Raw genomic sequence first — 144,179 nt, 5'->3', positions numbered from 1 at the left:
ATTCAAGCTGTCTGTGAGCCTCCCTGAGCCCTGAGGGAGGAAGCACTTGCTTTGGGAGGCTGGACAGAGGGGTAGGGCATACAAAAGTGTACTTTGGAAGAGGGGGAATAGAGCAGCTCCCTTATGCTGGAGTTGGTACATGTGCCATCACTTTGCCAATGTAGCCATAGGGCAATCGAATGACATAGTTTTTTTTGAAACAATGGCATAATTGATTTTACTATTGTTTCTAGGGCAGGAGGTGGATAAGAGGGGCAATAGGAATGTTCTTGGTATAGTGGTAGGAGAAGGGGTATAATCAAGTGTCTGGGGCCAGTTAGATATAGTGAACTTTTATCAATTAGTATGGCCATGGAGTGGGAACTAGAATTCTAGTTATAAAGGTACAGTGGCAGGAGAGGCAGCCCTGGGCAGCATAGTATAAAGATGAATGTGAATATAAATGGAATGAACTCACTCATAAGATGAAGGAAGGTGGAAGACTAGATTAAAAAAGAAAATTCAACAGTATGTTATTTATAAGAAACACATATGAAGCATACAATTTTACAGATAGTTAAAATGATGGAACATATCTTTCTCCTGTGAAATTTTTTAAAAGGGCATTATAATATGACAGCCCCCTCCAAATAAAAGGTGACATGGCATTAAGAAATAATTACAGTAGAGCTAGGTGTCTCAGGGGATTGAGAGCTGAGGCTAGAGATGGAAGATCTTGGGTTCAAACCTGATCTCAGAATATTTTAACTGTGTGACACTGGCAAGTCACTTAACCCCAATTGCCTAGGCGTTACCGTTCTTCTGCCTTCAAACTAATACCTAGTATTGATTCTAAAACAAAAGTAAGGATTTAAAAAAAAGAGAGACAGTTACTTGCAGGATTAGGAGATCCAACTGTACTGTGACCCTGGTGAGACCACTCTAAGAATACTCTAGACAGTATTATTTTCAATTTTAGGTACCACAATTTGAGAACAATATAGCAAACTAGAGAGCATCTAGTGGAAAGTAAAGACAATGGTGACAAGAATGATCTTGAGTTTATGCCACATGAGGATTAGTGGAAAGAACTGAGAAGGTTTGGCCTGGGGGAAGATAAAAGTATTTTAATAACATTAAATTTCCCTCCCTATTACATATAACAATACCTTTTTAACATTCTTTTTAAAAAGTTTTGAGTTCCAAATTCTCTCCACTTTTCTGACCCTCTCACCTTCATTCCTTCCCTACCTTCCTCTCTCCCTGAGACAGTAAACAATCTGATGTAGGTTTTACATGTGGAATCATGTAAAACATTTGTCTATATTAGTCATTTTGTGGAAGATATCTCAAAAAAAGAAGAAAGAAAATGAAATACATATCAATATATATTCAATCTGCAGATTATTATTAGTTCTTTCTAGTATGGCAGATGACATTTTCCATCCTGAATCTCTGGGATTGTCTTAGATCATTGCATTGCTGAGAATAACTAGATCATTCACAATTGTTGATGAAGAAATATTGCTGTTACTGTGTATAATGTCCTTCTGGTTCTGCTCACTTCACTTTGCATCAGCTCATGTAAGTGGAAGATAAAGTATTAAAGAGAGCCCAGGATATCTATGTTTGACTCTTTCAAGTACTGTTATAAAAAGGAGGGATTAGACTTTTCTATTTGTCCCCCGAGAGAAGAACAGGGAGTTATGGGGGAAAGTTACAAAGAGGCAAATTTGGGCTTTGATTTAAGAAAAAAAAATTCTTCTCAATTACAGTTATCCCCAAGTATAATGAATGAACTTGCCTTAGGAAATCCTGGATCTCCTTCACTGGAGGTTGGCTGAATGACATACACCTCTCTAGTTGTTTTTCTCTCTAGTTGTTTCTTGTGTATATACCTTATCTTCCTTAATGCCATCCTGTGTACCTCTCACAGACTCTAGAGTAGCACAATATGGAGAAGATAGAAGCTTCAATAAGTACCTTTTCCTCTAGTTATTGATATGGGGAAATGACAAGTACAGTAAGCAAGCTGATGCTCAGAAATCCATTTTATCATCCCTAGTAATTTAAAGAGTGAAACAAATATGAGTAACTAGTAGGAGATTATTGATACTAAGAGTAGAGTATCTTGGATGGGCAAAGAGTTTCAGAATAACTAGACAGACATCCTGTCAGTTGCCCATTCAATTGTAGGTGCCAAACAGCCCATGTTCCTTCACCAGCATTGCCTCCTTCCTTCCTGACTCATACCTTCCCAGAGCATGTATATATCAGGGGAAATAATTGAATGTTTTGGTTTACAAAGGTTACTTCCTGATAGGCTTCAGGCTACCAGAGATTAGGAGCATACTGAGATAATTGTCTTTTGGCTAGTAGATAATTGGGTAATTAATAAATGTTTTTGATGATAATATAAACAAGAGCTTAGAAGCAAGATTTGCTGTAGATAAGCAAAAATATTCCTTGTAGATTATTGACCCAACCATTACGACTGTTACCTGGCCTATTACCTGGTAGTCTTATAGATGGCTGACCTTCAGTTTATATTAAATAATATTTTAATATAGATAATCACCTAAATCAATTAATAAAGTATTCCATAAACATTTCTAGTTACCTGTTATAGCCTTTTGCAATTGTTTATCTTCTAATAAAATCCCCTTAAAGTTTATTTGCTTTATCTGAGTATTAAAAGCAAGATTTTTTTCATTTTCACTCATTCATTCAGTAAGTGCTGAAATGCATATAACATGACCATAAACACTACACATGTATGTATATATGCTATGTATGCATATATGATATAGTATATGTAAGGTATCCCAAAGGTATTAGTGTACTTTTAATAACTACAAAAATAGCTGGTTTTAACAGCTAAAAATCATAATGTAGATATGAAGCTCCTAGCCTACTTTTAGAAAAGCACACACTTGGAGTTGTTTCTCCAGATATAAGGAGTCTTCAAGGGTCTGAAGAGTTTGCTCAGATGATGAACAAGCTACAACAATCCACATTGACCCCAGATAAAACTTGCCTCCTGAGTTCACATGATTAGATCCCTATAAATGAATCTCACATCCTATATCTTGAACCTCGTTAGTCCTATGTGCTAATCAATTGTGCTAAAAGTTGATATTGGAACAATAAGATATCTATCCAACATCTGGTTTGACCTCTGGAAGTTGCACAGAGAGGCACTTTCTACTCTTCATTTCTGAAGGTTGAAAGTAAAATGACTTTCAAATTATCCTTTTAAATGTATGTGTTAAGGTCCGGGATTTCACCCACCACCAAGGAAGACCCATGGACAATGCAAACAGGCAGAGAAAGGCCATTTATTGAACTGATACGTGCATCAGTGGGAACCTCTGCCATCAAAGTTCCAAGTTGCTTCTGAGAGGCTGGGCCTTAAGTACTCTCCAGCATGTATGCCCTCCCCCCTCTCTTCCAGCCTCTTATCTGCTACATACGATTCTTGGAACATTGCCGGCATGTTTGGCTCCCCTCAGCCCTTATTGGTTACATACTATTCTTGGGACCTTGACAGTTTTATGTTATTGGGGTCTTCCTGGCCTTTATCTGGTACCTACTGCAGCTGCATATTTATTGGGGTCTTCCTAACTTCCAAGGCTAGTCAGCTTGTTAAGGCTTTCCTGTATTTTCAAGGCTGGTCATTTTGGCCTCCCTCATATGGAGCAGTGATTTTTAAGGCTGCCTCAATCTATCTTTTTGCAACATAGGATTTGCTTAGTTTGTGGTAAGGGAGAGTTCAGTTGTTTGTGATTTAGGGATTTTAATTGACTTTTAATTTACAAGAAAAAATCCTTGTGGTTTTTGAGCACAGAATATCTCTAAAAATTCTGCTTAACTTGCTGTGAATTTAGTTAAAGACTTTCAGGATTTCCCCCGTCAACATGGAATCTAGAAACCCCAAACTTGTAGCCTAGTAAGATCTGATGAACCCCAAGTTTTAGGACTAGCTTGTAAGTTGGAAACCCCAAAGCTTGTACTTGTTCCTGTGAGAATCCATCTTGAAGGGAATCTTAGGCTAGCAGTTTCAGACTGAATAATGGACCCTAAGGTAAATATGCTATATTTAGCATAAGTTAAGTAACTCTTTTTGTGTTAGAAGCTTACCCGTTGTACCATATCCCCCTTTTGGGGATCAAACTCAGGACCTTCAGCTTATGAGACTGACATGCTACCTACTATGCTAAAGAGTCACATCAGGGTGGATTCTCAAGGGAACAGGGAACAAATACAAACTTTGGGGTCTCCAATTTACAATCTAGTCCTAAAACTTGGGGTTCATCAGATCTTACTAGGTTACAAGTTTGGATTTCTAGATTCCATGTTTCTACCCTATAATTCTGGGAGGTCTGTAATAACTACACTAACCCTTAAATCTTCCTTTATTCTGCTATTCATTCTCATTCAGCAAATATGCTCAGGATTTACTACCTACTGTGGAATTTTCTCCAGTTCTATATTTCTCCCATCTACCCACAGTTGTTCCTATGTATTTGTGCTTACTTAACTAGGGTGCTTTCCCTGAATTACCAACAACCCTTTTTTCCAAACCCAGGTGAAAGTTTCTGTCAAGAGCCCCCAGATCAATTAGAATGACTGTTCAGAATAATTTTCAATTTAATTCCTAGAATGTTAGAATCTTAGATCTAGAAGAAATCTGAAATGCCTTATTGTTCACCTTCTTTCCTAGTTCTACAATTCTTTCTATATTAATAAGATCATTGAAGAACCTTTTCATTAGCTGTCTTGGTACTTGATGTAATCAGTTGCAAATAAAAGCATATGGAGGACCTCACCATATTGGATTTTATGAAGGACAATCTTTAGTGATAGTGGTGAATACCTTCAGTAAAGATAGCTATCCCTGTCTATTGCTTCACTTATGGATTAATAAGCAATGCTATAGGCATAGATTTATCTATCACAAATAAGGAACATGAAGAGGCTCACCTAATGGCATACAACAATCGCATACATGAGCTACTACACTGTAACACTAGTACATAAACAAATGAATGTAACAGTCAACAAAATCAAACTCACGGTGACTGACTCATGGAGCAATAACATAAACAATCACAAGCAATATACCCTTCATAAGGGCAATTTCCAGTACTGTCTCCCCGATAAGTATGTAACTGTTTGTACCTACAACATAGTGAGGTAGTTTAGAGTTTGTCAGATGGACCTAGTTGCTCTGTTGCTTTGCTGACCTCTTTGTTCCCTTACTTGAGCTAGTAGATGATGTGAGCTGACTGCTATCATCATTATACACTTGCTTTTCTATCTTAGATTTATAGCAGAGGCAGGCTAGGTATCAGTATTTCTGTGCTCTATGGGTGGTATCTGTACTTCTTGAGTCTGCAGTAGTCATAGATTCTTACAGTCTCTCTGAATGCAGGCATTGGGTAGGGAAAAACAAATCCCTCCACATCTTTCTCTTCTGCATGATGGAGGACACATCTGAGTCTCTTGAATTAGATTTCTCTTTTTCCCTTCTTCCTGCAATTCTCCATGCAACAATCACTGTCATGTACCACCTACATAACCTCAGGAGTTTCCTCTAAATATCTTGGGGATTGCTGTACCTTGGAAAGCAGCTTACAATGGTATTGAAGTCAAATGCAGAGTCTAGATCTAAACCCTGAAGTCTCCTAATGAGATTTATACTTTCTCAAAAGAGTTTGGACAACCTGCCCATTTAGTAAAAAGAATGGAGATGTAGAATGCCATTTGTCCAGATATTCAGTTGAATAGACAACCCATAGGATTGATTAATTCAAATAAATCAATTTGATTAAATTGATATATATATATATATATATATATATATATATATAATAAATGCTACCCAAATAGACAGTAAGCTCAGCCTACTGTATGTTTGAGTTATTAACAAAAGACATGAAAAAACTTATTTAAATATGAAAGTTTTCCCAGTACATAAATATTCTAGAGCATCCCAGATAAATTATAAGACATTCTTTCATAATACCTTCCCATATTTTTGAGAAAAGTTCATTCTCTTGATCTGAAGACACTTCTTTCACTCCTTTTTCTCCTTCTATAGATGCTACGTTAGACTGTAAGTTTCTTGAAAACAGGGATTGCTTTTTGCCTATTTTTTTCTTTGCCTTAGTGCTTAACATAGTGCCTATTACATGGTAGGCATGGCAAGTACCATTGAAAGTTGATAGGGCAAACATTTTAATAGGCTATTACCACCATGGTGTGTGTGTGTGTGTGTGTGTGTGAGGGGCTTTGGTTATCTAGAGTCACCAAAGTGGCCAGGGCACCCTGCCTCTGGTTAGGGGGTTGGGGGGAAGCCACCGGGTTGGTTTTGGTCTGATAAATGAGCACATGCCTGGGACTCCTTGTTAAAGGATTTAAAGAGTACTTATTCCAATTACAGGACCTTGAAAGAGTCCTGTATTGTTATTTTTCATCACTACTTCCCTGGGTCAGGAGTGGGTAATTTGCATGCCTGCTACCTTCCTTGGATGTGGTAGCCATTTCTTAGGATCCCTCTCCAGAATCAAACCCTGATTCCTTGTCACCCACGGTCACTATGGCGACCACAAAGGGATGGGAAATCTGGTACCTAGTAGGTGCTTAATAAATACTTGCTGACTGGACCTTGCTACACACTAATTCTAGCCACTGATGTGTAGGCTTAATATCTTTCTGCTATTTTCAGAGAAATACCTTTGGCAAGACCATTGCTAGATTACTTTTCTTAGAATAGTGACAGACTCTTTGCTAAATCAGAGCCTCTCAGTACTGCCTTATATATCCTACAAGTTTGGTTAATTTTAAACATGAAGGATTCAAATAAGATTATTCTAACTGAGACATGATGACAACTCTACAACATATTTTCCATGGTGAGGATAAAGAAAGTGATTATCTAGACAAAATAAATTAGCAGAAATAACCAAAAAATATTTTTCTGTTAGGCTTCCAAATTCAAATCTGTTCTTATTTTCAGAAACAAATCAATTTTAACCACATATCAATTCAAAGGAAGTATGTTTTCTTTAGAATGTAACATGAATGAAAAAGTGTTTCTCTTGTGCCGACAAGAAGGATCTAAATACCTCAGGTACCTGAAATTTTTATGAGCTATAATCCTCTAAATTTCTAAACTACTGCCTACACATCTTATCCATTGCCAAAGCCTTCTGCTTTTTTTTTCCCTCATAGAATATATCTTGGATGATTCTCTTCTTCTATATTAAGCCACAGGCTTCAAGTAGGCACTGGTTACCATATTTTTGACTGATTAAGATCTTCAACTCTTTGGGATCTTTATCTCTCTCTCAAGCTAGCAAATGTCTTTTTTCATTTATCATTTTAACTTACTACATATTTTTCTCTTTTGAAATACTTGGAATAATCTTTTTTTCCTGAAATTTCTCAAGCTACCAAGATTCTATTTCATCTAGATATTCTTCATTGACTATTTAGAAGAGGGAGACAAATGGAAATGAGTAGGCCACATTTCATAATGGATACAGTGCTAGAACTGGAAGACCTAGATTCAAATCCTACTTCCAACACTTTCTAGGTAGGTGATCATAGGCATGCCATCTCACCTTTCTGATCTTCAGTTTTATCATCAATCAAGTGGGGAAAATATTTTCTTTTAGTACCTACCTCACAAATTTGCTATGAGTTTCTAATGGGAATTTAAGTAAGGCATTTTGTAAACTTTAAGTATGATACAAATATGAGATATTGTTATTATTATTAAATCTTGTGATTTTTCTATTTGTCATGTCAATAAGTTAGCTTCTCCTTTGCTTGCAAATGGATATATTCACTTCTCATATTTGTTCAATTTTTATTAGTCTTTTATATTTTCTTTTCTTAATGAATTTTTCCATTAACAAGCATTTTTTTCTTTCACCTCTCTCCTTGAATAAAAAATAAAGCAAAACCAGTGTAGCAAATATTCATAGTTAAGTAAAAGAATTGATTTGTCTTCCTCCAATTTTCAAGTAATCATTTTTAGCCTTTATTACTGATAGTATGGGACAAAATGTACTGTTGTATTCCAAATGGTCAATTGCAATTATTTCCTTCTGAATGAATATCACATTGCATTATACATAACAGGCATTTAAGAAAAATTTTTGAATGGAAAAGACCACTGGGGTCATTGTCAGGGTGGTCCAGATAGAGAATTCATGAGCATGTTCATTAGGGACTCATCCCTAGCACAAATTAACCTCCTGGCCGAAACCAGAAAGTCCTGTCCCAACTAGGCATTCAGGCAAGCCAAGACACATCTTCCAGAAATGTGGCCAAGATGAGAGATGAGAGGAATTGGCAGGGAAACTAATGTACTGGAACATCATGAAGCCTCAGGAAGACCTTGGCGCTGATTGCTTCAGGAATACTTTGACCCTGATTCTTACTGGGGTCACATTAATTGAGCATGATCTTGTAACAAAGATGAAATGGAGAAGTTTTTTTTTTCTCTTTGAAAACAGCTTTAAGGTTTTACCTTTTTACTAAAGTGGTAAGATGATTTTAAAGTGATTTCCCCTTTCAAATCATTTTTTTTTCAGGATTTATTGATGACTTGAATCATCTTTTGCCTTGACTAAGTAAAATATATATTCATAATTTATACCTTTCTTCTTTCTTCTCTTTTCACTCATTTTAGTAATAGCACTGTATTCAACCTGGTTTGCAATTGTTTCATTTGATTCTGGAAAAGGAAGCTATAAAATTAATGCCACAAATCCACTGGGATGTCATTAGTTTCTTTAATGTTACACTGGGGAGTGCTTTGGCCTCAAAGAATAAGACTCTTTTTGTGTTAAGAATTCTCCCTTCACAAATAAAACAGTGATCTGGACATAAAAAGAAATCTGAAGCATTTTGCTATAAATGTTCTGAGCAAGGTCCATGGGCTCTATATTGACAATGTATTGAAACAGTGTCTGAAAAGTACAACTGACATTTAGCTTCGATTTGCTGCCTTTTTTCAATGCTTCATATGTGTACATCTTGTCTGTCTTAACTATAAGCTCCTCAAGAACAGAGATTGTTTGCTTCGTTTCCTGAATACTTTCTAATGGTAATAAAATGTAGTAAATTTTCAATAAATATATGTCTAATGGAATCAACTGAATGAAGGGTATAGTAGTATAATCAATGGACTATAATTTGGCTACTCTGGTTCAAATATACACTCAGATACCAATATCCAATATGATTTTGGTTTAGATGATTAAGCATCATTTATGAAGGGCTTTAGTATGACTTTTATATATGTAGTAAGTATAAAATATCATAGGAGTTGCTTTTCTCTTCTCATTCAAGATTAGATAATATATCTCTAATTTACAGTTTCTGGAAAACCAAATCACAAAATGTTAGAGTTAGAAGGAACCTCAAGGATCATTTATTTGAACTCTAGTCAAGTCAAATCAGGAAGCATTTATTTAGTATATACTATGTGCTAGGCATTATGCTAATTGCTGGGGATATGAAGAATGAAAAAAGACAGGAAAGAAGAAAGAAAAGAAGAAAGAAAAAGAAAGGAAGGAAGGAAGAGAGAAAACATTAAAAATTTGGAAGATTGCTTTGAAACTAAAAAGAAAGATTCTAGAGGTGTCCTGCTGTGGGATGGACCAGCCTCCCATAGTGTTTGGGGTCTTGGAGGTGGGACAGTGTTGGCAAAGTGATGGATGGGAGATAGCTTTCATGTTCAATCTGCAGCACAGATTTCACAGGATAAACTGTTCCACCTTGGCTGAGGCCTGGGTTTATTTTATACTCTCATGATCACACATGTACTTGTCACACAGTTTCAGTCTCAACATACATGTTTCCATGGAACATAACAACAAACAGGAAGCCTAGGGAGATAGTCAATGAAACATTGTTGCTAAGGGCAGGATCAGTGGGTAGAACCAACATGATCCAGATATAGATTAGGGAATCCAGAGCACAGATTTCCCAGAATATTTTATGCCTAGACAAGAGGGTCCTATCTAAGTGGGTATATAAGAATCCTTAGGTTTAATTTTGTAAGTGGAATCTCCTAGTAATATCCTAGGGGGATAGAGTGGGCCATCTGTATTAACCCTTGTGACAGAGGCTGGCACTAGAGAAAAGTGCCAGGCTGAAGAGTATGTGAAATTGATCACCTTGATGGGGGAGGGGCCCCAGGAGTGGGTTCCGGAAGAGGAGGAGACTCTGGCTTGGAGAACAGTGAGGCTCTCTCGGTCTTGAGAAGCTGAAGAGAGAAGTTGGGAAAAAGACTTCCTCCTGAGGATTACCCATTTTTCCTGCTGGTGACTAGAAATCTTTCCCCCCAACCCTTCCCAATTGAAGGGACTTTCTGAAGAGAAACCTGAGCAGACTTTACCTCAACTCCTGTTGCCCAGGGGTGAGTCAACCTGACTTTCTCTCAGGAGGCTCAGGCTGCCACGGCCTGAGTTCCCCCCAACTCGAGGAGGTAGGGGAAAGGGTTTACATAGAGACAGGGATCCCCTTTTCCCACTTTCCTTTTCCCATTTTTCCCTTCCCCTTATTCCTTTTGTATTACCTGATTGAGTTAACATTAAAAGTTATCTGTTCCCCAAGCTGAGTGTGAGTAATGTAAGAGTTAAAATAGTGGAAGCCATAAACTGTGGCAGATAAAAGAGTGGTTGGCTAGAATTGTGACTGCAGAAAATATGGTTTCAAGACAGTGTCTTGTTTTAAATCAAATATAAGGTGGTCGCCAGGGAAAAATTCCCAAATGTTAAATATACCCAAGTCAGCTGGGTTTTGTAGAGATTTTAATTAATACAATGAGGAATTAATGAAAGGGAGAGAGAGAGAGAAAAAGGAAATAATGAGAAAAGGACTAAACCAGCCTAGGCCAGTATGAGCCAGCCTAGGCTGAAAACCCTAAGAGAGAGAGATCAGTCAGTCTTTTATCAACTCACCACAAGATTTGTCCCAAGCAAGATTCTAGTGTTCAGAGAGACACCAGTTCAGCTCTGGCCAGCTCAATCTCCAGAGAGAGTTCTTTGAGATGGAGTCCCGAGAGAGTCCCTCAAGGTAGCTTTGGCCAGCTGCCTCCTCCAATTCAGCTTTTCCCAGCTGAATCTCCAGAGACCTCTTTTTGACCTCCTTTTAAAGGGAATTTTCTCCTATGTCACCTCCCCTAAGTTCTCACATCTACCAATCACAGTAGATGTTTTCCAAAGGACAGACCATTATTAATTCACACCCAAGTAGACTAAACTTTTGAGTAATTCACACCTGAGTAAACTAAAAACCTCTGAGTAAGTTCCCACCTCTTTGCTCCTTGTAAGTTTATAAGTTGCCTGACCTTTATAGGTACTTAGCACCCTTTTGTATTAGATCTAAAAATAGGCACAGCTTAAGAACTTTTGCCTTACTATAAGTATGGGTTAAGTATTTTTCATTGTTCAGCAAGGAGTTTACAACTTTATCTTCCCCTAAAGTATGCTTAAATATGGGTGGAGTAGAGTTCTCACATTCCTGACTAAGTCCTTTCATTGTTTAAAATGGGCAATCGTCTTAACTAAATCTTATGAAGTAAGGTCTGAAAATTTTTTGAGATTCACAGTAAACAGATCGAGGGGAGACTTTTCAGTCTTGAGTAGTGGAGGGGGCACAAGAGGGACAAGAGTGAATTAGAGAGAGCAGCCATAACTAAGGAGGGAAGGCAGAAGGGAGAAAATCTTCAAACCCCCTCTCCTCTCTCTGAGTCAACCTGTTACATCTGCTGTCTCCCCTGAACCCAACTTTGTGGAAAGGGGTGTCAACTAGAAAAAACACAGAACTATTAAATAGTCAAAATCACTCTTTAATCAAGGGAAAAGGGGTTAGCGCTGCTACTACAACAACAGAGCTGATTTCCAAGACTGCACCAGAGTCAAGACGCCCTGGTCACCAGCCCCTGGGAGTGCCACCGACTCAGGATGGACTCCGAGGAACAAAAGAACTTGGGGAACCTATATACCACTCTAGGTGACCTGGGGCTTTAGGATTAGAGGGACAGTTAGTTGATTGACTTTACAATGGTAAGAAAGGAAAATGAAGAGTTCCGGACAGGAATAATAGTGAGGGGCTGGGGCCCTACAATGGACACAAAAGGGAAAGACTCAGCCTAGGGCTGGGTCACCTTGGTCATGGACTTTAGCCTAGGGGGAAGAAACCATTGGGACAAAAGGGATGTTCAATATTGGATGGGATTAGCTGTTCCCACCCAAACTACCAGGAAGTTCACTGTCTGGTGAAGAGGGACCTTCCCTCAGGGGGAAACCTCTCCTGAGACAAGGTCAAAACCTGGGGTTTCTACACTCAAACTAAATAAACTGGGGATCTCTAGATTTCCATGTTGACAGGGGGGTCTCCTCTTTTTCCCCTTCTCCATACCGAAAGTCCAAGCTTCCCTCAGGGGTACAAAACTTCCCCTCTTTTATCTTTTTTAATACATCCTGTAAGCATGTTGCTCTCATCTATTTTTTCCTGGGGCTAAGTAAGAGTAATAATCATAGCAATTCTAATAATAAGGGGATGTTAATAATGAAAGTCACTTGGGGAGTTTCAGTGGATGTTTCCATCCTTCCTGGGTGCTGCTTTGCAGTCCCTGGTTTCCACATGGGCCATGTCAAACAGCATGGTCTTTGATGGCTCCTGGCAGCATCCTACCCATTGAGCTATTTGTAAATGCTCCTGTGAGCCAAGCAGTAAGCCTTAAAGCAAATAAGATTTGGAACAGAGGCTCTCAGTTCAAATTCAGGTTTTGAAATTTTTCTGCCTGTATGACCTTAAACAAATCACTTAACTTCTCTGTACCTCGATTTCCTAATCTCAATAACTAGAGGTTGGATTGAATGACTTGTAAGGTCCTGCATAACCCTAAGTCTGTGATCTTAGGATCTTACTTTTGTGACTATTGCTACCATTGATGGTCCCCCTGCTACCTTCATTAATTTGGCTATCAGTAAAGTTTGGACCTGAGATAAGGGAGAATTAATAGGATGAACTAGTTCTAAGACTGATTTCTTCCAATATTATAACCTTAATAAAAAGAAGTAAATTAAATTATCAAAAATTTGCTATTCATTTTCAAGTGTGTCATTTAGTCGTTTCTCATGTTTTAAGGGTAATGTCTTAACAGGCATAAATTTATGACAGTGAAAAAATATGCATTTAAAGTGATAATAATGGGGACTATCCATTCCAGTTTCTATATAACAGTTCATACATATTGTCTTTCACAGATGGATTGCAATAATTATTTGTTGTATTTGGTGATATCAAATGTTATAACTATCTTTTTTTTCAGGATGATATTTGGTCACATCAAGCTCTTTTATTATCTATATCATGAAACAAAAAATATTTTTGTACATTTACATGATTTGAATTACTACTGATTTTTTGATAGGCTCTATAGAAATATAGATTGAAAAAATACTGTGGACAACTATATCTATACTTTAGCAAAGAACTTAGAAGAAACTTCTCACAATATGGTTAAATTGATAGTATAATTGGATGGAATCATGGCTGGACAAATAATTATATGCAAAATGAACATTGTCAGCTTGGATAGAGTTGTGGAAAAGGATTGCATCCTTGATGTTATCCTAGTCAACATTTTTCTCAGCAACTTGAATATGGGCATAAAAGAAAGACATTAAATTTGTAGGTGGTGTAAAATTGAGAGAGATGATTTATTAGTCATCTACTAGTTAGATACCTACTAACTGACAGAATTAAGATTCAAAAAATCTTGTTGGGTTAAAATGAGGGAAACAGACTAAGATAAAATGTGTTAAATATAGTATTTGGCATTTAGATTTAAAATATGAATTTCACATGTAAAGGCTGAGAGAGATCAGGCCTGATAGGAATTTATGTGGAAAAAGACCTGGAGAACTTTAGATCAATACAAGTTTAATATGAATTAATATATGCAATCTGTCTATTAACAAAGAAAAGGTAATACAACTTTCAAGCACTTTTGGTGAAAAGGTCAGAACTAAGTAGGAACTTTGAAACACAAACATAAGTCCATTATAATATGGCAGAAGAAACAAGTTCCCTTCAGAAAATGAATAACTTCATATAATAAGAAAATTAAATAAGAAAATAGAAGGTCACGGGGATCCTGTTTTGAGGGTTTGAAGAGGGAAAAGAGAAAGGATGTAAAAGGAGGAATGCATTACTGTAGAAAGAAGGGGAAAAGAGGTGAAATTTGCTTCTCATAAATGAGGTACATGAAAAGAATATATCAACCCTCAAGAAAGACGGAAAGAATGGGTATCAAATGAGCTGCTCACCTGAAATGGGCAAAAATAGAATTTAGCACACACATGCATACAAACGATTTGATATGGGAGTACATCATACTCTATGGAAAAATAATCGGGGATGGAAGGGATAGGGTGTTCAAGAGGGAGGATAAAACTGAAGAATGAAGCCAAACTAACTTTCGAATTCTGAAAGAGGGACCAAAGAAGAGGGAATGGGTAAAGAAAAGAAAATAATATATAAGGGAATGCCTTAGATTGCCTCTGAGACAATCTGAAATGGCTAAACAAATTGCTTATGAATGTAACAGAATATTATTGTACCATAAGAAATGAGAAAAGAGACAATTTCAAAGAATCTTGAGCAGTATGAACTGTAAAGAAGGATATGAGCAGGATCTGAAGACCAGTTTATACAAGGACTATAACATTGTAAAGAAAAACATTTTTGAAAAACTTAAAAATGGATTAAGGAACTGCATAACTATGTCCCTGGAGTATTTTTGATGAAGCACATTGCCCACTTGAAGTCAAGGGATTCAGTCTTTCAGAATAGATAGAAGAAAAGAGAGAAGACTCCCCTTCTCAAAGCAGGGTTCAGGGGAGACAGCAGATGTAATGGATTGGCTGAGAGAGGAGAGGGGGTTTGAAGCTTTTCCCCCCTTCTACCTTCCCTCCTTAGTTATGGTTGCTCTCTCTAATTCACTCTTGTCCCTCTTGTCCCCCCTCCACTACTCAAGATCAAAGGGTCTCCCCTTGATTTGTTCATTCACACTTGAATCACAGCTTGGGGAAAAGATAACTAATTTAGTGTCAACTCAATCAGGGTAATACAAAGTAATAACTGGCAGGGAAAGAATGGGAGAGGAAAGTGGGAAAAAGGGGGTCCCTGTCTCTAAAACCCTTTTCCCTCCCTCCTTGAGTTTGGGGGGAACTCAGGCTTTGGCAGCCTAAGTGCCCTGAGAGATAGGTTGGCTGACCCTGGGTTTGGTCCCTTGGCTACAGTTCAGACTCAGGACAACAGGAGCTGAAGTAAAGTCTGACAGAGATTTAAAATGCCTTTCTCAGGTTTCTCTTCAATAGTCGTTTCAATTGGGAAATGTTGGGGGGAAAGATTTCCAGTCACAAACAGGAAAAAGTGAGTAACCCTCAGGAGAAAGTCTTATTCAACCTTCTCTCTTAGGCTTCTCCTGACAGAAAGAGACCAACTCTTCTCCCCGCCAGAATCTTTTCCTTCAGATTCCAATATCCTGGGTTCCCTCCCCTGTTGAGGTGATCCGTTCCACACACTCTTCAGCCTGGCACTTTTCTTATGTGCCAGACTCTGTCACACACCTCCTGAAAGAAATGAGATGGACATAGAGGGATGCATACTCTTTTTGGACATGGCCACAATGTAGTTTCATTTGGTTTGACTCAAATTCCTGGTTATAAAGGTTTTCTTTTTCCTCTTACTCTCTCTTAAAAGAGGGAAGGGAGTTATGAAAAAGAAAGCCATTGTTGTGAGGACAGACTAAGGTCTCCATGTAGCAAAGCTATGGAAAGTCTGTAGATCTGCAATTTGCAAAGACTCTGCAGTAGCCATAGTGCAGCTAAAGTCAGATAAAGCTCACTCAACTGAGGCTTCAATCCTCTCCTCCTTTGCTGAGCAATACCAACTGGCTATTGTGAGGATGCAATACTTCCGCTCCCAGGTTGTTGTTTCAGAATAGGGTGACTGGACACATGACAGATGGTGAATGGGTGGTCCTTTCACATCCAGTTTGGCATCGCCATCTGGTGGTATTCAGGGAACTGACCCTCTGAGGGGACACTCATAATTTTCCTTGGGTAGAATCTGTCTGCTGGTCCTGCATTGTCAGTGAGTATCAAAACTCAGAAAAGAATGGAAACTTATTGGAAAGAAAAATTGGTTTTCATGATGTTAGGGTCCGAGTGGAAGTACCCCGCAAAGGAACACGCAGAGACAATGTAAAGACAACAGGGAGAGGTTTATTTTCTAGCGCGCTAGGATGGTTACCTAAGGAATAACTGTGCCGGGGCAAACCCGAGAGTGCACATTTATAGAGAGCAGCTTAAAAGGGGGGATAAACAAGATATCTGTCTCAATAGCTATGGCCTTACAGTTTTTTCAGGAACTGTCTCTACTGTGGCCTTGCAGTTCTTCCAGGATATCTATCAACTGTGGCCTTACAGTTTTTCTAGGATATCTATCAACTGTGGCCTTGCAGTTTTTCTAGGATATCTATCACCTGTGGCCTTGCAGTTTTTTTTTTCAGGAACTGTTCATTTGGACACAGTGCAACCCCCCCTTCACTTCATTCCCCAGTTCTTTTTATTTTATGATGCTCATTTAGGAGCGAGCCGAAACCTCCAGCAGCAGGGCATTAGCATAGCTGTGGGGGGATGGGGGGGTGGAGGGGAGCTGTCAGGGCCTGATACTGCTGCCTGAGGATCATGAGCTGGACTGTGTGGACCTGGTCCTTCACAAAGTGGACCAGTCAGTGGACTATACAAGGCCCGAAAGTGATAAAGAAGAAGAGAATTAACATTGGTCCAGCTATAGTGGAGATGAGGGTGGTGAGCCAGGAGGATTTTGCAAATGCTTGCTGGTACCAAGGCTGGGCGTGAGTGCCTTCACGTTCTTGGGCATCTAGACTACGCTTAAGTTCAGCAAGTGACTCCCTGACTACCCCTGTGTGGTCTGTATATAGGCAGCACTCTTCCTTGAGGGTGACACAGAGGCCTCCCTCCTTGAGGAACAGAAGATCAAGGTCCCTCCAGTTTTGGAGTACGACTTCTGAAAGGGAGGAGAGCGATTTCTCAAGGGCATCTAGTGACTTTTCTATATGCCTGAGGTCCATATCTATGGCAGTGTGTAGATGCCTTAGGTCTGCTGTTTGAAAGAGGGAGGCTATACCTGTGCCAATCCCTGCCAAGCTGAATAGCGTGGCTAGGGTCAGTGCAAGGACAGGTTCCCATTTCTGGCGGCTGATTCTTCGATGTTCCCAATAGTCCAGCAGCTCCGTTTCCTGGATGGTATAGCACTCGGGGCAGAATGGTGACTAGGATACAAAGCTCGGGGTCCTGGGACAAGGTCGCAGAGGAAATGGAAGGGGTCAATCCTGAGGAGGTGCAGGCCCAGTAAACTCCATATGGGGGAATGTGCCATTTTGAGGAGGGGGGAGGGGAGTTATGAAGGCACCAGTGGCTGCCGTGTGAAAAGTTACCTACACATATATCTTGGCCGGATATAGGCATGGTAAGGCCTACTTTACGGTTGCTCCAGTTGCAACCTTGGGGGCTATCCTCCTGGGAGGAATTGAACGAGGCATTCAAGGCAATGACTTCGTAATATGGTGGTCGGGAATCAAGGCAAAGCCAACAGCTGGTGGTGAGGTTAGGTGAGGTTCAGTTTAGGGCCTTGTAGGAGGCTTCAATAAGGTGCTGGGGTTGTGGCATTAGCAACTGCAACGGAGGTTGCTGGGGTTGTATCAGGGGTGGTCTGGTTCCCTGGGGTTGGAGTTGGACTGGGGAGTTTAACGGGGGGCAGGAGTAAGAGGGCCGAGTTTGGTCCAATCACTGTGGTGGGTAGACTCGGGACTGGTTCCTTTTTTATGACAAATAATCCTCCTGGGTCAGTTCCTTCCCAGTAGAGCCTTATCCCCCACATCTTCCCCTGGAGCCAAGAGTCATGATCTGGTTGGACGGGGCTGAAAATCAACTGGTCACAGGGAGTGCCCGTGTCTGAAAATAGCACAAGTGTTTGCATCCTGGGGGGCCCCATGTGACAGATAGCCAAGGGTCCAGGGTCACGGTCCACCAACTGCACCCCTTGATCTGACTGCCCGGTGACAATGGTCTCACACCTCCGATATTGGTAATAGTACTGGTCCGGGGCATTGCAGTAAGATTTTCCCGGGTTGGCAGCCGGGCAAAGGTATAAGATCCCTTCATTATGGCACGGAGTGGAGGGGTTTCGGAGTCCCTGGGGGCCCCACACAAGGTCTCAGGGTGTGGCGGCCAGTTCCACCCATCTGGTTGTGGTATTGGTGGCAAGTGGGGTTGGCCAGGCCCTGTTGTGTATCGTCCATTTCCACGGCTGGTGGCGGTTGAAGGAGGCCTGATGTGGTTGGTAGGCAGTCACAAACGGCAGGAGGATTACCCAGAGCATGGTGGTGATTTTGTCAGGTGGAGCTTCAAGGGATTAGTTGAGTGGCTGCTGGATCTCCAGGTGTCGGGGGAAGGTGGCTGGGCTGGCCAACGTGCGAGTGATGGACCCAGGGCCCAATGCCGTCAACCTTCAAGGCAGTGGGAGAAACGAAGAGGACAATGAACGGCCCCTTCCATCGAGCTTGTAGAGCATGTATAATCTGATGCCTCTTGACCTAGACCCAGTCGCCTGGCTGAAAGTGGTGGGGGTCATGCCGGGGAGGTTGGAATCGAGCCTGTAAGTGGGGCCAGAGGTCCTGTTGTAGTTGGGAGAGAGAACAAGGTTACGCAAGGTCAGGGCTTGGCGCCCAGCTGGGGCAGAGAAGGAGGACAAGATGGGGGGGAACAGAGCCATATAGGATCTCGTAAGGTGACAGGGAGAAGGGATCCAGGGTGTTCTGGGCTTTAAACAGGGCAAGGGGTAGGAGCGTCACCCAATTTTCGCCAGACTCAAGGGCCATTTTAGTCAAGGTTTCTTTTAGGGTCCAATCCATGCATTCCACCTGACCGGAACTCTGGGGGTTATATTCACAGTGGAACTTCCACTTAGTCCCCAAGGGCTTTGCCAGGGACTGAGTGACCTTGCCTATGAATGCGGGTCCGTTGTCTGACCCTAAGGAGACAGGGACCCCAAACCTGGGAATGATTTCTTCCAAGATCTTTTTTTATAACTATCTGGGTAGTCTTGGTCTTGGTGTGGAAGGCCTCCGGCCATCCTGAAAAGGTATCCACAAAAACCAGTAGGTACCGGTACCCATATTTCCCCGTTTGACTTCTGTAAAATCGACCTCCCAGGTTCACAGGGGTGAGTGCCACGGAGCCAAGTCCCAGGGTGGGCATCCCTTTTTGCGACTCGAGTTAAATGGCAAGTTTTACATTTTTGGACCAGTTCGTCCAGGAAAACATTGTAGCCGTGGAACTGAATTTGTCCCTTCCAGAGTAGTGTTCATAATTTGGTGGCCTCCATGAGTGTAAGGTGGTGTCGATGGGTGGAAAGAAGCTGCCCCATAGCTTGTGGCAGAAGAAGGTTGCCGTCCGGGTCCTTGTACAGTGTGCCAGACAACCGACCTGATTTTGCCTTGACCCAGTCCAGGTCTGCTGAAGAGTACTGGGGTAGATCCGATGGTGGGGCAGGGATGCAGGTGTCGGTACTACCAAGTTTGGATGGGTCTGCTGCGAGTGCAAGCTCATATAGTGGGACTTGAAAAGCTGCCTCCCTGGCTGCCTCATTGGTCTGCTGGTTGCCTATTGCTTCCAAAGTTGTTCCTGGCTGGTGCCCTGGAGTGTGTACTACAGCAACTGCCTTGGGTTCCCAGATGGCTGCAAGGAGCTCCTGGATATCTCGGAGATGGGACACCGGCTTGCCCGCCTAGGTGACGTATCCTTGTTCTTGATAAATTGGAGCGTGGATATGCAGGGTGGCAAAAGCGTATTGGCTATCGGTGTAGACAGTCAGTCGTTTTCCTTTTGCGAGGCATAGGGCCATAGTCAGAGCAACCAGCTCGGCCCGCTGGGCGGAGGTCCCTGTGGGAAGTGAGGAACACCACAGTATCTTGCCAGCATCATTCACGATCGCTGCCTCAGCTCGTCATCCAGTTGGAGTCACAAAGCTGCTGCCATCCGTAAAGAGGACAAGGTCTGAATTTGGCAGGGGTGTGTCCTTCAGGTCTGGTCGAGCAGATATGGATTCCACGAGTACCTCTTGGCAGGATAACACCAGTTCTGTCCCTGATTCCGCTGACAGGAGAGTGGCGGGAGTCAGTGTGGCCACAGCTTGAAAGGAGAGGTGGCCTTCATCCTAAAGGAGAGACTGGTAGTGAATCAAGTGTGCATGGGAGATCCAGCAGGCTGGGGGCTGTCGGAGAATGCTTTTCACGGCTTGCGACATAGCGATCACCGAAGGTTGGCCGTGGGTGAGTTTGTCAGTATCCTTAACCAAGAGGACCACTCCTGCTATAATCCGGAGGCAGACCAGCCACCCTGCGGCCACGGGGTCAAGGCGCTTGGACAGGTATGCTACTGGTCTGTCCCAAGGTCCCAATTTCTGGGTTAAGACCCCTTTGTCCACCCCCTTGTGTCGGCCACAAAGAGTTGGAATGATTTATCAGGATTGGGAAGGGCCAAGGCTAGAGCCTCAAGCATTGCAGTGTGGAGGCATTGAAAGGCCTTATCCATGTCAGGGGTCCATGTCCAAGATGGACCTTCTCGGGTAGCCTCATACAGGGGTTTGGCTATTGAGGCAAAACCCGGAATCCATAACCTGCAGTACCCCACTGAGCCCAGGAACTCCTGTACTTGTCAGGGGTTAGACGGTGGGGGGGGGATGGAGAGGATGATTTGAGTCATTTCTGGGGTGAGCCATCGTAGGCCATCCCGCAGTCGATTTCCCAGAAAGGAGACCTCTGCGTGGGCTATGTGGGCCTTTTTGGCCCTAACTTTGTAGCCTGCCAGGTCAAGGCAGCCGAGTAGGCTGCTTGTTGCCACTTTGCAAGAGTCCTCTGTAGGGGCAGCGATCAGGAGATCATCAACATATTGTAAGAGGGTGACCCCGGGGTTCTGCTCACAGAATGGCCTCAGGTCTTTAGCCAGGGCCTCACTGAGGAGAGAAGGGCTGAGTTTGAGGCCTTGGGGAAGTCAAGTCCATGTGAGTTTGACAGTGGACTGGATGTCTGGTGAAAACCACTCAAAGGCGAAGATAGGCTGACTGATTGGCGCAAGGGCCAGAGTGAGGAAGGCATCTTTAAGATCCAGGGTAGTATACCAGGTCAGTGAGGGATGAATGTGACTCAAACGCATATATGGGTTGGGCACTGTGGGGTGCATGTCCTCAATGCGCTTGTTGATCTCCCTAAGATCTTGGACTGGGCGATAGTCTGCCCCATCCCGGTTTTTTGACGGGCAGCAGGGGTATTCCATGGGGATAGGCAGGTCGTCAATATCCCGGCTTTCAAAAGGCGGGTAATATGGGGTTGGATGCCTCTGCGTGCCTCCAGAGACATGGGATATTGTTTGACTCGCATGGCGTAGCCCCACCCTTGATAGTTATCACAATAGGGACTTGGTTGATGGTGAGACCCACCCCCGAATGTTCTGCTCAAACAGTGGGGAATTTCTGCATCCATGGGAGGACATGCAGAGGGATGACCCCGGTTGGTTGGTTGGGAGAAAAGTCTATGTTCATCCTGGAGGGAGAGGGTCAGGGCGTGCAGGGGGGCCCCGGAGTCATCAATGACCTTCACCTGTCCTGCAGTGAACTGAATGTGGGCCCCAATTTTGTGCAATAAGTCCCTACCTAGAAGGGGTGTGGGACTGTCTGGGATGACCAGGAAAGAGTGGGTGACTTGCCGTGTCCCCAGATTGACAGTGTGGGAACTGGTCCACAGATACTGGTTGACTCCTGCCACCCCCTGGACCCAGGACTTTTTAGAAGATAGTTTTCCAAGGGGGGCAGTTAGGACAGAATGCTCCGCTCCTGTGTCTACTAACATTGGGAGGGGCTTCCCCTCAATATTCGCCATTACCCAGTACTCAGGGAGGGGACCTGAGACCCATCCCCATCAGTCTTCATCTGCCAAGGCAAGTGCTGGGGACAGGTGGGCACCCCAGGGGGTAGGCGGTCCTCCCTCCCCCTTCTCCCCCTCTGTTGCTGTTGAGGGCATTGCCACCACCAGTGGTCTGGGTCTCCACAGATAAAACACCCTCCCGAGGCCTTAGGCCACTCTTGGGGGGCTGGGCCAGGCTGGCCTAGGGCTGCTGCTAAAATGCGGGTCTAGCATTTCAAAAGTTGTTTTCTGGACTTGTCCTCCTTGTTTTGGAGGTCTTCCTGTCTCTTCTCCCTCTCTTCTTCCTTTTTCAATTGAGCTTGGCGCTCGAGGTCCTCTTGTCTAAACCTTTCCACCCCCTCCTCTGGGGTTTCCCTGGTGTTGAAAACCCTATCAGCTATCTTAAGGAGGTCAGAGAGGGGCTGATTGACAGTCATCTTGTTTCTGCAGCTTCCTCCGAATGTCAGGGGCTGCCTGATTAACGGATGCCAGAAGGATCGCAGCATGACTCGTAGGTGCCATAGGGTCTAAGGGAGAATAGATCCTGAAGGCCTCTTGGCAGTGCTCTAAAAACGCTCCTGGGGTTTCTTCAGGGCCCTGGCGTATAGCTTCAATTTTAGCCAAATTGGTGGGCTTTCGGGCTGCCGCCCGGAGCCCAGCCAAGAGAGTTTAGCGATAAGTTCAGAGATGCTCCCTACCTTCATCAGTAGAAAAATCCCAGTCTGGGTGGTTGGCCAGAAACACAGAAGCCAGTCGCATTGGATCTATAGTAGAATGACCGTCATCGCCGAGAACCAGCTTGTGTCCCTTGGCAGAGATGTGGTCCCTCTCCTCCAAGGTAAAAAGAGTACGGAGGAGTTGCTGGCAATTGTCCCAAGTTGGGCTGAAGGTCAAGAAAACGGACTCTATCAGGTCTATCAATTTTGGGGGTTGTTTGGAAAATGGTGAGTTTTGATGTTTCTAGTTATAGAGGTCACTTGAAGTAAAGGGCCAATATTGATGGACCAAAAGGCCACCTGGGACCATGGGGCCCACTGTGCATACCGGGAGAGTGGTTGAGGTGGAGGAGGGGGCCTCAGGTGTTTGGTGGTCACATTGGTTGTGGCCTCGGGTGTGGTGGGCAGGGGGCAAAGGAAAGAGGGGGGCCGTGGTAGGTGCCGCTGTGGCTTCGTTATCCACATTTTGAAGGGGTAGTGGAGGTGGGAACCTTGGTGCATAAGGTGGAGGGGGAACAGGAAGGTCTGGGGGAGGCTCATACAGAGTTGGCAAGACCAGAGGAGATCCCTGGTTTTTGTTGGGTTTGGGACTAATGTCAGGAAGTGGTGCCCAATTAACCCATGAGACTAAGGCTTGGGTAGATGGGGGTGGGCCATTATCCACATTGGATGCTTCCACAATTGGCCAGGGCCAGGAGGGGGAGTCCAAAACAAGGTCTTTCCACGTTTATATGTAATGCATTTGATTGGGGTGCCCTTCTGGGCCAGGAAGTAAGACGTGGGCCCGGATGGCAGAGATGACGGGCTTCTCCCATGTCCTTCCCCGGGGCCACCCACTCCCAAAGGTTGGCCATTCTGAATTGCAAAGGGTTTGTAGTTTCCTTTTTTTAACTGAGACTCCCAGATTCTGTGCCCGAGTTTTAAAGTCGAGGTAGTGGCTCAGGACAAGGTCTATGGGGGTAGTTTGATTCTGACCCATCTTCGTTCCCTTGCTTGTGAGAATGGCGGGCAACGGAAAGACAATCACACAGAAAATAGACAGACAGAAAGACAGACAAAAATCCTTTTAGTTGATCCGAACAATGTTTGGAGGGGGGAGGGAGCTTGCTCAAGGCTCCTCCCTGCTCATCCTGGCACCTTACCAAAAATGCCCAGTGTCCTTGTGCTTGCGGAGCCTTGGGTGCATCCACCTTGAGACCCCTACCTGGGGAATAGAATTCCCCACCAGAGACTTGAACCCTGGCCTCTCTGGAAGGAGGGGGACTCCAACCCCCTGAAGTTCAGCCTCCTGACCTCTCAGCTCTTGTGAAACCCTTTCCCTCCCTCTAGCCGAGTTGCTTCCTGGTTTTCTTGACCTGTTCCCTCGCAGGAGGTAGAAAATGCGATACTCACAAGTCCTTACTCAGAAACGGGTGAGGAGGTGGGCTGTCACCTCTGCCTGGTCAGGCAGGATCACCTGGTGGCTTAACATAGGACGGTCCCCTATCTCACCCAGGAGACACAGTAATTATTCATCCACTAAGTCATATACCAATTCGGTGCCCAAAACCCCCTTTACACAATCACTCTTATACTCACTCCTCAATCAACTCACCTTCAGGGTTTCAGCACAAGAGCTGGGAGAGCCTTACCTTTGTCCTGGTGTTTTCTAGGGGGATCTTACCATCCCAGACAAGCCCCCATATGTTAGGGTCCGAGTGGAAGTACCCCGCAAAGGAACACTCAGAGACAATGTAAAGACAACAGGGAGAGGTTTATTTTCTAGCGCGCTAGGATGGTTACCTAAGGAATAACTGCGCTGGGGCAAATCCGAGAGTGCATATTTATAGAGAGCAGCTTAAATGGGGGGATAAGAAAGATATCTGTCTCAACAGCTGTGGCCTTGCAGTTTTTTTTTCAGGAACTGTTCATTTGGACACAGTGCAATCCCCACTTCCCTTCAATGACTTGTGAAATCAAATCATTTTATTATTTTATGGGAATTTTGGAAAATTTTCAGCTCTAAGCTGCAATTGGTGAAATTTGCTGCTTAATGAAAAAGCTTTTGGGATTGCAACTAATACTCTTTTTGAGTTTTGAATTCAGGTATAGTTGTCTGATAGATCATTGAACTATATCCACCACTCAAGAGAAAAGGCAAGGTCCTGTGAAGTACAATTGCTACTGTGGGACTGATTAATAACCCTGATTCTTACCTGAAGTCAAACAATGTTATAACCTTTTCCCTGCTTTTTCCTTTCAAAGCAAATTTCTATAATAAAAGCAAAATGAATTAATAATTGAAGCCCCTGAAATTTATTCCACTGCCCAACTTAAGAAACTGTACCCCACGCCAAGTTTTTTGTTTCAATTAGAGTACAATGAATCTCTTGTAAATTAATTCATTTGCATAATCACTGGAAAAACTTATTTATATTAAGACTATATATCTATATAATGAGAATAAAAAGAAATGGAAAAACCTATCTATAAAAGAACAAAAAACCCACCAAACCTATCACTATTTTACAGAATAATAACATGGGGGTTGAGGTTTTGTTTTTATTTGCACAGGATCTATATCCAGTCCACCAAACCAGAGGCAGCTGGTGCTTCAAACAGGGACTTCCCAAAGGTACACGAGGAGTGCGGATAAGGAAAACCTTCCCTCCCTTCTTTTTTGGCAGGGCTTAACATTAACAAGAGGGCAGGGAAGGATTTCGCAGAGAGAATTGTTTTTGTAAATTTTGAAATCTATGATACAAGCAAGAGGCACAAAAATTAGCAATGCCCAAATATAAAAATTTCTTGATTATGTCATAGATGTCTGTCTAGGAGGCCATAAGGAAGGCATAGTAAATTTGAGGGATTGGGAAGAAGTGGGAGAGAGGATTAGAAATCACTATTCACTATGGCTAGCCCAGAGTCTTTGCAAACTGGGGGTCTACAGGCCTTCCATAGCTTTGCTACATGGAAACCTCATACTGTCCTCACATCGTAACATAAAAAAAACCAAAAACCACCACCAACAAAAAGAACCTAGCAAGTATTTCTGTTGGTAGCACAGATACTAAAAATTGGAACAACTGGAAGATCATCAAAGGTAACATTCAAATTCAAGAAGTACTCTATTAAAAAAAATCACACAGAAGAGAACATAAGAGTTCAGAATGAAGTACAGTTTTGAAAGTTACATGTGGAATTTATATATTGAAAAGTTTCTGCATCTTGGGCTGTATTGATAGAAGTATAGGTTCCAGATCAAGGGAATTTTTGGGACACTGTATGCACAATATTTGGTTTATTTTGTTTAGTTATGAGTACCTTATTTCAAAACATAAATTCAAAAACCAGAGCTTGTCCAAAAGAAGACAATGAGGATGGAAATGACCTAAGGAATGGTTGAATAAATTGGGAATGCTTAGCCAGGATAAGACTATTATAGCTGATTTCAAATATTTAGGACAAAATCTGAAGACTAAGTAGTTACAGAGGACAGAGTTAGGACAAAATGGATGGATGTTATGAAGTGAATTTTAGTTTAACATAAAGGAAAAAAAAAACCTTTCAAACAATAAAAGTTTCCCAATCAAAATGGCTGCCCTTGCTAAATAATGAATGTCCCATTAACATTCCTTTCTTCTGTCTAAATAATATTTGCTTTGTTTATATTTTGCATTTGTTTGCATATGTAATTGCTTCTCTGAAATAGAATATAAGCTCATATAGGTGAGGACTATTTCATTTTTGCCTTTGTATCTTTAGTGTGTAGGACAGGTGCTTGGCACATAGTAGTCACTTTATAAATACTTGTCAAAAGCTTGATTGAAGCAAAATATAGATATTAGGGATATTTTGAGGAGATTTGGGAGCTTTTATTAGTCTTTTTTCCAAAAAAATCTGAACTCAATAAAAATTAGAAATATTTATATATTTATTCTCTAAAGAATTCAATGTCACTAGCTTGTCATCTCACAACCTCTTCCATTATGTGCAATACATGGCATTAAAGTACAAGTCCCATTCCTTTTCTTCCTGGATGGTGAAGTCAAAAATGTAGGGATTTAAGAATATCCCTGTGGGGGGCAGCTGGGTAGCTGAGCCAAGCCTGGAGATGGGAGGTCCTGGGTTCAAATCTGACCTCAGACACCTCCCAGCTGTGTGACCCTGGGCAAGTCACTTGACTCCCATTGCCTAGCCCTTGCCACTCTTCTGCCTTGGAACCAATACATAGTATTGATCCCAAGACAGAAGGTAAGGGTTTAAAAAAAAGAATATCCCTGTGTTCTATATTGTCTATTTTTAGTTATCTATGTACTTCTATAGGTCTTAGAGAAGCCATTTCTTTCTGTGGCTCTTAGAGCTACAATGTCATGCTATGCAACTTGATCCCTTTTCAAATCAAGTTACTCCCTAGAAGAGTCCTAATAGTCTTCCTTGTCAATCAGCCCTTCTGAAGTCTTGCAATCTCCCTCATAATGTTGATTCTTTATTAATTGAGTTTGGAAGAGTACCTTAATATAAGATGAAATCCCACGAAGAGAGATTTGTGTTATTTTATCCACAGAATCAAAGTCAAAGACTCTCAGGGTTGGGAGGCACCTCAGAAGTGGTGTAATATATTATCTGGAAGACTACAAAATCCTTGGTAAGTACTAATCAAATCTCCACTTGCAAACCTTAGATGATGGGGAACTCCGTGAGGCAGCTCACTTCACTTTTTCACGTCTCTAATTTCTGTCCATTTCAATTATTTTTCTTTGTCACTTCTCTCTCATGGCTTCTAGTTTCCCTTTTCCATATGGTAACCCTCAGGAATACGAAAAATACTATTGTATTCTTAGTTTGGAGTTGGAAGGAAAACCATCTCTCTATTAATCTCAAAAGTGAGGAACTAAGATTCAGAAAAGGCAAGTCTTTTTTTTTTCCTCCCCAAGGTAAAAATCACTAAATCTTTTAGGCATGGTCTTCAGTTTCCTCATCATCCTTGGTCACTCTTCTCTGGCTATATATATATTGAGCAATGTCTTTCCTAAAATGCTTTTACTCAGAACAGGAACCAAATACTTTGGATTTGATTTGAACAGGGCTTGAGTACAAAAGGACCATCACCTGGCTTTTTAAGTCATTCTTGATTCTTCACAACCCCAGGGAGTGTCCATGGGATTTTCTTGGCAAGGATACTGGAGTGGTTTTGCTATTTCTTTCTCTAGTGGAGGAAGGCAAACATGAATTAGGTGACTTGCCTAAGGGCACACAGCTAGTAAGTTCTGGGGTCAGATTTGAATTTGGGTCTTCCTGACTTCAGGTCCAGTGCACTATCCACTGAGACATCTAGATGTCTCAATACCTCTGGGTATTTTGGTCTAATTCAACCCAAGATCAAATTAGCTTTTTTGACTGCTGTATCACACTGGTGCCTCATATTGAGTGTGTAATTCACTAGAATCTGGTTCTTTTTCACATGAAGTGCCACCTAGATAATCTAACTCTATCCTGCACTTAGGTTGACTTTTTATATTTTTATTATCTTATTAATTACTCTTTTAGCTGGATGAGACCTTTTTGGATCCATTTTATATCATCTGATATATTGATTATCCCTCCCAGCTTTGTATCATCTACAGCTTATGTATGGATAAATATGCCGTCTATGCCTTAATTAAAGGCAGAAGAATGGTAAGGGCTAGGCAATGGGGGTTAAGTAATTTGCCCAGGCTCGCACAGCTAAGAAGTGTCCAAGGTCAGATTTGAACCCAGCACTTCCCATCTCTAGGCCTGGCTATCAATCCACTGAGCGATCCTGCTGCCTCCATATGCTCCTTTTAATAAAAATGCCATCCTCCCTTCCTAATGACATTCCTACTCTCCAATAACATTGTCCCTTATTCATTCATGTCTTTTTTCAAAGCATTGATAAAATTTCAAATAACAGAGGCTCAGGATAGATCCCTGTGGTACACTATTAGAAAGCTCTGTATGAGTGGGTGGTTTGTCTATGGTTGCAATGCAAATATTTGTGAACATACCAAAAAAAAAATCACATTCTTCCATTCTACTCCCTTATGATTACTTTAGGACTGTTGTCAGAGATATCAGTCCAAGCGATCATCATAAAACAACTTTTTTTCTGTGTTAAGCTAACAAGCCCACATAAGATATCAGATCTTTGCTTTGTTATTACGATATCCTGGCCAAAGGAGCTAAGTAGACAGATAAGAGATACTATTCCTAGGGAGCATATAATCTAGCTGGAGATGCAATGTGTGCTCATCTGAAGAAGACTTAAACACACTTAAAAGCCAAGAAGAGACTGTCCACTTATTGATTGCCATTTACTTCTATTTTTGACTTTTACAGCATCCTGCCAGAGCAGCCATTTTTAATGGAACAAATGCAAGGGAGTCTACCTGCATTACTAGACCATTAACAAAGGCAGGGAGGTTTTCTCTGCCTTGTTTGCTACTTTTTAACTTCCTCTGAAGAGTGAAAAAAGCATTTCCTTGTTCCAAGACTTTTTCTTTAAACAATCCTCACTGGGGGGCTTGTAAATTGGCCCACCAAAATGAATGTGTTCATGTTAGAGAATTTTCTTCCAATAAAATGTGAGCTTCTTGAGGACAGAGACTAGCTGCCTTTTGTCTTTCCATCTCCAGCACCTAGCAGAGTGCCTTATGTGGAACAGGTACTTAATTAATTGATCACTATTATAAAAATGGAGATTTGAACCTCAGACTTCAGTCCCCAGAAGTCCTTGGCACTTCCCAGAATGCCCTATAATCTCACCTGAGAACCCCACCTGGGCAGAGAACAAAATGGGTATTTAAACTGACTGTACCGCCTACTTGGGCTCTCTGCTTCCGTTTATAAGCACACACATCTCTCTACCGGGCAGGCAAGATGTAGTGAGTAGGTTGCACGTGCTTTTCTTATTTTGTATTTCTTTATTTCTTAATTCTAATAATCTTTAATAAACCTCTAAAAATATAACACTTTTAACAGAGAAACTAATTTAACTGTTACACTATCTTGCTCCTGAAGTAAGCATTCCCTTCCTTTTGAGGGGCCATTTTTGCCTCCTTCCTTTTGGAGGAGTTTTAAATGAAAGGATATATTTCTCCACTTTTTATTTGCTTCTTTTACATGAGGGCCAGGTGGTTTGACTAAGAAGGGAAAGCCACTGTATGGAGTTTTCTACTTACAGAATGAAGAGTTTGCCAACTTGTTTCATGATTCAATCTCATAATGAAGGATAGACTAAGATTGGCATCACACCTCTGCATTATCAATGTAATGTGATTTGTTTAGGCCTGAACACACCCCAACTATTAAGCCATAATAACAAGAACCTGTTTGATGATCATCTCAGTTTCTGCTAAAGTTCTATCTTGTTAAAACAGCATTTTGAAAAAACCACCACATGAGCAAGAATGGTGCCAATAATGTTTACAAAAGCAAAAGGTTACTTTAGTCTACTTGATCTAACTACTTTTCCGACAGGTGAATTTGTGAATAGATAACACCAAGATCTTTTGTTTTTCAACCTTGGCTCTAAATCCAAATTAGAGTTTATGAGGAAATAACTCAAAAAGTAAGTGGAAGGATCCTTAGAAAAAAGAGACAAGCTCCTGAACCTCCTGTAATCTACTGGTCTCAGGTCACTCCTCTCTCCTTTTACAAGGAATTGGATACCGGAATCACCATCTGCCTCTATCCAAACTCCTTAACACACAGCTGAGGACTTCAATAAACATTTTGCTAACCCCAGCCTCGCAGTTCATCTCCCTCAAGTGCTATCTCTTTTTTTGGTAAGCCTTTTCCTTCTGTCTTAAAATCCATACTAAATGTCAGTTCCAAAGCACAAGAGCAGTAAAGACTAGGCAATTGGAGTTAAGTGACTTGCCCCAAATCACCCAGGTAAGAAGTGTCTGAGGCTAGATTTGAACCTGGAACCTTTTATCTCTAGGCCTGACTCTCTATCCATTATGACACCTGGCTGCCCCCAAGTCCCACCTCTTTCAAGTAGCTCTTTCTGATGGTCTTTATTCTCACTATATATTTACTGTAGATATCCTGTATTTATGTACAATAGCTAACATTTACATAGCACTTACTAGGTGCTAGGCACCATGCTAAATGCTTCATAATTATTATCTCATTTAATCTTCCCAACAACCTTGGGAAGTAGGTGCTATTATTATTCCCATTTTACAGATGGGGAAATGGAGACCAAAAAAAAAAAGGTGAAGTAACTGCCTAGGGTCACATAGCTGAGGCCAGATTTTGATTCAGGTCTTCCTGACTTCAGATCTGGTGCTCTATTCACTGTGCTATAAATGTGTATATGTATAGATATCCACACAGAAATTTATATATGTATGTGTAAACTTATAATACTTATATATCATTTGTACATATATTATGATGTATATGTATTCATATACATTTTGGATAAGGAAGCTCCCAAAATGAAGAAAACCAAAAATGAAACTTGGAACTCTGCAGGCTTTTCTGGCTTCCACAGTGATGGTGGCAGAATAAGGGGAAAAGAAGCAAATTGTGCTAAAAATCATATATATTTTGGATCATCTTCAAATATTAATTCAACTATTGATAATCCTAAATTCAAATTCCCAACTAGTGAACTGACCCACTAATGAAGGAATTCAGCCATGTTTAATTTGAGATTCTTATTTCAAGTAACCAGAAAAAAAAAAAGATGTTAGAGCTAAATTGAAGGATGATTCCCAGGTTTCTTTTGCAGAGATACCTTAGTGGAATTGGTTTCATTCATTGTACACTCAAAGGCAATGATATCATGTCATGTATATGCTTGGTTATGTCGTGGTAATGAGAGTACATAAAGGGTTTTTCAGGAGTATGTTGAAGCTTATGCAATAACACTGAATTGAGTCAAAGTACCTGCTTTGGAATTGCAAATCTGCTGCTTTCTTTGTTGTTGTTTTTTAGTTATTTTTCAGCATATCCAACTCTTTGGGACTCCTTTTGTTGTTGTTTTTTTTGTTTTTGTCAAAGAGACTGGAGTGGTTTGCCATTTTCTTCTCCAGCTTATTTTATAGATTCTTATTCTACCTTTCATCATTTAGTATTTCTGAGTCCTAGTTTCTTTGTAAAATAAAGATGTTGGACTAGGTTACCTCATAGACCCCATAAGACTCCTTCCAGTTCTCAATTTTATGATCCTACAATTTACTGAAACAGATGAAGAAATAGAGAAGTTCAATGAAGAACCTGCCAAGAGCCCCCAAGTGAAGTCCACAGATGCTTTGGTATTCAATGATAGGAAATTCAATGAAAGGAAAATGAGAGTGAGCAGAACAATGAAAGCCATCATGGAAAATAGAGTTCAGGATCAAGAAATGAAAGAGCCAAAGACCAAAGGAGGAGGCTATTCCTAAACCCCGTAACTCTAACATGAATACATTCTTTAGTATCCAGAACAGTGCCTGGCACACCATAGATGCTAGAAATGATTGATTCATTCCTTCAAGACTAGCACTGAATGTGTCAAACACTGAAGAACAAGAAACAATAATGAAATGTACTATTCCTTAACAGACAATAAACAACTGGTCACAGATCATCACTTCCAAATACACACGGTCTGTGGGTAGTCAGGTTATTAAATGGTTAGCGCATGTAGCAATCAAAGTATATGTCTGTTGACTGTTGAAGGTAAACACTAGATTTGAGGAAAGGCTAAAGATCAGAAGGTACTATATATGGCTCCACCCTGACCTTTTCAAAGAGTCTCTCAACTCAAAATAACTAGTGAATAAAAACAAAAATATTGACTGATTATTACAATTTATTTGAGGAGTTTAACCCATGCAAAATATGTGCCACAGCTAGGATTCAGAAGCCATCTTAGCCAGCAAACAATCTCCTCACTGAATATGTTTATTTATAGACAATTTAAAAATGAGACGAGAAACACAGAAGTTTCATGAGAAAAAAGAGCTAGAAGGTCAAATGAGGAGAACTCAGTCAGATTTATACTGGATCATTTACTGCAAAGGAAGCATGCAGAGCCACAAACTGTGGGTAGGAGGAGGTAAAAGCCATGTCCAAAGGTGCAAACTCAAGGGTATGAAGTAGTCATATGTCAGTTAATAACCCCCAACGTGATGTCAATAGGACAACCTAGGACAAGGCAAATGATTTGGCTCTTAACAAGTAGATATAATCCATGTTAAAACAAAATTATCATTAAAGCACAAATAACTTTTATATATTGTTCAGGGAAACACAAATAATGAAGGTCAAAAACTTTATCTGTGGAATATAATGAAGACTAATTCTGGACATATCCACAATCTGAATTTAAGAGAGAGGGGAGGAGGAGGGAAAGAGAGGGGGAGAGGGAGGGAGGGGGAGAGGGAGAGGGAGAGGGAGGGAGGGGGAGAGGGAGAGGGAGAGGGAGAAAGGGAGAGAGAGGGAAAGGGAGAGAGGGAGGGAGGGAGAAAGAGAGGGAGAGGTAGAGAGGAAGGGAGGGAGGGAAGGAGACAGAGAAAGCATCCATACTCAGGGAAATGACAGTATTGCTGTACTCTGCTCTCATCAGACCATGTCTAGAATACCGTGTGCATTTTTAGATGCCACTTTTTAACAATAGCATTGATAAATAAAAGTGTTGCCAGAGGAGGGAACCAGAATGATGAAGGATTGGAGATAATATGCTTCAAAGACAGACTGAATGAACTAGGGATATTTATCTTCTAGTAGGAAAGGCTTAGGGGGAACATGATATTGGAATGAATATGTCTTAAAATATGTGAAAGGCTGCCATATGGAAGAGAGACAAGGTTTGTTTAGCTTTTCCTCAGAGGAGGAGCAATGGCTAAAATTTGCATATACACAGACTTTGGCTCAAAGTAAGGAAAAATATCTGAACAATTTTTTGTTCAATTGTTTCAGTCACATTCAACTCTGTGACCCCAATTAGGGGTTTTTCTTGGCAAAGAAATTGGGAGTGGTTTTCCGTTTCCTTCTTCAGCTAATTTAAAGATGAAGTACTAAGACAAGTAGGGTGAAGTGACTTGCCCAGGGTCACATAACTAGTAAGTGTCTGAGGTCAGTTGAAATTCAGGAAGATTCATCTTTCTGACTCCAGGCTCAGCACTCTAACCTCTGTGCCATCTAGCTGCCATTATATTATATTATATTATTGTATTTTTATTTATATCACATTCTAACTCTATTCCTGCTTCCCTTTCAAATCTAGTGAGCTTATTTATTCTATGTACTTATTCCTATTTGAGTCTATTGACAATACTTACAGACTGCTTACTGTGTGAAGAAGACTATCCTGGTGCTAAGGAAAATAGAAAAGAAATGGAAGAATTGTTTTTCCTCTTGCCCATCTATCTTACTAAAATGTACCTTCAGTGAAGGCAGTAACTATCTTGTCTCGCTTTGTATTCCCAGTATCTATCTTTGCATAGTGCTGGATGACCACTTGTTTGGTATGTTATAATGGACATTCCTTTATGTGTGGGTTGGATGAAATGGATATTAAGGTCCCTTCCAACTCTTAAATTTAATATTCTAAAATGGTGAAAAGTTACTTACATACTAGATTGGTTTAGGAAATGAAATTGCCTCACTTAATAGCATATCTTCTCTCACAAGGGAGGCGTTGTAGTGTGGTGGATAGAGAGCTGTCTTTGAAGCCTAGATCTCAGTCTCACTTCTGACACATACTAGCTGAAGGACTTCTTTTTTTCTTAATTTTATAGTATTTAATTTGATCATTTCCATTCATTATTCATTAAAGACAAAGATCATTTTCTTTTCCTCCCTCCCACCCCCCGTAGCCGACACGTGATTCCACTGGGTATCCATGTGTTCTTGATTCGAACCCATTGCCATGTTGTTAATATTTGCATTAGAGTGTTCGTTTAGAGTCTCTCCTCTGTCATGTCCCCTCAACCGCTGTAGTCAGGCAGTTGCTTTTCCTCGGTGTTTCTACTCCCACAGTTTGTCCTCTGCTTATGGATAGTGTTTTTTCTCCTAGATCCCTGCAGATTGTTCAGGGACATTACACCGCCACTAATGGAGAAGTCCATTATGCTCAATTATACCACAGTGTGTTTGCCTCTGTGTACCGTGTTCTCCTGGTTCTGCTCCTCTCGCTCTGCATCACTTCCTGGAGGTTGTTCCAGTCTCCATGGAACTCCTCCACTTTATTATTCCTTTTAGCACAATAGTATTCCATCACCAACATATACCACAATTTGCTCAGCCATTCCCCAATTGATGGGCATCCCCTTGTTTTCCAATTTTTGGCCACCACAAAGAGTGCTAGCTGAAGGACTTCTGAATAGTCATTTAACTTCTCAGTGTTCTAGGCAACCTCTGAGAGTCTAAGTTGTAGAGAAGGTACTGCACAGCATTGGTATAGTTTCTTCACCTTGAAGGTCTCTATACTAACGAAAGCATGGGTCAAATCTCCATTCTTATATCACTATATATGTATATATATATATATATATATATATATATTTAAATTTTAATTAGATGATTTAGAATAATTTTCCATGGTTACAAGACTCATGTTCATTCCCTCCCCTCCTCCATCCCCCTCCCATATCTGACACACAATTCCACTGGGTTTAACATGTGCCACCGATCAAGACCCATTTCCTTATTATTAGTATTTGCATTAGGGTGATCATTTAGAGTCTGTATCCCCAATCATATCCCCATCGACCCATGTGATCAAGCAGTTGTTTTGCTTCTGTGTTTCTTTTCCCACAGTTCTTCCTCTGGATGTAGATGGCGTTCTTTCTCATATGTCCTTCCTAATAGTTCTGGATCATTGCACACAATATATTTTTTGAGGGAATCAATGTGACCCTGAAAATAAGGACAGAAAGATTCTGAACCAAGACAACTTCTTTGAACCATACCTTCCTCAACAGAGCTCCGCAGACTTCGTGGGAGAGTTTTGTCTCACATCATATTATTGTAGAAGGAAACATCAATAAGAAAGAGTTTTGTTCAAATTCAGCCTCTAATACCTACTAGCTTTGTGACCTTGGGTAACTCACTTTACCCTTCAGGGTATCGGTTTCCTTGCCTGTAAGATGAGGGGGTTCAACTTGATGGCCTCTGAGGTCTAAACACACACACATATTTGTGATCCTAGGATGTTCCTGAGTTACTTCTAACAATAGTCCTCTTGGAAATGTTAGAGACAAGTTGACTCAAGGAGAAAGGGAAAGTATCTCATTCCTTCTTGTCTCTATGATGTCTTTTTCATTTTCTTTCAATGCACTACCTCTGAATGTCATCAGGGCTTCCCTCATTAGGAGATCCCTGATTCTATGCTATGATATGACTGGGAGTAGAGTTCTTTAGCCCTGTTGGGCAACAAAGTTAAAACTTAGGTTTTGAGTTCATATTATCCCATGGTTGTTAGACAAACTAATGATAATATATCATCCAATTTCCCCTGGTGTTTTTGTGTCATTGAATACAAAGCTAGATAGGACAAGAAGCCTCTTCTCCTGGAGTCTACATCCTGGTAGTCTTTGGCTCAAAGGATATAGAGTTTGGTGAGAGGAAGAACCATTGTTTACTTCCTTAGCACCTAGTATAATTCTTTGCATATAGTAAACACTTATTAAATATATACATATTTAAAACCCTTACCATCTGTCTTGGAACCAATATTGTGGTTCCAAGGCAGAAGAGGAGTAAGGGCTAGGCAATGGGGGTTAAGTGACTTGCCCAGGGTCACACAGCTGGGAAGTGTCTGAGGCCAGATTTGAATCTTTAGTAAATATTTTTGGCAGACATCGTAGGAATAAGTACAGAAAATAAGCACAAAAAAATATACCAGCAAGCACTGAATAGTATAGCTCTAAAGAAATAAAGTAGCATTTCCTTGGAATCTTTAGGATTCACATTTTTGGTTCAGAAGGTCTTGCACATACCCTACTCTTAAGAAATACACATTATCTTCTTGCTCAGCTACTAGGAGGGTCAGTAAGACTGTCAGATATGGGCCACCCTTTTTTTTTTCCCGTCTTTACAGTCATTGGTGGCTGATGAGGTTGGCTATGATTTATGTGAAACACTATGGCAGAAAAAATTTCAACAGCTAGTGACTCTTGTTTTCCCATAATAGAGAACAAATGACAACCTACTCAAATATAATGGTTGGTTTGTGAATTGCTTGATCATGTAGAGCTCTTGACTGAAATTGCAGATTCCTTGAGTCTAGGAACTGGGTGATACTCTTCTCTGAAAATTTTCAAAGCATTTGGGATTGTGGTTTGCTCTTTAGGATTATTCAGGAAATGCAGTGAATGTCTGTCTTCTCCTGTTCTAGTCAGCTGCCCCTTAAACAAATGTAACCCTTTGTGCTTGCAGTGCAGTAGCCACTATAGCTAGGCAGACAGTGCAACCAATTTTGGTGTATTCACTGGTTGAAGTCTGGATTCAATCCAACCCAGAGTCACCATTTCTGCCTGGATTTTGTTGTGTTTCTGTCTTATTCTTGGTTCCTGATCTTTTCCCTCACTATCTCCTCCCCTTTCCAATGCCTTCCGAAACCAGGAGATTTTACACTGCAGGTCACATTTTAATTGTGTCCTTTTCTCAGAGAGATTCTCAGATCTGACACAACAAAACATTCAGAATCTAGGTTTGCAAACAATCAGCTGCTTCTTTACTATATATATATATATGAAATAATCCCTGAGCAGCATGGACACAAAGATGGCCAATGAGCATTACGTTTTGTAGTCTTCCTATTCTCTTGTGAAGATATGTTTGGTGACCATGAGTGAAGGTGACTTGTGTTGGAAACAATTGCTCTTTGAGGCAATCCTGGCAAAGGGTAGTGGAAGCCTCCAGGGAGCTAAGTTTCCAAATGTCTTAGAAATTTCTGAGGTGCAGGTGGGGTGACTCCTCAGGAGGCCCCTTTCTATCAGCCAATCCCTCATCCAAAACCATTAGGTCTTCTTCCTTGGAGATGTTCCTGTTTGGTTCATGCTAGATGCTTTGGTATTTGTTATTTAACCCCACTTTAGTTTAACTCAGATCCCAGCTTCCAACCTTCATTTCCAACTGGAATTAAGCTAATATCAACAGGGCAAGCCTTAATCCTAGTGAACTCCAGCTAAGGGGAAGTCAAAGATTTCCTCATCCAGCCTTTGAGAATGTGGTAGCAGAAAGAAAAAAGGAGGAAATAATGGAAAAGGAGAAATTCAGGATCATAGAATTCATTTTATAGATTGCTAGCTCTTAGAGGTAATAGACTTCATTTTTGGTTTTGTAGCCAAAGAGCTTTGCACAATACCCCCCACAAAGCAGATGCTTAATTGGTGCTTGTTGAATTGAAAGAGGATGGAACCAGGTTGAAGAGTAGAAATGGTGCCATGTGGCAAGAGAGACCCAGAGAGAGTGCTTCTTCTTGTCACATGCTTATCGCCATTTGATCTGGTGTCCCTGATGGAATTGCATAGAAGAAGAGTGTGGTAGGAAAAAGGGGGAAAAATCTAGATCTGCTTCTATGAGCATTTGGATTCATTTTTGTAACACAAAGAAAGAAATTAATAGTTTTTAGGGAAGGGGCATGAAAATCCTGTCCAGAAATTTCTTGAGAGGGAAAGGAATCATTGTTAGGGTGAAAGCATCTTCTCTTGGCCATTTTGCTTAAAGGTGGTTTAAAATTCAAGTCACAAAAGAAATTAATTGGTTTGATCTAAAAATTTAAAAATCTCATATGTCTTTGTGGAAGAGTTGGGGACACTTACCCCTCTCCTCTGACCAGGCTTACATAAAATGATACCAGGATCTATAAGGCAATAGGATGTTAGGGAAAGGAAAGTCTTTTTGTTAGTCTTCCCTTATGTGCCTCTGAAGGTTAAAGATGAGACTCAATTAGTCTTAGACATTAAGTTATCCTTCCCATTTTCAAAGATTTCCTTATTAGGGAAGAAGCACCAGGATAGACCAGTAGGCTAAGTGTCAAAAGAACTGATTTTCAGTTTGATAACAGCAGATATCATATAAGCTTTATGCCCATTTGGCTTAAAGGGAAACTTTCACAATCTTAAATTGAGGTGTCCCAATGGCTTCCACTTAGCTTTTAAAAATTCTTCTACCCATATAGCCAAACTTCTAATTATCTACTACTAATCAGAGCCTTCTATTATACCTTTTTCCTTGGTCAAACTTTAGGGCATCACCAGTTTGGGCCGCATGGGTGGAAGTCAAGGCTGAGCAGAGAGAGAGGGAGAACTTAGCATGTATCTGACCATGTTTTTGTGTGATTATATTCCAGTGTTAATTACAAATACTCTTTTGAATATCTACTATTTTAAAATTTAAGCTATTTAATCATTTAAATATCTCCTACAGACCTCTTTTTTCTCCACTTATTGGCAAGGAAAACCAAATTGATTGTAATAAAATCTCATTTTCAACAGCTCTGGCACCAATTCCATTGGGTGATTTTGGTTAAATTATCATCCCAAATTCTCAGTTTCTTCCTTGGCAAAACAGAGATAATAAAACCTTACTTGATTATCTGGAATCATAGAGTTTTTAGAAGTGGAAGTAATTCTAGAGTTAATATTATCAAACATCATTTTATAGATAAAGAAATTGAGGCCTAGGGAAGGGCAACAACTTCTCCAAGGTATCATAGACAGTATGTTTGATTCTAGATTCAAAACTAGATCATCTAAGACCAAACCCAATGATCTTTCCTTTGTACCAGTGAATCATTAAATCAGTTAATGTCTTTATTAAGTGTCTGCTATGTGCCAGGCATGATCTGAGGATACAAAGAGAGGCAGAACACAATCCCTGATTTCAAGGAGCTTACAATCTAATGAGAGAGACAACATGAAAACAACTATGTACAAATAAAATATAGGCAGAATAAATTAAGGATCCTCAACAGAAGGAACACAGATTCATGTGAAATAATTGAGAGTGATCTGAAAACTATATTTAGCAATTATAGTGTTATAGTATCTAGCCCTAAATCCCTTTTATAAACCATGGCAATCATAAATTATTCCTCATGTAACATGGTTCCCAGACTCTCCACTATCCGTGTACCACCCACACCCACTTCACTGTGCTTCTTTTTGTTAATGTATTTCTTAAAAAATAATTGAACAGAACACTCAAGATGTGGTGTGATCAGAGTGGATTAGAGAAGAAATATTACATCCCTTGATCTTTTCTATTAAAGTTGCCCAAGTTTGCATTGATGCTTGTGGCTTCCATGGCACATCAATGACACATTTAGCTTGCTCTTAACTAAATCCCCTATGTTTTTCCCCATGTGCTGCTGTACAGCCACATCTCCCATATCATCTAATTTTATATATATTCACATATATATGTACATATATATGCATATATGTCTCTACGTATCTACTTATAGGGATATTTTACTGCTATTGTAGCACCAATCTGTTTTGTCTGCTCCTTCCTCAGTATCCAGATGAGTGGGGCTTTGGCTGCTCATGGAGAGTGAAAGGAAGCCCAAAAGGAACGATAATTTCCTGGCAAAGAGAATATACAAGGTTAATGTCCTTGACTGTTAAAGGACAGAGTGATACCTCCCAAGAGAGGTCTCAAGGAAAGGGATGCCAGAATGGAATGACAACTCTCCTCTCTGGGGCCTTCCCCTGAGATAATTTTCTGTGCATCACAACTTAGGAGTTAGCACAGTGAGGATCGTAGAATGATCTTAGAGAACAGACCATTTGAAAACCAGATGAAGGACTGAAGCATGGTTAACCCAGAGAAGAGAATGCTTAAAGGCAATATAATAGTTCTCTTCAAGTATCTGGAAGAAAGATTTCCCATAGAAGGGGGTATTTTAGTTGAGACTGAAAGGAAGCCAGGGAGGACAGTAGTCAGAGGAGTCAATAGGTGTCAGAGTTAGCACTTGAACCCATCTTCCTAACTCTGAGACCAGCTCTTTAACTATGATTCTATGGGGCCTTGCATTAATGTATTGACATTACTAGTCTCACTTCCTTTACTGATACTGTTACTAGAGTACATCTCTCTTTTTTTAAACCTTTACTTTAGACTTAACTTTTTTTTGCATCAATTCCTCATCTACAAAATGAGCTGGAGAAGGACCACTCCAGTATCATTGCCAAGAAAATCCCAAATGGGTCACAAAGACTTGAAAATGACTGAAAAAATGAGTAAACACCAACAAAACTAGTTCTCTATCCTTGGTTTTATTCTGTTCAACATTATTATGAGTGATTTGTATGAAAGCATATGTGGTATACTTGTCAAGTCATTTGATGATGCAAAACTGAGAAGAGTACTCAACCCATTAGGTGACAAAGTCAAGATACAAAATGAGTTCAACATGATTGAATGATACACTGAATCATTTTTTAATAATAGAATTTATTTATGTGTCTTAATCCCTCCTTCCCTTCCTTATAGCACAGAAGGCATCATTTGGGATTCAGATATGCATTTATAAAGATGCCTTTCATGTATTCATTCTCTGGAGGTGACATTCACAAGTTATTCTTTAAGTATTAGATCTGTAGCTATGAATAATGTTCTCTTGGTTCTACTCACTTTGCTGTTCTTTCTAAGTTAAAAAAAAAATTACCCTGATCATTGTTTTATATGGTACAGTAGTATTTTATTACAACCATATACCATAATTCCCCAACTGATGGGCATCCCCCTCAGTGTCTAGTTCTTTGAGCTGAATATAATAAGATGAAATGCAGTAAGGAAAAATGTACATACATACTTTGGTTCAAAAGATCAACTACACAAGTACAGGCATAGTAGATACAGCTAGACAATAATGAGTGCATAAAAGATTTGAAATTTTTAATGGATTTTTAGAGGCAGCTAAATGGTACTGTGTACAGAGTGCTGGACTTGGATTCAAGAAGAATTCATCTTCCTGAGTTCAAATCTGGAACTTACTTAGTTGTGTGACCCTGGGCAAATTTTTTAACCCTGATTTCTTCAGGTTCCTCATTTATGGCAAACCACTCCAGTATCTTTGCCAAGAAAACCCTAAATGGATTCACAGAGAGAGGGACAAAACTGAAACAACTGAACAACAACAAAATAGTTCTCCTTCAAAGTCAATTGGAGTTGATAATATTTTATGATAACTGAAAGCGTCAACAAAATTTCAAGTTCCAAAAATAGATGCATAGAATTAAGAATCAGGCAGTTTATGATACTTTAGATTATAATTGAAAATGACACAACTAACTGAGGTGTGTGGAAAATGTAAACTATATAATGTTTCCTACCTTCTTGGGGAGATGGAAAGGGTGAGAGGGAAAAAGAAAAGAATGAGACATAGATTTTTGGATATAGCAAATGTGATTGTTTCTGTTGAATAAGCATATTTATCACTATTAAATATTTGTAACAAATCATTTGTATCATATTTTTATGTTACATGTTATGTTATACATAAAAATGAAAATAAATATCAATGCTTTCAAAAAAGTTTTAAGAAGCTGGGAAAGATTTCTTTCTTTCTATTCTTCATGCATATCCCTTCCCTTTTGTATCTAGTTGGGAAATAACATTTTCCTAGAAAAGTTTTTGACAAACTGGAGTTCTCCTAGGAAAAGAAATCAGAATTTTGAAAGGAATGAAATTATGTTATGAGTAATGAGTGAAGGAACTAGAGAGGTAAGACCAGGAAATAAAAGACAATAGGGACGGTTGTCTTTGAGTATTTGAAAGACTATCATTTGAATGTGATAGATGTGAGCAGAGTATAACAGAATCAACAAAGTGTTTCAAAGAACACGAGTGTAATATTTTATAAGGAATTGTATGACAGAAAGAGAATATGGGCTTGTAATATGGCAGAAGCAAAAGATAAGATAACTAGTTTTCTATTGATGGCTTCTTCATTTTGAGAGAAAGCAAGGAAAGCCTCCAGCACATGGAAGAAGAGACACAAAGGAGGGACAGGTATGTATGGATAGGTGGCAATCTGTGTTGCTGGAAGGAATTTCTGAATTGATGAAGTCACAGATCCATTTGAATATTGAATAATTTGGAAAAGGGATAAGACTTCTTTAGTTTGTCCCTAGAGAGGGCAAGAACTAAGAGTAATGGATGTGACAGATTTTGATTCAGTATAACAAAAAATTTGCCAACTTTAGTAACTACTCAAATGTATGTGATGTATTGTAAAGCAGTACATTCCCCATCACTGAAGGTCGTTATGTGGAACAGCTTGTTATAGTTGTTCCTGCTCAGATACTAGTTAGATAAGATAATGTGATTCTATAATATGTACCTTACAGTCATTTCCCCCTATTTTGAATTATTGTAGAACTTAAAGTCTTTATCATACAATCTCACAACTGAATATAGATTACTTCAATTCTGAAATCCAATTGTGTTATGTTTACCAGTTTCCTCTTCACTTTCTTGCCCCTTCAACTGTATTACAAACTCCTGGAAAGCAGAAAGTTATAATTCAATTTTTTTTGTTTTCCCATAAGTCATCTAGTACAGTGCTATGAATAAGTGCTTAATAAGTGTTTATTTGAGGAGCTGACACTTGGAAGAAGTTTTAGACAGAGAACAAAACCAGGAAGTTTTGAGATTCATCCAGGGTCTCGAAGAGGGTGTGGACTTACTCCATCTAAGCATGACAATCCAGTTGAGTAATGGAGATGAGAGATGCTCTGAGTTCAGTCTCACATGAATAGGCATTACATAGCATTTTGCCATGGCACAGAGGTTTGTTTATTATATAGACTGGTGATTATATATTTCTTTGGTACACAATCAATTTTCTACATATATGTTTCCATGGAACTTAACAATAGACACATAACCTAAGGAGATAGTCAATGAAACATTATTACTATAGATGAATGACATAAACAGGGTGATCTAGAGGTTAGTTCTCCCTGACCTAGGAGAAACATTGTACTTTTGGTCAGCTTTCACAATCAATCACAATTACTTAAGGAGATGGATAACAAAACATTTCATAGCTAGGTACATGGTTAGAGGGCAATTTAATGACAGACCAGATTTGGGGTTTTCCTCAATTTACAAGTTCTATTTTCCTTGTATTATTTTAAAGCACCTGGAAATGCTGCCTGGTTTCTGTCTGCAGTGGAATGTGTCTTGAAGGTGATTGATGTTCTTGGCTTGCCTGGCTTGGAATGGGAGTGAATGTAACTCTGTGGAGAGGGAAAGGAGAGGGTAATATCTTTAGTTTTTAATTCTGTGAATGTAATCTTTTAGGGTAATAATCTGGGGGGATTAAGGTGGGATATATGTTTATTCTATAAGTCTTTGCTCTTATATAATTTCTTATGTGTTGGAGAAAGCAATGATCATCCTTTAGTGAGGGAAGTTAAAGAGAGAGAAGTCACAGAGGGAGATCAGATGGGACCTTATTTTCTGGGAGCTGCCTTGCAGCACCCATTTCTCCAGACTGTGACTGTCAGATAGCAGGGGTGATGGCTTCCCATCAGGAAGTAGTATTCAAGTTACAGAGAGACAGATTTTGCCCTCTAAGGGAACATTTCTCTCTAGTTAGAATTATCTGAAAGTTCAGTGGGCTATTTTGGTTAGTCATGGACTACTCACCATATGAGTTTTATAAGTATAGGTGAGATAACCATCTCTGAGATATTGTAGAAGGGATTTATGCTCAAATATTAGTAGGATTGGATGATTTGTCTGTTCCTTCCTACTCTGAGAGCTTGAGATCTTTTGATATTAGTTCTGTAGCATTTCATATTAAGTACAATATAATGCTTTAGGCCTTAAATTCTTAAAAGCCTTTTTTTTAATATACTCAAATACTTTAGGAATTAACATCCTTAATGTTGATATTGCAGAATAGTGAAAGGGCTGTGATTTTATCCATATGGGAAGATAACGATTATCACCTCTCTGTTTTAACAGATGGTTTTGTGTGTGACTATAGCCGAAAAAGTTTACTGCTTGGTGGCCAACTGTCTGGTGATGTGCCTCTTCAAGATAATAAGATTAGTCCTTGGATGATAACTAAGCATGCATTCCTGGGCCTCTGCATAAGTCTGGCCATTTTGGCAGGATATCTTAGAGTTTGTGTTCCACTGGCATGGTGTGTGTTCACTTCCAAATCACCAAGAGGTATAGGAGCAAGATTTTAGTTAAGGAAGAATATTGACAATGTCTCATTTGAATTTAGTGCTTTGGAAGCCATATTTAGTTCTATTTTCCCCTGTATACCCTCCCCCTACACAATTACAAAGTGACAGCCACAGGCCAGAGCCAAACATGAAGTAAGTGTTGACAGTGCAATGTGTTTGACAGTAACTGCTGAGGATAAAAAGAACTGAAACTCTCACCCTTATTAAAATGAATGTGGAGAACCTGAAGAGACTGGTAGGAAGTCAGATGAAGTCATTTGGCCCTAGGCTGTACCCGTAACATCCTGCTCTAGTGATGAGGTATGTTTCCTTAGAAGTACGCCTATGAAAAGGTACCTTTGGATGATTTTTTTGGCTTGACTATTTGTTTTTCTTTGTTGTTACTGAAACAAGCCTTTGATCACAAAAGGAAATGCAAAGACTAGCAAAGAAGTCATGTGGGAAAGATTTGATTCTTTATGTTTCTAAGTGACTTCTCTTTTTTGATTCAAGTTTCTAGCAGTGAAACATTGGATCTTGTGGAACTTGGGACTAGTGCTTTTTGATTTTTGGCCTCTTTGTCTCATCCCTGTATTTCACTATCTAGAACATTAGCAGAAAGGAGAAAGTTTTTAATAACATTTTTCTAGGAGCTCTTGGAAAAATGTAACATTTGCTTTTCAAATGAAAGACTTGTTGAGAATGGCTGTATGAATAAGTAAAGACAGTCTGAGAAAAAATTTGCATTTTTTGGATTCCATTCTGGGTTCTGTTTCAAAACGTTATCATCATTTTCCTTAGTTTTCAGAGGACCAATGATAGAATAAGGAAGACTTAAATGAGGACTTTATTTCTTTCTTTCAGTAGGCATGGTTAGCAATTTAATTTTTAATTTTTTAAATTTATTTAGTCAATTTAGAACATTATTCCTTGGTTACAAGAATTATATTATTTCCGTCACTTCCCTCCACCCACCCTTCCCGCAGCTGCATTGGGTATTACATGTGTTCTTGATCAAAACTTATTTCCATGTTGTTGGTGTTTGCATAGGATGTTCATTTAGAGTCTACATTCCCAAACATATCCCCTTGACCCATGTATCGAAGCAGTTGTTTTTCTTCTGTTTTTCTACTCCCACAGTTTCCCCTCTGAATGTGGATAGTGTTTTTTCTCATAGATTTCTCCAGATTTTTCAGGATCACTGCATTGCCACTAATGGAGAAGTCCATTACATTTGATTGTACCACAGTGTATCAGTCTCTGTGTACAATGTTCTCCTGGTTCTGCTCCTTTTACTCTGCATCAATTCCTGGAGGTCATTCCAGTCTTCATGGAATTCCTCCACTTTATTATTCCTTGAGCACAATAGTATTCCATCACCAACATATACCACAATTTGTTAAGCCATTCCCCAATTGAAGGGCATCTCCTCATTTTCCAATTTTTTGCCACCACAAAGCAGAGCTACAAATATTCTTGTACAAGTCTTTTTCCTTATTATCTCTTTGGAGTACAAACCCAGCAGTGCTATGGCTGGAGCAAAAGGCATAGTTCCAAATTGCCCTCCAGAATGATTGGATCAATTCACAACTCCACCAGCAATGAATTAATGTCCCAACTTTGCCACATCCCCTCCAGCATGCATTACTTTCCTTTGCTGTCATGTTAGCTAATCTTCTAGGTGTGAGGTGACACCTCAGAGTTTTTTTGATTTCTCTGATTATAAGAGATTTAGAACACTTTTTCATGTGCTTATTAATAGTTTTGATTTCTTTAACTGAAAATTACCTATTCATGTCCCTTGCCCATTTATCAAATGGAGAATGGCTTGGTTTTTTGTACAATTGACTTAACTCTTTATAAATTTGAGTAATTAGACCTTTGTTAGAGGTTTTTGTTATGAAGATTATTTCCCAATTTGTTTCTTCCCTTCTAATTTTGTTTGCATTGATTTTGTTTGTACAAAACCTTTTTAATTTGATGTAATCAAAATTATTTATTTTACATTTTGTTATTTTTTTTCTAGCTTTTGCTTGGTTTTAAAGTCTTTCCTTCCCCAAAGATCTGACATGTATACTATTCTGTGTTCACCTAATTTGCTTATAATTTTCTTCTTTATATTCAGACCATTCACCCATTTTGGGTTTATCTTGGTGTAGGGTGTGAGATGTTGATCCACACCTAATCTCTCCGATACAGTCTTCCAATTTTCCCAGCATAAATGAGGACTTTAAATGAGGAAGGCTTGTACAAAATTGCAAGCCTTGCTTTCTCTTTCAGAGTCATCAAAGTCCAGGGATAAGATAAAGATCTGGATGACTGGTGATGGTTCTGGATGCAGGGGATGAGTGGATGACCTTGGTGTCTTTAATGCCTGACCAAGCTCTAAGTACTCCATAGTACTTGGTTCAGCCACCTTCATGATGACTGGAACACACTGATCTCTTCTGCCCTTTCCACCAGGGGAAGCCTTCACATGATTGGTTTAGATATTCTCTAATTCACTGATGGGTTTGAGGTCTTTTGGTTACCTCAACTTAATTTAGCTGGTCTATCAAGATGCTTTATCAGAATGTGGTTACTGTGCATGCTACAGCTTCTTCTAGCTGCATAGGCAAAAGTTGGGGGAAAGGTAGACACTCCTAGAAAGTCTAGTCCTAGAAAGGGATTGCCAAGCCCTCACAACAGAAGTGCTAGTCCTTCTAGCACACTCCATACACTCCATGTCAACACCTATAGCCTTAGCTGAGTGTGTTATAAGAGGCCAGTGAAAGTCCTGTTAATTAAGTAAATTCATTTGTATTTTGTAAATATAGGCAGAAAGTAGTATGTGCATTACTGAATCAACAATACCCAGAAACAGAAAGATAGGACATGAGGAGCACCAATCTCACAACCTCTTGTTGAATTTCCTTGATGTAAAGTTCTGTAAATAAAAGTGTTACAATATAATCTGCTTGTAAAATAATTAAAGGCTACTCTAGAGAAATCCACTCCAACCTAATACTTGTCTACTGTTTACAAAATAGGGTGCAGGCCACTGAAGATACAAAGACAGTGAAAAAGAGTACCTGCCCTCAAGGAACTTACATTCAACTAGTGTATGCAAACTGTAAATAGATCAGCATAGTCATACCAATCTTAGGAGGAAAACAGCATTAATAATGAAGGGGTTGAAAAACTGGATTTCTGGATATAGTGATATTTGAGCTAACCCTGGAGGAAGGTCAAGATCCTCATTATAGCTCAAGTGAGGAGTCAATTCATTCCAGGCACAAGGAACAGCCTGTGTAAAGGTACTTAGGTAGCAGATGGACTACTAAGCTCAGAAAGCCACTAGTAGGCTAAATGGACAAAACCACAGAATGCAAGAGGAGTTGTGTGAAATACCTGTAAATGTAGACTTTTCTAGGTGTGATCTGCTTCATGTTAGTATTCACAGTGATTCCTGATAATTTTCTCCTTTATTAAATTTAAGGTATTTAATTTTTAAAATATTTTTTATTTTCAGTTCTAATTCCCTCCCTTTTCCTGCCCTTCCCCATCTATTGAGAAACAAGAAATACCAGGCTTATTACACCTTTGTTTTTAATTCCTTGTTCTCATAAAAAAAATGCTTTTAGAAATGTTTCAGCATATATGGGGACTTTCTTCTTATCAACGACTTCTTTGGGGTATAAGCTCAACAATGTAACATCTAATTCTAAGGGTCTGGGCTTAGTCAATTTGTATAATCCCAAATTGATTTTCAAAATGATTGTCCCATTTCATAGCTCCAACGACAATGTATTGGTGTGTCTCCCAAACTCATTATTGTCATTTTTTGGAAGGATAAGAGGTAAAATCTCAGGGATGCTTTGATTTGCATTTTTCTTATTAGTGATTGTAGCATTTTTTCAAATGGTTGTGAAAACTTTGCAGTTTTTTCGAGAATTGCTGGTTCATATCCTTTCACCATATTTTGTAAAAATGGAGACTTGAATCCAGGACTTCAATCCCCAGAAGTCCTTGCTCCACTTCCCCAGAATGCTTTGTAATATCACTGAATTTTTACGTGGGCTGAGATCTAGATGGGGTATTTAACCTGATTGGAAAGGCTTCTGGGCCTCTCTTTTCTTTCCTGTTTCCGCTTGCAAGCAGACGTGTCTCATGATGTGAGTGAAATTGAATTGGGCCTCTTGGCCCACCTGGCACGTGCCTTTCTTACTTGTATTTTTCTTAAATTCTCAATCTTTAATAAACCTCTAAAAATATCATACTTCTTGCAGAGAGAAACTAAATTTCTACTGCCTCAGCTTCCCCCCAAACTTTAACTCTTACAATTTCTACTGGGGAATGACTATTAGTTTTACATGTATGTGTATACATTAATTTATTCCAAATAATAGATACCAAACACTTCCTAGACAAATTTGGTACAAAGATCCCCCCCCCATATGTCCATTTATGTTCTTGTCCTAGATTAATTAATTTTTTCTATGTAGAAACTTTTCAGTTTTATGTAATCAGTTATCTATTTTATCTTTTGTAATTGCCTCAGTTTCTTACTTGATTAAGACTATATCTCCTATGCATATCTTTGAGAAGTATATGGGTGTATGGGGTGCTCAGGGAGGGGTAGTATCTCTGGTATGGAGGGCTTGTCGTGCCCTCCTAGGGCAGCTCTCCAGCCTCTGACCCCCACCTGACACCCAGCTCTCACTTGTGGCTCCCAGTAGCTGCTAGCACGCGGCAGGCAGCGGCCACACCCCGGGCAACGGCTTCGACAGGCCGGCTAAACCTTGTGAGGGTAGCCATCCGGTTGTAGACCCCTGGTGAACCAGGGCTTTGCTCACCCAGCATGTGAAGACTGCTTCGGCTGAACAGACGGAAGAAACCAATAAGAAGGTTCAACGGCTGAGAGGGCGACGCAGCAAGCTTAGGGCGTGTTGGAGCACAAAAGACAACAGGCCATCCAATGCAGCTGAGGAAGTCTCCAGGTGTAACGACTTTTCGTGCCACTGGACCCAGGCTTCCAACGCTGAGAGAGTGGGACTGTCTCTGTGCATCGACTTTTCCACTTAAATCTCCTTCACACACAAGTGTCTTTGTGCACACTCATCTATACACCATAGATGAAAACGCACAAAGACAATTGTCATCCTTGGTTACTGAGAGACTACTACTACTACTATATGACCTACTTCTCTCCTATATTTTTTTAAAGTATAATTTTTAAGGTCTTGTTATTTATTTAGAATGGAATGTGGTAGAGAATATGGCATAAGGTGTTGGTCTAAAACCATGTTGGTGAACCCATGGCATATGTGCTGGAGGGGGCTGCTCCCTTCTCCCTTTCTACATGTGCCTGAGGAAATTTCTCATGTGACCCATCCCTATACCTAGCAACCCAGTGGAAGCACTTCTTCCCTCCCATGTCTGGGGTGAGGTGGGGGGCTCACATGCAGTGTAAGGATTGTAGTTTGGGCATTCAGTCTCTAAAAGGTTCATCATCATTGGTTTAAACCCTATTTCTAATAAACTGCTTTCTATAATTAGACTTCTGCTTTAGGAAACTTAAAAAAAAATAGTTACCAGTTATTTTTCTGTTCTATTTTAAGATTTGCTTTGGGTTATTTTATAATATGGATAAGTTCATTAGGGAATGATGATTCTACACCTGTACAGATGTCTGGGATGTACTCCTTCCTTTATTGGCTGACTATAGGATATCCCCCCCCCCCCTTGTAGATCTTACTATCACCTCAAACTACTCAGTATATACAAAGCAGATTTCATTGTTTTCCTTCCCTAAATCAGTTCCCTTTTCATCTATCCATTTCTGTTGGTAATACTATCATTGTTTCACTTTTCTAGGCTATAAATATTGTTTTCTTGGCATCTCTTAGTTTTCCTTTACCATTTTCCCTATATGCAATCTGTCACCAAATCTTGTCATTTCTTCCTGTGAAATGTCTCTCACATTTATTTCTTCCTCTCCATTGCTATCTATCACTTCCTTCAGCTCTTTTTTATTCCTAGACTATAACAACTTTCTGAATATTCTCCCTTCAAATATATCCTACATATCATTATCCCACTTCAGGAATCTAAATTAGACTTCTTTTCCCTATGTCTCTATGGCCAAACTCTTCTGCCTAACTTCTAAGATTCTAATTTGAATCTACGCCACCTAAATTTTCTACTTCTTTTCCACTTGACTCAGAGAATCACAGGTTATCATAGAAGAACTTACCTTCTTGTTGTTCAGTCATTGTGGGCACGTCTGACTCTTCATGGTCCTCTTTGGTGTTTTCTTAGAAAAGATGCTGGAGTTCTTTGCCATTTTCTTCTCTGGCTCATTTTACAGATGAGGAACTGAGGCAGAGTTAAATGATTTGCCCAGGGTCACAGAGCTAGTAAGTATCTGATACTAAATTTGAACTCACATCTTCCGGACTCCACGTCCCATACTCTATCCACTGAGCAATTTAGTTGGCCTACAGGAACCTACTGTAGCAAGCATCTAGTTCAATCCATCCTTCAAAAAGAATCCTCTCTACAATATAACTGACAGGTTGTCATCCAGCCTTGGCTGGTAGACCATTAATGAAGTCCCTTTGAAGACAGTCGACTCTGCTTTTGTACAACTCAAATTGTTAGAAAGTTTTTCTTCACATAGAATCTAAATTTGTTTTCTTAGTCTATATATTATTCCTAATGCTAATAGTTAACATTTATGTAGTGTTTTAAGATTTGTATTACATATGTGAGCTCATTTGATTCTCATGCCAAGCCTTAAAGGTAAGTGCCATTATTAGCCCTACTTTATAGATGAAGAAACTGAGGCATAGTGAGGTTAAGTGATTTTCCTAGGGTCACACTGCCAGAAAGTATCTGATTCCAGATTTGAACTCAGCTCTTCCTGATTCTACACACAGAATATGATTGTCATTATCTCCATGGTATTTCCTTTAGAATTTCTACAGACCTGTGGACAAAGCTGCAGTAAATAGCAGGCACTCAATAAATTCTTGCTGATTAAAATGGTCATTTCCATTCACTCTTATAGTGTGAAATAAGGAATTCCCTAATTGTCTTAGAAAGTTCTTACATGCAAACAGTGATGCAGCGACATGCTGACATCATTTGGAATATTGGCAGAATGGATCTCAAAAGTTAATAAGCAAAACATTTAAAATCATATGACTCAGTGAAAGGATTACTGTATAATTAGCAAAGGAAAAGTGAATGTTAGTACACTTTTGTTAGCAAGAGGAAAAAAAAGAACTTGTTGCCATTCCAGTTTTCACTTTCTCATTTCTATTTTTGCCAATTGGTTGGAAAAGCCTGACTCTGCACTATAGGAAGGGCAATAATATGGACACACCCAGGGATGACCTCAGTTTGGCATCAATCCCCAGTTAAGCTAATTAAGTCTGTGTGTAGGAACCTAAAATGCAAAAGTAACCTCTCAATAAGTAGACCGGAACTGGTAAAGTGGAGGTAGTACTGCCTAGTAATTAGCTCACCAAACAGAAACCCTACCTCATGAATTATGCTGAGCTGTTTAGCTAATACCTTCTGACATCTATGTGACTCTGTTTCCCCATCTGCAAAACTGGAATAACAAGAGTCAAGTGAAAATTAGGGCAGATTCTGTAGATCTCCTATCTACAACCTTTGTCAGAGGAAGATCCCAACCCAGGACCTTGGTATTTGGCAGAAATTGTTGGGGACACTTTTTGTGACAGTAGAGGAATAGGAATGTCACTTAACTATTTCAAGACCCAATTAATACCTTCCTTCTAGAAGTTGAGAGATCTGCTTGACAAAAGTTTAGGATCATGACAGAGTAAGAACAAACACATAATATCCTAGGAAGTAATCTGATTTCTAGCTTGTCATAAGGGAAAAAAATTGGTGGACAGTCTGAGTTAGCCTTCTACTCTAGGAGAGTAAGTAAGCAGGCACCTATGGGATGTGATTGGAAGATCCTGTGCCTAGAAATAATCTCTCAATCACATATTTCAAAATAACCCAAGTTCTACATTATGCATTTCTTTAGATATTTATTCCTGTTGATTCTCTTTAAAGTTGTAAAGTATTCCCAGAGAAGGGTCTTATATGTGCATGTGCACAAGTGCACACATGCACACACACAATATACCATTTATAGTAATTTTTTGTAGTGTCAGAATTATGAGATACTATTGTGATGAAAGGAATGAATTAGGAGCAGTTTCAGATAAGCCTGTGAAAACATGTATGAACTGATATAGATGAAAGTTAGTAGAACCTGATAAAGAACTTGCAACATTATTATAAAAACAAATGGTTTCAAAAGACTCAAGAACTCTGAAATTTATGATAACCAATCAGTGTTTCCAGAGGACTACTGAAGAAAGCAACCTACCTCTTGACAGAGAGGCGATTAAATAACATGCATAAGGAAATACACATTTTTGGAAATGACCAATACTTGTTTTATTTGAATATGTTTATTTATTATGAGGGTCTGTTTTTTCTGTTTATTAAGGAGAGGAGAAGAAATGAATGCATGGTTATTCAGAAAATAAAAATTAAAAACAAAGAAACCCCAAATAAGAATATTACAATTTTATGCAGCAAGAAGTGATTAATTCAAGAACTAGTGTGGCAGCCATGTGAATAGAGAGAAGGAGACAGGTGAAAGATGTTATGGAGGTAGAACTGACAAGGTTTGTAATTGATTATGTCTTATGAGGGAGAAAAAAGAAAGAGTAAAAAAATGACTGAAGCTTTAGGCTTGGGTTGTTTGGTAGAACCTTCTAATTGAACAGGATTAGTTGGTGCTCTCTTATTCAATAGGATTAAGGGAGTTTGTGAGAAGGACAGGATTAGGGAATAAGAAAAGAAGTTCAGTTTTGGACATGTTGAAGGTGAAGTATTGACAGGATATACAGGTGGAGATAGCAAGACCACAGGAGAGAGATTAAGGCTGCATATATAGAGTTGGGAATAATTAAATCCAGCAAATATATGTTTAGTGCCTATATAGATGAAGAAGATGAAATCAGCAAAGGCAAAAGCATAAAATGAGAAAACAAGAGGCTATTGCTTATGGAGGCATGGTGGGGAGAATGGAGAATCAGGAATGTCTTCCTAGAGAGAATGGCATAGGAGAGTTAGTTTTACATGAATATGGCATATGAATTATATCACTACTTGCCTCTAACACATATTACCTATGTGATCTTGAGTAAGTCTCTTAATATCCTTGGCCTCAGGTGTCCTGATTTGAAAATTAGAGGGTAAGTTTAGATTATTTTTGAAGTGTCTTCTAATTCTAGATCTAAGATTCTATGACTTTTGGCATGAGAGCTGAAATTTTATACATGTATTTCTTCCTTAAAATCTAATTCCTCAGCAATTACTGACAATGCTAAACATTGGCTACCATTTAAAACAAACAAACAAAAAACCCACAAAAACACTTGCTCAGTACTTGGTGCTCTTTCTTAAATAAAAGTTTGAGGCCTTACAGACTTGGAGCTACTATAGTTCATTATCCTATAGCTCAGTGATGGTGAACCTTTTAGAGACAGAGTGCTATGCCCCCACCCCACCTTGTGCTGTGCCCCTCCCTACCACTCAGTGCTGGCCTCACCCCACTCTCCCTTTTACCATACACAGGGGAGGGATAAAGCACTCCCATTGGGCTGCTAGGGGGAGTGGTAGGTGAAGTGAATGAAGAATGTCATCAGGGTGTGAAGAGAGGGTGAGAGGATGGCCCAAGTGCTCTGCTCCCCTCCAGCTCTGCCACTTGTGAGCTGCCCATCTTACCCACTGTGTGCTAGGCAGAGGGGCAGGTGATGTGAAAAAATACCTTCAGGCACAGGGGAGGGGAGTGTCTCTGCCCAAGTCCCTCTGCCTTTCTAGTAACAAACTCTGGGTGGGGGAGGTGACTACACTACATGCCCACAGAAAGTGCTCTGCATGCTATTTTTGGCACCCATGCCATAGGTTTGCCATCACTGCTATAGCTTAATACCCAAACAAACTTCAAAAGAGGTCCTTTCCATGGGAGTTATTATCACAAAATCAGTATGTGAAATATTCTAGCACAACAACATATTGCCCAAACCTGGCAAAAAAAAATCATATTAAATTTTTAATGGAAGAATTATGCGATTGATTTTCAATATATCAGTTTAAGGAATATAGCCCAGAGGAATACTTTTAAATTGATCACATTTTAACTAAATAAAGGAGCAGAGTCATATCTGTGGTATAAGGAAAGAATTACAGAGAGAAAGCCTGGGACCTCTAGGATCTGGCCCTCATCTTGGGAAGTTTCTGAAATAGCTCCAAGAAAGTTGACAGCATTGGGTATTGTTTTAATTTTGCTTTGAAGCCAAATTCCAGTGTAGTCTTTACAAAATTTTTGAAAAATTTCTACCTTTTCATAAATAATTTGAACTTCAACATAATTTGAAGCATGATAGAAATAACCTCTGATAATGGGTAGTGAGTGATAATGGACTTCTATTCTGCTTTTGACATTAGAATTTATCTTCTGTCTGATGGTTAATGCAAGGGAATATTCAAGATGAGAGAGAGAGTGTGGACTCTAATCCTCCTGGATGTCTGTTAAACTCTTTCCTCAATTTCCTCTATCTTCACAAGTTTGATACTATCAGATCTGTTCTCTTGGGGAAATAATGATATTCCCTTTGATCTTGATGAACGTGTGGGAAAACACCTGTTATTCTTCTCCTGCAGGAGGATAGAGTTTGCAGAAGTTATTTTTATTAAGAAGTCAAGAGAAAACATGAGCATGCCACACTCATATAAACAAAAGCTCAGAAATGGGAGTGTTTATAGGCCAGCAGTTATTTTTTATTATATTCGAAGCTAGCCAAAAATATTATGCTATCCAGTTTCGGTTGAGCTCTACCTATAACTCAGCAATGATTTGTTCATCTTTTATTGATTACTTAGCAAATTAATCCCAGAAGTAGCTTCAAAAATATTTTTAGTTTTCAAAAATCACTGTAGTGTTTTAATATGAACAAAAGGGTAAACTGAGGAATATATCCATTCAAGATCACCTTTATTAGCAGAGGCAAACTACCTCTCAATAAGTGTGTCAGTGGCTTGCCTCCACTTAGGCCAAAGGCTCCAGACAAAAGGACAGCACCCCTCATATAGCTTTTGGTGAGTACAGAACAAAGAACTGAACAGGGTAGATGATGTCATGGAATTAAGGATAACATGATTGGTTACAGAGCTGAGGCACAAGGAACAACATAACTGATTGAAAGTTTGGTAATGGGGGCTTACAACGATCCCCTCCCCCCTTCTCTCATGAAACTAAGAAATGCTTATTGTTTGAGTACAGGTGCAAGATAGTAGCCCTTTCTGGGCTTTTGGACAGCAAAGCAGACTTCCTTTAAGAATCGTTTGGTGGCTAAGTTAAATTCCTTGAGGTAAGAGAATTGGATTTTTAAACTTAACCCATTACAGAACAGTTGAATTCTGAACTAGATTCCGAGACAAAGAACCATGACTAAATCAGTTACAGAACAAAAGTAGTTATAGGACAAAATCAATGACTTCTAAATAGGCTTAGGATCTATAAGAAAAATAATACAGGATCAGTCTTAATCTTCTCATCCTATATAGAATTGAGAGCAGTTCATGAGAAAAGGGCTTAGTAGAAGTAGGGTAATTGGCTAGAAGGTCAATAAGAGTCAAAAGTTTCATATACTTTCCAGAAAAGAATAACATGATCTTAGGCATAAAGACAGCTAGAAGGTACAATGGATAGAACCACAAGCCTGGAATTAAGAAAACCTAAATTTAAATCTAGGCTCAGTTACTTGTGTGTCCTTGTTGAGGTTACTTAACATATATTTGCCTCAGTTTCCCCAATGGAAAATGGGTATAACTGCATCTATCTTGAAGAGTTATTGTGAGGATCAAATGAGGTATTTGTAAAAAGCACTTAGTAGAGTGCCTAACATGTAGTAGACCCTATATAAAAGTTTATTTCCTTCCTTTCCCCTTCCCTTAGGCAACATCAGTACCTATAAATGTTTATTTTGATATAGATTACTTCATTTTCTTTTCTCTGGGTTAGTCAGTCCATGTTTGTAGAATAGTGTTCAGTTCTGGTCATCACATTTTGGGCAAAATATTGACAAACTAGAGAAGAATCACAATTTCAGAGTTGGAAAGGGCTTCAGTGATCATAGAAGAGAGGTTGAGACTGAACTTGTGATTTCACTGACATAAGAAACTCCTTGATGAGGAAATTTCTTCTACCAAAGTAGGTCACCACCACCTCAGAGTTTTATAGAGCTGCCTAGAACACTGACAGGTGAATAAGAACAGATATCATTGCAGAGCACTTTAAAGTTTGCAAAATGCCTCACGTTATCTCAGTTGATCTTCACAACCACCTGGTGAGGTCAACTGATTTGCCTTGGGCCACAGTCAGCATGTGTCAGAGGCCCGATATTAACACAAATATTTCTGGTCCTGATATTGGCTTTATTATTATTATTAAAATATTTCATTTCCCAATTTCATGAAAACAATTTTCAACATACATTTTCCAAAATTATAAGACCCAAATTGTCTTCCTCCCTCCCTTTCCTCTCCCTTCCCAGAGATGATAAGTAACTTGATCTAAGTTATACATGTTTTATCATGCAAAACATACTTCCATATTGGTCATTGCTGTAAAAGAATACTCATTTGTGAACTGATCCTACCATCCTGAAGGGCAATTTGGAATTATGCCTAATGGGCTATAAAACTGTGTATTCCTTTTGATCTGATAATGCTATTACTGGGTCTGTATCTCAAAGAGATAATAAAAAAGGGGGTTTTTGTACAAAATATTTGTACAAAAATATTTGTATCTATGCTTTTTGTGGTGGTATAGAATTGGAAATTGAGGAGACGTCCATCAGTTGGAGAATGGCTGAACAAATTGTGGTTACATGTTGGTGATGGAATACTATTGTGCTATAAGAAATGATTAGTAAGATGATTTCAGAAAAAGTCTGAAAGATCTGCAGGAACTGATATGGAGTTAAATAAGCAGAACTGGAAGAACATTGTACACATTAACAGCAATATTGTATGGTGATTAACTGTGAAAAGTTGGCTACTCTCAACAGTGCAATGATCTGGGACAATCCTGAAAGACTTATGACTATCTACCTCCAAAGAAAGAACTGTTGGAGTCGTCTTTCACATCAGCATTTCTTTGGTTTTATTTTGGGTTTTAGTTATGAATGAGTTTGCTGTTACAACAATGACCCATATGGAACTGTATTTTGCAGGACAATAAAAAAAATGAAAAAAAAATTTAAAAAGAGAGAATGCTCATACAAAACAAAGATCCCCCCCAAACACAAATAAATGAAAGAGAAAAATTATATACTTTGATCTACCTTCCAAGTCCAACAGTTTTTTCTCTGGAGGATATTATTTGTCATAAATCCTTCAGAATTGTCCTATATCATTTCAGTGCTGAGAGAAGCTACGTCTTTCACAGTTATATATCATACAATATCATACAATATTGCTATTACTGTGTACAATGTCCTCCTAGTTCTACCTATTTTACTCTGCACCAGTTTACATAGGACTTTCCAGCTCTTTCTCAAATCATCTTGCTTATCATTCCTAACAGAGACAGAAATATTCCACAATTTGTGCAGCCAACTGATGGACATCCCCTTAATTTCCAATTTTTGGGCACAACAAAAACTCTTTGGGCATGGTTCCAAATTGCTTTTCCATAATGGTTGGATCAGTTCATAACTCCATCAACAATATATTAGTGTCTCTATTTTGCCATATCCCCTCCATTTATCCCTTTCTTCTATTGTCATATTGGCAAATCTGATAGTATGAGATGGTATTTTGGAAGTGCTTTAATTTGCATTTCTCTTATCCAAAGTGATTTAGAACATTTTTTCTTAAGCTTATTGATAGCTTTAATTTCTTCATCTAAAAACTGCTTGTTCATATTCGTTAATCATTTATCAATTGGGGAGTGACTTGTGTCCTTATAAATTTGACTCAATCAATTCTCTATATATTTGAGAAATTAGGTCTTTATCAGAGAAATTTCCTGCAATTTTTTCTCCAGTTTGTTCCACTTCTAATCTTGACTTCATTGGTTTTGCTTGTATACAAACTTTTAAATTGAATATAACCAAAATTATTAATCTTATAGCTTGCAATGTCTTCCATCTCATTTGGTTATAAATTCTTCCTTTCTCCAAAAATCTGCCAGGTAAACCATTCTGTGTTCCCCTAACTTGCATATGGCATCACACTTTATGTCTAAATCATATACCCATTTTGATTTTATCTTGGTATAGGGGGTGAGACATTGGTCTATACCTGTTTCTGCCATACTGTTTTCCATTTTCCCCAGCAATTTTTGTCAAAAAGTGAGTTTTATCCCCCAAACTGGGATCTTTGGGTTTATCAAACACTAGATTGTGATGGTATGTCTTTCTGTTGTCACACTGCTTCTCCATGCTGTAGTTTGTAATAGTAATTGCAGTAATAACATTAATAGTAGTAGTAATAATAATAATAGTAGCAGTGGTAGTAATGGTGGTAGAAGCAGCAGAAGTTCTATAGTAGCAGTAGCAGTCCTAACAAATTAGTTGTATGAATAATAGTAGTAAAAATAACAGTTGTTCAGTGGTGCCTTACTTTGTGTGAACCCATTTGGGATTTGCTGTTCCCTTCTCTAGCTCATTTTATAGATGAGGAAATTGAGGCAAACAGGGTAAGGCGACTTTCCCAGGGTTACACAGTCAGAAGTATCTAAAACCAGTCTTGAACTCATCAAGATGAGTCATCCTGACACCAGGCCCTGTGCTTTATCTACTGACCCTCCTGACTGCCCTAAAAACAATAGCAGTACTAGCAATAATAGTAGTAGTATGAGGGGACTCTAGTTTCTCTGCAAAGCTGGAAAGTGGCAGGGCTGCATAAGATCCTTACTTATTGACTGAATGTTTCACAGGACTACATGAATTGCTAGCAAAGCACTTTGCCACCTTCCTCCTCTCAAATACAAACCTCATCTTTTCTTAATAGAAGGCATCAAATATTTGTTCACAAAAGAATACCAAGCAACCCTTCCAGCGCAAGCCAATAGCCTTTATATTAACATTTTAAAGGAAACTATATATTGACCAAGGAGCAAAAATAGTCCCAGGGATGTAGGAAGTTATCCATCATTGATTTGGTAATTATTGAATAAACTGCCTGGAAGCACTATATGATGTGTATATGCTATTATTATTACAAGGCCTTTGACTCACTGCTTCAGTCATGGCTTGTTCTTTTTTTCAAATATATAAAACAGACCTGAGTAGAGTGAGAATCTGAGAATATTTGACGTACACATGAAGAATTGTTAAACACATTAACAATGCAACATCAAGAAGATATCTTTCAGTTTGTCTTTGTAATTTTACCAAGCTTTGAACCCATTGTCATTTCTCTTAAAAAGAACTGTTAGTCTTTTAGGTTAAAGAGGAAGTCATGCTAAAGCATTAATCACTTGGATGGCTTCACTAAAAAAATATTAAAATCTTTTTTCTATCTTGTAGAATTTTTCTTTAATGATATTAAACTGCCAATAGGACTTGATAAGTATACAATTCACAATGGAGCTCAAGAAAAATGGTTTCCAAGCTTGAATGTGGAAATCATACTGAATCAGTGGTTAAATAAATAAAATTATAAATCAGGCAAGGAACATCAAATTTAAATTTATATTTGACAGAGCTATTGTTGTGTATGCCAAGAGACTTCCTGGAATCCTTAAACCAAAGTTTAATAGAAAAAACATATTTAAAGCAACTAAATCCTACAGAATACTGATGTAAGGATATTGCCCCTTTAAGATTCCGTCTTCTTATATGTGCAGTTTAGTTTTGAATGGGACAGAAAAATATTTTTATTAAAGAGAAAGAATTGTATCACCTGGTCAAGGATGACTTGTTTCATAGATAGTTTGATCTTTAAAAGTAGTCATTAAAAATGTTTAATATAAACATCTTTTTTAAAAAAACCTTTATCTTCCATTTTAGAATCAATACTGTGTATTGATTGATTGATTGAGCAGCAAGGGCTAGGCAATGGGGGCTCAGTGACTTGCCAAGGTCACACAGCAAGGAAGTGTATGAGATCAAATTTGAATCCAGTACCACCTGTCAAAATCTGGCTCTCAATCCACTGAGCTCTCTAAATGTCCTCTGGCATGTATCTTGTAAGCACACAAGTCAAGTCAATGAGCATTTATTAAACATTCTCATTGTGTCTTGTGTACTGTGCTACACAGAGGATACAAAAAAGATTTGTAAAACAATCCTTGCTCTCAAGGAGTGCAGAGTCTAATGGAGGAGCTAACAAACAAACTATGTTCAGGAAGAAATCAGGGGGCAGAGATAAGGAGAGAGAATTCAGCCAGTAAAAAGGAACAGTCAGGAAATGAAATGTCTTGTTGGAGGAACAGCAAGGAGGCCAGTGCCAATTGATTCCACAGAATGTGTATGTGGGATGAGGGGTAAGGCCTGGAAAGTGTGGCTAAGCTATGAAGGAGTTTTAAATATCAGAGGCTTTTTTTTTTTTTGATCTTACAGGTAATAGGGAGTAACTGGGCATGGTGGAGACATGGTCAGATTTGCTTTAGGAAAATCAATCTAACAGCTGAGTTAAGGATAGACTGTAGTAGGGAGATACTTGAGGATCAGCAGGCTGTTGCAATAGTTCAGGCATCAGGTGATCAGGTGTGATCATCAGAGTGGGGGCAGTATCAGAGTAGAGAAGGTGGCATATATGAGAGATGAGATGAAAGCAGAGATGATAGGACTTGGCAAATGGATATGGGGTGTGAAGGAGACAGAGAAGTCAGTCAATAAGCTTTCATTAAGTACCTACTATGCTCCAGCCACAATGCTAAATGCTGGGGCCCAAAATAGGAAAAAGAAAAGCAGAAAGGCAGTCCCTGCCCTCAAGGAGTTTACAGTCTAATGAGGAAAGGCAACATACAAAAGGAAACTGAAAGAGGAGTGGGGAAATACTGGGATCAGACATATGATGGAGAATTCCAAAGAAGTGAAGGGAAGACAGTGGGAGGGAGAAATGCAAAGAAGACTGACCTGAGTATCCTCCTTAAATGAAAGTTTTGGGCAGTGTTCCTCCCTCTGCCTTCCCAGGGGGGCAGACTGTACATGTGAGGAGTACCCAGGCTGATTGCTGGATGAGGAGGCTTCTGGTGGCATGACTGAGATATCTACAAGAGTTTAACCAGGTGGGAAATGAGTATGATTTCAAGGTTCCGAGGTTAGGTGACTAAAATGGCAGTAATGTTCTGGGATAATGAAGAGGGGAAGGCTTCAATGAGGAAACATGGGTTCCATCTTGGTAATGCTGAGAAGTCATTCAGTCCAGATGTCCAATAGGCAGTTAGAAGCATCCTTTTTGAAGCCTTTCCTTCTTTTCTTCCTTTCTTTCATCCTTCCTTCTTTCCTTCCTTTTTAAAACTACTACAAAAATTTTTTCCTTCCAGAAAGTCAATTCAAGTAAATTTAACATTTATTAAAGTAAAATATAAATGTAAGTAAATATAACTATTTGATCAAAAGCTTACAAATAGGCTCCTTTTTCAATGAGCTGAGAAGGTCTCATTTTATAACATGACTGAACTTCTTGTTCCTGGACTTCTTCTCACTCTATTTCACCTCATTAGCTCTCCAATGCAGATAACCATTGTGACCTAGGACACAGTGAATGGATAAAAGTCATCACATTCCAACCAGTCCCCTGGCACTACTTATTCCTTTGTCTTTGAAAAGTTCTGAGTCAGTGCCCCATTACACAGCAGATAGAAGACAAGATTTTAACCCCTTAAGGAGAACAGAAAGAACTCTCCCTGTCACCACCACAAGCATCTACATTCTGTCCTTTTCCCTGAATGCTTCTTATCAGAGGAGAATCAGAAATCCAAATAACTCCTTCATTGTCATAAGGTAAATACTTCTATTTCATTGTGTTAAGATACCTTTTTAGTAAGCTTAAGCCCAAGGATGAAACAGCTGAGAATCTGGTAATGGGTAGTTAGACACTGAGGGCTTTACACAAAGCAATCATCTTCCATTATTTTAGGATAATTGGGATACAGTGATTATGCAGATAATCTACAAACCTAATTTTAATAAATAGTTTTATACTTCTTCACTCAATCTTCAGTCAGAATTGTTAATGAGTATTCAAGTTGATGTCTTTGAGATTCAACCCTCTGCCTACCCTCTGGCAGAGGTGTTAATAAGAAATGAAATGGATTAAAGATAGACAACCTTGAGAAAAACAAAGAGAAGCCATAAGGTTTGACAAGCTGCCACCAGTCCTTGGAATAATCAAATGTAGGCTGTCAAAGTTGAATCTTTCCATTTTCCAACAGTATGACTGTAAAGCAAACATTCTTCTAAATGTCATCAGTTGATGAATATTTCACAGATAATTTCCATTAGATAATTAGAATTTGCTAATTTCCTTCCAAATGGAAAACAAAGTATGCCATGTCAAAAATCAATCTGATAAACAGATCAAAGATGCTAATTATGATAATATTGCATTTATCTGTCATAGCTGGAGAGTGCAGTACTCAGTGAACTTTTTCATAAAAATGAAGATTGGCCCATTGGTATCAAAATGCTATTAGAACCATTTTAGATGGTTTAAATACTATTCTACCTAAAGAGAGTTTGCTGAGCATAATCTAATATTATCTTTACAACTCAAGTTCATTAAGAACATCACTTATTATCTTTACCTATAATAAAAATGATAGCCTGAAGGAGGTAAAATGACCCATATGTCCCAGGTTTTCTGAAAGAGGAAGAGTTCTGACATTGGAAAGAAACTACATATAATAAGGTTTTATAAAAAAAAAAAAACAACCAAACAACCCTTACCTTCCATCTTAGAATCAATACTGCATATTGGTTCTAAAGTAGAAGAATAGGAAGGGTTAGACAATGGGGGTTAAGTGACTTGCCCAGGGTCACACAGCTAGGAAGTGTCTGAGGGCAGATTTGAATCCAGAGCCTCCCTTCTCTAGGTCCAGCTCTCAATACACAGAACCACCTAGTTGCCCCCTAAAATATTCTTTACTGATAGGTCTTGAGAGGCCTAAGCCCCCATCCCCCCATCCCCCTATTAGACCTTCCTTCCCAGCACCTTTTGAAGCTGCAAAACAAAGGTAGTGGTTCCACCCAATAGGATACTGTTACTTCCCATGTTGTGATCTGACAAATTCATGATGGAATGATAATCTGAATTATACTGTCTGTACCATGTGAAGAACTATATAGTCATAGGAACCAACTGCCTCCCCACAAAACAGCCAATGAGACAAGTCCCTAATTGCCTAATTTACCTTATTACCTAATAATTTAGATTACCTAATTACCTAATCCCTGCACCCCTAACTTTCCTTAACCCATAAAAACCTTTGTCTCCCCCTGACCAAATGAGTCGCTTTGCTAATGCTTGCTTGGCTTTGGGTCTCCCACCTTTGTCTTTGCAGCATCTAATAACCTTTGCTGAATCACCCTACTCTGGTCTCATATTGCCTCTTGTACTGCACCCCTGTCAGCTGGAACTGACATTTATCATGCCGTATTTCCTGATCTTTGATTCGGATAATGTAGTCACCGTGCATCTCATAGAGTTTCTCCACATTGTTGTAGAGTTCTGACTTAGTTCATTTCCCTTCTCCTGCAACCCCCAAGTGATGTTTTTAGAGGGTGTTTTACTTAGATATATTGTGAGACCCCTACCTTCTTATATGAGGATTAGATTTTAATGTTAGCATTCGTCTTTAGATAATCATTAGGATAATTTCAAGATAGTTAAATAATAATGGCCTTTTGTAATTATTTTAGTATAAGTTGTAAAGTGCTGGAATAGAATTAATCATTGTTGGCAAAGGCCTCAGTTTTAGCCTTAACCTTTAATTTTCTATATCATGCACTCTTAGCAATCATGGTCTTGAACTTATAACTAGGTCTAGCAGAGGTCTCCAAAAACATGCGGCCCCCTGAGGCCATTTATCTCGCCCCCACTGCACTTCTGGAAGTGAACTTCCTTTCATTGGTGATCAGTGAGAGAAGCACTGTACGTGGCGGTGCTGCAAAGCGCAGAGTTGCTCATGTACAGTACTACTTCCGGTGACATAATCCTTTGCATGGACAAGGTGCCATGCAAAGGATTATGTGGCTGCACAATGGAAAACTTCAACATGGTGAGCAGTGATTTGGGGGAGGGGATTCTGCACTGTGCGTACTACTGTCTGGTATAGTGGTGGCAGTGATGGACCTGTGCAAGGTGTGACAGGTCCATCATAGCCAATGCTGCAGGCTCCGCTATCCCAGACAGCGGTATAAGGATTTATTCATAGTTTTTTTTTTTAATAGTTTGGCCCTCCAACAGTCTGAAGGACAGTGAAATGGCCCCCCATGTAAAAAGTTTCCAGACCCCTGGCATAGAGGCTTTTAGCTTGGTTAGAAGCCTGGTGACAATCTTAGTATACATCATCCTTGACATCATCAGGCTTAGAAAGTAGGGTTCAGGCTCCCTTACTCCCCCCTTGTCTATCAAGTGACTTCTACCAATGAGAAGTATTTCCTGATTACTTCAACCAATCCACACTTCTCTATTTTCATCACTGTCCTAAATTATTTTTGTACTGGTATATAATTTGTGATATTCTTTAGGGTATATAGGAAGGTCTCTCATGGTGCTTGGGGTCTTTTGATCTTCACCAGAAGTCTGGCTTTGTTGTGGGACTGGACCTCTTACAATAAACCTATCTTCCTTTTAAGGCTTGGAGACTTTGTTTATCATTTGCATTCCTGTGGTTTGAAATTATGCAACAATGGAGAAGACCATTTAATGCTCCAGAGACTTCCTCTTGGCTTCCTCTGTTCTTAGTTATATCTTGTAGCATAACAGTGAGCATAAGACAATGTGTGGTATTCACAACATTGATTCTTTTTTTTCCCATTTGATTAAGTTTTATTTAGTCAATTTAGAACATTATTCCTTGGTTACAATAATCACATTATTTCCCTCCTTCCCCTCCACCCACTCTTCCTGCAGCCAATATGCAATTTCATTGGGTATTACATGTGTCCTTGATCAGAACCCATTTCCATGTTGTTGTTTACACTAGGATGTTCATTTAGAGTCTACATCCCCAACAATATGTCTTCAACCCATGTATTCAAGCAGTTGTTTTTCTTTGGTGTTTTTACACCCGCAGTGTTTCCTCTGGCTGTAGATAGTGGTTTTTCTCCTAGGTTCCTCCAAGTTGTTCAGGACCACTACATTGCCACTAATGGAGCAGTCTATTACATTCAATTGTACCACAGCGTATCAGTTTCTGTGTACAATGTTTTCCTGGTTCTACTCCTCTCACTCTGCATCAATTCCTGGAGGTTGTTCCCTTTCCTATGGAATTCCTCCACTTTATTATTCCTTTGAGCACAATAGTATTCCATCACCAACATATACCACAATTTGTTCAGCCATTCCCCAATTGAAGGGCATCCCCTTATTTTCCAATTTTTTGCCACCACAAAGAGCACAGCTATGAATATTCTCGTATAATTCTTTTTCCTTATTATGTCTTTGGAGTACAAACCCAGCAGTGCTATGGCTGGATCAAAGGGCAGACATTCTTTTATCTCCCTTTGGGCATAGTTCAAAATTGCCCTCCAGAATGGTTGGATCACTTCACAACTCCACCAGCAATACATTAATGTCTCAACTTTGACACATCCCCATTAACATTCATTACTTTCCTTTGCTGTCATGTTAGCCAATCTGCTAGGTGTGAGATGATATCTCAGAGTTGTTTTGATTTGTATTTCTCTGATTATAAGAGATGTAGAGCACTTTTTAATGTGCTTATTAATAGTTTTGATTTCTTTAACTGAAAATTGCCTATTCATGTCCCTTGCCCATTTTTCAATTGAAGAATGGCTTGATTTTTTGTACAATTGGTTTAGCTCTTTATAAATCTGAGTAATTAGGCTTTTGTCAGATGTTTTGGTAATGAAGATTGTTTCCCAATTTGTTGCTTCCCTTCTAATTTTGGATGCATTAGTTTTGTTTGTACAAAAACTTTTTAATTTGATGTAATCAAAATTATTGATTTTACATTTTGTGATTTTTTCTAAGTCTTGCCTGATTTTAAAGTTTTTCCTTTCCCAAAGATCTGACAAGTATACTATTCTGTGTTCGCCTAATTTGCTTATAGTTTCCTTCTTTATATTCAGGTCATTCACCCATTCTGAGTTTATCTTGGTGTAGGGTGTGAGATGTTGATCCAAATGTAATCTCTCCCATACTGTCTTCCAATTTTCCCAGAAGTTTTTGTCAAATAGTGGGTTTTGGTCCCCAAAACTGGGATCTTTAGGTTTATCATAGACTGATCTGATGAAGTCATTTATCTCAAGTCTATTCCATTGATCCTCCTTTCTGTCTCTTAGCCAGTACCAAATTGTTTTGGTAACCACTGGTTTATAGTATAGTTTGATTGAGATCTGGGACTGCAAGTCCTCCTTCCTTTGTATTTTTTTTCATGATTTCCTTGGATATCCTTGATCAAAATTTTGTTCTTCCAAATGAACTTTGTTATGCTTTTTTCTAATCCCATAAAGAAGTTTTTTGGTAGTTCAATGGAAATGGCACTAAATAAGTAAATTAATTTGGGTAGGATTTTCATTTTTATTATGTTAGCTCATCCCACCCATGAGCAATCAATGTTTTTCCAATTGTTTAAATCTAGTTTTAATTGTGAGGAGAGTGTTTTGTAGTTGTGTTCATATAGTTCCTGTGTTTGTTTCAGCAGATAGATTCCTAAGTATTTTATATTGTCTAGGGTGATTTTAAATGGAATTTCTTTTTCTAATTCTTGCTGCTGAGATGGATTGGAGATATATAGAAATGCTGATGTCTTATGTGTGTTTATTTTGTATCCTGCAACTTTGAAAGTTGTTGATTATTTTGACTAGCTTTTTGGTTGATTCTCTAGGATTCTTTAAGTATACCATCATCACAACATTGATTCTTGAGACTTGTGAAGAAGCTAGGTCTGTTCTTTGAAAGACTTGTTTCTATGTTAGGCAGGCTACTGTTTTCATAACTACTTTCTGTTTACAGCTAATTCTTCTGTTTCAGATGATATAAGAAAGGTCAAAAATATAATTATTGACATTTCTCCCACTTTATGCTTGGTAGTATAATATTTAAAATTCAATTATGAGGCTGTTAGTGGCTTTAGTAGCTGTATTATATCAAAGTAGTAATAGTAAAGAGAGGGAAATATAGGAAAGAGGTAGAGAGTTGCCTAGCCTACCACTGTATGTGCCATTCTGATGAAATCAAGTTCAACACTAACAGGGGTTCCTCCAGGTCCAATCTCTAGTCAGAAGAGTGTGAGAATGTGTGACCAGTCCCTTGGTCTCACCTTTATAAGCTGTTTTCTCCACCCACTAGCTCCCTCATATCACATCTCAGGAACCAATCATAGTTCCTTAATTTGTCTGGCACCATCCAGGGGAGGGCAGTGCCATAGGATCAGTTTCCCATCTTATTGATTTCAACTTATTTTCTCTGGGGGCCTCTCTATCCCTGCACATCTCAATGATAAACAACCTCCAGGACACTGATTGATTACATCAAAACAAAGCTACATAATGGGGGGGGGGGAGTTCCCTTCTCACAGTAGTATTAGTTCAGACTGTGATCATAACATTTGAAAGTATCTTATATATATATATATATGTATTTTTTTTTCCTTTTTAAGAATCAACTTGCTCTCTGACAAAATGGTTGATCACCTTCTGGGAACGTGGAAATCAACTTCTTGTGAAAATTTTGATGAATACATGAAACAAATGGGTGAGCTGAGTTTTGTTACATTAGATTTATTGGAGGTGGAATCCTCGGTAACACAATGCTTAGTATTCTCAAATTTTGGATTCATCTTGAATTTTCTCATTTCTCAATAATAACAAAAACAAATATTATTCAATATTTATTATGTACAAGACACTGTCCTAGATGCTGTTGAGGTTGCCAAGAAATAGAAGTTCCTTGCCCTGAACCAATTGTGTTGGAAAGAAAAAAAGAGAAAATTGAATATCAATAGAAGACTTAAAGAAACGAAATAATAACAAGAGATTTCACAAGGCACTGAATGATTACTTTTCAAATTAACTGTGCAGACAATAATTACTTTGTAGTTCAGAGGAGGCACAAATAATTTAGACTTTTAAAATGGACCATGTGATAATGTGTTTCAAAACGTGGACCATGTAATAGCAATTGTTCAACTTATCTTTTCCTACAGACTTTCCTCAGGTTTTTAGTGGACATATATAATAGCGTGAAGAGGCATTGTAATTCTTAAACAAAGCTTAAGAGGGAAGAACTATTCATCTTTTCCTAATATAAAAGTTTAAGTTTAATTAAGAATGGTATATGTAATGTAGAATTGTCATGATGGTATATAAATGACCTCATTTATTTATATTAATATTTAAAGAAATGAAAAGTTCTGTTGTGGGGGTAGGGCCTGGAACTTCATCTCTAAAATTGGGTTGTCATCACTGGAATAGTCCCTTGGATAGAGCAAACAGTTGTTTGCTAAACCTAAAAAAAAGCTTATTATACATCTAAATGAAACTTGAAATGTATTCCCCAATTATTTATCATTTACAATTTTTTTAAAGGCCTAAATCTTCAGAGCATAATCGGTCCCATCATGTAGATTTAGACAGTGGACGTTCCAATTCAACTTGGGATATGATCTGACTCAGAATACATTACATTTCAATGTAGGGACATGGAAAGAGTATGGAATGACATTAGGTTGAAGAATGATACCAGAAAAGAAATCTTGGTTGATTCCTTGAATGCTGTTTGTCTCAGACTAGGAGTTTAAGGTCTGGTTGTACTGGGGGCAGGCTGTGTGGTGTGGGTGCTGGTGCAAAAAAAGGACATGTCAATGTAATATGATTTTATTGCAGAAAGAGCATTTCTAGAAGGTCATCTGAGAGGTCTGGAAAGAAGCATTTTTCCCCCCCTGGGGACTCAGGATGAAGATGTCTATATTATAGAGAAAGAGTATCCATTACAATTATCCCAAGGTTGAATGAATATCCATTACTTTTCTAGCTTTGAGAGCCATTCTGACTTCCCATCACCCTTCATTTTTCAACTATGGGCTGACTACATCTCTTTAGAATTATTCTAGGACATATGAATACTTTGGAATGCAAGCATCCATTTATATCTGGCCTTGGATTTCTTTTTTTCTCCTTTCCTCCTTTAGATTTAAGATGGACAGAGAGATGCGCCTCCAGGCTACAACTCCATCTGGCTGGTTGACACTTGAATCTACAATAATACTACCAAATAAGTTATTCCTTCTTTTTTGCCAAATAAATAATTCATTGATTAATACTCAGACAGATCTATGATCTCCTTCTTTTAGGAGTCTCAACAGTGCAAGTCAACAACTCAGGCATGTCTTCTCATCCAGTGAGGCTTGTCTGCTATGTTTTCATAAGGTTCCCAAACACAAGGCGTCCTTCCAAAGTGCTGGGAGCTTTCCTTGCTATCTATAGTCATACTGACATGGGCTTTGTACCCCCAGAAACTCAGGCAAACTATTATCAGGGAAATTCCTTTGCTCCCTTATATCCTCATGACTCCTAATCCAAAACATCCAATGACCCCTATAGGACCCTGACATGATTGTGCTCCTTTGATCCTCCTTTAGATTTAAGATGGACAGAGAGATGCGCCTCCAGGCTACAACTCCATCTGGCTGTATCTTAGATATCAGTCTGTTCCCTAAAACCAAGGAATCTTTATGAGGGTCATTCCCTATTTCTCCATATGTCTCCCCCAGTCAGATAACCAACCCCACCCACTGAATGCCTGAGTGACTACCACTCTAGAGTCATGTCCACACCATGACACAACATCTGTTTTAGAGAGTATAAAATCCCCAGAATTGATAGGTTCTGGGAACAGCCTTCCATCTTGCTGTTCCACCTGTACTACCCTCCTGGCCATTCTCAATATTACTTTCTTTCTAAATTAATAAACTTCTCTTTTTTATTTTTAAGCTAAGTTTCAGAGTCTTGCATTCTTGCAGAAAGGTATCCTTCTTGAACCCAAGGGGTGCACCTCTTCACACCCCCCCCAACAATTCTGAAGTGAATGATGGAATATTTTGGCTATTTACCTGTCATCCCTTGCTCTTTCCATGTGACTGTTTCCCATTATATTTTCCTTAGTATTTTTTGCTTCTGTTCTTCCAAGTTTCTCACTAGTTATACATTGCAACTGGCTTAATCCCTCTAAAAACCACATTTACATTGTTCTCTGTGCTACATTTCTACTTAATTCTTCAGAAACTGTTGCCTCTGCGTCTTGCAGCCACACAGCAATGCCAGTAGAATGTTAACTTTAAAAAGATGGGCTTTGGTTTCCATAGTGAGCTTGGGGTCAATAAAGGACTTTGCAATTTGTGGAAGGCAATAAAGTTTGCTCTCCTACTCCTGTTTAACTTATTGTCTATTAACTATTTGTTCAGGATAGTTAGAGTCATTTGTGGCATTTTGCTGTGTTGAATCACATATTTTTTCATAATCAAGCAGTGAGTATGATGGGATTTTATAATTCCTAAACTTTCAGTCAGCTGGGAAATGGTAAAGATGCGATCCGTTGTTGGGTATTGTTTTTAACGCCTGCTTGTTTCCACAGGCATACTCATTGAAGACACCCACAATTTGTGTATAGATGACTCCCACAAAGAATTTCTATAGTGGGAAGAATAAGCATATAGGTCAGTAGTTTTATCACAAACATATGGATTAAACTCAGTGTTGCTGGATAGGCTATTCTTGGCTATAAGTCTATATCCTTTACTTTTTAGAAGATTATATTTTATGGCAATGATGGACAACCTTTAAGAGGGGAAGTGCCAGACCCCGTGTCCCCCCCCCCCCAAATACCATGCCCACGCCCCCTCAGAGACCACATTCTGTGCCTCCCTCTCTTATCCCCTCCCTTGAGTGCTGGGCTCACACATCTTCCCTCTCTTACTCCACCCAGGGGAGGGAGGAAGCACTCCCATTGGACTGCTTGCAGGGTAGGGGGGTGGGTGATGTCCAGCTTGAGGAGAGGGAGAAGCAAGGGAGGCAAGCATTCTACTCTGCTCCTCTGTAGTTATGTGAGCTATGAACCCCCTCAAACCTAGCTCCTCCCCAAAGTGGAAACTGAGGAGATCTTGACAATTTCAAAGTACATGGTCTTTAGCCACTATTTAAGGAACCAGAAGCCATTTCTAATGCAATGCTTTATTGAGAAAGAAAAAGGTGGCCAGAAAAAAGTAAAAAAACCCCAGCTTACAGGAAACCCCCTTCTTTACAGGAAAATATAACCCTCAGGTCAAATGACATCATTCTGGAACATTCACCCCATCATATTCCAGCCTTCTTGAAGCAGGTATCCTCCAAATTAACCTTTTTAACAAACGATCAAGGGTTAAAATCAGATTTTAATCTGCGTGCAGGACTGATTGGGAGATCACTACCTCTGACAAACCACTGTTGTGCTTTCCCTTAGGCAGGCACTCCTTTGAATACAAATTGAACAGACTAAAGCACCCAAGGTTTACCTTCACATGAAAGAAAGCGAGAAAGGTGTTATAGAACCAGGAAGAAGCTATTAGCTTAGCCTCAAGTTCATAAAACTTATTCCTAAATGACTATACTACAGTTTCGAACATTTTAAAAGTACAAACTCAAAAGACATCCCCAAATCCCAAAAACACTTTGTATAGTAAAGTCACTGGTTGCTTCTGATAGTAAAAATAGAAGTTGTTTTTGTCTCACTCAGGCCAAAGGTAATTAAGAGACCATTGTATTCTGAATGGAGTGGGGCAATCTTGTCCAGCAAGGGATGCTGTCCTGAAGAGAACTGCTTACTCACTCCTGCTGGGGAGAGGGGAATGGCAGCAGGCCAGATGTGCCTCCCTCCAGCTTTCTGGTTAGGAACTCTGGTGAACTCTGGATTGTAGGGTCAGGTGTTCTGGGTTCTTGTGTTATGGAGTTCAGATGTGTACCCCTGGGGTTTGGGAATGATACCTTTTGCAAGAATACAAGACTCCAAAACTTAGCTTAAAAACAAAAAGAGAAATTTATTAATTTAGAAAGTAATATTGAGAATGGCCAGGAGGATAGCAAGGTGGAACAGCAAGATGGGGAGCAGTTCCTGGGAGGACAGCAAGGATGGAAAAGCTGTCCCCCAGACAACATCAGTTCTGGGGATTTTATACTCTTTACAACAGATGCTATGTCATGGTGTGGACGTGACCTAGAATGTTAGTCCCTCAGGCATTTGGTGGGGTGGGGTGGTCATCTGACTTGGGTCTGCCTGGAAGCATAAAGATTCATCTCTTTGTCCATCTTAAATCTAGAGGATGATCAAAGAGGATAAACATCTCAGGACCCTAGTGGGCCATTGGGTGTTTCTAGGTTCAGAGTCATGAGGATGTAAGGGAGCAAGGGCGTTTCCCTGATAATAGTTCTCCTGGGTTTCTGGGGTACAATGCCCATGTCATCTCCCCCGTCTCCTAATATGTAAGGGAAAAGGGGCGATGGTCTCAGTATTCTGTAACTTCTTCAGAGCTGCAAATGGGCATAGTGTTGTCCCTGCCTAACATTAGGAGACAGAGGTATTGACTGTAAGCAATGTCCAGAGCATCAGGCTGGGATAGTTGCTGAGGTTATGGTGGCATCTGGCATCTGGGAGACTCCCATGAGTGCTTTTACCCTAGAAGCAACTAGAGAGCTGAATTAGAGAATTATATGTCCAGCTGTCTGGGTATGCATGATTTAAAAGATAGAAGTCCCAAAATTTAAGGAAAGAAATAGTTATGGTCAGGTAATTAAGAGCTAAAGTAAAAGGGGTTAAGATAACAGAGGAGGAAAGGCTGTGGGCATAGGGTCTTAGGGACTTGTGCTCAGGTCCTAGGTAGCTGGGAATCTGCTTGGAGATGTGAAGGATATGTCCAGCAACTGCTTCCCCTGATTGGCAGACAGGTCACAAGGGGAGATTCAGCCCCTAAGATAGAAGTATAGAAACCAGGACTAGGGCAAACACTAGAACACCAAATAGAAACAGAGAAAATTAGTACACTAGCAATTAATATTACACATTTGCATTTGGGTATCTTAGCCAACAGACTTCTTCAGAAATCATCTTTTGACAGAAATAGATCCTTTAGGAAATCAGATTCCTGAGTTGTTTGCAGAGTTGGTATGTGATGTTTCTGTTAAAGAATATCCTTTTGCAAAGTACACATTAACATAACATCTGTAAACACTTGAGTAACAATATTTTACAGATGAATTTCTTTACCCCAGATTCTGGGGATAATTTAGGAGAGCTTTGAGGTATTCCAAGTTCAAGATCCAAACTTCAAGGCTGCAAATACAAGCCATAAATTAATAAACTTCACCTACTTCTCAATGTATGTTCCATAACAGTTTGAGAATGTTCAATTATTAACCTAATAGATTGTTTGGGGAAATGGAAACTTTAATTTTCCAATTTGTATTATGTGCTGATTATGGGAATTTGTCACGAAGGAAGAAGGCCCAAAAGGAAAAAGATTTCCTCAAGTCACAAAGGACACAGTGAGTGGCTTCATGTACAAATCAAGGCAGTTACTGCCATTATTGTTTCACTCAAGGATTAGCAGCCTAGATGGTCAGAACCATTCCAGGATGTTCTCTCTCCTTTGTGTCCTTTGCCATCATTAGATCCCAGAAGCCTTCTTTTTCTTTAAAGGACAAGTCTCACCCATTACAGCTCAGAGAAATTCTGCTTATCAGCAGTCCAGAAACAAATTCCCACACGCTCAAACAAGCTTTTCTGACCATTTTCCCTCTCTAAGGATTCCTTAAAGCCTATGAGTCTACATTATAGCAATTATTCTTACATATTTTGGCAATAATTAATTTATCACAATTTAGTCATAAAACCTGAACAGGAATGTTGAATTCATTAGCTCTACAGTAAATACAAATCAGGGCTGTATCAAATCCTGACCTTAGGCTATGTGAAGGAACTAAGACAAGGTCAGTCAGGAATTTCTCTAAGGAATTTTCAGAGAAATTCCAGAATTATTTGTGATTTTCCACATAAATCAATTCTAGAAATTATCCCTAAGTTAAAGATCCAACAATTATGAGAACAAAACATCTATCTGTTCTCTTTCATTTTCTCTCTCTCTTTCTCTTTTCCTTCAAAACCCTCTGCTTAAAAAGCAGAACACAACTTCCATTCTCTCTTCACAAACCTGCATACTCAAGCTTTATTGACTTTAAATCAAAGTCCCTCTTTCTTCTGAATTCAAACCCAACATACCTTCTCAACCTTCTCTGACTTGCTTTTACCATCATAAGTCAAACAAACATTCCCTTGGTATCACTTCAATTGCTAATCAATAACCCAAAAGAATTCTGATTTAAAGGATCACATCATTGAACCATCTTTAGCATAGGGCTCATCCATTATAAATTTCAGTTCATAGAACAAATTGGTAAACTGAGGTAACCAATGAGTATTGAACAAAATCTATGGTAGAGTCAGGTTTACAATGAGCTTTTGTTTACGTCCAAATAATACTTAAATACATATTTTAGCAGCAACTCACATAACATTTTTTAAATTTAGAGATTTGAAACCTTTTAAGGACAGTAAACCTTAAAGCAAGCCTTTTGACAAGCAGGCTGATTATCTATTTTCAAGACCAAGAAGATAAATGTAATAATAAAGTTAGTCCAACTTTAATACACTGGGAGGAAAACTGTTGAGATGAAAACCATTTGATAATTTTAAACAAAAACCCATTTTTGGTAAGTTTAAACACTTAAACCCATTTTTTCCCCTTTAAACCTCTTATGGTAGAAAGATAGATGAGGATGGAATGCCCTTTTCTTGAGGCTATACTGCTAAAACCTATTTTACAAAACTGATCTGTGGCTTTTCTATACAAACTGAAATTACACTGTTTGACAAAATTAAAATTAGGATGTTATTTTCTAAACCCACATATATACATGATCATAATTTTGAAATAAAATACCAATAAATACCTCTAATAGAAAGATTTAAGCATTGCTTCCTTCTGCCTAGCAGACAGGGAAAGGAGATTTATCAAGTCTTCTTATATTTATTAATATAAATTAATATAAATATAATATAAATTAATATAAAAATATATTTATTTATCAAGTCTTCTTATCTTTCCCTGTTTACCTCAAAACAGAAGATAATTAATAGGTTGTTCTACAAGTTAAAAAAAAAAACATTAGTTTTAAAAGTGCAAGACATTTAAAAATCCCCCAAATAGGGCTTTCTCACCAGTTGTCTCTCTGTTCAGAATCAACCCTCTTCCTCTCTGTAGAAGAAGAGGAAGGCAGACCTGATCAATGAACTGATAGCTTCCCGGTTTCCTTTTCCCCATCTCCACCTGGATTTCTTGGAGGGCCCTTGCCTTAAAATCCAAGTAAAGAGTAGAGTTTAGAGAACTGGGAGCCTAGACTAGGGGATAAAAGCTAAAAGGTAAGGGGCTTCTGTCCATAAAATATGTCCAATTGCCACCTGGTGTTAGAATTTAGGGTAACAAAAAGTCAATTTCCTCATTTTTTTCCCCTCATGGTGCTTAGCTATTTAACATGAGAGAAAACAAACAAACAAAAATCCAACTGAATTTTCTCTCAGGACTTGATCTCTTCCCAACAGGAGAGGACTGCAAACATGCTTCTCCCTTTGTCTAAAATGGGTTGGCTAATCCCTATCTGGCTTGACCTCAGGCTGAAAAAAAAATATTCAATTGTAAGTAGAGGATGGCCTTATAATTTTAGGGTGCCATGGATAGGCCATGCCTCTTGCTTACCAAGGATGTAACGTGGGCAGTCAACATTACAAAAAGAAAATAGTTGCTTTTTCTTTAAGCTATTTAGTGCCAATTTTTTCCAATTTTAAATTTATACACGCCAAAGGGGAATCTCGGGGTACTCTCTGTCTCTGTCCCATTAAGTTGCGGAATGGCCAATTCCACACCAGAGGGTCAACAACTGTGCGTCCACAGAGGTTGCCCGACCAAGAGCACTAATTTTAACACTGAGGCCAGCACTCAGTTTAACACTGAGGTGAGACTTCCCACACACCAGAATATCTTCCAGTATCAGAAGGGGAAGCTGACAGACAGACCCCAAAATCCAGCGGCCAGACTGATCTGGGGCCGATGGGAGAGAGAACATGAAAAAGGTCCCACAAAGATATCACCCAAAAGATGGGGGTTACAGGAGTCAAAGTAAAGGCTCCTTCCTACCTGAGAAGCTGTGTCCTCGTGGATGATCTGGGGTATAGGAGTAGCTTTCAGGAGAGCCAAAAACTTTGGGAGCCAAAATGTTATGGGGGTTCAGATGTGTACCCCTGGGGTTTGGGAAAAATACCTTTTGCAAGAATGCAAGACTCCAAAACTTAGCTTAAAAACAAAAAGAGAAATTTATTAATTTAGAAAGTAATATTGAGAATGGCCAGGAGGATAGCAAGGTGGAACAGCAAGAAGGGGATCAGTTCCTGGGAGGACAGCATGAATGGAAAGGCTGTTCCCCATGAGGACAGCAAGGATGGAAAAGCTGTCCCCCAGACAACATCAGTTCTGGGGATTTTATACTCTTTACAACAGATGCTATGTTATGGTGTGGACGTGACCTAGAGTGTTAGTCCCTCAGGCATTTGGTGGGGTGGGGTGGTCATCTGACTTGGGTCTGCCTGGAGGCATAAAGATTCATCTCTTTGTCCATCTTAAATCTAGGACGATCAAAGAGGATAAACATCTCAGGACCCTAGTGGGTCATTGGGTGTTTCTAGGTTCAGAGTCACAAGGATGCAAGGGAGCGAGGGAGTTTCCCTGATAATACTTCACCTGGTTTCCTGGAGGTATAATGCCCATGTCACTTGGGGTACTGGGTCCTTGGCATCCATGCCCACAGAGAGGTCTATGTGTATCATTTCCAGCACATGTGCCATAGGTTTGACATCACATTTCTATAGTTTCCATTGGCTGCTAAATTACATATGGTACTGTTTGTGTCTGCTTGGCACTTGCATTTTGCCTTTCAAGTTGCATCCAGTGTGTATTTTACCTGGAAGGTCTAGGTTTGGAGCTCTGATGCTCCTAGGAATTTTTATCTTGATGTTTCTTTTAGGAGGGGATTGATGCATTCTTTCTATTTCCACTTTTCCCTTTGGTTCTAAGAGACTTGGGAACTTTATAGATTTCTTAAAATTGGACATAAAGGCTCTTTTTTTTAGTCATGACTTGATTCTTATTTTTTTTTCTTCCTTGATCTGTTTTCCAGGTAAGTTGTTTTTGCTCTCCTATACCTTGCATTTTATTTCATTTCTTCAATCTTTTGATTTTATTGTAATATTTCTCATTGTTTCATTGAATCACTAGCTTCTATATGGCTCATCATTTTTAGGGAGTTTGTTACCTGGGCAAAGTTTTGTATCTCTTATGCTAAGCTAATAATTTCCTTTCTAATTCTTTCCCCCTTAATTTTAATTTCTTTTCCATTTTTTTCTTCAAGAGTTCTCATTATATTTGTAAAAACATTTCAAACTTATTTTAAAATCCCTTCTTCATCTCCTCAGTGAATTCTGTTTGAATTTGTTCCCAGGCTTGTTTTTCTCTGAGACTTTACTTTGTACGATGTTTTGGAATTATTGTCTTCTTTCAATTTGTATCTTGAGTTTTCTTGCCATCATGGTAGTTTTTTATATTGTTTTTTTTTTTTAATTTTATGATTCTCCCATCTTACTCCTGACATCAGAATTGACATTATTAGGCTCTGGCTCACTTTTGGAGAGAAGGTCTGGGTTAGTCCTATTGCTGCTTTTTTGAATATGATGTTATTCCATGATCTCAAAAACAGGCTGGGGACCTGCAATCTTTTAGTAGTTCCAAAGTGAGGTATTATAGGTGTTGACTGGGAAAAAGCACAGAACTATTAAATAGTCTTTTAGTGAGGCACAAACGGGGTTCACTATTAGTAGGCTTCAACTACAGAGCTGCTTGCCACACGCGATTGCACAGAGTCTGAGGATTGAACTCTGACCGCTCTGGTCACTGACCCTTGGGAGTGCCACCTCAATAGATGAACTCCAGGGAATAAAAGAATTTGGGGAACCTCTATACCATTTGGGGAATCCAGGAGCAGGGAAAGATGACTGACATCACAAAGAAAATGGGAGAGTTCAAACTACAATGACAGGATATAATCAAGCTTGGGAAAGGAATCATAGGTAGAGGCTAGGGTGTAAGAGAAGGGGCTGCTTACAATAGATAGTAAAGGATGGTTACTGCCCAGGTGTGAATCTTCCTTGGAAAGGGTCTGATACAATAGGGGGGACTACCTAAAACAAAGAGGGTCCTTAGCATATTGAGTTGAGTCCCACTCAACTGGGATTGTCATTCCCCTGAGGGTCCCCCACTCAGTCTGAAACTGCTAGCCTAGGATTCCCTTCAGGGTAGATTCCCATGGGAACAGGGAACAAGGACAAGCTTTGGGGTCTCCAACCTATAAGCTAGTCTTGAAACTTGGGGTTCATCAGATCCCACTAGGCCACAAGTTTGGGATTCCTAAATTCCATGTTGACAAAGGGCAAAGTCTGATTGCTACTCTCCCTGGTCAGAACTTAATAAGTTCCTGAAATGAATCTGGGTTTGACCAACTGCTAAGTGCTGCTGGATTCAACTCCTATTAATTAGTCAGAGTGAAAGAAATTTAATTGTGGGATTTCTTCCCTGATTATTACTCTATAGGCTGTGCTACATGCTGGAATTAAGACCCTGGTATTTATGCCACAAGCTACTACTTTTGAACTTCCTCCTTTTTTGGTCCACTTGTACAGGGCCTCTCTATCTAGCAACAGCCATACTTGGGAACAGATGGGGTGAAGGCACAAGCTTCTTTATCAATCAGTTCTGGACCTTTAATATAGAACTGCTGGGTAGTAGGACAAAGCTGTCATTTGGCTCTTGTCCCTCCACTTGGTGCCCTAGTATGGGTTTGGGATCTCCTCTTCCTTTGATTCATAGTTTTCCCCTGGGCCCTTGAAGGAGCCCCAAGCAGGGAGCTGCTTGGTCAGTATAGCACATATCACTATAGAACATCTGACCAACAGACGCCTGTCAGGGAACCTAAATGTGCCGACACCCAAAACGTAGAGTCCAGGAGGAACTTGTACCGACGCCCAAAACGTAGATTCCAGGAGAAACTTGTACCGACGCCCAAAACGTAGAGTCCAGGAGGAACTTGTACTGACGCCCAAAACGTAGAGTCCAGGAGGAACTTGTGGGCCATGTATGGTGGCTAAATGATATGCTGACAGGCATTGGGTATAAAAGACTCTGCACTCACAACTGCAGGTGGAACTCTTATGCTGAGCTTCCCCTGGTACGTACCAGATCAATAAAGGACCCTTCTGCTTGATTGCATTGTCTGTGGGGTTTTCCTTGGTGGTGGGTAACGAACTGGACCTTAACATTTGGGGGCTTATCTGCCTCGTCCCCACCTCGGAACCCCTAGACAAAAGGGCAAAAGGCATTGCCTTGGACCAGACCTTCAGGTGAGCTGAGTGTTGTGTGTCTGTGGGTGCGAATGGTGACCGAATGTGTATGGGGGAGACGAGGACCCCTGATGGGCATAAGGCTTAGTGGGGCATTCGTTCTTGCGGTTTAAACAAGAGCACCTATGCCAAGCCCCAGGGCCCGCCTTTTTCTAAGGCGTGAGGCTAAGCATTGGTGCGATCCTCCCACCTGTTTCTGAGTGTGGACTCTGACATGGCTGCAGTTATGTGTCCCTCAGGAGAGGGCCAGTCAGCTCCCCAGAGGAAGCATTTGTGGTCAGGGGTGGGGAAGGAATATGGTCCAGGACACATCCCGCACTTGGAACTTTCAGGGTATTTGAGGCCCCTGAGCACGGTAGTTCAAGTCTCTATCTAGTTGTCAGGCCCTGAGCAAGGGATTTCCCGTCCCTGTCAGGTACCCTGGCACTTTTGGGAATTCCAGTTCCCCAGGCACAGGGTTCGAGTCCCTGTCTAGTTTGGGAAAGGGGTTTTTCAGTCCCCTTTTTGGGAAGATATCGCACCCCTAGGAGAGACTGGGGGACTACCCACGATCTCTAGGTGATTTTTAGACACCCTGAGGTTTTTTTGCCACACGGAGGGATCGGCCAGCCATTGGCTGCTTGCCCCTGACAGATAGCCGGAGGCAGCCGAAGGATTCTGGAGGCCCCCCGAAGGGATCTGGCCACTGATGAGTAATTGCGGGTATCAGATTTCTTTCTTTATTGTGGCTGGCCTGACAGGAAGGTGAAAAAAAAAAGCTGAAAAAAGCCAAAGGTCAGGTTTCTTTCCTGATAAAAACCTAGCTGCTTTTGGGCAGTTGTTAACCCTTTCCTTGCAACTTCTTGGTCTCAATAATAGAAAATCAGCCTGTTTGTCAAACAGCTTGCTTAAGGTTTTATGGTCCTTACAAGTACATGCCAAGAAATGAGATCTTAAGATAAGCTCCTAGGATCGGGGAGTTTACATGTCCATGTCTCTGTTATTTGTCTTCTGGCTTTTGCTGTTTGTCTTGTGTGTCTTTCTGTATTTGGATGCAGATATGTAGATGTGTGGGAGAGGGTGTCCTATAGGGTTCTTTGAGTCTTTGTTGTGGCTGGATTAATGGGAAAGAAAAAAAAAGGGGAGGGGGGGAAGTTTGGGACACAGGGTTACAAAGGAGAATAGATTTTGCACCCCTGCTCCCTCTGCCTGCGTTCCAACCAGGCAGGCTATGATGAAGTAACACTGTGACAGGCTTCAGGGCGGGAGAGAGTTCAATTACCTGTTCAATGATTTTTCCCTCCTTCTCCCTTTGGACGGGCCCCCAAAGGAGTGGAAGAGAGAAAATTCTGAGCAGAAAAGGGAGATTCTTACTCCACAGTTAGAAACATTCTCTTAAAATTAATTCTCAAACTGGGTGGATTGCTAATGATTTTGATATGGTACAAATGTATTGTAGTTATTGTTTGTCACATGTGAAATGTTGCCAGATTTTTATTGAACAACAAAACTCCTGATTAGAAGTTTGCTTTGTTAAACCTTGCAATGCATAATGATTTCAGTGAATTTGAGAATTGTGTAAATGTGATTGATAGCAAGTCTGATGCGGAGAGGAAAGTTTATTCTGTATAGACAGAAATTGTACTGACTACTGTAACAAGGGAATCACTTTAAAAGACTGATATATATTAATTTAAGGTCGCCAAGGAATCAGCTATGTAATTCCTAAATGAAAAACTCAAGTCAGCCGTCAGCCTTTTTTGGAGTTTAATTACAATAGGAGTAAGAAAGGAATTAGAGATAGAGAGAGAGAAAAAGGGAGAAAAAGGAATAGGGCTTAAATACCCCTTCTGTTTAGGCTGGGCCAAAAGGCCCAAGCCCTTAGATAGCTGGGGCAAAGAAAAGAGATCAGTCCCTATTACTCACGTGTCCAAAATGGAGAAACAGTCTCAGAGGCCCCCACCTTCAGCTTCCTTCAGAGCAAGCCTTCTCAGAGTCCACCGCAATCACCCCGACCAAAACTCCTCTCTCCCCTCCAGCTTCAGACCCTCCTATCTTTAAGGAAACCATCCAAGTTCCTCCTCCCAGTTCTCCCCTCTACCAATCACTCTTCATCAATTTCCCTATGCCAATGGAGGCTCTAGCTTAACCCAGGACCACCCAGAGGTTTCTGGCTTTTGCACATGTCTGTTGAAGGTTATATTTTCAAATGATTAAATCTTTACTCCTTTGCTACAGCCCTTTCTAAATCCTGTTAACTTGAGTATGGTAGAGATTGGAATAATTAAATTTTGATCTAGGCTGCAGCCCTTACTCAATCCTATTAGGACTGAATAGGGTGGAGATTTATTCCAAGTATCTCCATTGTATCAATTCTAAAATCAATCAAGACTCAAAGAAATTCCTGTTCTATGCTTAAGCATAGGTCAAAGTCCTTTCCATTGTTCAGCAAAGGGTTTCTGTCCTAAAGTAATCTTAAGAAGGGAAGAGAAAGAACCTCCCATGCCAATGGGGTTCCCATTCCAATAGACTATCAGTAAGAAATTTTCCAAGTATGAAATATCCCAATGGTGAAATTTCCAACATTTATAAGTCTAAGGAATTTTGAGGTTTACACTACTTTATAGATGTAAAAGTTATTCAGAAAAACTTGTGTTGTTGAAAAGAACTTTTTCTAGAATTTGAATTTGGGAATCCTTCAAATCACATTTATTTTAATATATGTGCTATCAGAAATAGAAGCAAGAAATTATATTACACACACAAGAAGTTTTTTCTTTTTTAAAGTGGTTAATCTGTGCATGGGATTAATGAGATAAATGCTAAGAATTGATGTTTTACAAAAGAGGAAATTTTTAAATAATGTTGTTTTTAATCAAGGTTATATGAATTGTTTTTAAATGTGCAAAATGCATAGGAAGGAATTTGTAATCTAGAAATGAACATATATGTATTCAGATGCCAAATGCTGGAAATGAGTAATGCTGAGTGAATGCTAAATATGTATGCATTATATTATGACGAGGATTAAGTTTTCCACCTAAATAGGTTAAGGGTATATGACATACAACCTGTGTGCCCTTAACAAGATAAATTCAACCAGCCCTGTAATCGAGAGGGCTTTTCATGAGGATTAAATACAGTCTAGCTTCAGATATATCAGAGAGGTTAGGCTGGAATGCCAGGTAACATGTAGCTAACTAGGGAAAGGTTATTAAGTACATGTGAAAGGAAATAACTTCATATCTTATAACCTAGCTAGATAAGTTAATAATTGGATTTTGGGGTATCTGGATTCATTTTATGAAGTGCTCCATTTCAATGAGAGTAATGAATAGAGATACTAGTTGATATTATGATACAACAAATTATAAATTGGGATTTAATCAAGTATGTAGCAATATTTTGAGCTAAAAAAACTAAAAAGGAGGATTTAAATGCTTCGTACTTCAGTTTGGTTACACACTGAAAGATTGCTAAAGAACTTAATCAAAGTTATTTGGAAGTTGTGAAGTTCAAACTAAAAATTCACTGAAAGTTATTATGAAAGAGAAATTTTAAATTGCAGTAATTTACTCACTGGTTGAAGATGAATGGGCCAAGGTTGCTAAGTAATAAAATCTAAGTCAAGGCCAGCAGCCTTGGGATAAAATTGCTCAGAAGCTATTAACCCCTTCCTTGCACCCAGGAAGGAGAAAGAAGTGCTTATAACATTATGAACTGACATGGGGGCTTCAAAGAGTTAACAACCGCTGTGTGATAGAACTTAAAGATGAGTATATCTTAACTGTAGAAATGGAGGTTTCAAGGTGCTCAAGCAAGCAAATATTGCCAGCCCTGGCTGACCAAAAAGGCTTGTTTGCAGCTGTGGAATCTTACTACAAACATTCCAGGTCCAGAATGATAAAATGAGTTGAGTGATATGTAATTGATAAAATTACCTCATACGAGTTCTGGGGATTGTTGGTTGATATTTTGATTACATTTTGATCTAGTATAAGGATATATGTGGCAAACAATAGCCAAAGAATAGGTAGGGTGTTAAAAATGGCATATATGTGAAAATGCTTGCTCAGAAATTTATGATTGTTATGTGAGTGGCTGCTAAAATGTGTTTAAGTATCGTTTGGATATAAACAAAACCTCACTGTAAATCTGACTCCACCATATAGTTTGTTACCTCAGTCTACCAATTTGTACTATGAACTGAAATTTATAATGGTTGAGCTCTATGCTAAAGACTGTTCAATGATATAATCTTTTTAAATCAGAATTCTTTTGGGTTACCGAATTGCAATTGAAGTGATACCAGGGGGCTGGTTGTTTGACTTATGATAGTAAAAGCATGTTAGAGAAAGTGGGGAGGTATGTTGGGTTTGAATTTGGAAGAAAGGGACTTTGATTTAAAGTCCATAAAGCTTTAGTGTGTGGGTTTGTAAAGGAGGAATGGACGGTGTGTTCTGCTTTTAAGCAGAAGGTTTTGAAGAAACAGAAAGGGAGAGAGAAGATGAAAGGGAACAGATGAACGTTCTGCTCTCATAATTGGCTCTTTAACTTAGGGATAATATATAGAGTAATGTATGTGGGAAAATCACACATGATTCTTTAATTTGTCTGGACAGTTACCCTGAAGTGATTCCTGCATGACCTTGTCTTAGTCTTTCAGATGGCCTAGGTCCAGGAGAGGATACAGCCCTGATTTATAGGGAACTACTTAATTCAGCACTCATGTGACTACACCTGATGTGTAAATACATGAAAATAATTGCGTGATCAGCCTTGTAGGGATATTAAAGGCTTGTTTGGGGGTGTGGAGATTTGTTTCTGGATTGCTGATAAGCAAATTTCTCTCAGCTGAAATGGGGGAAAACTTGTCTTTTAAGGTAAAAGAAGGCTTCTGGGACCCAGTGGCAAGGGCTCTAAGGAGAGAAAAAGTCCTAGGATGGTTATAGAGAAGGCAGCCCAAGGCTCACTTTGGACTGAATTTTCCTGACCATCCTCGGATGGAACAACAATGGCAAGTGACAGCCTTGCTTGGTGTGTCTTTTGTGACTTGGAGATATTTCCTTTTCAGGGCCTTCTTCCTTCGTGACAATTCTCATGATCAGCACATAATGCAAATTGTGATATTAAAGTTTCCATTTCCTCAAACAACCCTAATAATTGGGAATTCCCAAATTGTTAGGAACATGCTTTGAGAAATAGATGGAGTTTATTCCTAGATGGCATGTATTTGTAGCCTTAATTTACCACAGTTGAGGTTTGGTTCTTGAGCTTGGAAATATAGCTCACAGCTTTCTTGGTTTCCCCAGCCTCTGGGTAAGGAAATACATCTGTAAGATATTGTTACTCCAGTGTTTTTAGATGTTATAGTCAATGTGTACTTTGCAAAGGGATATTCTTTAACAGAAATGTCACATACCAACTCTGCAAACAACTCAGGAAGGGGTCTGTGGCTGTCAGAAGATGATTTCTGAGGATGAAGTCTGTTGTTTAAGATACCCAAATGCAAATATGTGATGTTCATTGCTATTGTATTAATGTCCTGTTCCTATCTGCTATTTGCCCCAGTACCCTTCTCTCTTAGGGGCTGACTTCCCCTTGTGACCGGTCTGCCAATAGAGAGAAGGAATGACAGGACACTCTTCAGATCTCCAGGCAGTTCTCCACTGACCTGGGACCCTGGAATCCACTGAGGACGCGCCCCTAAAGACACTGTCTGCAGCCTTCCCTCCCGCTCTTATTCCCCTCCCTCTCTCCTACACATAGGCAGGGACAGCTCTACTCCCATGCTCAGCATTGAAGCAACTACAGAAAATCTGGACCTCCGCCCTTTTTCCCTTAGACATTTGGAGAGGGTAGGGGATGGGATGGCAGGGGGCACTGAACCAGGTGGGGCCTGAGACTCTGGCCCTCTGGGAGGCTGTGTGGTTCCCCTATGGATGGCTGGGCTGGCCAGATGGCACGACTCACTAGAAGCAGTGGGGAGACAGCTAGCAAAAGGAATACATGACCCACTCGCTTCCATTACTTCACTTTCTCCCCCGCCTCTTGGTTTCCCCCCTCCCTTGTCACAGAGTCTCCCTCAATAGAGAGATACCTTATCCCACCCGCAGGAGCGCACTGGCTGTGCCCCCGTTCTGGCCTACAGCCCTGGGCCTCCCCTAGCTCCCTCACTGCCCGCTGCACCCCCTCACAATAGTACCCCGAGTGACCTACTATGCCAAGCAGGACCCCCTATTCCTTAAGGAGGGGGCCTCTGTGCAGCCTTGGGTGAGGAGTGCTGCTTCTATGTTAACCACTCAGGGATTATTAGGGACTCCCTGAGCAAGCTACGAGAAGGTCTAGAAGCCCTGATGGAAGGAGCGGGAAACTGCCGGCCCCTGATACGCGACCTTTTCTCCCTAGTCATGTCCCTCATAGGACCCCTCATAAGCTTAACCCTGCTCTTGACATTTGGCCCCTGGGTTTTTACCTGCCTTGTTCGGTTCATGAAAGGCCGGCTGGGTGCCACCCAGGTGTTGGCCCTCCGACAACAGTACCGACCCCTAGCCACAACCGAACCCCAAGCTGAGGGCTGCGAGATGCCCCCACAGACAGGCTTTCCCTCTGCCCCCTGAGAGAAAAAGGAGTAGGGAATGAAGCAGCCCCAAGCAGGAGCTGCTTGGTCAGTACAGCACATATCACTATAGAACATCTGACCAACAGACCCCTGTCAGGGCATCTAAATGTGCCGACGCCCAAAACGTAGATTCCAGGAGAAACTTGTGGGCCACGTATGGTGGCTAGTGATATGCTGTCAGGCATTGGGTATAAAAGACTCTGCACTCACAACTGCAGGCAGAACTCTTGTGCTGAGCTTCCCCTGGTACATGCCAGATCAATAAAGGACCCTTCTGCTTGATTGCATTGTCTGTGGGGTTTAGACAAACTGGACCTTAACACCCTCAAGGACTATCCACACTACATATTCTGTACCATCCCTATTCCTGGTATATGAAGACCTCTGTCTATGCTAATCTGGGCTAGAAAAAGGCTTAATTGTAAACTTTTATTTTTATGGTTTTCCCCCTCAAGATTACATTTGGTACATTTTGCAAATCTATTTGGAGGAGTTTTTTGCAAGGAGTATTTTACATTGCTTCCTGTTACTCTAGCATTTTGACTCTCCTCCTAGCCTTCCTCCATATTTTTAAGGATGAAATTATCATTGCAGAAAGTCAATAAGTTATTAGTTGCTCTGTTTTTGACAGAGAGGTCTAGTAGATGCTCTGTTATGTCATGACTCTGTGCCATGCTTGTGATCTGTTTTCTGAATTCTCTGTGCTGTTTTCTCTTAAAGTCTTCTCCCCTTTAAGATCTTGAAAATTGACCCCTGAATGTTTTTAACATGGTGTTGTTTTCAGCATGAATTTCCACTTAGATATTTGTTTAAGTTTAACACTCATCTTGAATTCCAATCCTATTTCCTCTAGGCCATTAAATACAGAGCTGTTATTGTCAAATGTATAACCATAGTTACTGATAAGAATCAGTTACTATAAAAATTCTTAAAAATCTGTTCTTTTTCATATCTGTTTTCTTCCTTCTAGTTTTACTTTAAGATGCTTTGGTTTAATTGGGTCTCATGCCAACCATTGTAGAGACTTATTTTCTCTTCCATTTCTTTTTATCACTCAATCTTCTATCATATTTTCCAAGAATGTCTTATAAATGAATTTGAATTGTAAACCAAGGTTTTCCTTAGCCTGTTTCTTTCCACTTGTAAAGGAGAAAATGTCTTTTCTAGCTTTTAAAAGTTTTGGGACTCGTTTGGCTTATACACTATGGCAATAATTTATATTGGTTAACTGTCAATAATAAAATGTCAATAATTTGAGTCAATGTATTTTTATTCATCTTCCATTTTCCAGAGCTTATTAATATGTCACATTAGAGGTATTTTAGATGAAAAGAGTATTTTTCTCATTTATTTTTCTAATTTGGTATTAATGTTGAACCTTTCTTCTAACCACTGATGATAAAGCTGACTAGAGACAATTAATTCTGAAATGTCTTCTACCTCAGTATCCAGTTGGTCCCTTTCTGTTAAAATAGTCAATTTCATTTGAGAGATTTTTTGTTTTTCTAATAGAAATTCCTAATATCTTTTGAGTTTTCTTGAAGAAAGTATTCATGATGTCCAGGTATAAGCCTTCTGAGTAATCCACAAGACTTTGGTCTCTTTCATTACCTTATTCCAAACATAATTTTTGTCATTATCCCCCAAACATACCTTCACAATGAAGTATTATCATAGTATATTTTGACATAGTTTTAGGAATTTTCTCAAGTTCTTTGGAGAGTTCCTCAATTTTCTTATCCTCATCACATGATTACTCTGACAAGCTCATTTACTTGCTTTTTTTGAGGAGAACCTGAGAGCCATGTCTCCATTTACCTTCAATTTCTTTATATCTTCTTATTTTGTTTGTAGTGAGAATATCATTATGAATATGATTTATCTCCTCCAGTAGTATATCAATTTATTTGTAATTGAATAAAAACTCCCATTTTAAAGAATTAATAGTAAGATTAGTAATTAAAGATCATTTAAAAAGTATGGGATTCTTGATAGCTTCTGATCATTTGGGGGCATTTTTGCGCTCCACCACAATCACTGAAGTAAAATCACAGAACAGAGGGCCCCTTTGGATTTTTGCTTATTTAATGGATCAATTATGATCAAAGAACTAGTGGGCAAGCAGATGGCAGGGAACCTCTCCAAATTTAGCTGGATATGTTCAGCACACATACCTTGCGGCTAAGATGATATTCTAAACCTTTCTTCCTTGATATGACCCACCTAGGCTCATGCTTTATTGGTACATATCCTCTGAGATAAGATACATCCTTTGAGACCAAAAGGCTACTTATGAGACACAATGAAGCATTGGATGAGGGCCTTTATGGGAGATAATACACTTACTTTCTGAATGTAAACCATTTAAGTTCAAAGTGGTGGAGATGTAGCTGGCTTATAAATAACCTTAGTGTTGTAAGGACATTCATGAATGTTTTAGGGGTTTGGGAACCAACTGATAGAATTTTCTCAGGTCACTTGGGAAAGACTCAGACATTATTTCTTTTTCTGAAGTTGTGGAACCACATTTTGATATATGACTTCATGAAAGAAATCTCTTTAGTTATTTGCCAATGAAATTCAGCCATTTAAAGTATAATGCTCTCTGATAGTAAGTTCTTGGGCAGCTCAAAGGGAATCCTTACTAATAAACAGCAATACTGCACATTGGCTCCTTTTGTCTGGTTTTTAGGAGTGGGATTAGCTACCAGGAAGCTGAGCAGTTTGGCCAAACCTGTTATGATCATCAGTGCTGAAGGGGATTTGATTACCATCAAAACCAAAAGCATCTTTAAAAACAATGAAATCTCTTTTAAGCTGGGAGAAGAATTTGAAGAAACCACACTAGATGACCGAAAAACCAAGGTGAAGCCAAAAATTTTCTTCTTGAAGAATCTTGGACAAATATAGCAAAAATATACAGTAGCCTATCAAGTGGACAATTAAATAGTCAATTAAGAAGACCATAAATTAAGAAGATTATGAATACTTTTATTTATAAATTTACTTAATTTATAAATCATAAATACTCTTTTACTATTAACTATTTTCCTGAAAATTGGCCTAGTCTATAAATCTCAGATAATTATATTCATGTTATTTTATCTGCTATTTTGCAGCAGTTGTCTGTTCCCAGAATTATATTGAATAAAATGAATTGATGAATAACCTTGGTTGAAAGCAAAAGACTGTGGAACAATATGCATTGAGATATACGTACATCCCATAACATGCCACAATAGTATTATTTAATATGTAATTTTAATATCTGAATAAAAATAGGATTTAAATATCAGAGAACTCAAAGCTGATGTAATGGCATAATTTGTAGAGAAAAGAATGCTTAAAAGTTTAACCTCAATTATTTTGTGACAGGGGAAAGTGCAACATGTGACTATACAAGGCAGAATGATGTAATGGAAATTACATTGGCTTTGGAGTCAAAGGAACTGGGTTAAAATCTAGCCTCTGTCACTTACTGTCTATATAAGACTGAGCAATTTGCTAGATTTCTCTTGACCCACAGTTTCTTTATCTGTAAAATGATGGAGTTGCATTAGGTTGCTTCTGATATCAATTTCTGTGATCTATGATCTTATTTTCTCCCCATTATGTTTGTTCTGAAGATGGGAGTTAAAAATTTAAAATTACTTTTATCTTAAAATATTTAATTATACATATGGACATTTATAGATAATATGACAAGGCAATATTTTTGTTATCAAATATTACTCTGCCCTAATTCACCTGGATAATGTTCCCAGTGGAGTATGAAAGAATTCTGAGGATGTTCTTTTTTTAATTCAAAATAATTTGTTAATAAGACTATTTCTTGATTGTAGCCTGTGTAAAACCTCAGAGAATTTATAGCAGATGGCTAGAAGGTGAGGTATGTAGAACACTCTGGACCAAGTGACTGGTATATCTTTGTCTTCTTCAGAATGTTGTAACCTTGGACAGTGGCTCTTTGAATCAAGTACAGAATTGGGATGGCAAAGAGACTACCATAAAAAGAAAGCTGGTGGATGGGAAAATGGTGGTGGTAAGTTTTTTTCTCTTCCAAATATGGCCAAAATATGCATCAAGTCCCTGTGGAACATGTCCTTCTAAAATGACAAGAGAAAATGCTTTCCTTTGCTGAAATTTCATGTTGAACAATAGACTTTTGAGGGTTGAGAGAAAAGAACTTTGACAGTTAAGTAAACAAATGAGACCTATAAATGTTTCAGAATATTGATGAACTGCAAACATTATGAAGTGTCTATAACTTGATTTTCAGTTATACATATAGAGAAGAAAGCCCTTTATAGTTGGTGTGTGTGTGTGTGTGTGTGTGTGTGTGTGTGTGTGTGTGTATGTGTGACAATTTCCTGCATTCTTCCTAGGAAATGTAATGGACAAATAGTTTTGGATTGTGTGTTTTTTTTTTGGAAATTGTTTTTGTTTCTTATGGATCCACACTGGGAAAATTAGCTGGCCTGAATTTTTTTCTCTCATAAAATTAGTCAATAAACGGAATAGTTTTGTCTTTTATTGAGAAATGAAATGTGTGTATGGCTGAGGTTGTCTGGATAAAATAGTAAAAAGGATTATGCACTTTACTATGAAGGACTTATAAAAGTGAAAATATAGAGTTTGGTCATCAGATAGGTACATACTCTAAAAAATAAAGCAATAACAAAGAAGAACCACAAGGCAAAGCAATCAACAAATGAATGTTATAGTTTTCTTTTTCTCTTTCTCTCTGGGTGTATATGTATAGATATGCATATGGAAAAATATGTTTGCATATATACATGCATGTGTAAACAAATACAAATAATAACATGTAGTACTTTAAGGTTTGTAAAGCACTTTACATATATTTTCTAATTTTATCATCACAACAAACTTGCAAAGTATGCCCTATTATTATCTCCATTTTACAGATGAAGGGACTGACGCAAACAAGAGATTAGGTGATTTGCTCAGGGTCACACAAACTCAGGTTTTCCTGACCCCAGATCCAGCATTCTATCCACTGTGCCACTAACCCTCCTATGTATGTCTACATATGCCAATAAAGTATATTTAGAGGTATAAAAGATGCATATGAATGTATATATGGGTCCGTTATACAGAGCAATGTGGCCTGTGTATATGTTTGTGTTTGTGGTAATGTGACATAAATATGGTATACCACAATGGGTTCAAGTCCTGCCTCTGCCTTGGTGTCTGTGTGACCTTGAGCAAATTACTTGCTTCAGTGACCCCAGGCAAAGACTATAAATTACAGAGGAGTCTCCTTATGAAACTATAGTTCTGTTTTTGAGAGTATGACAATGTAAGTATGTATAGGTATTTTAAAAAGTATATTTCTTTTGATTTTTAGGAAAGTGCCATAAATGACACAATCTGCACTCGCATATACGAGAAAGTCTGAAGAAAAATATCTTCAAACTGCATACAAACAAGAAACAACAGGGCATCTGCACTTCTGGGGGCATTTAAATAAAACTTCAAAGCAAAAAACTATGACAATGTCCCTTTAACTCTAAACAAAAGTTAACTTTGCTTATACGATAGATAATTAAGTATTTTGAATGGTTACAAATAAAGCAGAAACCAGGCTGCTATAAACTCTTTCAACACAGGATGGAGGGAAAAAAATGCTATCCTGGAGTAATTTAATTTTGATTAGTCTAATGCCTTGAGGGAGGCATCAGAATTTTTTCTAAGGGGTCCTTTGGTCAGCCAAGAAAATTCAACATAATTTGTACTGGAATGGAAAAGTAATCTCTTCCTTCCTTCCTTCCTTCCTTCCTTCCTTCCTTCCTTCCTTCCTTCCTTCCTTCCTTCCTTCCTTCCTTCCTTCCTTCCTTCCTTCCTTCCTTCCTTCCTTCCTTCCTTCCTTCCTTCCTTCCTTTCTTCCTTCCTCCCCCCCCCCTTTTAAAAAAATTCTTACCTTTTGTCTTAGAATCAATACTGTGAAATGATTCCAAGGCAGAAGAGTGACAAGGGCTAGGCAATGGGGGTTCAGTGATTTTCTCAGGGTCTCACAGCTAGGACATGCCTGAGGTCCAATTTGAACCCCAAACCAGGTTCTTTCTCTAGGTCTGATTCTCAATCCAATGTGCCACCTAGCTGCTCCCTCACTCCCCCTACTTCCTTTTAAACAATTGGAGACATAGTATTCAAAGAGAAAATGCTAAAAACATTTCAGGGAAAGCAAGGAAGATTTTCATAATTATAGCCACAAACTAACAGTTGGACAGAATCCAAGAAAGTTTTTAGGAAAAAAAAAAACCCGTAATCTTCAATAAAGGCTAATGAAGGACAATAGAACCTTTTTTCTATTATTAGTTTAAAAATGGAATTTTAGGGGGAAGTTGGGTGGCTCAGTGGATTGAAAGAAGGTAAGGATTTAAAAATAGAATTTTATATGTAGAAACAATTTTCAAGGTCAACTAGGTCAAACCCTTCATTTTACAATTGAGTAGCATTTGTCAGATGATATAATCTAGTAGTAGTAGTAGTAGGAAAAAATTTGTAGTACTTTTGGTTGCTTATGTATGTAACATCTACTTCTGATTATAGGATAGATTTATGAAATAGGATCTGCATTAGTAATTCTGTTCTTAGTAGGGTAGTTATAAAATGGTTTGTGTTTATGCCCCCAGTTATAAAGCATGAATTTCTAACAATGAAAGGACTAGAGATTAGCTTTCAGAGAGGAGCCCTCTACTATGCAGCTGCTATTGACACCTCATGCCACAAACAGGTGATAGTGGGCTACACAGCAGCTCAGGGTTTATGAGAAATGTTAAACCCAGCAGATGTATTCTTTAATAGAATAAAAATGTTGTAAATATATACCATTAAAAGACATCATAATTTCAGAGTTAGCTATGTTAGTTAATCACATAATCAGAAATAAGAACAGAGGTGTCTGAGAGGGGGAAGAGTCAAGATGGCGACTTAGAAGCAGCAGAAGTTCAGACCTCTGAAAACTCTTCCTTACCAATCACAAACTGACTGCTCCTAGGAGGCTGAAAATCAAACCTAACAACAGACAGAGCCAAGGAACCCTATTGCTGGACTCAATTCAAAAGGTATGCCCCCAAAAGCTGGAATCTGAGAACATTCGGGTTTAAGGGGAAGGCAGAAGGAAGGTCCCAGGACCCCTTCCCCCCACCTAGAGTGCTAAGCCTCCAGCGGCAGCAGGAACCTCTGGACGGGCAAAGGCACTGGTCTGGGGGGTGTACTTTGTGGGCAGGGCTGTGCCAGGCTAAGAGCATCAAACACAGGTGGTGGGGAAGGAGCTGGAGAGGGAGCACAGAGCTGGCAGCCGGGACAGAGCTACGAAGACCCTCCATATTGCTCTAGCCTTCCAGGAGGTTTTGGCCTCAGGGCACATCCAGCCCAACCCAGCTGAACTTAATCAAATCAAAAGTCTTCAGAGGTCAGGGAAACCCACACTCCAACAACCCTCCCTCACAGATTTCTGGACTTTAATTTAATCCAATCAAAAGCCTCTACAGATTTCTGGACTTTAACTTAATCCAATCAAAAGCCTCCAGAGGACAGGGAAGCTCAAACTATAACACCCCGTCCCCACAGACTGCAGGGAGAGACCTTTTGTCAAAGTTCCAAGAGGGGAGACTGTCAGAAACCCCCAAAACCAAAAAAATGAGAGGAGCAAGAGCACAGACAAATGCAGGGGGCAAAAAAGGGGGTGGTAAATATAAGCTAAAAACAGAAAAAGAAGAAAGAAATTACAATAGACAGCTTCTGTACAGGTAACAAGCAAAGAGTGAACGAAACAGAGAGGGAGGGATCAGCAAAGGAGAAATCGGAAATCCCAGCGAATTGGATACAGGCTTTGGAAGAACTCAAAACACAATTAAGAGAGGCTGAATACAATTGGGAAAAAAAAAAACCTTAAAAACTAAGATAAGTCATTTGGAAACAGAAAATAGTGTCTTGAAAACCAAAATCAACCAGCTTGAAAATGAGGCAAAGAGGATGAAAGACGACCTCCAAAGGAAATCAGACCAGAAGGAGAAGGATGAACAAAAAGCCAGGGATGAAATCCAGTCTTTAAGAACCATAATGCAACAACGAGAATTAAGTGACCTCACAATGCAGCAGGACACTAAAAAACAAAACCAAAAGAATGAAAAAATTGAGGAAAATATGAAACATCTCATTCACAAGACAGAAGATTTAGAAAATCGTTCAAGGAGAGAAAATTTAAGAATCATTGGTCTACCAGAAGATCATGACTAAAGAAAAAGCCTGCACATAATACTACAAGAAAGTATTCAAGAAAACTGCCCCGATATCCTAGAACAAGAGGGAAAAGTGGAGATCAAAAGAATCCACAGATCACCTCCTGTACTTAATCCTCAACTGACAACACCCAGGAATGTTATAGCCAAATTCAAGAACTATCAAACAAAAGAAAAATATTACAAGCTGCCAAGAAAAAGTCATTCAGTTACCACGGAACCACAGTGAGGATGACATAGGATCTGACTGCATCCACACTGAAGGACCAAAAGGCATTGAATATGATATTCTGGAAAGCAAGGGAACTATGTCTACAACCAAGAATCAACTACCCAGCAAAACTGACTATATTCTTACTGGGGAAAGTATGATCATTCAACAAAATAGAAGAATTCCAAGAATTTTTAAAGAAAAGACCAGACCTGAACAGAAAATTTGATATCCAAGCACAGAACCCAAGAGAACCATCAAAAGATAATGTTGGTGATGGAATACTATTGTGCTCAAAGGAATAATAAAGTGGAGGAATTCCATGGGAACTGGAACAACCTCCAGGAATTGATGCAGAGTGAGAGGAGCAGAATCAGGAGAACATTGTACACAGAGACTGATACACTATGGTACAATCAAATGTAATGGACTTCTCCATTAGTGGCAATGCTGTGATCCTGAACAACTTGGAGGAATCTATGAGAAAAACCACTATCCACATTCAGAGGAAACACTGTGGGAGTAAAAACACTGAAGAAAAACAACTGATTGAATACATGGGTTGAAGGGATATGGTTGGGGATGTAGACTCTAAATAAACATCCTAGTGCAAAGAACATGGAAAATAGGTCCTGATCAAGGACATGAGTAATACCCAATGAAATTGTGAATCTGCTGTGGGAATGGTGGGTGGAGGGGAGGGAGGGAAATAAAGTGAGTATTATAACCAAAAAAAAAAATAAAAAAAGAAATAAGGAAAGGATGGAGTAAACTGAGTATTAGGAACTCCTGCTTTTCCTTTTATGTTATGTTACCCAATCTGGAGAGTATGAGTATGAGAGATTCTCAGAGTTGTTTTAATTTGTATTTCTTTAATCAGTAGAGATTTAGAGAATTTTAAAAGATGTGACTCTTGATAGCTTTGATGATTTCTTCTGAAATCTTCCAATTCATACCCTTTGACCATTGATCAATTGGGGGATGGCTCTTCTTTGTATACATTTGGTTCAGTCCCCTATTTATTTGAGGAGGCCTTTATTAGAGAAATTTACTATGAATTCCCTCCCTCCATTTTCCTTCTAATGTTGACTGCAGTAATTTTGTTTGTGAAAAATCTTTTTAATTTCAGGTAATCAAAAATCTCATTTTACTTCCTGTGATCTTCTCTATGTCTTGTTTGATCTTAAACTCTTACCCTATCCATAGACCTGATAGGTAAATGTTTCAATGTTCCCCTAATTTAGTCTACCTTTTATATTTAAATCATTTATTAATTTTAACCTCATTTTAATAATGTATAAGTGGCGGCAAGAACATATACTAAAATTTCCACTTATACATTACTAAAATTTTCACTTATACATTACGCAGTATGAAATATTGGTTTACATCTAGTTCCTCCCAAATTGTTTTCTTGCTTCCCCAGCAACTTTTGTTAAATGATGAGTTCTTGAACCAAAAGTTTGGATCTTTGGGTTTATCAAACACTAGTTTACTATGGTCATTTACTATTGTGCATTGGGTACCTAATCTATTCCATTGATTTACCATTTTATTTCTTAGCCAGGACCAGATTGTTTTCATGATTTGCCATACAACTTTTTATTATTGTTCTGCATACGTTTTTAATAATGCCTCATAACTTGTTCAAGATTGGAATGTAATCTAATCCCTCATTGAGGCTTCAAGGATAAGACTATTTTTTCTAAACATTTTGGTTGTCTTTACCTATTTTTGATCCTGTATTCCACATATTTAACATTTCTTGATTCATTCCTACATGTACATGGAGACTGACAGTTCTTCCTTTCTTCCATTCCAGAGCAGCCTAACTCCAAAAAGAGTATTCAGGGATGTGAGTTTAGAAAATGTAAAGTTCTAAGTCCTAGTTCTTTCTTCAGTGGTACTGCTTCCCTTTATCCAGGTTGTTAAAAAATTTTTGTTTTTTAATTCTTTCCTTTAACTCCTCTCCATAAATTACTAATACTGCCATGCATGACTTGAAAGGGGATGCCATTACTTAATTTTAAAAAAAGTTTTAAAATTCAAAAAAATTTTTTTCCATGGTTACCCATGATTCTCTCATTTTCTCCCTCCTCTCTTCCCTCCCCTCTCCCAGAGTTGATAAGCAATTTCACTGGGTTATACATATATTTTCACTCAGATCCTATTTCCATGTTATTCACTTTTATAATAGTCTTTTAAAATAAACCCCCATATCCTAAATCCACACAATCAAGTGATAAATCATATGTTTTCTTCTGGATTTCTACCTCCACAGTTCTTTCTCCAGATGTGGATAGCATTCTTTCTTATAAGTCCCTCAGGATTGTCCTGGATCATTTTAGTAGTAAAGTCAATTACATTTGACAATCTCACAATGTTTCACTTACTGTGTCTAATGTTCTCCTGTTTCTGCTTATTTCATTCCACATCAATTCATGGAGGACTTTCCAGTTCCTGTAGAAATCCATCGATTCCTTATCGCACAATTATTTTCCATTACCATTATACCACAATTTGTTCAGTCGTTCCCTAATCTAGGGACATCCCCTCATTTTCCAATTTTTTGATACAACAAAAAGTGCAACTATAAATATTTTTTCACAAACAGGTGCTTGCCCAGTTTTTTTTTTTATCTTTGTGTGCAAACCCAATAGTGGTATTGTTGGATCAAAGGGCATGCATTCATTAACATTATGAATACTCCGACATTTCATGAAGACATAATGTATTTCTTTCATTAGGCAATGTTATGAGTCCCTTTGCATGGTGTGTTGGGCGGGGGAAGCCACTTTTTCTTTTTTTAAACCCTAGCCTTCTATCTTAGAATCAATTATGTATTGGTTCCAAGGCAGAAGAGCATTAAGGGCTAGGCAATGGGGATTAAATATCTTGCCCAGGGTCACACAGCTAGAAAGTGTCTAAAGTCAAATTTGAACCCAGGATCTCCCATCTCTAGGCCTGGCTTTCCATCCACTGAGCCACTCAGCTATCCCCTAAAGTCACCTTTCTTCCAATTAGTTGGGTTTGAATTACTAGAAGCACGAGGTTGGTTTTAAAAGAGCTCTGTTGGACTGGAAGGGTATTGCTTGAAGAAAGGTTCCATGTAAAGCCTAAGGTGATTCAAAGTATTGTCATAAGGAAATTTGCATATAAGAAGGAGTTGGGCAGATGTTATTGATTACTACATAGTTAATAAGATGGAATGTGAATGTGGAAAATCCTGGACTTAGAGCAATGGAGAGCTGAAAGCTGAGGATGTGAAATAAAATATACAAGGTCATATGCAATTGCTGTGAATATTGACTTTGCCCAGTTTTTATTGTTATTCTTTCAAAAGTTCAATAGAGTGGGAGTGTAAAGGAGAAACAACTGGTATAAAAACAAGACAATAAGACTTATAATGATGAATTCAGAGAAGTTTGATGAATGTCTTTGAAACAAAAGGTAAGAATCTTGGTTAAAATAAACCGTGGTGGAAGTAGATTACTGAATCCGAAGGCTGAAAGCATGGTTTTTCATTCCAGTTGTCAGATGTCCTAATCATTGAGAAGGCAATTAACATTTCTGAGTCTCAAATTTCATTTTCTACAAAGTAAGAGCAATAAAAATCACTACAAACTTCACAGGTTTATTGTGGAGGAAATGTCCATTAAGCCTTCAGGTATGAATATTAATTATTATTATCATATATTATTTTAAATGTATAAATATTGGTCCACATTTGCTACTTTAAACATAGCAGTCTTGTAAGGGAAACAATGTAAGCAATATTATCCCACTCACAAATATCCTTCCTTTTCCACTGCCTCATCACTGAAACAATCCTACCCACACCAGAGACCAGATCCTGAAGGAACTTCTGCCCTGAGCTCTCCTTCTCTATATGGTTAATTGGTCATGCTTCCCTTCTTTCTTACTGACCATTTCTTCAACAAAGGAAAGATACAAACATTAATAAGGGTCTACTACATGCTGGGCACTGTGCTAAGCACTTTACAAGTGTTACCTTATTTGATCCTCAAAATAACCATAGGAAGTAGATGTTATTACAACCCTATTTTACAGTTGAGGAAACTGAGGCTATTTTCCCAAGGTTGCATAGTTAGGATGCACAACATATTTCTTTCTTTTTTTTTTAAACCCTTACCTTCCATCTTGGAGTCAATACTGTGTATTGGCTCCAAGGCAGAAGAGTGGTAAGGGCTAGGCAATGGGGGTCAAGTGACTTGCCCAGGGTCACATAGCTGGGAAGTATCTGAAGCCAGATTTGAACCTAGGACCTCCCGTCTCTAGGCCTGACTCGCAATCCACTGAGCCACCCAGCTGCCCCCTGTATAACATATTTCATAAGACCAATTTTGAATTTGTCTTCCTGACTCCAGGCCCTGTGCTCTATCCACTGCACTGTGTAGTATAAAATTTATGAATGGTGATAAAATATATTATACACTTATAAATTCCATAAAGTTAATTAACTGACAGAATTCATTTGTTGATTTTTTTTCTGAACTTTTGTACTCATAGTCAACCTATGGTTGCAGTTCAACCACAATTTGATAAATGGAGTTATATTCCAATCTAAGTTTTTCCAATAGATTTATTGTCATTAAACCCAATTTTGGCCTACTGATAAACTATTTCATATCCTTGTAAAAATCACATTCATTAAACTGAAACCTCTTTCAGGTTCAGCACTGTTTGTTATAATAATGTTAACTATCTTAACATTAGATAGTTTCAGGGATTAGAACATTGGTCCTATAGTAATACCTATAAAATTTTGAAAACCATTCAAATCAATCTCGTTTTAAAATTTCACTTTATTTAATTTTCACCAGGTGTCCATGGAAAAATTAGTTCTTCATTAGGCCAAATACTTGATTATAAAAAATCAGAGCAATTAAAATTTGTCTGATAAAAGATTTAGTTTGTGTGGTGAATGATATTTTTCAATAGTATATTCCAAAGGAGCATTTTAAATTTATTATCTTTTATTAAATGGAATATCAATAAACAAATTTGATCTAAAGCTTTAACTTGAGAGACATGCTTTATGTATGAGTCCTACTAGAGATTTATTTATAGATATACAATTTATGGGCTGTCCTTATTTATAGCATAGCCCCTAATGACAGTGTGAAATTTGTTCTTGTTCTAGATATGTTATGGTGGATACATACTTGCTCCTCTTCAAAAAATCTACTTCTCATGTTGCCTGAAGATCCATACGTCATTCTTCCTGTGTTGATTCTAATGTGCATGTGGATGCAATTCCCTGTACTTGAATTTCATATTTTCTAGGTCTCTTTTCAGCAGCTGGCAGAAAATCAACGCACTCTTGCAACAGCACAGAACTATATGAGTCCAGCAGAGTTTATTTTTTTCCCACAAGAATGCAAATATATTTTGGCTATTAGAATGGAGCAGAATCTTAAAATATGCATTGCTTAAGTCAATTACGGTATACCATAATGAGTTGCTAGGAATCTCAGAAATAATGTCATTGGGGGATGGTGTGATGGTATGTGTTTTCTTGATTATATTAGTGATTTCTCTGAGATCCTCCACAAATCATCAATTTATTGTGCCACCAGAATTTGGCTTGCTCTTTTTAATAGCTAGGATTGAGCTATTATATTCTGATACTGTATGTCTCAATATGCCCTGCTCCAGCAAGCTGTTGATAATAGGTGTTATGCCTTCAGCTTCTTTGCTGAGCTAATACTGAGGGATCTTGGGAGGTATACAATCTTTGACCTCTATCTTTACTGGTTGTACCAATTTAATCATCCCCATATCATCCTTATGCACCACCCATACACCCTATGGAATGTCTGTAGGAATGTCATAGACAGATGTTATAGCCTGCTGCTGATCAGTAGTCTCATCAAGCCATCCCCAAAATAATAGAAGATAATGTTTCAGGAATTGTTTTGGTAAGTGAAGTTATATGTTCCCTGATTGCTCACATTGTAAAGTTGCCCCAATTTTACAAATAAAGATGTGTCCCAAAAGGTTGTCTGGACACCCTGGTATTAGAAGGAATAAATGGTCAATGGACAGTGGACCTAACATTACCATCTTAGATTTCAGTTGCAGGACTTGTTCTATGTGTCGCATAGCACCTGTCACTGAAACCATACCCTCTATTGTGGTATCCCCTGGGAAGGACTTTAATACGTATCTGACTGGCCCTGTATTAATGAGAGTCTTGTAACTGATCTCCCACTTTGATCCATACATATGGTTCCTGTACCTCTGCCTCATATTACAAACTAGCTATTGAGTTGTTTGCAGGCACAGGTTTCTCATTATCTTTACTTTCTTGCCCCATGGCTTGTAATGAACATGCATAACTAATAGATGTTTAAGGTTCTCCAGATATTATAGTGCAATCTACCATCCCCTCTATAGTTATTCTACCCTCATTCAATGCACTATTACTACCTAGCTCTGTATTACTTTGGACCACTGCTGTCTGTGAGCTAACAGCTTGCTCAGAGGAAAGGTTTGTGTTTGTGTTAATTTCAATTTGAGAACTGCTTGGGTGATGTTTCACTATCAAAGACTCTTCTGTTCCCACTCCCTTAAATTGTTTTGCAGTCTCTGGTTCAGATAGTCATTGGAATTTTGATAATGATGTGTCTTAAACCCATCCCAAGGACTGGTATCTTTGAGTTTTATAAGATTTGGGATACGATCTCATGGGTAAAAGTCTTTGGCTTTCAGATTTAAATTAGTTCTCCCCTCATTTCTCTTTCTTTCTCCTCCTAGATGTATAAATGTATCTATTTCAAGATCATTTGCAAAAATGTATCATTTTGCTGCTTTGTCAGAATGATCTGGATACTGTTTTAAAGATTTTCTAGCCCCATTTGATTTTCTACTCACTCTCTGGACCCATTCTGCAAGCTAAGAAATTTTCCTAAAATGTTTTAATCTGTTCCTTGCTTTTCTCCATCCAGTTTTGTGTGCCTATGTGTGGTGAACCACAAATGTCATGTTTCATGTCTGTTATTATCTGTGCAATTTTATTTTCCACCTCAATTCTAGACTTTTATTTTGTACTTAGATTGCTTCCCTTGGCATTTTGCCCAACTATCTGTTCCTCCATCACTAAAATTTTAAAGTTTTCTTTTTCCTTTCTACCATCTCCCTCTTTGCACTATATGCTTATGGCCTCATTTTTCTTCCCTGGGGTACCTTCCAAATTAATTTCATTTCCAGTATTTAATGTAGCTAGGGCCTGGCTTAATGTGGAATAATAATTGTTCCTTGCTACCATCTCTGAATAACAGGGCGTTGCTCCAGAAGCTATTGCTGCTTCCATGGATTTCAGTCTCCTGTCTCCCCAGTCCCCAGGCCCCACTCTCCTATGGTCTCCTGTTCTCTCAGTCTCCAGTGAGAGAGCAACACTGCTTGCTATTAGAGTCCTCCCTCCCATTGTTTTTGTTAGCATATACATTTCCCTGATAATATGAATTTTGACCTTTCCCCTCTTTCTTATTTTTTTCCTATTCATAATAATGTTTCATTGGGCAGTTTCTCACTAAGTGTCCCTGTCAGGAACATAAAAAACAGGTCCTGGTGTCTCTTTGAACCCTCTATTGATTTGGGGTTGTCTGTCTATACTGTGTGATCTGTCTGTTAAATGTGTTAATTGTAGCCAGGTTCTTAACCTCCTCTATTTCTTTCTGCCTTAATGTTTCAGTAGTATACTGGAGTTTTTCTATAGATCTTCATTTTCCCCTTTCCTGCTTTACTTTTTTTATCATGTAGATAGGTGTTAGTGTCCCTAAGTTCATTAAATGAGATGATGTCAAACTTTAGGGAAATAGTTCCTGAAGAAATCTCTCAAGTGCTTATCACAGCCCTTGAGAAATTGTCTCTTCATGTGTGCCACTACTTCTTATGAATCAGGGTTAAAGCCCGTCAGCCCCTTGATTTTGTCAATGAGGTGATCAATAAATGCGTTTGGGTATTCTTTTTTTTCTTGGGATAACTGGTCAAATTTCCCCCATGCATTGCACCTTTCAGACAATTTTCTCATTCCCTGCAACAGATCTTCATGGCATTTTTGAAGATAAGTCATTGTCCTTGGATTAGAAAAATCCAGATCCTCAAAAACTTCTGGGCAGCTTGTGAGTGAGGAATCTTTTCTAGTTTGTTCAATACAATTTTTATGTTCCTGGGGCATAAAAAGTTCAGACACAAGAATTTCAAAATCCTCAAAGTCTGGTTCATAGAGGCAAAATGCTCTTTTTAGTTCTTTGATTGTGAGATGAGGTTCTATTAGGAATTTAGGCTTTACGTTAGCACAAAGAATCCAAGTCATGGGTGGTGAATGACTTACAAACCTTTGCATGTAAGATGCCAGAATTATCAGTGACCTTTCATGCAAAGGCACAATCTTTTGAGCCCCTGATGAATTTGCATGATTGTTAGCAGATGTGTTAGTTGGTGTCTTGTTGTTTTGTGCTATTGTGTCATTAGCAATGTCATTTACCCCAACTGCCCCAATGGTATTCCCAGTATTACTGTTAGCAACCCCAGAGTCCTTGTTAGTATTTCTAGTCACAACTTCTGTAGTCACTTCCCCAGTCACCATGTCCTTTCACCTGTTTTCTTGTTTTTTAATCATATACTCCTGACAAATTTCAGTTAAAATGGGTATCTTTTAAAATAAGACTTCTAATTTATTATCAATTACTAAATTGTTCACAGTTCTTTTCTGGAAAATCAGGTTGGCTCCAGCTTTAATATGCTTTAGGAAATTAGTCATTGCCACGAACACAACATAGAATTGGGGTATGATTTGCCAGAGGTAATTCATATCTAGGTAATTCATTGGTATCTGTGTCCAACCTATAGTCACATTGACTAATGTTCCCAAACATTATCCAGCATCCCTGTCACTGTATTATATATTATACAGTAACTCCAATAAATAGCAAATTACTCCCACCACAGCAGACCACAGTATTAATTAGAACATGCTTCCCATTAGATCTTTCTCCCTTTCTATAGTTCTTTTAATTATGTGGATCTTATTTCTAGATGTCTAATCTTTCCTAGGCTCTAACTGCCACAAGCTAACAGTTAGAAATAGTTGTTGTCCCCACAAGCTTTGCTTCTAAACAGGATGCAAGATGGCTAGATCCTATAAGCTGACAGCCTTAATACAGCCTCCCTTTTACAATGGTCTCATTTCCTCAGTATTCCAACTGACCAGAGTGGCAGTTGTTGAAAGACTTCTACTCCTCTCCACCAGGAATCAAGATGTCTTTGATCCTGTGTGGAAACCCCTAGGCAGAACCAATGACAATGGCTGCTAGCCTGAGGAGTTACAACTGTCAGTGGATAACAGTTGGTCACTAAAGCTTTCCTTAAAATGGTTTTTTTTTTCAATATTGGGGTGCCAGATGTAGTGGAGAAGGTTTGTGGGTGATAAAAGAAACAGCATCTAGGAGAGACAGCTGATGTTTAAGTTTGGCTCGGAGAGAGGAGAGAGAGTTTGAAGAATTTCCCCCTTCAGCCTTCTCTCCTCAGATATGGCTGCTCTCACAGATTGGCTCTTGTCCCCCTCCACTACTAAAGCCTAAAATGTTTCTTAGGAAGATGCCCTTCCCTCTTTAAGCTGTTCTACTCACACTTAATTCAAATTTGGGAAAGGCTAACAACTTTAATGTAAATTAATTCATTTAGAATAATACAAAGAAATGGCTGGCAGGGAAAAGAATGGGAAAGAAAAATGGGGAAAAGGGGGTCCCTTTCTCTAACTACTCCTTTCCCTCCCTTCTGGAGTTTGGGCAGAACCCAGGCTTTGGCAGTCTGAGCCCACTTAGAGATAGTCAGGTTTACTGACCCTGAGTTTTGCCCCTTGGCCACAGTTTAGACCCAGAGCACCAGGAGCTGTGAGGTATAGTTTTTTTTTTTTAAACAGAATTTTAAAATTTCTTTGCAATGCAGTATTATATATCAATAAATTTCATTTTCAGAATCTGATAAAACGTAATCAATATCTGGGTCTCTTAAGGGTTGGAGAGAGAAAAACATTTTTTTAAACCAAAATTCATCTGTGTATATTTAGATTAACTTGAAGGATACTCAGCACAATGCTTGGTTTTGTTTTCAGTCTTCTTAACTATCTTCAGGATTAAATAAGTAGGAATATCATATTTGCTTGTCTTTTGTCATCATTCTTCAGAGAAAAATTCAGAAGCCAATTATGTATATATATGTATATATTTATCATTCTTGAGATATATATCTCCTTGTTCTTTTTTTTTAATTTTAAACATTATTTTATTTGGTTATTTTCAAACATTATTCATTAGGAACAAAGATCACCTTTTTTTTCCTCCAACCCACCCCCCCACCCCTCCCACTGGCAATGCGTGATTCCTCTGGGTATCACATGCATCCTCAACCTGAGCCCATTTACATGTTATTGGTTTCCATAGTAGGGTGTTCATTCAGAGTCTCTCCTCAATCATATCCCCTCCACCCCTGTAGTCAAGCTGTTGTCCTTCCTTGGTGTTTTTACTCCCACCATTTGTCCTCTGCTTGTGGGTAGTGTTTTGTTTTCTCCTTGATCCCTGCAGGTTTTTCAGGGACATTGCATTGAGACTAATGGAGAAGTCCATTACTTTCAATTGTACCACAGTGTATCAGTCTCTGTGTACAATGTTCTCCTGGCTCTGCTCCTCTCACTCTGCATCACTTCCTGGAGGTTGTTCCCGTCCCTATGGAATTCCTCCACTTTATTATTCCTTTGAGCACAATAGTATTCCATCACCAACATATACCATAATTTGTTCAGCCATTCCCCAATTGAAGGGCAGCCCCTCATTTTCCAGTTTTTGGCTACCACAAAGAGCGCAGCTATGAATATTCTTGTACAAGTCTTTTTACTTATTGTCTCTTTGGGGTACAAACCCAGCAGTGCTATGGCTGGATCAAAGGGCAGACATTCTTTTATCTCCCTTTGGGCATAGTTCCAAATTGCCCTTCAGAATGGTTGGATCAATTCACAACTCCACCAGCAGTGAATTAAAGTCCCCACTTTGCCACATCTCCTCCAACATTCATTACTTTCCTTCACTGTCTTGTTAGCTAATCTGCTAGGTGTGAGGTGATACCTCAGAGTTGTTTTGATTTGCATCTCTCTGATTATCAGAGATTTAGAACACTTTTTCATGTGTTTATTAATAGTTTTGATTTCTTTGACTGAAAACTGCCTATTCATGTTCCTTGCCCATTTATCAATTGGAGAATGGCTTGATTTTTTGTACAATTGCTTTAGCTCTTTATAAATTTGAGTAATTAGACTATTGTCAGAGGTTTTTGTTATGAAGATTATTTCTCAATTTGTTACTTCCCTTCTAACTTTGGTTACATTGGTTTTGTTTGTATAAAACCTTTTCAATTTGATGTAATCAAAATTATTTATTTTACATTTTGTGACTCTTTCTATGTCTTGCTTGGTTTTAAGGTCTTTCCCTTCCCAAAGGTCTGACATGTATACTATTCTATGTTCACCTAATTTACTTAAAGTTTCCTTCTTTATCTTCAGGTCATTCACCCATTCTGAGTTTATCTTGGTGTAGGGTGTGAGGTGTTCATCCAAACCCAATCTCTCCCATACTGTCTTCCAGTTTTCCCAGCAGTTTTTGTCAAATAGTGGATTTTTATCCCAAAAGCTGGGGTCTTTGGATTTGTCATAGACTGTCTTGCTGAGGTCACTTACCCCAACTGTATTCCACTGATCCTCCTTTAGGTCTCTTAGCTACTACCAAATTGTTTTGATGACTACTGCTTTATAGTATAGTTTGAGATCTGGAACTGCAAAGCCACCTTCCTTTGTATTTTTTTTTCATTATTTCCCTGAATATGAGGTACAGTTTTGACAAAGACTCAAATGTCTTTCTTCAGATCTTCCTTCAGTTTGGGAATTGGAGGGGGAGAATGTCTAGTCATCAGGAGAAGAAAGACATGGATATTTCCAGGAGAAAGGCTTGGCCAGACCTCTCCTCCTAAGCTTCTCAAGGCTGAGAGAGCTATCCAACTGAAATCCCAGCCAGAATCTTCTCTCCTCAACATTCCAGACCTCCTGGGACCCCTCCCCTGTCGAGTTGAGCAGATCTACGAACTCTTCAGCCTGGCACTTTTTCTTATGTGTAAACCCTCTGTCACATTTCCAGTACCTTAAACCTTCAAACCTTAAAGTTTTCCAAAATTTTTATAATGCATTTGATTATTTGGGGGGTCTTCTGAATATTTTTGATTTTATATCATTAAATTAATCATAATTTCTCAATAATTTCAATTATTATAGCAAACCTTATAAGAAATTAATGTCACATAATCTTTTTATCTAAACAGAATGTAGCAGTCCAGCCCATAGACATTATGGGGAGACAAGGAATGTGAGTGAGCACATGGCCATCCTGTGCATGGCAATAAATTTTATTGCCAGCGTGGCTGAAGTTTAGGCGTGAAACCTTGCTTTCCTTTGTCTCATAATAACCCCACCTTCACCTTGTCATAAGTTGCATTATCCAATGGGAATACCCCAGGTAACTCATCCATATGTATTGAGGTATCATATAACTGTTCAATATGTATTGAGCTGTCAAGACTATAAATAAACGAGCCGCAGTAAGCTCCGCCCACTTGAAGAGCATCCACAGGTTTGATAAGGAGCATCTTCTCCCCTGTCTCGCTCCTCTCTATCTTTCTCACTAAGGCCTGGTCTTTAGGCCAGGCCTGCCTTACTTCCTCTCTCTCTCTTAATGCTACCTAGCATTATCTACCTCCTTTAGTTTCTGATCTCCTTTCCATCTAAGCTAGCATTATTCTCTGACCAGTGTAGTGTTAAATTGGGATCATTGGGTGGGACAGCCTGAATAATAACACCCAGTGGTCGGAGCTGCTGTGGGCTCTTAAAATAATAATTGTCTACTGACTCAATTATTCACATCTCTAAAGTCGGCTCGTTCATGCCCTTCTCGGGATCAAAACTTCTACTCTATCTCTATCCTCTCTTTCTCACCTTTACAGCCTCCCGCAGGCCGGGAGACTGTACAGAAATAGAAGAAGAATGAGGAAAAATCTCTATTTAATGCGGGATATTGGCACTATCCAGTAATAGCAGCTAATAAACTACATGCCACCTTGGTCCCAGTATTCAACTGAGTTTAATCATTTCAATTTCAAGTTCTTTAGCTAAATTTTAAATTTGGATTTATTTTTATTAGATTGGTGACAAAGGGTATAAGTTTTTATCCAGAAATATTTAAATGATTAACTTATTTTATTTTAGATATGAAATTATCAAACAGTAATTATGACCTATTTTTAACATAATGCCAAATGATGGTTTCAGGCAAATTTTTAAACAATTTTATAGCTACCTCAGACTTTCTTTCCAGAATTTTATTGGAATCATGAATATGAAATGAAATTAAGTTCACTTTTAAATATTCATTTTTAAATGATAATTATTTACAGTAGACAATGTATTTTAAAAAAAATCTTTACCTCGTGAATCTTAAAATTTCTCAGACTCTACCTTGGAACATTATCTTAAGGTTATGGTTAAGGTTATTCCCCATTTAAACAATGGAGGTACTTGATCAGGAATGTATTAGGAACTCTAATATTATTCCACCCATACTTAGGCATACTTTAGGGGAAGATAAAGTTGTAAGCTCCTTACTGAACAATGAAAAAGTACTTAACTCATACTTATAGTGAGGCAAAAAGCCCTTATGCTAGGTCTATTTTTAGATCTAATACAAAAGGGTGTTAAGTACCTATGAAGGTCAAATTAATCACTAAATGGTCAGGCAATTTGCAAGGGGCAAGCTTAACAAAGAGGTGTGAAGTACTCAGAAGATATAATCTACCCAGAGAAGGTGAGAACTAAAAACTAAGAATGGGCTGTCCTAGGAAAAGCATCTACTGTCATTGGTAGACATGAAAATTTAGGGGAGGTGACACAAGAGAAATTTCTCTTTAAAAGGAGCTGTCTGAACTAGTTCAAGGTAGTTCAATTTAGTTCAGCTTTGGTAGCTGGCCTAGCCTTTTCCTATTATTTCCTCTTATTCTGTCTCTCTCCCTTCCTTAATTCCTTCATTTTTATTAATTAAAATCTCCATAAACCCAGCTGACTTGGGTATTTCATATTTGGGGATTTTCCCATGGTGACCACTCATTTTTGCTTTAAATTAAGACACTAAAAATTATCTTTACAGTTTTGGGCAATTCAAAGTCTTGAAACCCATATTTTTCACGGTCACAACCTTTACCAATATTACATATTGGTTCCAAGTCAGAAGAGCAGTAAGGGCTAGGCAGGGGGGTTAATTGACTTGACCTCTTGGTCACACAGCTAGAAAGTAAAGCCAGATTTGATCCCAGGGTCTCCCATTTCTAGATTTGGCTTTCAATCTACTGAGCCACCTAGCCACTCCTTATTATAATAATGTATTACAGATAGATTCTTCTGTAGTTGACACAAATTCTTTTAAAGCAACAAATAGCATCACTAGTTCAGGAGTTGACAACCTTCTTGAAGAATTTCTGATCATTTAAAACTTGGTTTGAGCTGACTCACACCACTTGTTTCCCTAATGAGAATGTAAATTCCTTAAGGTCAGTGGCTACCTTTGTTTTTGCATTTTTATCTTCTTAACTATTACTATGGAGAGTACCACCAGGGCTCATTCTCAACCCTTTACACAGTCTTCTCTATCCCACCCCACACTGCCAATCTGTTGTGAAGGCATGTCTATTTTACCTTCACAACCTCTCATCTTCTTTCCTCTTTCACTCCTCAAGAGCAGCCCCTCATCACTTTCTGCTTGGACTATTGCATTAGCCAAAGAATTGATCTCTTTGCCTCAAGTATCTCTCTATTACCATCCATCCTTCTTTCCAATGTCAAATTGATATTCCTAAAGTAAAAGCTGACTAGGATCTTACAATATAACTCCTCTCCCCTTTTAATGGAAGTGGGCAGTGATGGGCAGTGATAGAAGTAGGACCCTCATGTTCTGAAATCTTGTATTTCTTACCATTTAGCAGTAAAGCATAAATTGCAAAATCCATATTATTAATCAGTTAACCATTCAATATTATTAATCCCTCATGATGATTTTGTTCTCTCTGTACACCAGCTTTGAGCTGTTGCATATTATTAATTGCTTATATTTTCTATCTACTTTAATTCTGAAATGTTAGGCAAATGTTTACTATTCTATAATGGTCATCTATTGTACTATATCCTACCTATGCTCCCATCTTTGGTGAAAGCATTTCAGGATGGTGGTGAGACATCTCCTACTCTGATAAAAAATGAAAGATGGGACAATGGAGAAAATTTGGGACATGTGCACTAAGAGCTCTGGCAGTCCAGAGGAATCCCTCAAACCTGTACATGCTCTTTATTCCCTTTTTGGTATCCTCAAGTTCATCTATGACGTGCCAGACCCCAAATCATATCTCTACCTAAATTTGGACCCGTCTTCTCAATGCTTATTTTCCAGGGTTTTTGACCTGTAACATCCCAGAATTCCCAGCCATTAGCTATTCTGGGAAAATGTGGAGATTTTCCTAGAATGGTAGGTAACAAGTCCATAGGTCCTCAATAACTATGCAAACCCTGATCTACAGTTTGGGTTATTCCATCAGTTCCAGGGTTTTGGGGTTACTCCTTCAACCTGGGGGCCATGCTGATAGTCCCAAGTCTATTCCACCAGCTTCAAGGCTATTTCTATTATCCTTTAGGCCCTTTCCACCAACCTAGGCTATTATATTATCTTAAAAAAACCTCTTCTTTAAATAAAATCCTTTCATACTTCTAGATTGAACAGTTTTGAGCCTCTCATTCTCAGGGTAAGACCCTACAGGTTTTCCCCTCAACATTTTTTCCATTCAATAAACTTTAGGGGCTTCCTCTGGCCTCCAGAATCAAATAGAAAATCTTCTATTTGACTTTTAAAACCCTCATAACCTGAACCTTTCTACCTTTCCAGTTTTCTTATACCTTGTTTCTCTCCATGGTCTCTACAATTCAGTGACACTGATCTAATTGCTGTTCTACCCCAAGACACTTCATGTACCCTTTTCCCTGCTCTGTCCCCCATTCCTGGAACTCTTAACCTTCTACTCTTTCTCTCCTGGCTTAAATATCACAGTCTACAAGAAGTCTTTCCTGGTCTCCTTTAGCGATAGTGCCTTCTCTCCCTTGATTGTTTCCAACTTATCCTTATTATTCATAGTTGTTTGCATGTTGTTTTCCTTCATTAGACTGTGAGTATCTTGAGAGCCAAGACAGTTTTTTGTTTTTATTTTTGGCAGAGGTAGGGATGGAGGATTCCTTGTATTCCCAGAGCATTTAGCACAGTACATGAGGCATAATAAGTGCTTAATAAATGTTTGTTGGTTCACTAATTATGAGAAAACTTGAAATTGTGCCATATATATGGGGGTCAGTTGAAGGAACTAGCAATGTTTAACTTGGAGAAGAGAAGACTCAGAAGGACAATATTTCTTTCTTCAAATGTTTTGCTTGGACCTAGAGAGTACAACTAGGAATGATAGAAATTATGGAAAGGAAGATTTTGATCCAATTATGATGGAAAATTTCCCAATAATTGGAGCTATCTAAACATGGAATAAGCTGCCTCTTCATAAAGCCTTAAAGCTCCTGTCACAAGAAGTCTTCAAGCAGAAGTTGCATAATGTTATGACTAAAATTCTCTGGACACTGTAACTTAATTTATATTTGTTTATTAAATAATAAAAAGTGGGCTAGACAAAGAGAAGGCACCAGCCACGTGTGGCCTGCTGCCTTCTCTTCTAAGAACCATGCCCTGTTGTACAACTACTTAGTTCCCAAGATAAAAGAGTTCCCACTTCTTCCTGATACTCTAATTTATACTCTTTGTGATGCCCCTTTCCCAAGTCTCTCAGACTGGATCACTCTGGACAAGAGGTAGGTCTTTCAGACACCAGGAAGTCATGCAGGACAAGAGACAAGTGCCTTTAGGGATGCCAGAAGTCAGAAGACCTTTAGAATGGCTGCCCAGCGCTCAAGTCCACTTTTCTCTACCCCACTTCTTAAAAGACTTGTTTACCAAAAAAGAACTTTGTCTCCTTTCTTATTCAACTAGAGGGTATGGAAAGAAGCGAGCTTTAGCTTCAAACTTTAAGATGAAATTCTTTCCTTTAAAATCCAAAGGTTGTCTTGGGGTATCAAAGAAAGAAGTACAGGCTAGTGTTAAATTTCCACACTAACCACTTGGAGATAATTCTGAAGACATTTCTTATATCAGGTAGAGGGTACATGACCTCAGAGGTCCTTACCAATCTGAGATTCTGCGATTTTCCTTCATTTCAGACACACTATAGATTAATTAGGTTTTTCTAGGAACTTAGAGATTGCTTATGATTTAAAAAAATAGGATCGCGCTTTCTAAGTAAAATCAGCTTCTAAAAATTTAAACCCTTACCTTCTCTCTTAGGATGCTATGTATTAATACAATGTCTTGGGTCCAACAGAAAGGATGAGGGGCTAGGCAAAGTAACTTCTCCAGAGCTCATACAGCTAGGAAGAGTCTGAGGCCAGATTTTAACCCAGTTTCTCCCAAGGTCTGGTTCTCTATCTACAGAGTCACCTATTGCCCCTCAACCAACTTTCAAGTACCTCCTCCATGACCACTTTCCCAATCCTTCCCATTCCAATACCAGTATGACTTTGTAAATATTTTATATGCACTTATGTCCTTGCCCACTCTTTCCTTCCTGGGTCCTTACCCCCATTAGAATGTAAGCTCCACTGGGGCAAGGGCTTTAGCGTTTGTCTTTCTGTATCTCAGTACTTAGAACTATGTGCCTAGCACACAGTAAATCCCTGCTAAATGAATATTGAATTGTTTTTTTTTTTAAACTGCCTTTATTCTCTATTAGTAGTTGGAAAAAAATTAACTGATACAGAAAAAAGTTTAGTCAGCTGGAGAGGAATGAGAGTTCCAAGGGGGACTTTGGCCACCAACAAAGAGAATAGGTAGCAAGTTCCCCTAGGAGATAAGGGGAGCTACCCACCACTGTAAGAGTAAGAAATAAAGAAACATTTTATATACCAACTTGAGTTCATCCCAATTTCTGAACCATTGCATTGCCTTGGGGGTGGAACCAAATCCCCACTCACTAAGCCCAGCTCCAGGGACAGGGGTGGACACTGGGTTATGTTGTGCAGAAAAGAACTGCTAATGGCTGTCATTCACTGGAGAAACTGACAAAAGGGGGTTTTAAATGTTTTTCCATCTGACTTTATGTTCAAATGTACTTTCTTAAAAAAACAAAACAAAACAAAACAAAAAAACAAACCCAAAGAGACCTTCTATAGAGATAACAAATATCAGTATTAGGAAATCCAATTATACAAAAAATACTACATCTAAGCTGGGGTAGATATATTTATTTTTTGGTAACATACATTAAGTGGCACTAATTACACAGTAACTCTAAGGTAACTAACATGAAACCACAGAACTGTAGCTTTGCCACAGCTGCATGGGGACTCGCCATCTTTGGCTTGTCCCCCTTTCAAACAATTGAATAATACCCCAGAGCTATACCAATAAAAGCCTTGTAAGAAGTCCTGCTCTGAAGTGACTCTGTATTTATTCCCCAGAGGGCCCTGCAGCTGACAGCAACAGGACGTGTTAGGTATAAAAGTAGTTAAAGCCCAATTCACAAAAGTTATCACCTTTTTCTCTTTCTAGAAAGAAGCAAGAAGTTAAGAATTCCCTTGAATTAGTGCCAGATGTGCTGGTTGGGAGAATGAGGAAGGTTATTAAGAGTAATGTCAGAGGGACCCTGGTGTGCACAGATGTGTTGGACACAGACTGTCATTAAACAATCATGGTTGGCTTCTAAATACTGGTAGCAAGATGATTTCTGATTTGTAAATCTCTTAAAGTAAATTATAGAATAAATGAAAAAGGCCAGTAATCATACACTAAGATTAATAAACAGCACTTCAAAAATTAACCAAGTGAGGGTTGGGCTTTCCATTGTGTTTATAAGACAAGGCACCCGGATTTTTTCTTTCCACGTCTGGCTTGCAAAGCCGCTCTTGTGGCCATTTCAAAAACCTCCCTCACACCGTCTTTGGTCTTTGCTGAACACTCCATATACCCAAATGCACCAATTCGATTTGCCATATCTCTGCCTTCTTCAGGTTTCACCGGCTCCTGTTTCATCTTGGCCAGTTCCCGCCTTGTGTGCTCATCATTTCGAAGATCCTTCTTGTTCCCAACCAGGATAATGGGCACGTTGGGACAGAAATGCTTCACCTCTGGGGTCCACTTCTCTGGGATGTTTTCTAAACTATCAGGGCTATCGATGGAAAAACACATAAGTATAACATCAGTATCTGGGTAGGAAAGAGGTCTAAGGCGATCATAATCTTCTTGACCAGCTGTGTCCCACAAAGCCAACTCTACCTGTTTTCCATCCACTTCAATATCTGCTACATAATTTTCAAACACGGTGGGCACATAAACTTCAGGGAACTGGTCTTTGCTAAATACAATCAGCAAGCATGTCTTCCCACATGCACCGTCACCAACTATAACCAACTTTTTTCGGATGGCGGCCATAGCTCAGGTGGTTCTCGAGTCCCTTTTCGCCGGGCGGGCTGCTCCGCGAGGCGCGCGTTCTAGGACTCAGGCAGTTTCTTCTGAATATTGAATTGTTGAATACATTTTGGGAATAAAATCTATTATCGGTTGGGAATTAGAAGGAAAGAGTATTTGACTGGATCACAAGGTCTCTAATGACTGTTCAAATTCCACTAACTCTGTGCATTCAATTTTTGAAATAATTTGTGAAACTAGTAAATTGTTGCATAATGTATGAGGCAGGGAGGTGGCAGTGTATTAGATTTGGAATTGGGAGACTTTAGTTTGAATCTTGCCTCAGACACAGTTCATCCTTCACTTTCTGGGGAGCAGGGTAACATTCCTAGAAAATGTCACAAAAGTAAGAAACACAAATGTTGACACACTGAAACTTGTGGGAAATAAGGGGTTAGATTCCCATGACCTCCCCAACTGGTAATCCTTTGCTAGAGGTTGCTGAAAGTACAATTCTTCTTCTTCTTTTTTTTTTAAAACACTTACCTTCTGTCTTGGAGTCAATACTGTGTATTGGCTCCAAGGCAGAAGAGTGGTAAGGGCTAGGCAATGGGGGTTAAGTGACTTGCCCAGGGTCACACAGCTGGGAAGTGTCTGAGGCCAGATTTGAACCTAAGACCTCCCATCTCTAGGGCTAGCTCTCAATCTACTGAGCTACCCAGCTGCCCCCTGAAAGTACATTTCTACATGTAATTTTGTCTAAAAACCATTAATTCTGATAGTATGTACTTTTCCTAACACAATAACCATGAAATAACCCATCAAATGCAGGAAGGAAGCCAGTGCCTCGTGAGTTGGGTCAGGTCTGGGATGTCAGAACCCCAAATAATAAAAGCAAAGGGGCAACCTGCCATCTGTGATCTCGCTTTTGGCTCTGTAGTTGAACTGTTCCCCAAACAAAAGCACATGCCTTGGGGTGAGTCGCTGGCCCAGTTCCAGGAGCTTAGAACTCCTGCCGGGGCCTGCCTGGCCCAGCTCAGCCCAGCCCTCCTTTGGTTAGACCCTCAGGAGCCAGGCAGCAGGGGCATGGAATGAGCCGGGATGCTCCAGCACCTTCAAGAGGGTGAGGGTGATCAACATATTTATTCACAAACTTTGCCCCTTTTCTATTTTTTTCAGTTCTCTCCCCAGGCAATAGAGAGTTTACTTTAGCACTTTCTGGGGCTGGATCCATGAATACTTTTATGAATCCTTCCTCTTTCTTGAGGATATGAGTATTTGTGGATTCATTAAACATCAAGGGCGGGCGTTGCTAATGGTGACTACAGACATTCTGACATGAAGTTGAACACCTTTGTTTTCCCACTAAGCCGCCTTACTGACTTTGAATGCTTGGGCTTAAAGCCCAAAGGACTTGGGAACATAATTACAACACAAAACTTGAGTTTTAAAGTCAAACTATGAAAATATGCAGCAAAGAGTTGGAGAGTTCTTTACAAGGGTAAACCAGGGAACAAGACCAGGGAAGCACTAAGGGGCATACCAGCTCTATAATTCTTCATCTCACATCTCCTCTTTTTCTCTGCTGTGTATAGCTGCCCACGTGTGTTGCCTAGAGGGAAGTGACAATGAAGTTCCTAAGAAAATCGCAGGCATGCTTGGAGTTCCAAAATTAAACATAGGAATGTTGAGGATCGAATATATTTGTGCGTATGACCCTGGTCAAGTCATAATTTCTCTCAGAATCAATTTCCCCCCCTGTAAAATGAGGATAACAATTACATCAATCTCACAAGGTTTTTGTGAGGATCAAATGAGATAACATGTTTTGTAGATCATAAAGTGCTCTATAAATTCTAGTTATTACCACCCTTCTTTAACAGATCATCACAGATTTCAGAAAAAAAGTAGGCTACTGTTTTTTGAATTACAAGAAAAAATGAACACAGATTTTCTTTAAATGGAGAACAATGCTGTTATGTTTAATGCATATTATACCTTAATGTATACTTATCAAATGAAAAATGTACTCCATGTACCCTCATTCAAGTCTGCAGGCCCTGAGTAGATCAGTTCCTTTTCTAGCTCTGTCAATCACTTGGGTGGTTGTGCAGAAGTTATTTCACTCCTCTGGGTCTGCATTCTAGCTCTTTTTTTTTTTTAAACCCTTACCTTCCACCTTAGAATCAATACTATATATTGGTTCCAAGGTAGAGGAGTGGTAAGGGCTCAGCAATGGGGGGTTAAGTGATTTGACCAGGGTCACACAGCTCGGAAATGTCTGAGGCCAGATCTGAATCTAGGCCTGGCTCTCAATCCACGGATCCATCCAGCTGCCCCCCATTCTAGCTCTTCTGATCTGTAAAATGTGATTGTTAACGTCCTTTCCAACTCTTGGATCAGGGAATAAGTGATATAGTGAATTTATTAAATATAAAATAGCACTTTGCTTTTTTCTCCCTGAAGGTGGAGCTATGTGCAAAGAAAAGAATCACTGCCATTTTATTCTGACTTATTTAAGCAATGCCATCTTTTCTTCCTGAAATACTTTTATCATCAGATAATTTTTATGATTTTTAAAATATCTTTCCACTTAATATGGTACAGGAGAAGTGGATTTTTACATGTAGCATACATACCTCTACTTAGATCTTTTGGTTTTGTCTTCCTCATGGGGAGAGTGCCAAAATTTTTAATTATGACTTGTCTAATACCAACTGATACTGGATGATTTAAAAAACATACCTTTCATTGCACCTTTCTTCTGACAGATATATTGTACTTTTTGCCTTTTAATCTACTAGATTGATTATTTTCAAAGTAGTGTGTATTAATTCGACAAGCTCTGTTTCCTTTAAAAGTAAGAATGGTTCTCTTTACCCTATGTTATTATAATCATGATATGTTATTATAATTGTCTGTTCATGATTTTTTTTCTCCCAGAACTAGATTTGAAACTGACAGGACTATCATTTTTATGGTCTGCATTCTCCCTGTTTAGTAAAAAAAAAAATTTTTTTTTACTAGTTGCCCAAAATGATAAATACTGGCTGCTATGATTTAAGCTAATAATCTGGGGGGAAAGTCAGAAGAGTGAAACATTCCCAATTACTTCATTTTTCATCCTAAAGCAAGAGGGGGAGAAATCACAAGACATTTTTTAAAAATAGACTTTGTATAAAACGGACTGGCTTTATTCATAGCTAAAGTGGTCTTCCCACCAAAATGATCTCTTCTATTAAAGTGGGGAAAACTCCTTCCTTGAGAGTTTGAGGTTTCCACTTTTAAGAGATTAAAATGCAAATAATCCTTAGAAGTGTAACTCTTTAAGCCTTTTATCAGGTAGTACTTTGGGAAAGGATTTATTTGATTCTCTTAAGTACTCTGAAATTGGTAGTGCCACGTAAGTTTTTCTTAAACTATGTATGTGGTAGGATTTGGAAGCAAAGGATACTGGTTTAAACACTAATTCTGCTACTTACTCCTCCAGTGCTATTGTGTGACCTGAGCAATTGCTCCCTTTCTCTGGGTCTCAGGTTCAATCTATAAAATGAGCATATTGGGCTAGATGGCCTCTAAGGCCACACTAACAGCTCAAAGACTATAATCCTACAAGTCAGGGCAACTACGTAGTACAGTGAATTGAAAGCCAGTCTGGGAGTCAGGAGGACTTGGGTTCATATTTAACCTCAGACACTTCCTAGCTTTGCAATCCTGGGCAAAATAAATCTCTTAACTCCCATTGCCTAGCTCTTGCTGCTCTTCTAGCTTAGAATTGATATTAAGACAGAAGGTAAGGTTTACAATTAAAAAATTTATTTAGTCAATTTAGAACATTATTCCTTGGCTACAAGAATCATATTCTTTCCCTCCCTCCCCTCCCCCTATCCCTTCCCCTAGCTGACATGCCACTGGATTGCCACTGGATTTTACATGTGTTCCTGGTCAGAACCTATTTCCATGTTGTTGATGTTTGTACTAGGATGTTCATTTAGAGTCTACATCGCCAGTCATATCCCCCTCAATCCATGTAATCAAGCAGTTGTTTTTCTTCAGTGTTTCTATTCCCACAGTTTTTCCTCTGAAAGTGTTCTTTCTTGTCAATCTCTCTGAGTTGTTCAGGATCACTGAATTGCCACTAATGGCGAAGTCCATCATTACATTCAATTGTGCCACAGTGTATCAGTCTCTGTGTATAAAGTTCTCCTGGTTCTGCTCCTCTCACTCTGCATCAATTCCTGGAAGTTATTCCAGTTCACATGGAATTCCTCCAGTTTATTATTCCTTTGAGTACAGTAGTATTCCATCACCAACATATACCATAATTTGTTCAGCCATTCCCCAATTGAAGGGCATCCTCTCATTTTCCAATTTTTGGCCACCACAAAGAGTGCAGCTATGAATATTCTTGTACAAGTCTTTTTCCTTATTATCTCTTTGGGGTACAAACCCAGCAGTGCTATGGCTGGATCAAAGGACAGACAGTCTTTTAGTGCCCTTTGGGCATAGTTCCAAATTGCCCTCCAGAATAGTTGGATCAATTCACAACTCAACCAGCATTCATTACTTTCCATTGCTATCATGTTAGCCAATCTGCTAGGTGTGAGGAGATACCCCAGAGTTGTTTTGATTTGCATTTCTCTGATTATAAGAGATTTGGAACACTTTTTCATGTGCTTATTAATAGGTTTGATTTCTTTATCTGAAAATTGCCTATTCATGTCCCTTGCCCATTTATCAGTTGGAGAATGGATTGATTTTTTTGTACAATTGATTTAGCTCTTTATACATTTGAGTAATTAGACTATTGTCAGAGGTTTTTGTTATGAAGATTGTTTCCCAATTTGTTGCTTCCCTTCTAATTTTGGTTGCATTAGTTTGTTTGTACAAAACCTTTTTAATTTGATGTAATCAAAATTATTGATTTTACATTTTGTGATTTTTTCTATCTCTTGCTTGGTCTTAAAAGCTTTCCTTTCCCAAAGATCTGACATGTATATTATTCTGGGTTCCCTTAGTTTCCTTATAGTTTCCTTCTTTACATTCAAGTCATTCACCCATTGAGTTTATCTTGTTGTAGGGTGTGAGATGCTGATCCAAACCTAATCTCTCCCATACTGTCTTCCAATTTTACCAGCAATTTTTATTAAATACTGGATTTTTGTCTCCCAAAACCGGACTCTTTGGACTTATCATAGACTGTTTTGCCAAGGTCACTTACCCCAAGTCTATTCCACTGATCCTCCTTTCTATCTCTTAGCCAGTACCATATTGTTTTGATGACCACTGTTTTATAGTATAGTTTGATATCTGATACTGCTAGGCCACCTTCCTTTGCATTTTTTTCATTATTTCCATGGATATCCTTGATTTGTTGTTCTTCCAAATTAACTTTGTTATGGTTTTCTCTAATTCAGTAAAAAAGCTTTCAGTAGTTCAGTGGGTATGGCACTAAATAAGTAAATTAATTTGGGTAGGATTGTCATTTTTATTATGTTAACTTGTCCTACCCATGAGCAGTTGATGTTTTTCCAATTGTTTAGATCTAATTTTAATTGTATGGAGAGTGTTTTGTAGCTGTGTTCATATAGTTCCTGTGTTTGTCTTGGTATATAGATTCCTAAGTATTTTATATTGTCTAAGGTGATTTTAAATGGAATTTCTCTCTCTAATTCCTGCTGCCTGGATGCGCTGAAGATATATAGAAAAGCTGATGACTTATGTGGGTTTATTTTGTATCCTGCAACTTTATTAAAGTTGATGATTACTTCTACTAGCTTTTTAGTTGATTTTCTAGGATTCTTTAAGTCTGAAAAGAGTGATAACTTTGTCTCCTCGTTGCCTATTTTAATACCTTCAATTTCTTTTTCTTCTCTAATTGTTACTGCTAATGTTTCTAGTACAATGTTAAATAATACAGGTGATAATGGGCATCCTTGTTTCACTCCTAATCTTATTGGGAAGACTTCTAGTTTATTCTCATTGTAGATGATGTTTGCTGATGGTTTTGGATATATACTGTTTATTATTTTTAGGAAAGGCCCTTCTTTTCCTATGCTTTCTAGTGTTTTCAATAGGAATGCATGTTGTATTTTTCCAAAGGCTTTTTCTGAATCTATTGAAATAATCATGTGATTGGTGAGGGCAATTTGGAACTATGCCCAAAGGGCGCTAAAAGACTGTCTGTCCTTTGATCCAGCCATAGCACTGCTGGGTTTGTACCCCAAAGAGATAATAAGGAAAAATACATGTACAAGAATATTCATAGCTACACTCTTTGTGGTGGCCAAAAATTGGAAAATGAGGGGATGCCCTTCAATTCGGGAATGGATGAACAAATTATGGTATATGTTGGTGATGGAATACTATTGTACTCAAAGGAATAATAAAGTGGGGGAATTCCATATGTGAACTGGAACAACCTCCTGGAATTGATGCAGAGTGAGAGGAGCAGAACCAGGAGAACATTGTACACAGAGACTGATACACTATGGTGCAATCGAATGTAATGGACTTCTGCATTAGTGGCAATGCAGTGATCCTGAACAACTTGGAGACAGCTATTAATTAAAGAAAACAATATTCACATTCAGAGGAAAAACTGTGGGAGTAGAAACACTGAAGAAAAACAACTGCTTGATTACATGGGTCGAGGGAATATGACTGGGGAGGTAGACTCTAAATGAATATCCTAATGCAAACACCAACAACATGGAAATGGGTTCTGATCAAGGACACAAGGAATACCCAATGAAATTGTGCATCGACTGTAGGAAGGGTGGGTGGAGGGGAGGGAGGGAAATAATGTGATTATTGTAACCAAGGAATAATGTTCTAAATTGACTAAATAAATTAATTTAATAAGAAAGAAATAATCATGTGATTTTTGTCAGTTTGCTTGTTAATATGGTTAATTATGTGGATGGTTTTCCTAATATTGAACCATCCTTGCATTCCTGGTATAAATCCCACCTGATCATAATGAATAACCCTTGTGGTTACTTGCTGGAGCCTTTTTTGCTACTATTCTATTTAAAATTTTGCATCTATGTTCATTGAGATTGGTATGTAGTTTTCTTTCTCTGTTTTTAACCTGCCAGGCTTTGAAATCAGTACCATATTTGTATCGTAAAAGTAATTTGGTAGAACTCCTTCTTTGCTTATTCTGTCAAATAGTTTGTATAATATTGGGACTAATTGTTCTTTGAATGTCTGATAGAATTCATTTGTGAATCTGTCTGGTCATGGAGATTTTTTCTTAGGGAGCTCTTTGATGGCTTTTTCAATTTCCTTTTCTGATATGGAGTTGTTTAGGTAGTCTATTTCTTCTGTTAATCTAGGCAATTTATATTTTTGTAAATATTCATCCATATCACCTAGATTGCCATATTTATTGCCATGTAATTGGGCATAGTAGTTTTTAATGATTGCCTTGATTTCTTCTTCATTAGAGATGAGGTCTCCATTTTCATCTTGGATACTGTCAATTTGATTTTTTTTCTTTCCTTTTTTAAATTAGACTGACTAGTACTTTGTCTATTTGTTTTTTCAAAGTACCAGCTTCTAGTCTTATTTATTAAATCAATAGTTCTTTGACTTTCAATTTTATTTATTTCTCCTTTGATTTTTAGGATCTCTAATTTAGTTTTCATCTGAGGATTCTTAATTTGTTCACTTTTTAGTTTTTTACTTTGCATGCCCAATTCATTGACCTTTGCCATCCCTAATTTGTTAATATACAAACTCAAGGATATAAATTCCCCCTGAGTATGGCTTTGGCTGCATCCCATAGATTTTGATAGGAATTGTCATTTTCTTCAATGAAATTATTAATTCTTTCTATGATTTGTTCTTTAACCAATTTTGGAGAATTATATTTTTTAATTTCCAATTAATTTTTTATTTGCCTCTTCATGTACCCTTACTAATTATTATTTTCATTGCATTGTGATCTGAGAAGTTTGCATTTATTATTTCTGCTCTTTTGCACTTGCTTACAATGTTTTTATGCCCTAGTACATGGTCAATCTTTGTTAATGTACCATATGCTGCTGAAAAGAAGGTGTATTCTTTTTTGTCCCTATTTATTTTTCTCCACATATCTACTAATTCTAATTTTTCCAAGATTTCATTCCCTTCTCTTATCTCTTTCTTATTTATTTTTTTTTGACTTATCTAGTTCTGATAGAGGAAGGTTCAGGTCTCCTACTAGTATAATTTTTCTATATATTTCATTCTTGATCTCTACTAGTTTCTCCTTTAGAAATTTGGATATTATATAATTTGGTGCATACATGTTGAGTACTGATATTTCCTCATTGTCTATACTGCCTTTTATCAGGATGTAAAGAAGGTGAGGTTTAAAAAAATAATTCTATGATTCACAACATTTTGGGTTGGAAAGGGTTTTATAAATCATCTAACCCAATCTATAGATGAAACAGCAATCCTCGCTGCCTGAAAGCAGGGAACTCATCAGCTCCCAAAGCAGCCCAATTCTAATTCTGAAGATTTTGTGTTGTTAGAATGTTTTTTTTTTCACTATAAAGTTAAAATCTTCCCATGTACAGTTTTTGCCACTTGTCTTTTGTTCTGTAGTCTGGGGCCAAATAGAATAAGTATATTTTCTCTTCCACATTACAACCCTTTGTTATGTGAGAAATACACTCAAGTTTGTAGCCAGGTCTTACCCCAAGAATGGGAGACTCAAACTCTGTTCAATCCAGAAATAAGAAAATAATTTTATTTGAAGAAGAAGAGGCTTTTAAGATACTCTAATAGTCTAGGCTTGTGGAATGACCTTAGGGACTGGTAGTGTAGCATGATAGCTAGTAGAATAGTAGCCCCTGTGGTAGAATAGCTCCTTGAGCTGATGAAGTAGCCCCAGAGTCCTGAGTGAATGGAGTATCCCTGGAGCTGATGGAGTCCTATAACCCTGGGTAATAGAGTAGCTCCAGAGCCCTGGGCTAATGGAGTAGCTTCTGAGCTGGTGGAGTAACGACTATCCAGGTATGGAGTAGCAGCCTCTAGGTTGCTGGAATAGGAGCTCTGGAGCTAATGGAATAACCTGGGAGCTGGTGGAATAGCCCCCTGGAGCTAATGGAGTAGATGGGGAACTAGTGGAACAGCCCCTCTGTATGGATCAGGGTTTGCAAATTTATGAGGACCCTGGACTACCAGACCCCTTGATGCACATGTCTCATGTCGCCCCCCACCCCAATTATCCCCCTGCCATCTTTTGTTGGCTTGGGAGAGGTCTTGCCTTCATCATAGGTGGTAACATAACAAAGGTAAATATAGAACAAATGGCTATTCTAGTAGCCTAATAATTCAGAACGAAAGTAAATATAGGCATGAAGCTGTGGCACAGAGCAGCCTAACAGTGCTGACCTAAGTTACAGAACAGAATAAAACCATTGTTAACTGATTAATAATACAAGTTTTATAGTTTATACTTAGCTAGTGCTAATTGGTGAGAAATACAAGATTTCAGACCATGAAGGTCGGAATTCCTTTACTGCCTGTTGCCTACCTCCATCCCCTTCAAATGTTTTTAGACAGCTAGTTAACATGGTAGATAGAGTGGATGGAGTATTTAGGTCTTGAATCAGGGTTACCTGAGTTCAAATTCAGCCTTACAGACATTTACTAGCAGTGTGACCCTGGGCAAACCACTAATCTCTGTCTCAGTTTCCTCCACTGAAAAAAATGGGGATAATAAATAATAGCAACTATTTCCCAGGGTGGTTATAAGGATCAAATGAAATAATAATTTAAAAACCCCTAGCATAGTGCCTGGCATATAGTAAGTGCTTAATAAATGCATGTTACTTTTTTTCCTTTAGACAACCATGCCTTCTCTAGGCTAAACATCCTCCATCCTTTCAGCCCATTCTTGTATGGCACATCATGGCATCAAGACTTTTCAACAGCTTGATTGCTTTCTCTGGCAATGCTCTAGCTTATCAACATCTTCTCACAATGTCGAGCCCAGAGCTGAGTACATTTCACACAAAATTTTCCAGGGTAGAGGACAACAGGATTATGATCATCTTTGGTTAAAATACTTTGACTTTTTAATAGTCAAGGTGAGAATAATATGTCCCTCCCCCTCATTATACAGAAGACAAATAGTGTCAAATTTAATCGAACATCAACTTGGTTGTTGTGCCATACTGCTTATGAACATCGAACTTGTGGTTGATTATAAACCTCGACTTCTTTATTTATAAGCTCTCATCTAGCCATAGTTGCCTCATTTTGTCATTATTTAGTTGTGTTAGATTTGGACTATTAATCAAGTCAAGATCTCATTGGATCCCATTTCTATTATGGAGGGCTCTATCAGATTTTAAGTTCTTTTTTTTTTTAGACCCTTATCTTCAGTCTTAGAGTCAATACTGTGTATTGGTTCCAAGGCAGAAGAGTGATAAGGGCTAGGCAATGGGGGTTAAGTGACTTGCCCAGGGTCACACAGCTAGGAAGTGTCTGAGGCCAGATTTGACCTAGAACCTCCCATCTCTAGGCATGACTTTCCATACACTGAGTCACCCAACTGCCCCCAGATTTTTTAAGTTCTGACTATGTGCCAGCATTTGTGCTGAGCACCGGGGAGGTAAAGACTGAAATGAAAATCCCTGTCTTCAAAGAATGTATAATCTACTCTAGAAAACTATATAATATGTAAAGAAATACATATTTTGGGGAAAGCGAAACTCTAGAAATTCAAGGGATTAGGTAAAGCCTAATGAACTTAGTTTTGAGGCAGATATAAGAGAAGTGTGCATTCCTGGCATGGAGGGTGGGGTAACCTGTACAAAAATACTGAGATGGGAGGAAGAATGGTGTATATTTTGGAGATGAAAAGACTATATGAAATGGAGTAATGTCTAATAAGTCCAGAAAGACAAGCTTTGGTCAGATTCTAACGGGTTTTAAATGCCAAATAGAAGCATTTATGTTTTATCCCTGGAACTCCAGGGGACTCCCCATATCTTGTTGATTAGAGAAGTGACATGGTCAGTACTTCTGGTCTGGGGAGATTTGAGACATGGATCATCATTAGAAGGCTGTTTCAATAGTCCAGGCAAGAGATCATGGGGTTTGAATTTGGGTGGTGGTCATGAGGGTGGAGAGAAAGAGATGGATATGAGAGATGTTATAAAAGTAGACTTGCCAAGACCTGGCCACTGATTAAGTATACAGAGTGAGGAGCTGAAGGAAGATTTCAGTATTGAGAACATGAGTGACTGGAAGGTTGGTGATGCCTTCAACAGAAATACTGAAGTTAGGAAAAGAGATATTTTTGGAAGGAAAGAAAATGAGTTCTGCTTTGGACATGCTGAACAAGAGATGCCCTCTAGTGACACAAGTCAAGGGGCACTTAGGTAATGCAATAGATAGGATACCAAGTCTGGAGTCAGGAAGACTTGGGTTCAAATTTGGTAAATTTTGATTACACAAAATTTAAAAGTTTTTGTTCTAACAGAAATCAATGAAGAGAACTACAAGGAAATAAAAATGGAGTGGGGAAAATGTCTTTTCATCAGACATTTTCTATTTAAAATCTATAGAAAATAGCCACAAAACTGTAAGATTAAGAGCCATTTTAAAGTTTATTTAATGAATTAATTTAGAATATTTTTCCATGCTTACATGATTCATGTTCTTTCCCTCCCTTCCTTCCTCCCCCTCCCCATAGCCAAAGAGCAATTCCACTGGGTTTTACATGTCATTGATCAAGACCTATTTCCATATTATTGATATTGCACTAGGGTGATTGTTTAGAGTTAAGAGCCATTTCTAATTATTGTGCATATGATTTTTCCAGTTTAATTTTTTTGTTTGCTTTTTCAAGTAATATTTTTACAAGTATTTTAAAAACACATGAGAGCTTTCCTTTTGCCTTTATATAAACCCAATAGTGGTATTTCTGGGTGAAAGGGTATAAATAGTTTAGTAACTTTTCTCATGTAATTCTAAATGCTTATCCAAAACAGATGGGACATTTGACAACTCAACCAACAATAAATTAATATCCATTTCCTCATAGCCCTTCAGTTATTGACTTATCTCAACTTTTCCCTTCTTTGGCATGAAATAAATCTTCAGAGTTTTATTAACAATGAATTTTCCCTGTGTTGCTTAGTTCTGTGTATGAAGTGATAGCTTAAGATTGTTTCAAATTAAATTAATTGGATTATTACTGATTTTGAACAATTTTTAGGATGGTTAATGAAAGTTTATATTATTTTTTTGGAAAACTATTCTAATCCTTTAAATACCTATTATGGAATGGCTTTTAATTTTATAGATTTGTGTGGGTTACTTATTGATTTGGGCAGCTCATTAACATTCAAAGTTATAATTGTTCATTTTCCCCCCTCACAACATCAAATCCTGTTATGTAGCAGCAGCTTTTCTTCTTCAAACAGTATAATACTAATCTCTTTTTGTGTCACAAAATCCTTCTCCCTTTCCCTGCTTTTGCTTCCTAAAACCCAAATTATCATAACTTGGCCTCTCCCCACCCCCTGTTTTGTTTATCATCAGCTCTAGCTAACTGTGATTTGATTTACCTGAAGCAGTCCCCTGCCAGAGACATTCTTACTCCCAAACTTTTGCTTGCCCTGATCACTTTATTTTGTGATTCAAGAGCCCCTCTTTCTTTATCTCCCTTCTGATTTCAACAACCACCAGCAGAAATACCCTGAATTAAGAGATACTAAGTCTCTTCTTCTTTAGGCTATTTATTTTTTTATAACCCAAGTCCATTGTTGATCTTTCTTTGTTCCTTTAGTGACTCATATGTATCTTGCCTTATACAGAAGGATATCCTTGGGATCCTGCTGCATATGTAGATAGAAACATCACTCCTGATAGGCGGAAAGAATATTTTCAGGACACCATCATTCAACCCCCTCCCCTGCAAGGGATTTACATCAGAGACAAATAAAGACTCAGGTCCTCCTTGGAGGTGATCAAGAGAGAGACTTTGAGTCCTTCAAGTTGCAGACATACCTAGGAATTGGCTCCTATTTGTGGAGACTTCTGAGAAAGAGCCTCTATTCTAAGAAAACATTCTTTCTCTGGTTTTACACTGTGAACTTTTCTCATTAACAGTTGAAGAACTCATTTGCTCTTCTGTATTCTCTGGTTTAGTCTAATCGGTAGAATTTCTCTGATTTGTATTTTCTGCTTTCACAGGGTTTATTTAATATACTTTTTTAAAATTAATTTTTAATTTTTTAAATTTTTATTTAGAATATTTTCCTATGGTTACATGATTCATGATTCCTCCTCCTTTCCCCCCTTCTCTCAAAGCCAATAGAAGATCCACTGGGTTATAGATGCATCATTGTTCAAAACCTATTTCCATGTTATTCATATTTGCAGTAGAGTGATTCTTTAACATCAAAACCCTAATCACATCCATATCGCACTAAATGGTCAATCCTATCATTTTCTAATGCATTTCTGGTTCCACAGTTCTTCCTCTGGATGTGGATAGCATTCTTTCTCATAAGTTTCCCCTGGATTGTCCTGTGTGGAAAGTCATCTGATTTGGTATTAGGATCAAAACTTAATGTCTACTCTTTATACCAACTAGAGTCCATATTGAAGAAATGTCATTTATAAGCTTGCACACAGCAAAGACTTCCTCAATATGAAATTGTGTTACTAAGCAATGAAAACATTACTTTAAAATGTTGCCAACCATTGAATATGACAACTTTGCTTCCAGATCTGCATTTGAAGGGGAGCCCATACATAATTGCTAGGAAACAATATAATTAGTAGAAAAACAAAGAAATGATTTAAAAGACACTCCCTTGGAACAACCCAACATTGAAATGTATACAGATGGTTCAAGAATGATAGTTAATGGGGAAAGGTACACCAGAGTGGCAATAGCAACACAAACAGAGACATTATGGTATGCATCCTTACCAAAGCATGTAAGCACTCAAGGGACAGAGTTAGTTGCTTTATTAAAAGCTTTGCAAATTGGGAAAGATAAATGGGGTCAAAATTTTCACAGATTCCCAGTATACATTCTCAGTAATTCATGCCACAGCAGAAATTTGGAAACATAGAGGATTTTTGACAAGTGCAGGCAAAGAGATTGCATATGCCAAAGTCATAATGCAACTTCTTTAGGTTGTACAACTGCCCAAGGAAGTGGCAATAATCCATTTCAGATCACACACAGGGGCAAAAATCATGTGTCCTTGGGAAACCATAGAGTTGACATTACAGCAAAATTTGAAACCAGAGAAGAATCTCTATATGTATTGAATTTTTCAATAGTTTAACAGGACACTCTAACTAACACCTACAATGAATGGGAATGCATAAAACAAAATTAATTTCACATATTGGGGAAGTAGCATGCAACACTACATAACTTGGAAGAAAGAAGAGATCCATCAGTCAACATGAGAAGTGGAAATCTGAAGAAACTTGATAAGTATTAATTCAACACAACCCTATTAGATACAAAACACAAAATCACAAACTGACATATATTAGGAGACCTTGTTTAAATAAACAAGTGTTGCATGCAAACTGTAAATATGTATATAGTTAGTTTCATAAGGTCTTAGACAAATAGAAAGATCAATAGATATTTCTATTTGACTGACATCAGGATGCGGGAACAATATTATTGTATGATATGTAAATAATCTCTTTAAATAATGTGTATACTATAATTAGGTTAGTAACATAATGATAGAGTCTGAACATATGTAGCATAGCATGTATATATGTTGTACATAAGATTAGATTATAGATTAGACTAAGGATTTAGAGGATAGTTATAATAAGTAGGGAATAGATTAGGAGTAGGTTAAGTTAAGCATACCATAGACAGTTTTACTTAGGAATAGATTTAGGCTGCATTTACAGATGGTAAACTTTTAATTGTTTATTGTAAAGCTGATACTGAAATTGCATTTAATGGAAATATATATATGTACATATATGTAATAGTTTGCAAATAATTATATACATAAAATAGGAAAAATTTTTGTATTAGTTTAACTTAGCAAGAGTAAGTAGTATTAGCACTAAGATTCAAATTTCTTTGAAATGGTTTTGTTCAAACATTTATTGTACTGAATTTATTGTAAAACCCTAAGACTACCCTTACCCAAACTTTCCTGCATAGAATTGCTTAGAGTAGATAAAATTAGCATAGAAGAGTGATAGAGTAATTGAGGGAAGTTTATTATTTTGGGGGGAGTAATTAGACATTTGATTTAGTAGATCAGTAAGTATAATGAAAATGTGACTTTGGGAAGATCACAACAAAAAAAGGAGATGATTGTGGAAAGGAAAAACTGAAGCAAATTTTGGACTTTCTGCCACTCAGGTGGAAGAAGCAGCAGTTGGAATGTTAGAGAGAAGATATTGACAAGAATGACAATTGGTGGGGGGAGGGGAACTTGGAGAGTGACAATTAATCTTGGGTCTCTCTTTCCTGACTCTTGAACTGGAAGGAGTGCTCTCTCCCTGTTTCTGGAAAGAAGTGTCTCTATTCCTGATTTTCCCAACTGTGTGCTCTACCTGGATTCCTGTGATCGTGTCATCAAACAAAAGGATTTAAGGGGAGTGGTTTGAATTGTAAGGCTGTAAAAATGGAGATTTGAACCCCAGACTTCAATCCCCAGAAGTCCTTGGCAGTTCCCAGAATTCCCTATAATATCACCTGAATTCCTACCTGGGCCAAGAACAAAAATTGTATTTAAACTGACTGTACCGCCTACTTGCGCTCTCTGCTTTTGCTTCTAAGCACACATGGTTTTCAAGATGTAGTAAGTGAATTGTGAATAGTGCTCTAGGCATGTGCTTTCTTATTTTGTATTTTCTTTAATTCTTCATTCTAATAATCTTTAATAAACCTCTAAAAAGATAATACTTTTATTAGAGAAACTAATTTAATTTAACAGTTTGGCTTGTCGTCGGTTGTGATGAAATATCCTCAATCTTCTAAATCTTTTTTCTATTGTGACTAATTTCAGCTTTTAATAGCTACTGCCTAGATTTTTTTTTAAGCCACGTTTCTCCAAGCCTTTTTAGCAAGCCTCTTGACTCATCTCGTTCCTGCCTGCCTGCTCCCCGGATCCCAGCTCTGGCTCTTGCTCTTGGCTATTTAGCTTACCTGGTCCTGGCCCTACCCTCTCTCTGTCTCTCTTTCTCTCTCTCTCTCTCTCTCTCTCTCTCTCTCTCTCTCTCTCTCTCTCTCTCTCTCTCTCTCTCACCTGCACCAGCTGATCCCAGCCCCAGCAACTCTGGCCTCCGACCCAGATGGCTCATCGTCCCAGGACCCAGACTGCTGGTAGCAGACCCAATTTCTTCAGGATCAAAAACCAGCTGGTAAAAAAACAGGGGTGTTTTTTCTTTAGGCTAAAATTAGCCTCCACGTGGACTGGGGGCAGGAGATCACAGTGAGGGAGAAAGAGGGAAAGAAGGAAGAGACTTTTCTAAACAGGAATTTTCAAGCATGGATACTTTAAAAGAATATCTTTTGAGTGCACTGATACTTTTATTTATCTCACCTGAGAGTCAGGAGAAAAATTCAGCTCCCTGCAACTCTTTAGCCCAAATTGAGATTCCAAAAACCCACCCTCACTATGGGGAGGCAGCTCAGTGGCTCAGTGAATTGAAAGCCAGGCCTAGAGACTGGAGGTACTTGGTTGAAATCTGGCCTCAGACACTTCCTGGCAGTGTGGCCCTGAGCAGGTCATTTAACCCCCATTGCCTACCCCTTACCAATCTTCTGCCTTCTAACAATAGGCATCTAAATGGATAATTAAAAAAAAAACCAAGGAACTTTAAAGAGACTGGAGATTATATTTTTAAGGCATTTCTTTCTCTCTCTCTCATTCCTTAATATCTTCCCTTTATTGTAAATAAACTACCATAAATTCCATTTACTTTAATAATTCATTTTGAGACTTAGAAATTAAATCCCTGGAGACCACCTAATTAATATATTTCAGTCTCAACCACAATTAAATTTAACACACCTCTCAGTTTTTTGCAAACCATTCATTCTTCATCACAGTTATCATCCAGACCCACTTCTTTTCAGTTTTTTAAGAGTTAACAATTACATTAAATTCTCTTGACATAACCATTCTATTGTTCATTATGGTACATGAAGCCAGTTTTCTTCTCTACATTTGATCTAACTTTTATTGTGTTGGACTTTATTTCAACTATTAAGATGACCAGAACTTTTCCCCAGCTTTCTTCATTGTAGACTCTCTATTCTTTATTCTATATGGAATAATTTTTGATTGGGGTTGAAATTTTATTTTGTTCTTTTTTCCACTATGATTGGCTCAGTATATAACCTTAATGTTTTGGCTTTAAATATTAATTGTTATTTAAATATCAAAAATATTTGATTTTATTATTTTTGTTTATTGTATTCCATTCTTCATGTTTCTTTTTTCTCTTGCCTTTAATTGGGCAATATGCTATTCAAATTTCTTGTTATCCATTCATTGATTGAGTGAATGGGAGAGGCAGAAATTTTTAATTTTTTATTCTTTTTTTTTTTGCTACATCAAAATTCCTAGCTATCTTTCTCTCTCTTCTCCCCTCACCAGAGAAGGTATAACTTGATAAAAAAAAAGATACATATAAACTATGTTTTTTTGTGTTTAGTGAAGGAAAGCAGTGTGATGAAGTAAAAGAGCATTAAATGAAGAATTTAGGTGGGAATCCTGGCTCTTCCAATTATCAGCAATGCCCTAAAGCCACTCTACCTTTTGGGGACTCATCTTTTCTTTCTTTAAATCCAGACCATCAAGGGAGATGATATCTAAGCTTCCTTTTAGAACTAATGTTCTGTGAGTCCATGAAATGATGTTGATAATTAGAATATAGTATCAGGTATGATTCTGCTTTGGGGCATTTATTTAACTTTGGCATCAGAGATGCTCAGATTCCATGGAAGCTAGTTGGCTCAGTGGAGAGAGGTCTGGGCCTGGAATCAAAAAGACAGGAGTTAAAATTCAGTCTCAGACACTCAGTAACTATTTAACCTTGAACAATGTAAAGATAATTTCAGGGTTGCGATTTAAAATCTAAATTAATTAATTGCCAGGGAAAAATCCCAAAATAAAATACCCAAGTCAGTCTGGAAATTTATTGAATTTTTTAATTAATATAGAGGGAAGGATTTAAGGAGAAAGAAGGAAGAGGGTATAGGATTTCTCCTGTCTGGCCTGTGCCAGTGGGGAGTTAAAGATCTCCATCATTAGGTCTCTGAAGAAGATTAGAGGCTTCTAAGGGGATAAAGTTTGGAAATTAAAGGAGGGGAAACTCATCCAGAAACTCACCACCGAACCAGAAAATAGCTGTAGCCATGCCAAGATGATGAAAGGCTCAGCATGCTGCCACCAGCCACCTCTCTGCCGCCAAAGATACTGGAGAGAGGAAGTGACATGAAATATATAGACTTTTACTCTTGTGTCCCCTCCTCTCAATTTTCACGACTACCAATCACATTAGAGGCTTTTCTCCAGGACTGCCCATTCTTTAGTTCTCATCTTCTTTGATTAGATTATATCTTTTGAGTTACTTAACACTTCTTTGTTAAGTTCCCCTTTTGTTAGTTACTTAACCTTTTTGTGATTAATTTACCCTTTATAGTTACTTAACACCTTTTTGTCTTAAGATCTTAAAATAGATTTAGCTTAAAGTTCTAGCTTCACTATAAAGTAAGAACTAAGTACCTTCATTGTTCAATCAGGAGATTACAACTTCATCTTCTCCATAAAGTAAGATCTAAGTAGGGTGGAGTAATTTAAAGTTCACAACAATCACTTAACTTTAATGTGTCAGAGTTTCTAAAACTGTAAAGCTAGGATAATAAGAGCATCTGCCTCCCAATTTTGCTGTATGCTATGAGATAATATTTGTAAAATGCTGCACAGTGCCTGACACATAGTAGGTATTTAAGAAATGCTTGTGACTGGATTACTAGTTTTGTGTGTACTGTAATTTATATGTGTGTATTTTTATCATTGTCTTCCTAAATTTTACAAAAGGAAAAGGACTGTGGGTTGAGGGATTTGCTTTTTGAAGCCATTTATTGTTTTGTATGAAGCAGTGTTTTATTGTATTGAATTTTGAACTTGTAAACTAGATATGTTTTAGTTTCAAGAATTTAGGTGTTTTTCTCCCTTAGTAAACAGTTCACACAATACAATAAACTTAGCAATAATTAGTAAAAAAAAATGCTTATTCTCTTCTCCATAGGAACACAATAATAAAAAAAAGAAACCATTCAGTTTCCTTAGGCATGACATCAAACTGTTATTCTGCTCTAACCCATTTTATTTAGGTCAAATGATGGAGGGGATAAAGTATGCTATTGGTTTAACCCCAGTGCCTATTGATCCAAGGCTGCTAATGGCCCTCCAGGTGGTTCTCTTTCCAGGCCCTCCCTTTAGTAGCCTAAGCTCTAGACCTCAAAGCAAAACTTGACCAAACCTGTTTCTTCCTGCATTAACTCCCTGCTGCGGTTTCTGCTAATCTGATCAAATCATGTGTGCCAGCCAATGTTTCCTATTTCCGAGGTAACATGTTTGCCTTTTTACTGTGGTGTTCTGGAAATAATAAAGCCTTAATTTCAGGAGGAAGGATGGCATTTTGGCAGCTTTCAGACCCTCTGCTTAGCTTATTCTATCTTTTCATTGGACTAGCCAATGTTGAGTGGGCTGTACCCTTTAGTAAGTAACATGGAGAGTCACTGATGAAATATTTCTAGTGTACCATTATGATTTTAGATTTTCTCCATCTTGCTTGGTCTAGCACCCAGGAATGTGCACACTCACACTACATGGGCATGTGCTAGCAAATGACAAACCAGAAATAACTGACTGTCCCCTGGGCTGTCCTAAGCCAAGCTTGAGTCACCACTGGCACATGTGAGATGCAGGAAGTGATGTAGAGAACTGCCTCTGGAGGTCTTGTGACTTCCTGTGGAGAAGGCTAGGCACCAGTTTGTGCCTGAAACTTGAGCCAGGAGGACCTCCCTCAGAGAACTTCCTTGAATTGGTCACGTGAGTGAAAAGGACTGATCCCCCTTTCTCTTGGCTCTCAGGGGAAGGCCACCCTTGGCCAAAGCCTTGAACTGCCTGGCTCAACCTGAGCTGGAGCAGTTTGAGTTAGCTCTCTTGCTCTTCCTCTTTCTTAATTTCTTCCTCCTATTGTCATTAAATCACCATAAAATTCCATTCTGACTTGAGTGTCTCATTTAGGATTTAAGAAATTAAATCCTTGGTGACCAATATTTATTACATTCAGTCTCAACCATAAATTTACCCTTTACACCATCTATTTCACTTCTGTAGGGCAGCAAACCTAAATGAAAAAATAAAGAAACGCCAACTTTGTCTTGCCCTCCATGGAAGGCCATAGCCCAGAAAGATGAAGATTGTTTCTTTGCTTCTCCCTTCTTCACTCTGCCCTGCCCATTGTCCCTACCCCAATTCCCATAACAGTGACTAACTTTTCTGTAGTGTATACTTTTACAATCATAGATCTGGTTAGACAAGGCTCAGACACCTGCTTGCTGACAAAGTCTAAAAAGAAATTTATAAAGCAAATAATAGGAGAGCCAGCTTTTAACTCTGCACTTTATTATTAACTCTTTCAAAGCTCTCACACCTGGAGAATGTAACCTATTGATTGCAATCTGATTTGTTCAGTGAATACTTCATGGCAGGAGATAGGGCATAGGCACTGATGTCAATTAGTTAATTAAGTTTCCTGGGTTTGAAGAAGCAAGTCAGGGCCTACCCTTTCTCAGATCCTTCCTGATTCATGGGATCATATTATCTTAGATTTAGAGAGTCAAACAAAATTTATGTCAAGTCCAATTCTTTCAGTTTACAAAAATGGGAATTGAGAACCAGTTAAATTCTTTGCCCAGGGTCCAACAGGTTATAAGCGACAGATTTGAGTTCCAAACTCAAACCCTCTTATTTTGTATCAGCTTTCCTTTTATGGTATCCTGCTTTTGATCCATTTGCAGGATATAAAATTTACTGCAGGATGAAAATTCACTATTGATTAAAACACAAAGGATTGGCCACAGCTTCTATTTCTAAATAATTTGGGATCATTTCAGATCATTGACACAAATATACCAAGCTGTGGAATGGTTGAGTGGGGCCCCAGGAAACTGCGACAATTTCCATGATTCCCCAATACTGGGGCTCCTTGCTTGTTGCTATGACCAATCCCAAAGTTCAGTAAGTTGTAGAATGAGTCAGTATATTTGAATTAGAAAGATTATTTGATGTGATTCTTGTCACACATTACAAAATTATGACCAACAAAACAAGATGTGGCATATGATAATGATGAAACACGACTGTGTTATAAGAAATGATGAATAGATTAATTTTTTTTAAAAGTGCAAAGACCTATATAAATTATGAAGAGTAAAATAAATAGAGTCAGGAGAACATTATATACAGCAAGAGAGCAACAGAAATATTGTTTAAAGAGTGATTTGTATGTGTCCATCTCCAGAGAAAGAACTGATAAATAAATAGAAAAAACAACACGTAGTTTCATATATGTATATATATATATTTCTTTTTTTAATCAAATGATGCTTTCTCTAATGTGAGGAGAGAAGAAAAGGAGGGAGTTACCTGGGAATTTTAATGTAACAAAACAAAAAATTTAAACCCTTACCTTCCATCTTAGAATCAATACTATGTGTTCCAAAGCAGAAGGGTGGTAAGGACTAGGCAACTGAGGTTAAGTGATTTGCCCAGGGTCACACAGCTAGGAAGTATCTGAGGTCATATTTAAACCCAGGACCTCCTGTTTCCAGATTTGGCTCTCAATCATCCAAGGCACCTACCTACCCTAAACAAACACATTTAAAATGGAAAACAACAACATCAAGAAAACAATCTCTTTCCTAATTTAGGTAACAAAAGGCTCACTGAATGATTGAAGAAACAAGAAACCAAGCCCCCAGAAGCACAGGAAGCAAAGACTAATAATAACTAAAGGTGTGGAAACTAACCAGTTTGGCATTCAGAAGTGCTGACTGGCCATAATAATGGGATTTGCAGAGTAAATCTTATTGAAGATTGCCTATGGCAAGAGTAGCAACTGCATGATGTCAGCAGTGTCCCACAAAAGAAGCTTTATGGTTCAATCGAAGAAATCAATATCAGTAAACTTTGATAAATAAGATGTCCACTTTGAGATCAGTTTCAATTCAAACTCATTATGGACAGGTAATTTGTGTTTCAGTCATGTACTGTTCTCCATGCCTCCATTGGGGTTATTTTCAGTGCAAAGATAGTGAAATAGTTTGCTCTTTTCTTCTTCAGGTCATTTTACAGAGGATGAAACTGTGGCAAACAATATTAAGTGACTTGTCCAAGGTCACAGCTTTTAAGTATTTCAGGCCAGATTTGAACTCAAAAAGATGAATCTTCTTGATTCCAGGCCTAGCATTATACCCACTATGCCACTTAACTTTACTAGATGATTGATTGGGAGCCTGAAATTCACTAATGGATGATGTAGTTTTAAAGGAATAGGGTGGAGAAAGAGTATAGAAAAATTAATGAGTAGCTGATGGAGTCATTTATTTTTCTATACTCTTCCTTTGCTCTGCTCCTATAAAACTACATCGTCCATTAGTGAATTTCAGGCTCCCAAACCTTAGGGTAGTCACTTCTGATGAAGAAATGGAATTGCCAAATCAGTGTTTTCTGTTTGCTTTCTGAATTGATCTGCTCTTGTGATTGGTAAAAGGGAATATTTCTCCATCTTCCTTGCTCATTATCAGTTTTTGGGTCCACACATTTCTGATTTCTTGCTTAGGAGATCAAGATACACACCAGGAGGAGGCAGTGTGGACAAGGGGAAGGAACGTTGGTCTTTGTGTCAGGAGAGACTGGGGTTGAATACTAGCCATTAACACTTCTTGTCATGTGACCATGAGTAAGTGCCTTAAACTTCCTGAAACCTTGGTATTTTCCACCACTCCAAAATGAGAACAATAATATCTATAATAGTAACCTAACAGCTCAAATGAGCGCAAAGTGCTTTCTGATCCCTCCATTCAAGTTCCCTCCCTCCCATAACCATGTTGTATTAATTTAAAATGTGTTCTATAAAGGTACTTATAGGAATAGAAGTTGACTGCCCCATTTGGACCCAGGATCCTTGAGGACAAGGCAATTCTGTCTTTGTGACCACATAAGATCAAATTTAATCAAAGGAGATGTTATTTGTAAGGCATTTAGCCCAGCACATAGTAGGCATTTAATAAATGCCCGATACATAGCCCACTGCCTATCACATAAGAGCTAAACAAGTACTTGTTAATCAACTGTTCATTAAATCACTAGATAAATATCAGATATTATTATTGTAAAAATTTCTTACCACAAAGGCAATAAGCAATATTAGGATGCTGCAAGAATAAATGTTGATAGTAAGCAGCCTTGTGCTGGGTGTGTTATGGATTTCTATAGAGTTAAATTTGAAGAAATTTGAAATGCCATTTATATTTAGGATTTCTAGTAATCAAAAAGTTGGGTGGATGTGAGGGAGGACATAAGGGAAATATCACTCACTATAGCTGTATTTCTGTATCAGGAAAAGGAAAAGACAGCCGTAGAGAGCAGTGAGCAGGAAATCTCACTGATGAAGATTATGTGAATAAGCACTTAGGAGATTGCTTTCTATGTGCCCCATCTCCTTATCATGCATGCAGAATGAGACATTGAATTTAATGGTTTGAGCCTGGAGAGCCCAACTCTGGGCCCTATTCACAGCTCATGTCTTTGAAACGTACTCCCCTCACATACCAGGATAACTTGATTACATTCTGTTTTCTTCAGTGGACTCCTAGGGAAAAATCATTTTCATGTTTAGGTGACCAGCTGCTTCCTCACTATGCCAAATAACATGTCAGGAGTAAAGTCCAAGGTAGGAGCATGACATACTTGATGTGTCACTGGATCCATGCTCTTGTCAGTGTGGGTTTCTCTTCCCAAGTACAGAATGTGCTCCTAACATACCATTTCAACCTACCATATATTCTGTCCTATGAATCCTCCAGGAAGGATTGTAGCAACTCTCTGATTCTTTTAATATTTTGTGATGGAGCTCTGGGGCACATCCTTCACACTCATGACACGACCAACGACCTATTTTTCCAGGCATAAATGTTCTTAATAATGTCTTTATTATACTTTATTATACTATATATACCACAGTATACTTTATTATAACATATCACAATATAATATTTTATATACTATATAATATTATTCATATAATATATAACAGCATGTTATATATTATAATACGTATAGCATATATGTTTTTGTGGTGGAGATGGGGGGACAGGGAAGAAGGGCATAAGCATTTATTAAGCACCTTCCCTCTGCTAAGCATTTTACAAATATTATCTCATCTGGTTCTCACAACAAACATGTAAGATAGGTGCTATTGTTATGTTCATTTTTCAGTTGAGGAAACTGAGGCAGATGAAGGTTAAGTGACTTGCTTAGGGTGGAATAAAGAGCAAATGTCTTAGGCTGGATTTAAACTTCCTGACTCCAGGTTCAGTAATCTATCCACTCTGTGGATTCCTGTATAATTGGCAGTAACTACCTGTAAAAATCATTGTTGGTAATAATAATAATAATGTGATAACTGTGTAGCAGTTTAAGATTTGCAAAATATTTTGGGGTATTGTTTAATTCTTTAGATTTGTTTTCCTAGTATCTAGCACAGTGCTTGGCTAGGATCAAATGAGATAACATATATATAGAGAGCTTTGCAAACTTTAAAAGCACTACATAGATTCAATCTTACAACCATCTTGTAAAATAAATGAGGTAAATGTTATTATTCTCATCTTATCAATGAGGAAACACATGCAGAAAGACTAAATTATTTGCCCTGAGCTTCACAGCAAGTACCTTAGGATAGATTTGAACCCAAGTTTCTTGATACCAAGCGTAAGCCTCTATTCCTTTTATCATGTCACCTCTTGGTAATATGTTGGAATCTATTTAAATGCACTATGTGCCTTTCCATTGCCTTTTGGGTCTTCTGCAATTTAACACTTACAAGATGGTGATGTTCCATGATTCATAGCCATCGAGCTTTATAGGGAGAAAACTGATATTAAAAAGAGATGGGCTTTTGTATTAGTGAGCCACTTGGCATCATTGAAAGTGCCATTTCCCAAATGCCATTCATTCCCTTCTTATTTGCCTCTTCCTTTTAAATTTGGGACCTAGCTTATTATCCATCTACCATACTAGTCTCAGATGTTTGTGTTCAATTCAATGATTCTGACAATGACAGGGACAATTCTGAGAATGATTCAATGGGCTAGTCACCACAGTGCATGATGTCATCTTCACAATATGTATTTTTCACTTGTTTTCCTTTCCTGAGGGCTAGCGTGAACTTGTTATCCGATAACAGAGGTGTCTAGAGAACGTCATTCTTAGAATTACATATGGACTCTAACACAGAACCCTCTGTAACAATGACCAACACTTTGAATAAACAAGTCTCCTAGTTTAAACTGATTATGAGTCAGTCAATGAACATTTTATCAAGCATTTATAAAATGTGCTAAGCATTGGGGATACAAAACAAGTCTCTGCCCACAAGGAGCTTATAATTTGAGGGAAGAGACAGCTTGAAAACGGATTCAGAGGGAAGTCACTAGAATTAAGGAGGATTGGCTCCTGGCAGAAGGTGGGATTTTAGCTGGAAGGAATTCAGGGAAGTTAGGAAGTGAAAATGAGAAGGAAGAGCATTGCTGGTACAGGGAACAGCCAGAGAAATTGCTCAGAGCCAAGAGATGGAGTTTTAGGTCCAGGGTAGAAGCAAGGAAGCCAGTATCATAATACCGAAGACCATGTGATAGGGAGTAAGATGTAAAGACATTGGAAAGGAGGTGATAACTCCAAGTATTATATTTTATAAGATGTATTAATAATTACTTGAAATAGAGGAAATAGATAAAGCCTTAGTAAAGACAAGTTTACTGGACTGTGAAAGTGGGAGAAGAGCAAGAGAGGCCAGGGTTACAGTCACTTATCTCCAAACCATAATTACACAGTTACAAAGGGCTTAGAATATCAAACAGACTTAGTATTTGATCAGTGTTCTTTGTGTTTTCATCCATAAAAGAATCATGTGCAATCTTAACAAATACTTGAGAGATACTTCGTTGGGGAATGAGGGGAGGACTTTTAAGTTTGAATTTTTCTTTAGCAGGCCAATGCTTTTTTAAAAAAAATCAACAAGTTATAATGAGTGTCTTGCATTCTTTCCATCTTTCAATCAACTATGTGACTGTGAAGTTGTAGTCAGCCATTGAGGACTATTTAGATGAGTATCTATACACAATCAAACAATACAATCATACACAATCCAAGTGACTCTACAGAACTTTTTTATGTACATCAAATTGACGAGCATCCTTTCCAACAAACAATTCATTTAAATAACACCCCCTTATAGCTGTATAGCATGTTATAATTTATTAAAAAAAACTTTACATATGTGAGCTCATTTGAGTGGTTTACTTTATTTTTTAAAAAATTAATGAATTAATTAAGAATATTTTCCCATGGTTACACAATTCATTTTTTTTCCTGCCCCTCTTCCTCTCCCCCCCTTTCTGGAGCTGACAAGCAATTCACTGGGTTATACATGCATCATTGTTCAAAACCTATTTCCATGTTATTCTTATTTGCAATAAAGTGATCTTTTAAAGACCAAACCCCAATCATATCACAAGATTGATCATATGCTTTTCTTTTGTGTTTCTGCTCCACAGTTCTTTCTCTGGATGTGGATAGCATTCTTTCTCTTAAGTTCCTCTGGATTGTCCTGGATCATTACATTGCTATTAGTAGAAAAGTCTGTTACTTTTGATTGTACCACAATGAATCAGTCTCTTTGTACAATGTTCTCCTGGTTCTGCTCCTTTCACTTGGCATCAATTCCTGGAGTTCTTTCCAGTTCACGTGGACTTCATCTGGTTCATCATTCCTTTCAGCATAATAATATTCTATCACCAACATATACCACAATTTGTTCAGCCATTCCCCAATCAATGGACACTCCCTAATTTTCTAATTTTTGGCTACCACAAAGCTATAAATATTTTTATACAAGATTTTTTCCCAATTATCTGTTTGGACTGGATCAAATGGCAGGCAATCTTTCAAAGCTCTTTGGGCATAATTCTAAATTGCTTTCCAGAATGGTTGGATCAATTCACAACTCAACTAGCAGTGTAATGGTGTCCCAATTTTGCCACATCCCCTCTAACATTTATCACTTTCCTTTGCTTCCATATTGGCCAATTTCCTATGTGTGAGGTGGTACCTCAGAATTGATTTTACTTGCATTTCTCTAATCAATAAGGATCTAGAATACTTTTGTATGTGTTTTGTAAGGTTATCTATCTCTTGCTTGGTTTTAAATGCCTTCCTTTCCCACATATCTGACAAGTATACTATTCTATGTTCACCTAATTTATTTATGATTTCACTCTTTATATTTAAGTCATTTACCCATTTTGAATTTATCTTGGTATAGGGTGAAAGATGTTAACCTAAACCTGATTTTCCCCATACCATTTTCCAATTTTCCCAGCAGTTTTTGTCAAAGAGTGAGTTCTTGTCCCAAAATCTGAGATCTTTGGGTTTATCGAATACTATTTTGCTGAGGTTATTTACCCCTAGTCTATTCCATTGATCCACCCTTCTGTCTCTTAGCCAGTACCACAATGTTTTGATGAACACTGCTTTATAGTATAATTTGAGATTTGGTACTACTAGGCCTCCCATCCTTCACGTTTTTTTCATTATTTTCCTTGATATTCTTGATCTTTTGTTCTTCCAGATGGATTTTATTATACTTTTTTCTAATTCTATAAAAAAGTTTCTTGGTAGTTTCAAAGGTATGGCCCTGAACAAGTAAATTAATTTGGGTAGGATTATAATTTTTTATTATATTAGCTCATCCTACCCATGAGCAATTAATGATTTTCCAGTTATTTATATCTAGTGATTTACTTTATACAAGGGTATTTAGGAATTTCCATAGATTTAAGACATGGTTCCTGCCCTTGAGAGACTCACAATTTATTTGGACAGTTTTGGTTGATTGTTTTGGGATTATCTGACTCTTTATGGCCCCATTTCAGGGTTTTCTTGACAAAGATACTATAGTAGTTTTCCATTCCCTTCTAGCTCATTTTTACAGATGAGGAATTGAGGCAAATAGGATTAAGTGACTTGCCCAGAGTCACATGACTAGTAAATGTCTGAGGCCAGACTTGAACTCATGAAGGTGTCTTCCTGATTCCAAATCCAATGCTTTACATACACACTCTGTCACCTAGCTGTCCCTATTTGGACAGTCACATAATTACGTAAGTTGCATGTCAATATTTGGTTCCTGGGATGAGCAAAAAAAAGAACATCTTTGTAAAGAAAACTAATGAAATCAGCAAAGAAAAACCATATATCATCAGATAAAAAGACATACAGACTATTCTGAGGAATGTATTGGGAAGCCATCTTTGAAGGTAGATCACTGACAGGTGTGAAAAAATAAAAGTAATGTTACTTGTGATTTCTATTATTTTAATTATATACTATA

General features: G+C 38.6%; 2 protein-coding genes and 1 long non-coding RNA gene across 3 annotated transcripts; 1 reads left to right on the top strand and 2 right to left on the bottom strand.

The window, feature by feature from the left end:
• Window positions 1–42,447: 42,447 nt before the first annotated feature.
• LOC103098942 (uncharacterized) lies at window positions 42,448–62,689 on the bottom strand. The gene is made up of 4 exons (XR_464239.3): window positions 62,581–62,689; window positions 62,090–62,223; window positions 43,880–43,976; window positions 42,448–43,236 (listed from the first exon to the last, which is right to left on the bottom strand). It is a non-coding gene; the product is annotated as an uncharacterized LOC103098942 (long non-coding RNA).
• Window positions 62,690–62,768: 79 nt separating this feature from the next.
• Window positions 62,769–92,844, top strand: LOC100026804 (myelin P2 protein-like). Its single transcript, XM_007486901.3, has 5 exons — window positions 62,769–62,959; window positions 68,806–68,900; window positions 90,023–90,195; window positions 91,271–91,372; window positions 92,702–92,844. Exons 2-5 carry the CDS (start codon window positions 68,828–68,830, stop codon window positions 92,750–92,752), a joined length of 399 nt encoding a protein of 132 aa, XP_007486963.2. The 5' UTR covers window positions 62,769–62,959; window positions 68,806–68,827; the 3' UTR covers window positions 92,753–92,844.
• Window positions 92,845–114,284: 21,440 nt separating this feature from the next.
• Window positions 114,285–115,583, bottom strand: LOC100020086 (transforming protein RhoA). The gene has a single exon (XM_056824146.1). It carries the CDS (start codon window positions 115,488–115,490, stop codon window positions 114,909–114,911), a length of 582 nt encoding a protein of 193 aa, XP_056680124.1. The 5' UTR covers window positions 115,491–115,583; the 3' UTR covers window positions 114,285–114,908.
• Window positions 115,584–144,179: the final 28,596 nt, after the last annotated feature.

This window comes from Monodelphis domestica, chromosome 3, assembly GCF_027887165.1.
Source record: "Monodelphis domestica isolate mMonDom1 chromosome 3, mMonDom1.pri, whole genome shotgun sequence".
Taxonomy (NCBI): domain Eukaryota; kingdom Metazoa; phylum Chordata; class Mammalia; order Didelphimorphia; family Didelphidae; genus Monodelphis; species Monodelphis domestica.
This window is presented reverse-complemented; position numbering and strand designations above follow the sequence as displayed.

What these genes read in the sequence shown, in the direction of transcription:
- LOC100020086 (XM_056824146.1), bottom strand. Translation starts at nt 115,490, where the DNA reads ATGGCCGCCATCCGAAAAAAGTTGGTTATAGTTGGTGACGGTGCATGT.
- LOC100026804 (XM_007486901.3), top strand. Translation starts at nt 68,828, where the DNA reads ATGGTTGATCACCTTCTGGGAACGTGGAAATCAACTTCTTGTGAAAAT. An exon ending in TGAATACATGAAACAAATGG is followed by an intron (nt 68,901 to 90,022) that starts GTGAGCTGAGTT and finishes TCTGGTTTTTAG; the next exon opens with GAGTGGGATTAGCTACCAGG. An exon ending in TGGATGGGAAAATGGTGGTG is followed by an intron (nt 91,373 to 92,701) that starts GTAAGTTTTTTT and finishes TTTGATTTTTAG; the next exon opens with GAAAGTGCCATAAATGACAC.